Raw genomic sequence first — 125,405 nt, forward strand, 5'->3', positions numbered from 1 at the left:
CTGCCCAAGTGCTTAGTACAATGCTCTGCACACAGTAAGGTCTCGATAAATACGATTGAATGAATGAACGTCCTCCCTTTCCATATCTGACAGACAAATACTCTCCTCATCTTCAAAACCTTATTGAAGGCACATCTTCTTCAAGAGGCCTTCCCTTACTAAGCCTTCATTTCTTTTTCTTCTACTCTCTTCTGCATAGCCTTGACTTGCTCCCTTTATTCATTCTCCCTCCCACCTTAACAGCACCTATGTACATATCCATAATTTTATTTATATTAAAGTGGATCTCCTCCTCTAGACTGTAAGCTCATTGTTGGCAAGGAATGGGTCTGTTATATTGTACTCTCCTAAACACTTAATATATTGCTCTGCACACAGTAAGTTCTCAATAACCATGATCGATTGATTATTAAATCATTATTTTCTGTCCTCAAAAACAAAACAATATAATAGGGGAGACAGTCTGGCAGAACTGATGTAGAATTTTAGAACAAGTAATTTTATAAAAATCAATTGCTATGTGACACTGGGCAAATCACTTTCCTCATCTATAAAATGGGCATTAAATTACTACCAGAATGCAGATCCTTCCGACTCCCAGGCCCCTAGTCTGTCCACTAGACCACACTGCTTTTCGTATATACCAACTGTTAACATGTGCCAAGTCAAAGAATCAGAGTGGCCTAGCAGATAGACCACGGGTGTGGGAATCTAAAGGACCTGAGTTCTAATCCTGACTCCACCATAAATCTGCTGTGTGATCTTGGGTATACCACTTTACTTCTCTGTGTCTCAGTTCCATAATCTGTTAATGGGGACTGTGACCCCCCCCATGTGGGACTTGGACTGCGTCCATCCTGATGAGCTTTTATCTCCCCAAGCACTTAGTACAGCTCCTGACACATAGTAAGTACTTAACAAATGGCATAAAAAATAAAGCTCAGAGAAACCTGCCAGAATATGAGCCACCCCAGAGACTCCCCAACCTTCGAGCTAATCCTTCCTGCAGGAGGAGCAACCCCAGGGAGGTCAGGGCAGACTGGCCAGATGCACAAAGACAGTGGTGGATGACCAGGAATTGCCCCCTTGCCTCGCGACCGGCCGACCCTTCTCCCTCCAGAGCATTCTCCTCTACTTCATGAGTAGCAGAGCAGCATGGCTTAGTGGATAGAGCGGGGACCTGGGAGTCAGGAGGATATCGGTTCTAATCCCGGCTCCACTACATGTCTGCTGCATGACCTTGGACAAGTCATATAACTTCTCTGGGCCTCAACTACCCTCACCTGTAAAATGGGGATTAAAACAGTGAGTCCCATGTGGGACAGGGACTGTGTCCAACCTGCTTAACTGGTATCCAACCCAGAGTTTAGAACAGTGACTGGCACACAGTAACCGATTAACAAATGCTGTTATTATTATTATTATTTTATCCTAGTGGGGAGAGCTCAACACCCGGAGTTGAGAAACCCAGGTTCTAGCCACTGGCTCTCCCCAGTTTGTCAGTTTATTGTTATATTGCACTATCCCAAGCGCTTAATACAGTGATCTGCACACAGTAAGTCCTGTAAACATGCATTTGACTGACTGACCTGCTCTCCAGACCCGACTCTTGACAGCACCTACCTCCTCCTCCTCACTCTCTGGGCACTGGATTCTCACCCAGACCTAGTTGTCGGGGGGCAGGATGGTGAGGAACTTGTCCCACCCCATTAGCTCCAGGATGTGCTCCGTGGTGGGCCGGCCCGTCCTTAGTGACAGAGGGCACAGGTCCTACAGACGACCGGGAGTCTCGCGGGGACTGGACACTGCCTGCTACTGGATCTGCCGGAAGCATGGGTTGAAGTCTACCTCCTCTATGCAGAGGTCTCCCTCCTCCTTTGCCATTTTCAGGAATCTCTGTGCTCTTAGCTAAAGGTGTGAGATTGCAGCAACCCTCAAATGAGCAATCAATCAATCAATTGTATTTATTGAGTGCTTATTGCATGCACAGTACTAAGCTCAAGGGAGAGTACAGTACAAAAGAGATGATATTCATTAATCTGTTCAATCATATTTATTGAAGAATAATGATAACAATGATGGCATCTGTTAAGCATTTACTAGGATAAAGGAGGCTTTGCTGTCTTGATGATGTCTTCGCTCCCACCCCCTCCACTCCCCTACTGCCCACTCGTGCCCCAGGAGCACCTCTTCCCTCCCCCACTTCTACGCTCCCCCAGGAATTGGAGAGAGAGAGACAGACAAGGGAGAGACAGAGAGGGAGGGAGGGGGAGAGAGACAGAGACAGAGACAGAAAGGGACAGACAGAGAAAAAGATTGAGCCCCCAGGGAATCATTATTGGATTGTCCCCCCTCTAGACTGTAAACTCTTTATGGAAAGGGAACATGTCTGCTAATTCCATTGTACTCCCCCAAGCGCTTAGTGCAGGGCTCTTCACGGATTAAGCGTTCGATAAATCAATTGATTATTCATTTTTGCCTTTTGCTTCTTGAGAGCAGGAATAGTGTCTGCTCCCTCTCTTGCACTCTCCTAAGCACTAGAGACAGTGCTCTGTACACAGCAGGTGTTCTATAAATATATTGACATACTTGAAATTTGCCAGTGTATGTCCTTTCACAGAGGGGATGGGGATTGTCGGGGAGGACCTCGGAGTCGCAAGATTCAGATTTAAACTAAAGACCAAAAAGCAGCCACAGCGGGCTTCGAACCCTTAACTTTCTGATCCGGAATCAGAGGCTTTATCCGTCAGCCCACACGCTCTCCTGCTACCTGGGTTTCTCGAAGAAGCCCATGAAAGGGCTAATTTTCTCTGTTTAGTTTACAAACTGGAAAAAAGGCAGAGTTGGGACTCCAGGGTTCTGATTCCACTTTCATCACTGGCCTTGGATAACTCAACCTTTCAGCCCCTTCTGTTTCTTCTTCTGTACAATGGGGATGAGCTATCAGTTCACCCTCCCTCTTTGACAGCCGTAGTGTCTGTTCTGATTGTCCGATAGTACAATGTTCTGCACATAGTAAGTGCTCAAAAAATATGATTGATTGATTGACTTGTCCCTACCCCAGTGTTTAGCACAGTCCTTAATAAGCATGATCATTATTACAATTTACTGAGTGCTGTCCCTTCCTCCGGCCACAGAGATCTCTGGCCAGGGAAATTGAATTAACACTGGGAGGAAACCAAAAAAATGAAACCCTTCAAACCAGCAACCTAAAAATGAGCAGGAACAAAAGCCCCTACAATTGTCAGCTTTAACAACTGAGCTATCATAAGTTCCATCTGGAGTTTTATTGTTCCATATGGAAAAAATGCTTTTTTCCCTCTAACCTGAAATCTTTCCAATCACGTCTCTGCCATAACATGTCATAAGGTTTTACAATGTGTGATGGGTTCGAGGATCATTTCAAGATCTCTGCAATAATGATAATAATAATAATAATAATAATAATAATAATAATAATAATAATGTGCTTACTGTATGTCAAGCACAGTACTAGCAGACAAAATCCTGGGTCCCTCTCCCTCCTCTCCTTCTTTTCTCTCTTCTCCCCTCCCCCTTCAACTATCCCCTTGTTGTTTCCACATTTCCTGTTTGCTCCCCTCTTTCTGCATCTTCTCCTTTCTCCTTCCTCCTCTTCTCCGTGCTCTTCTTCCACCCTCCCTCTTTATTCATTCAATAATATTTATTGAGGGCTTACTATGTGCAGAGCACTGTACTAAGCGCTTGGAATGAACAAGTCAGCAACAGATAGACAGTCCCTACCATTTGAAGGGTTTACAGTCTAATCCCTCTTTACTTGCGGACCTCTCTCCCTGCCTCTGGTTAACAGGCCCACCTTCAAAAGAATGGCCCTATCTCTGCTGCTTTGTAGTGCCCCCTAACCCCATCAATCAGTGTCAATCAATTTTACTTATTGAGTGCTTAATGTGTGCAGAACTCTGCACTAAGAACTTGGGAGAGTACAATGTAACAGAGTTGGTAGACACTTTCCCTGCCCGCAGCAAGCTTACAGTACCAGAGAAGCAGTGTGGCTCAGTGGAAAGAGCCCAGGCTTGGGAGTCAGAGGTCAAGGTCTGAATCCCGGCTCTGCCACTTGGCAGCTATGTGACTGTGGGCAAGTCACTTAACTTCTCTGGGTCTCAGTTACCTCATCTGTAAAATGGGGATGAAGACTGTGAGCCTCACGTTGGACAACCTGATTACCTTGTATTTACCCAGCGCTTAGAACAGTGTTCTGCACATAGTAAGTGCTTAACAAATACCAACATTATTATTATTATTACTTGGTATTTTACTTTTTTTTATTTTTAGTCTTGCCCCATCCCATCCCCATACTTCACTCCCTACCCTTTGGATTCCACAATGCCTCATGGAAAAAGAAACACAACTCAGAGTGGTGGGGGACACACTAGTTAAAAGCCAAGGCCAGGGCAGGTGGAGTTGACCCCAATGACCCCTAATGACTGCAGGGAGATTTAAAGTGTCCATAGTATGCAGTCAGTCAATCATATTTATGAAGTGCTTACGGTGTGCAGAGCACTATATTAAACATGGCTCAGTGGAAAGAGCACGGGCTTTGGAGTCAGAGGTCTTGGGTCTGAATCCCAGCTCTGCCACTTGTCAGCTGTGTGACTATGGGCAAGTCACTTAACTTCTCTGTGCCTCAGTTACCTCATCTGTAAAATGGGGATTAAGACTGTGAGCCCCAAGTGGGACAACCTGATTCCCCTGTGTCTACCCCAGCGCTTAGAACAGTGCTGTGCACATAGTAAGCACTTATCAAATACCAACATTATTATTATTATTATTAAGCCTGGAAGGGTAAACTACAAAAATATATCAGACACATTCCCTATGCCCAACGAGTTTACAGTCTAGAGGGGAAGACAGACATTAATATAAATAAACTGACATTAAGTTACCCCATTTATTGATTGTGTTAGCAAAGGAGGCCAGAAAAATATATCTGCTGTTTGGGAGAAACTCTTGCCTTAGGTCGCTGCAGACTTAGATAACGCTAACCACCAGATCTCCCTCTCTCCCCCCCACACCCATTGTGCCCTTCAATCACCTATAGAGTACAATATCCCCTCCGCTCGCAGGTGTTTTAACTCAAGGATGCTGCACTTAGCTCCTGTTATCTTCTCTCAGAAGAGTTGGGCCTCGTGCTAACCCCTGAGCCCGGTGGTCCAATGGGGCTCATTTTAGGACCTTAGGGCTTTCTACCTCCTCCTCCTCTCTTCTGCATCATTGGTTGCATACTCAATCCCACCGATAGCACTTCTGAACAGAGCCAACATGCCCTATTACCTATCAGTCATTGGTATCTATTACTGTGTACTTAAACTGTGAGCTCCACGTGGGACGGGGACTTTGTCATATCTTAGTACCCACCCAAGTGCTTAGAACAGTGTTTGACACATAGTAAGCTTAACATATATCATAAGAAAAAGCCCTGTACTCAGTGCAATGGAGTTAATAGACAAGATTCCTGCCCACCCTACCTATCTACTTTCTGGCCTACAGCTCCACTTTCATCATCTTCTTTGTACATTACTTTCATGTCTTTATGTGTGCACACACCCGTGTCCAACACTAGATAATAAATCCCCTAACAGCAGGGGTTCTTTTTATTCACTTCTTCTCTTGTCCTCTTCCAATCAATCATTCATTCATTCAATTCATTCAATCGTATTTACTGAGCACTTATAGTGTGCAGAGCACTGTACTAAACACTTGGAAAGTACAATTCGGCAACAGAGACAATCCTAACACAACAGTGGGCTCACAGTCTAGAAGTGAGGAGACAGACAGACAAACAAAACAAAACAAGTGGACAGGCATCAATAGCATCAATATAAATAAATAGAATTAAAGATATATGCAAATCAATCAATCCTAAATATTCATTACAGTATATCAGCCCTAGCAAGCTCTCCTGAATGTATTTATAGCTATCCTCAGATTTCATTCAGTCATACATTCACATATGTATGACCGAATAACATCTAACTCCCAGACACTTCTAATGACGTAAACAAGAAACCATTATCTTTCTGGACTTCGGTTTCCTCATCCGTCAAGTAAGGATTAACATAACTGCTCTCCTTTTCTATTCGGTGCTAAGAGATGATTATTGGATAATTATCTTGGGTCTATCAATCTAGGTATTTACTGAGAACTTGCTCAGTGTAGAGTATTGTACTAAGTGCTTGGGAGAGTAGGAGGAGCCTGACCTAGTAGAAAGGGGGTAGGCTTGGGAGTGAGATGGCCTTGGTTCTAACCCTGATCCTAACTCCATCACTTGCATGCTGAATCGAATCACCTTGGACAACTTCTTTGTGCCTTAGTTTCCTTGTCTGTAAAATGGAGATTCAATCCGTGTTCTTCTTCTTATTTAGACTGTGAGCCCCTTGAGGAGCAGGGACTCTGTCCAACCTGATTATCCTGTATTTACCCCAGTGCTTATAATAGTACTCGACACATGATAAGTGCTTAACAAATACCATAATTATTGCTGTAATAAATCTTTGTTGTATTTATTGAGTGCTTGCTATAACAGAGTTGGTAGATGTCTTCCCTGTCCACAAGAAGCTTACAGTCTAGAGGGCAAAACACACATTAAAGTAAAATAGAGCTATGCACATAAATGTTGTGGGGCTGAGGGTGCTAAAAGACTTCAATTCCACATGCAAGGATGACACGAAGGGAGGAGCAGGGGAAATGAAGGCTTAGTTGGGGGAAGGGCTCTTGGAGGAGATGTGATTATAAAGATTAACACCGTAAACCCTATATGGGACAGGGACTTGCATCTGCCCTGCTGCTTAGAACGGAGCTTGACATTTTAATAAGCATTTAATAAATATCACAATGCTAGTCTCCATTTGGCAGATAGGGGCAAATCATGAGAACATGGAGTGGATTAAGCCTGGAGCTCCAATTGTGGTTGTCTCTGTGGTAGAGTTGGTTAATGTGTGTGGCTAGTAACCAAAAGGTTGGTGGTTCAAGCCCACCCATGGGTAATTTTATTCCCTACACAAAAGTCCCAAACCAAATTTAATCCCAACCCATTGAGGGTTTATTGCGTGAAGAACACAGGTCTAAATGCTTGGCTTTCGCTCTCTCTTGCAATCTTCATCCCAAACTTCTGGATTCTTGCAGTTCCATCCTCTGGACAGTCTCAGGTGGGAAAGGGGCCTGAGTGTTGGGGGTGGATGGGAAAGGAGGAGGGAGATAAAAAGGACCTCAAGGGCTTTAGACAGTGCTGCTGAGACCGGTGAGGATTATCATTTCCTCAATTCACTGGGGATCTCTGAGATGAGGGGAAAAAAAAGTTGATTTCACATGCTACCGGGAAAGAAAGTAAATTAGTCCCCATGGAGGTTTAAACACATGTCCATTGCTTTATAAGATCAGTGTGCTAACCACTATGCAACAGAGCCACTGGTAGTTAGTTTTGAAAATATGTTCTAGACCACTGAGGTAATGCTTCTGCAGTTATTGCCCCGAGGATTATAGAATACACTCAAGATTTTGTTTTTTCTGGTTTCTCAGAAATAAATAATGATAATGTTGGCATTTGTTAAGCACTTACTATGTGCAATGTACTGCTGTAAGCACTGGGGTAGTTACAAGGTGGGGCTCACAGTCTTCATCCTCTTTTTACAGATGAGGAACTGAGGCACAGAGAAGATAAGTGACTTGCCCAAGGTCACACAGCTGACAAGTGGCAGGGCTGGGATTAGAACCTACGACCTCTGACTCCCAAGACCTCTTTCCACTAAGCCATGCTGCATGTTTGAGGATAAAATAGCTCATGTTCAGAGATCTCTTGTACTGTGACACCTCTGATTTTCAAAGGTTCTCTTTTCCTCTCCCCATCAGATCTTCAAACAAGTCAATCCATCAATAGTAGTTATTCATTTATTCAGTGGTATTTATTAAGTACTTACTGAGTGCAGGGCATTGCACTAAATGCTTGGGAGAGTACAACATAACACGTTCCCTGCCCACAATGAGTTTAGAGTGTAGAGGGGGAGACAGACAAGTAATAATATAAACTATAAATGTAAACAACTAAGTTATTGAACATGACCTGTATGCAGGGGATTCAACTAAGCCCTTGAAGAATGCAATAGTATTATTAATTAACATGATCCCCATCATCAAGAGTCTTGCAATGTAGCAGGCGATATCAATCAATCCATCAGTGGTATTTACTGGATGCTTACTGAGTGCAGGGAACAGTATTTACTAATTGGGAGAGTACTATATAGCAGAGTTTATAGAAATGTTTCTTGCCCACACTGAACTTACATACTAGCAGATGAATTTACAGTCTAGAGATGCAGGTGCTAAAAGTAATAACCAATAAGAGGGAGCAGCAGAGTATAAGGCTCTGCAATTGACTGATAGATAATTGATAATAGATAATACAAATTACTGCCCGGGAACGATCTATCAACATTGGGAGAAATTTTTAGAGGTCTCTGCTTATACAGCTCTGGTGGCCTAATGGATAAAACAATGGCCTCCTAAGCCAGAGATGGTGGGTTTGATTCCCCTTTTGGGATGAAAGGGATTTTCTTTTAATTGAGAAAATGAAGAAAGTATTTTGTTTGATTTTTGCTATTTTAATAAATAGGAATGCAGATGTTCATTTGCTGGTTGTAAGCAATTTAAGTTTAAGGAACATGTCTAGTAAATGTATTTTACTCTATCAAGTGCTTAATACAGTGGGTGCTCATCAATATGACTGATTGACTGATGGATTGGTTAATTGATTGATTGATTGAAAGAGCAGAGAAAGACAGGAGGATGCTCAGAGCCTGCCAACACCCAGGCCCTTGGGTTAGGAGGGAGGGCCCAAAGTGGGACCCAGTACCTCAGTACCCTCATCTGTAAAATGGGGATTAAAACTGTGAGCCCCATGTGGGACAGGGATAGTCCAACCTCGTTAGCTTCTCTCTACACCAGTACTTAGAACAGTGTCTGACAGAAACAGCATGGCTTAGTGGAACAAGCACGGGCTTGGGAGTCAGAGGTCACAGGTTCTAATCCTGGCCCTGCCACTTGTCTGCTGTGTGACCTTGTGCCAGCCACTTAACTTCTCTGTGCCTCAGTTACCTCCTCTGTAAAATGGAGATTGAGTGTGAGCCCCTCGTGGGACAACCTGAAAACCTTGTATCTACCCTAGTGCTGAGAACAGTGCTTGGCACATAGTAAGTGCTTAAAAAATACCATAATTATAATTATTATATAGTAAGTGTTTAACAAATATCATAATAATAATGAAAAACACTCTCCCCTCTTTTGGGTCTCATTCTCCTTTTTACTGGACCTAAATGGGCTTTTTGAATTTGGGTCCACCAGAGACTCATCCTAAACTTGGCTGAGGAGAACGAGGGGCTTCTTACCACTTCCCCAAAAACGAACACCAAACCCATAAAGCAGATGCACAAGTACACCAAAAACCACTACACCAAAAACCACTTACCAAGCTAATGAAAGACAAAGAGTGTTGTCAAAACTCTCCAGAGACCCCACAGTGCTAATGTCGATATCCAGAATTCGCTTATTTATGTTAATATCTGTCTGTCCCTCTAGACTGTAAGATTGTTGTAGGCAGGGAATGTGTCTATCAACTCTGTTATATTGTACTCTGCCAAGAGCTTAGTACAGCGCTCTGCACACAGTAAGCACTCAATAAACACAATGGATTGATTGATTGATTAAAGTGGGATGTGCCAAGAGGTGGAGAGGTTTTGGGCAGGGACTCAAAACTGAAAAAACTTCAGAAGGAGTGATAGTAAGCGGAAGGGAGGATTCAGCGATTTGTATATCGATCTGAAGAAGAGGGATGTGTTAGTGGAGGAGGCGTCCCGGTGGTGCGCTGTGATCCTACAGTGGTTAATATTCTGTGTTGTGGTCACAGCAACCTCCTTTCAAATCCGAGTCATGGAAGGCAAACACGGGAATTGTTTTCTTTTTTCTTTGTTTTTGTTCCCATACTGTGTGTGGGAACTAAGCCACAGTAATTATTGCCCCCCGTTACGGGAAGCTAAACTGGACAAAGTTCTGAGCTTCATAACACAGTAAGACAAAAAGCCCATCTCATTTCCTTCTGACACCAGAGAGGGAATGAAATAAGGTAGCAACCCCCGCTGCTGGACTGTAAACTCATTGTGGGCAGGGAACCTGTCTACCAACTCTCGTTACATTGTAATCTGCAAACTGTAAGTGCTCTGCAAACTGTAAACACCCAATAAATACCATCGATTGAATGTTCGTGGGGAGGAAACGTGGTTACCAACTGTGTTGTAGTGTACAAAAGCTTGGTACAGTGCTCTGCACACTGTAATCTCTCAATAAAAACCAATGATTAATTGGCTCAGATCCTGCCATGCCTTCCTGGGACTTTTATCTAGCCCAAAACCAAGAAAATTGGAGAATATGGGGATCAATCTCACCACCTCTCACATGCTAAGCAAGCACTCTACCATCTGAGCTAATTCCCCAACACAGGTAATGCTTTAGGGGAACACTCAATAGAACAAGATCAAAGGTCTGCTGTATTCACTAATATTTGTAGTTATCTGTCCAATCGAAACGAGGATCAGTGTGAATGGATGGGCACATTCTCCAGAGAGTCACCAAACTGGCAGGACCTCCCTAAGTAATACAGGGTGGGGAAGGAGAAGACACCGAGCCTCAGGTTCGTGGAGTCACCAAAACCCTTGTGCACTCAAGTCTTCAAGAATAGTTCTCTACAGTATAGTGCTTTGCTCACAGTAGGCCTTCAATAAATACAATTGATTGACTGACTGATTGATTAAAAGGGGATGTGCTAAGAGGTGAAGAGGTTTTGGGGCAGAAACTCGAAACTGAAAAACTTCAGAGAGAATGATAGTAAGCGGAAAGAGCGGGATTCAGTGATTTATAGATCTATCTGAAGGAGAGAGGGCTAGTACAGTAAGATGTACTCTGGTGGTGCGCCATGATCGTATAGTGGTTAGTACTCTGCGTTGTGTTTGCAGCAACCTCGGTTCAAACCTGAGCCATAGCATGTGGGCACTGGAAAGGTTTTCTCTTTGCTTTTCTTTTATTCCTGGAATATATGTGGGAACTAAGCCAGAATATTTGATACCCCCAGTTCTGGGACGCTAAACTGGACCAGGCTCTGAGCTTGATTACACTTAAGAGAAAAAGCCCAACTCAGGTCCTTTGGCTGCCAGACTGGGAATGAAATAAAGCAGCAACTCCCACCTCTCGAGTGTACCAACTCATGATACCTGGCTGAGCAGATCGATGATGATGAGACATAAAGACAGGTAGGAGAGTGATGGGGGCTGGGGCAAGTAGCGCTTGTGACCCTGAGTGACCCTGCGAGGGAGACTGTCAGACACCCACTAGAGACCCAGGCTTGGCTCCTGGCAGAGCTGGGCTGTGCATGGGAGCTGGGATGTCACCGGTGTTGCAGGATACAACCCTGATGCTGCCATATCTCTTCATGGACATCTCTGATGGTCAATTCACGGCAGGTGATTGCGGAGAGAGATCCGGGCTCGTCTTGACCCTGAGGCAGCAGGGAGGGAAGACTGAGCATTTCCGGAGAAGTCTCAGTTGGAGTGTCAGAGTGAACTAGTGCTCAGCAAGTCACTCATTCACAACACACGCTAATCACTTCCCGAAGGAGGGGAGAAGGGCTGATAAATGCTGCCTCAACCTCTTCCTGCCGGACTCTGACTGTCCGTGCACCGCCCACCCAGCCAGCACAAGCGATGGAGATGGGTGAGTAGGATGAAGCTGTCTCTCTGTCGGTGATTTTTCAGGTCTTTCCTTCGGGACTCTGCAGCTCCAGCCTGGAGCTCTGGGCTGGGAATCAGGGCTGAAGGACATTTTCCCAGGGCTCCCACCTTTCCATTACCAGGACCTTTGGAGCAGAGACCCCTCATTATTATACTGGATCCCTCCCTGTCAGAATGTCTGCTATCTAATGTCTAATCCCTAATATCTAAGATGTCTAACTTCTATATGAAGGAGACAAAGGTTTGCCATTCAGGTGGCTACTACTAGCTCAGACTGGCTCCCAGATGGCCCTCAGGTGTCGGCTGGTGGGGAGGACCGGGGCAGAGAGAGGCAGCTGCAAAACCCACATCTCCCCATGCCCCACAGTTCCCCCTCCCTTCTTCCACAGCCTTATCCCTCAAAGTAGCGAGGCTGCAGTGACCGGGGTCCAGATGAAGACAGTTCCCATCCCTCTCAGCCACCATTCGGGGCCCCACTGACACAGCAGCAGTTCCACAGCCCCAGAGGAAGAGGATGGGTGGTGGGCAGAGATTGCAGGACCACAGAGGTCTGGGAGCCACGATAATAATGATAATAATGATGGTATTTGTTAAGCGCTTACTATGTGCCAAGCACCGTTCTAAGCACTGGGGTAGATCCAAGGTAATCGGGTTGTTCCACGTGGGGCTCACGGTCTTACTCTCCAGTTTTCCGATGAGGTAACTGAGGCACACTGAAGTTAAGTGACTTATCCCAAGTCATACAGCTGACAAGTGGCAGATCAGGATTAGAACCCATGGCCTCTGACTCCCAAGCCTGAGCTCTTTCCACTAAGCTACACTGCTTCTCTTGTAAGTCAGTCAGTGTTCAGTGGACTTTCCTCTCTTCCCAACTTCATCCACCTCCCTTTAGTCTACCTTCTACCGTCCCAATCTCTGTCTCCTTTCTTCCCTCCATTCTCTTTTTATAATGGGATTTGTTAAAACCTCACTGTGTGCTAAGCAATGTTCTAAGCACTAAGATACCAATACTAATCAATGAATCGATGTCTTGATTGAGCTCTCACTCTGTGGACAGGACTGTACTAAGTGCTTTGGAGAGTATAGTAGAACAGAGGTGGTAGACATGCACCCAATCGATCAGCTCGAACTCAGTCCCTGTCCCACATAGGGCTCATAATTTGACTAAGAGAGAGAACGGGTAATGAATCCCTTTTTTACAGTTGAGGAAACTATGCCACTGAGAAGTTCTGTGACTTGTCCAAGGTCACACAGCAGGTAAGTAGCAGAGCCAGTATTAGAACACAGGCCCCCTCTGAGGCCTAGACCCTTGCTCTTTCCATTAAGTCATGCTTTTTCCTTCTCCTCTCGACCTATTCCTTCCTTCATTGCTGTTCTTTCATTGCAAAACTAGCTGACTCGATACCCTTTCCGCCTCATTCTTGTCTCCCATCTCAGACCTGTGGCCTTCTCTCCAAACGCAGTGCAGAGAAGGACGTTCACACAGATGGGCAGGAGTGTAAATCCTTTGTTGTCTAAGCTAAATGCACCAGAACAGCCCTCAAAAATGTTATAGGAAACAATATACAGTGTACAATAAACATGATCCATTTATGCTTATGTGGTCCAAGATAGAATAGCAGTGGTTTATTTAAAACTGTAAAGGAGTATGATAATCTATGTTTTAATGACAGGAAAAGAATTCGGACAAATCTTGTATCCTTAATGTCTCTCTGTCTTGCTAGACTGTAAGGTTCTTGAGAGCTACTGATTCTATTTTATGTGGTTAGATGGTTAGTACTGTACTGTCTGCATTAAGTGAGTGCTGAGGCACTTCTATTTGGTGTTAAATGTTTGATGGCGAGGATCCTCTCAACTTATTCGCTTGTCCTCTCCCAAAAGCTCTCTTCAACCGGCAGACACTCAATCAGTCATGTTAAATTAAAAACTCTGTGAAGAAGGGGATAGAGAAGCAGCGTGGCTCAATAGAAAGATCCTGCACTTGGGAGTCAGAGGTCACGGGTTCTAAACCTGGCTCTGCCCCTTGTCAGCTGTGTGACCTTGGGCAAGTCACTTAACTTCTCTGTGCCTCAGTTACCTCATCTGGAAAATGGGGGTGAAGACCGTGAGCCCTTCGTGGGACAACCTGATTACCTTGTATTTGTTTGTTAAGCCCAGTAAGCACTTAATAAATACAAACATTATGAATATTATTATCAAATATATGAATTCTATTGTTAATTTCTACCTACTTAGTACAGGGCTATGAACACTATAGATGCTCAATAAATCCTGTTGATTGTCACTTAATATTCTTTAAAGTGTCTCAGGAGGAATCCTCTAGATGATAAGTTCACTGTGGACACAGAAAGTGTCTACCTACTCTGTTATATTGTACTGTTATGGCCACCTAGTGTAGTGAACTGCACACAGTAATAATAATAATGATAATAATAATAATAGTATTTGTTAAACACTTACTATGTGCCAAGCACTATTCTAAGCGCTGGGGAATATACAAGGTAATCAAACTGTCCTACATGGGGCTCACAGTCTTAATGCCCATTTTCCAGATGAGGTAACTGAGGCACAGAGAAGTTAAGTGACTTACCCAAGGTCATACAGCAGACAAGCGGCAGAACCGGGATTAAAACCCATGACCTCTGACTCCCAAGCCCATCCTCTTTCCATTGAGCAACGCTGCTCAAGTGCTCACTAAATTGATTTGTTGATTCATTGAATTCCATACCGCTGTTCTTGGGGAGAGAGATGAGTCCTCTATTTTTCCAACAAGTTCCCTCTAGTTTACCCCTCAATTCCAGAGTCTCTCCTTGCCCTTCCCAACTTTTCACTGGGTGCTTTGGAGCAAAAACAAGAGAGGAATTTAAGGAAGAGGGAGTGCCAGGTCAGAGCGGGGACATGGACAAGGGGAATCCATCAAGGAGGACAGAATAGAGGCACAGTGAGTAGGTTGGTGATAGAGGAGTGAAATATCTGGGTCGGGTTATGGTAGGAGATCAGCAAGGTAGGTAGGAGAGCTGATTGAGGGCTTGAAAGCCGACAGTAAGGAGTTACTGTTTGATGTGGAAGTAGATGAGCAACACTGGAGATTCTTGAGGAGTGGGGGGACGACTGAACAGGTTGTTCTTTTTAGAAAAATGATGAGGACAACAGAATGAAGAAAGGCCTAGGGTGGGGAGAGACTGTAAGCAAGTAAACCCGCAAGGAAGTTGATCCAGTAGTCAGGTTGGGATACGATAAATGATTGGATTTGCTAAGTAGCCTTTGGATGGAGAGGAAAGGCAGATTCTAGAGATGTTTTCATCTTTGGGCCTTTAGCCTGGCACATGCCAAGTCGTCTTGTCCGGCTGGGCCAGATTGGAATTTTCTCTATATTTGTCGTGCACTTTACTATGCATCAAACACTGCTGCAAGCACTGAGGTAGGTTAGGTTGGACACAATCCCTGTCCCGCATGGGATTCACAGTCTAAGAAAGAGAGAGAACATGTACTGAATCTCCATTTTAAAATTGAGGAAATTGAGGCACAGGGAAGTTAAAAAACTTGCCCTTGGCCACACAGCAAGCAATTGTCAGGACTTGGATTATTCATTCAATAGTATTTATTGAGCGCTTACTATGTGCAGAGCACTGTACTAAGCGCTTGGAATGAACAAGTCGGCAACAGATATAGACAGTCCCTCCCGTTTGACGGGCTTAGAGTCTAATCGGGGGAGACAGATAGACAAGAACAATGGCAATAAATAGAGTCAAGGGGAAGAATATCTCATAAAAACAATGGCAACTAAATAGAATCAAGGCGATGTACATTTCCTTAACAAAATTAACAAAATTAACAAAATAAATAGGGTAATGAAAATATATACAGTTGAGCAGACGAGTACAGTGCTGAGGGGATGGCAAGGGAGAGGGGGAGGAGCAGAGGGAAAAGGGGAAAAAGGGGGTTTAGCTGCGGAGAGGTGAAGGGGGGTGGTAGAGGGAGTAGAGGGAGAAGAGGAGCTCAGTCTGGGAAGGCCTCTTGGAGGAGGTGATTTTTAAGTAAGGTTTTGAAGAGGGAAAGAGAATTAGTTTGGCGGAGGTGAGGAGGGAGGGCGTTCCAGGTCCGCGGGAGGACATGGCCCAGGGGTCGATGGCGGGATAGGCGAGACCGAGGGACGGTGAGGAGGTGGGCAGCAGAGGAGCGGAGCGTGTGGGGTGGGCAGTAGAAAGAGAGAGGGAGGAGAGGTAGGACGGGGCAAGGTGATGTAGAGCCTTGAAGCCTAGAGTGAGGAGTTTTTGTTTGGAGCGGAGGTTGATAGGCAACCACCGGAGCTGTTTAAGAAGGGGAGTGACATGCCCAGATGGTTTCTGCAGGAAGATGAGCCGGGCAGCGGAGTGAAGAATAGACTGGAGCAGGGCGAGAGGGGAGGAAGGGAGATCAGAGAGAAGGCTGACACAGTAGTCCAGCCGGGAAATAACGAGAGCCCATAGCAGAAAGATAGCCGTTTCGGTGGAGAGGAAAGGGCAGATCTTGGCGATATTGTAAAGGTGAAACCGGCAGGTTTTGGTAACGGATAGGATGTGTGGGGTGAACGAGAGAGACGAGTCAAGGATGACACCGAGATTGCGGGCCTGAGAGACAGAAAGGATGGTCGTGCCATCCACGGTGATAGGGAAGTCTGGGAGAGGACCGGGTTTGGGAGGGAAGATGAGGAGCTCAGTCTTGCTCATGTTGAGTTTTAGGTGGTGGGCCGACATCCAGGTGGAGACATCCTGGAGGCAGGAGGAGATGCGAGCCTGAAGGGACGGGGAGAGGACAGGGGCAGAGATGTAGATCTGCGTGTCATCTGCGTAGAGATGGTAGTCAAAGCCGTGAGAGCGAATGAGTTCACCAAGGGAGTGAGTATAAATGGAGAACAGAAGAGGGCCAAGAACTGACCCTTGAGGAACTCCACCAGTTAAAGGATGGGAGGGGGAGGAGGCGCCAGCGAAGGAGACCGAGAATGACCGGCCAGAGAGATAAGAGGAGAACCAGGAGAGGACGGACCCCGTGAAGCCAAGGTGAGATAAGGTATGGAGGAGGAGGAGATGGTCGACAGTGTCAAAGGCAGCAGAGAGGTCAAGAAGGATTAGAATGGAGTAGGAGCCATTGGATTTGGCAAGAAGGAGGTCATGGGTGACCTTAGAGAGAGCAGTCTCGGTAGAGTGGAGGGGATGGAAGCCAGATTGGAGGGGGTCTAGGAGAGAATGGGAGTTAAGGAATTCTAAGCAGCGATTGTAGACCACTCGTTCTAGGATTTTGGAAAGGAAGGGTAGTAGGGAGATAGGGCGATAACTGGAGGGGGAAGTGGGGTCAAGAGCAGGTTTTTTTAGGATAGGGGAGACGTGGGCGTGTTTGAAGGCAGAGGGGAAGGAGCCACTGGAGATTGAGTGGTTAAAAATAGAAGTTAAGGAAGGGAGGAGGGCAGGGGCGATGGTTTTAATAAGGTGAGAGGGAATGGGGTCCGAGGCGCAGGTGGAGGGGGTGGCACTTGCGAGGAGGGAGGAGATCTCCTCTGAGAATACTGCAGGGAAGGATGGAAAAGTAGGGGATAGGATTGGTGGGGAGGCGGGGAGAGGCGGAGGGGTGACTTGGGGGAGCTCAGACCTGATTGTGTTGATTTTTGTGATGAAATAGGTGGCCAGATCATTGGGGGTGAGAGATGGGGGAGGGGGAGGAACAGGGGCCTAAGGAGAGAGTTAAAGGTCCGGAACAATTGGCAGGGGTGACGGGCATGGGTGTCGATGAGGGAGGAGAAGAAGTTTTGCCTGGCGGAGGAGAGGGCAGAGTTAAGGCAGGAAAGGATAAATTTGAAGTGTGTGAGGTCGGCTTGGTGCTTAGACTTTCGCCAGGAGCGCTCAGCAGCTCGAGCATAGGAGCGTAGGAGGCGGACAGAGGAGGTGATCCAGGGCTGTGGGTTAGTGGAGTGAGAGCGGCAGATGGAAAGGGGGGCGAGAGAGTTGAGATGAGTAGAGAAGGTGGAGTTGAGAGCGGAGACCTGATCATCGAGAGTGGGAAGTGAGGACAGGGCGGCAAGGTGAGGAGAGATGCTTTTGGAAAGACGGATGAGATCAAGGTTTCTGTGGGGCAGTAGCGAAGGTTTGCAGGGGAGAGAGTGTGAGAGATGAGGCAGGTGAGAAGGTTATGGTCAGAGAGAGGGATTTCAGAGTTGGTGAGGGAGGAGATAGTGCAGCGGTAGGAGATGACGAGATCGAGGGTGTGACCGAGTCGGTGAGTGGGCGCGGTATGGTGGAGGAGGAGGTTGGCAGAGTTGAGGAGGGATTGCAGGCGAGCGGCAGAGGAGTCATCGGGTACATCCATGTGGATGTTGAAGTCTCCGAGGATCAGAGATCAGAGGATCTCAGGAAGGTGAGAAAGGGGTCTAGGTGGTTGAAGAAGTCGGAGGTGGGATCAGGAGGGCGGTAGATGACAGCGACAAGTATCTGGAGGGGGTGGTAGAGGCGAATGATATGGGCTTCGAAGGAGGGGAAGGAGAGGGAGGGGGGAGGAGGGATAGTGCGGAAGCGGCAACGGGGTGAGAGGAGGAAGCCGACGCCTCCTCCCTTACCGGTGAGTCTGGGGGAGTGGGAGAAGGAGAGGCCTCCACTGGACTGAGCAGCGGCGGCGACCGTGTCTTCGGGAGTGAGCCACGTTTCTGAAAGGGCGAGGAGGATGAGAGAGCGGGAGAGGAAAAGGTCATAGACGAAAGGTAGTTTACCTGTAATAGAGCGGGGGTTCCAGAGGCCACACTTGAAAGTAGCTGTGGGTGCAAGGGGGGGAGGGGGGAGAGGGCGGGGGGAGGGGAGGGCTTGGATGGGAAGGAGGTGGCGGGTTCTGGACGGGGAGAGGGGGATGAGGGGTAGCGGTGGAACAGGAGGACTGGGATGGGGCGTGGATGGGGAAGAGAGAAGGGGGGAGGGGGTGAGGAGGTGGTTTGGTTGGGGGGAGAGTAGGGGGAGGGGGAAGGTCCTCCCTGAGTCGGTCAATTAGACGATCAATTTTATTGAGCAGTTATCACATGCAGAGCACTGTACTAGGCACTTGAGAGAATATAATGACTCCAAGGCCCATGGTCTTTCCAGTGGATAGAACACGGGCCTGCCTGTTTACTGGTTTTGACGTCTGTTTCCCCCCTTCTAGACTGTGAGCCCATCGTGGGCAGGGATTGTCTCTATTTGTTGCTGAATTGTACTTTCCAAGTGCTTAGTACTGTGCTCTGCACATGGTAAGCTCTCAGTAAATACGACTGAATGAATGAAGGACCTGAATTCTAGACCCAGCTCTGCCATAGAATTCCGCTGTGTGACCTTGGGCAAATCTCTTAACTTCTCAGGACTTCAGTTAGCTCAACTGTAAAATGGGGATTAAGACTGGGAACCCTGTGTGGGACAGGGACTGTGCCCAAGCCCATCTGCTTGTATCCACTCCAGCGCTTAGGACAGTGCCTGACACATAGAAAGCACTTAAATACAATTATTAGTAGTAGTAGACACGCTGCAGTTATAGTGTGAACTCACCACGTCCCCAAGGCAGGCCCGGGCTCTGGGGACTGAGGATGCTCGGAGTGTTCTCTCTGTCTTCTCATATTCTCTCTCTCTCTGATTCCCCATCCTAGGTCACCCTGCTGGAGCCCTCTTCTGCTTCTAACTGAGGTTTGGAGAGGATGGATGGCACGGAGCTCTCCTTTGGCACCGCGATTCTGTTGCAGATCAGCATCGGATCTGTAGCAAACGTCTTCCTCCTCCTGTTCTATGCAAGTGTCATCTCCGCCAGCCCCAAGCCCAGCTCCTCCGAACTGATCCTCGCCCACCTGGCCTTGGCCAACACCATCATCCTCCTCACCCATGGAAACCCAGAAGCCTTGTCAGCTTGAGGCTGGAGAAACTCCCTGGACGTGGTTGGATGTAAAATCCTTATTTACTTCTACCGGGTGGCCCGGGGCCTCGCCATCTGCTCCACCTGCCTTCTGAGCGTCTTCCAATCCGTCACCATCAGTTCCGGCACCTCTCGGTGGGCGGGAGCCAAGGCCAAGTTACCCAGCGCATCGTCCCCTTCTGTGCCCTCTCCTGGATCCTCAACATGTTGATTGAGGTTTCTAACCTGATCTACATGACCAGTCCCCAGAATGGCAGCAGGGTCCGATTCATACTGGACCTCAAGTACTGCTCGACCATGAGTGCCAGTGAAGTGAGTGTCCTGGCCGTCGCCTTCGACTTGGCCCTCCGCGACCTGTTCTTCGTGGGGTTCATGTCCCTGGCCAGCGGCTACATGGTGCTCATTCTCTACAGGCACTACCGGCAGGTCCGACACATCCATGGGACCGGCCGCTCCTCCGGGGCGATGCCCGAGGTCCCGGCGGCCAAGAGGGTCGTCACCCTGGTCACCGTCTTCATCCTTCTCTACGGGCGACAGGCCGTCACGCTGAGCGTTTTGATAAACATGAAGGGGACCTCTCCCCTGCTGATGAACAGCCACATGGGGCTGGGGTTTGCCTTCTCGGTGGTCAGTCCGTTCCTGATGATCATGAGCGACCGGCAGATGAGAACGTTCTGGAGAAGGGGATCTCCTGGGTCCGCAGCAGGTCCCTTCTAGGATTCCAGGGAGGCCACCGCCCTTCCTCTGGGTCCCGCTGGAGAGACCATAAGGCCCTGGTATGGCAGGGCCGTATTCAGGATGGTGCACTGCCCTGAAACCCAACGTGCCTAAGGCGGGATGGAATAAGAGCCCCTTGATGGCTAACGGGGGTTGCTTCCCCAGCTTGGAAAATCCATTCCTTCATTCACTCAAGCACTTCCTGTGCGCAGAAAACTGTATTAAGGGCTTGAGAGAGTACGGTTTAACAATCTAACAGACACATTCCCTACCCACAGTGAGCCTACAGTCTACAGGGAGAGACGCTGATATACATAAATAAATTACCGATAATTTAAGCCCAACATAAATCCGTCAATGGGCAGGGATTGTCTCTGTTGCCGAATTGTCCATTCCAAGCGCTTAGTACAGTGCTCTGCACATAGTAAGCGCTCAATAAATACTATTGAATGAATACTGTGGGGCTGGGAGGAGGGATGAATAAAGGGAGCAAGTCAGGGTGATGCAGAAGGGAGTGAGAGAAGAGGAAAGGAGGGCTTAGTCAGGGAAGGTCTCTTAGAGGAGATGTGACTTCAATAAAGCTTTGAAGGCGGGGAGAATCATTGTCTGTTGGATATGAGGAGGAAAGGTGTTCTAGGCGAGAGGCAGAACGTGGGCGAGAGAACAGTGGCAGAAGAAGCAGCGTGGCTCATGGAAAGAGCACGGGCTTTGGAGTCAGAGGTCATGGGTTCGAATCCCGGCTCGGCCACTTGTCAGCTGTGTGACTTTGAGCAAGTCACTTCACTTCTCGGTGACTCAGTTACCTCATCTGTAAAATGGGGATTAAGACTGTGAGCCCCAAGTGGGAAAACCTGATTCCCCTGTGTCTACCCCAGCGCTTAGAACAGTGCTCGGCACATAGTAAGCGCTTAACAAATACAAACATTATTATTATGAAGGAGACTGAGGCACCCTGAGAAGGTTAGCGTTAGAAGAGTGAGGTGTGCAGGCCGGGTTGTAATAGGAGAGAAGCTAGAACTGAGATGCAACAAATGGGAATGAGGAATCTCAGATCGTTGCTGATGAAAATGAATGGATTAATCAAAAGATAGCATCAACCGAGTACTGGTTTTTTGCAGAGCTGTGTATTAAGCACTTGGGAGAGTTCAGTACAGTTAGAAAATCCGATCACTGTCCTTAAGGAACTTGCGGTCTTGGCAGGGAGACAGAGCCAAGATAAATACAGATGAAAGACCCCAGCTCAAATCCTATCCCTAGGTGGGATATGTGAGGGAGTAAGCATTTAAATAGAAGGGTGTGGTAGTCTATGTGTGCAGAAATGACAAGGTGTCACATCCCGCCTACACAAAATAGTTGCTTTTGGCCATTTGGGATGAAAATCCGGGACACTAGATTTTCTACAAAACAGTATCAGTGTTTTTCATGAGACTGTACGCTCCTTGAGGGCAGAGGGAAGATCTACGTAATTTTATCATTCCCTCCCGAGTGTTTAGTACATTATTGTGCTCTCAATAAGTGCTCACGAAAAACTATTGATTTATTCAGTACAGTGCTACCAAAGGTTTGGTAGCGTTCGAGTCTCTGGGGGAGAAGAGGAGGAGAGAGGGAGAGGAGAAGAAGAGAATAAGAGGAGGTGAGAAGAGAGAAGCAGCACGATTTATTGGAAAGAGCATGGCCCTGGACTCAGAAGACCAGGGTTCCAATTCCAGCTCCACCACCGTCTACTGTGTGACCTGGAGCATGTCACTTCATTTCTCCGTGCCTCAGTGACCTCATCTGTAAAATGGGGATCGAGACTCTGAGCCCCACCTGGGACAGGGACTGTGTTCAATCTGATTTGTTTGGATCCACCTCAGCGCTTAGTACAGTGCCTGGAACATAGTAAGCGCTCATCAAATACCATAGTCATTATTATTATATAATTATTTAACTTCTCTATGCCTTAGTTACCTCGATGGGGATTAAATGGGGATTAAATTGGTATTAAAATGGTGAATTAAACTGTGAGCCCTAATTGGGATATGGACGATGTCCAACCTGATCAACTTGTATCTACTCCAGTGCTTAGTACAATGTCTGGCACATAGTAAGCTTTTAACAAATATCATTTAAAAAAAAAGGAGGGCAAGCAAGCACACTGATGACTCCTCTTTCCCAGCTACTGAGTTATTGGGAAGGTTCCTCAGCTTCATGGACCTCAATTCTCATTCATTCATTCAATTCTATTCACTGAATGCTTTCAGTGTGTAGAACACTGTACTAAATGCTTGGGCGAATACATATAGCAATAAACAGACAGATTTCCTGCCCAAAATGAATTTACACTCTCCTGGGTCCCCAAAATGTGGGTGGGGGAGACCTGTCTTGACTCCTGAGAATGGAGTTCTGAGCTGTGGGGTAGAGAGGCCTCGTCTGATAATGTGGTCAACAGGGTAACCGCCCAAAGTCTGGTGAACTGTCATGACTTCCCCACACCTGATTCTAGAAGGAGAAAGGAAACAGTTTGGTCTACAGCCCAGGCCTCACACTCCACTCCTCTGCTGCTAACCTCCTCACTGTACCTCGTTCTTGCCTGTCCTGCTGTCGACCCCTGGCCCATGTCCTACCTCTGGCCTGGAATGCCCTCCTCCTCACATCTGCCAAACCAAACTCTCTTCCCCTCTTCAAAGCCCTACTGAGAGCTCACCTCCTCCAGGAGGCCTTCCCAGACTGAGCCCCCCTTTTCCTCTGCTCCTCTTCCCTTCCCCATTCCCCCTACTCCCTCCCTCTGCTCTACCCCTTCCTCTCCCCACATAACTTGCGCATATTTGTACATATTTATTACTTTATTTTATTAATGATGTGTATATATATATATATAATTGTATTTATCCATTTTGATGGTATTGAAGCCTATCTACTTGTTTTGTTTTGTTGTCTGTCTCCCCCTTCTAGACTGGGAGCCCGTTGTTGGGTAGGGATTGTCACTATCTGTTGCCGAATTGTACTCTCCAAGCACTCAGTACAGTGCTCTGCACACAGTAAGCTCTCAATAAATACGAATGAATGAATGAATGAATGAATGAATGAATGAATAGTGGAAAGAGATTGAGCCGTGGGAGACAGAGGACCTGTGCTCTAATCCTTCCTCTTCCACTTGTCTACTGGATGACCTTGAACAAGTCACTTAACATCTCTGGGCCTCAGTCATCTCATCTGTAAAATGGGGATTAAAGCTGAGACCTCCCGGAGGGACGTGAACTGTGTCCAACCTGATTATCTTGTATCTACTGCAGGGCTTAGTACAGTGTCTGGCACATAGTAAGTGCTTTACAAATACCATAAAAAAGGGAAGATCCAGGATAGATGAACAAAGATGGTGAGGCTGTCTGTCCCTGTAAGGATCAGTGCCTTCTCCCACAGCCTACTTGTGGAATGGCTGAAGTGAGGGAGGGGGAGGAGAACTGATTAGACTGTAAACCCGTCAATGGGCAGGGACTGTATCTGTTTCCGAATTGTACATTCCAAGTGCTGTAGTTCAGTGCTCTGCACATAGTAAGCACTCAATAAATACTATTGAATGAGAAGGAAAGGGGCCAGCTGTCACTCTGACCTTTTAGTGATGTCACTCCCTCCCTGAGGAAAGCTAGCGGAAAGAGATTCATTCATTCAATAGTATTTATTGAGCGCTTACTCTGTGCAGAAGACAGCTCTAAGCGCTTGGAATGTACAAATCGGCAACAGATACAGTCCCTGCCCTTTGGCAGGCTTACAGTCTAATCGGGGAAGACAGGCAGACAAGAACAATGGCAATAATTAGAATCAAGGGGAAGAAAATCTATAAAAACAATGGCAAATAAATAGAATCAGGGTGATGTACATCTCATTAAACAAAATAAAATAAATAGGATGATGAAGATATATACAGTTGAGCGGACAAGTACAGTGCTGAGGGGGTGGGATGGGAGAGGGGGAGGAGAGGGAAAGGGGAGAGAAGAGGGTTTAGCTGCGGAGAGGTGAAAGGGGGGGTAGAGGGAGCAGAGGGAAAAAGGGGGGAGCTCAGTCTGGGAAGGCCTCTTGGAGGAGGTGAGCTTTAAGTAGGGATTTGAAGAGGGGAAGAGAATTAGATTGACGGAGGTGAGGAGGGAGGGCATTCCAGGACCGCGGGAGGACGTGGCCCAGGGATCGACGACGGGATAGGAGAGACCGAGGGACGGTGAGGAGTTGGGCAGCAGAGGAGCGAAGCGTGCGGGGTGGGCAGTAGAAAGAGAGAAGGGAGGAGAGGTAGGACGGGGCAAGGTGATGGAGAGCCTTGAAGCCTAGAGTGAGTTTTAGTTTTGAGCGGAGGTTGATAGGCAACCACTGGAGGTGTTTAAGAAGGGGAGTGACATGCCCAGAACGTTTTTGCAGGAAGATGAGCCGGGCAGCGGAGTGAAGAATAGACTGGAGCGGGGTGAGGGAGGAGGAGGGGTGATCAGAGAGAAGGCTGACAGTAGTCGAGCTGGGATATAATGAGAATCTGTAGCAGTAAGTTGCCATTTGGGTGGAGAGGAAAGAGCGGATCTTGGCGATATTATAAAGGTGAGACCGGCAGGTCTTGGTAACAGATCAGATGCGTGGGGTGAACGAGAGAGACGAGTTAAAGATGACACCGAGGTTGTGGGCCTGAGAGACGGGAAGGATGGTCGTACCATCCACGGTGATAGGGAAGTCTGGGAGAGGACCGGGCTTGGGAGGGAAGATGAGGAGCTCAGTTTTGCTCATGTTGAGAAGACATGAAGAGATGTGCAGAAGGGGAGAGGGTTGATGGGCAGTTATAACTCAGGAGCATCTGTGGTCATGTGTGACCCTGAGAGTGGAAGTGTCAGACGCATACTCGAGACCCAGGCTTGGTTCCTAGCAGAGCTGGGCTGTGGGAGGGAACTGGCATGTTCCTGGGGGCTGCAGAATATGGCATTGAGGCTGCCGTGTCTCTCCATGGGCCTCTCTGATGGGTCAATTACCAGAGGATAATTATGGGGAGAGATCAGGGAGGGAATTTGAGCGTTTCTAGAAATGTCCCAGTTCGAGTGGATTAGTGCTCAATGAGTCACTCATTCACACACACTAACCACTCCCTGAGGGAGGAGAGAGAAGAAGGAAGGCAGCTGATAAATGTTGCCTCAAGCTTGTCCTGACAGAGTCTGACTACCTGAGAGCTGCCATCCCTGCCAGCAGGAGTGATGGAGACTTGTGAGTAGGATAAGGTCCACTCTCTCGTCAGTGCAGTTTCAGGCTTTCTGCAGGAACTCCTTTCCAATCCCCGGACTCCTGAAGGAAAAGCCTCTCACCATTAGGCTAGATCCCCTCCTTTCTGAGGTCTCGGGGAAGGAAAGTCGGTTTTAATCTTGATACATCGGAGATATAGTGTAGCCATCAGATGACCACTGCAGGTCAGACGGTTCCCAGGTGGCAGCCAGGTGGTGACTGGAAGGAAGGACTAGAGCAGAGAGAGACTGCTGCATAGTACACATCTTCCTGTGCCCCGCAGTTCCCTCTCCCTTTTCCTGCAGCATTGTCACTGGGGGGAGTGAGACTGCGGTGACCATGGGCTGGTAGAGACCAGTCCCTACCCCCTCTCAGTCATGTTCCAAGTCACCACTGGCCAGAAACAATCCCGTGAACCCATAAGGTATTTGTGGCTAAAGACAGGAGAGCAACAAAAGCTAGTGTCCTGACCTTCCTCCCTCTATGCATCTCCCCTCCTTTAGTCCCCTCCTTCCAGTCCCCATCTCCTTCGGTCCCCTATTCCTCCTTTCGCTCCCCTCTGTGCTTCCCCTATTCTTTCCCTCATTCTTCATCTTAGATGACACAATCGCCCTCTAAACTCCATATCCAGGAGTCTTCAATCAATCAGTCAATCATATTTCCTGAGCACTTATTGGGTATAGAGCACTGTACTGTTCAGAAGAGTACACTATAACAGAGTTGGTAGAGACATTTCCTGCCCACAGTGAGCTTACATGCTAAGGGGAGAGACAGGCATCAATATAAATCATTAAATTGCAAATATGTTAATAGGTGCTGTGGGGCTGAGGTGGGGGTGGTGAATAAAGGGAGCAAAATAAAGGGATTTTCAATGTTCTGACTCAAGCTGTTCCCACACATCACCCTTAAATCAGCAGATCTACCAAGGTCATATTCCTGGCAATTGCCTACCGATATAACAGTCTATACAGAGTCAACATATGCCCTATCACTTTGTCCATAAATAGCCTTTAAAAATAGAACTCTTACATGTACTGTGTACTGTGCTGCATTCTTGCCTGGCATACCTGCTGTCCCAAGGGGAACACAGTTGGTATAGAGATTGTTAGGGGCCGGAGAAGCCATTGGCATTCGAATCAACTCCTTTCTGCATGTTCTCAGACCCACACTGTTTTTGACTGGACTGAGTTTCACTGGTCATTTTCCATAGCCTCACTTAGCTGAAAAGCTGCCCATATCTTTAACACTGCCCCCATTTATAGAGAGGTTTTATTTTGGCTGTATAGATTGTACTGGGGGGTTATATTAAATTGGTTATTTTGGTTGTATAGTCTGGCTTGTTTTTATTTTTCCGTGACTCTTCATTATCTGAGTCTGCATAGAAGTGGAAGCCTATTTTTGGGGGAGCACTAGACATTAATTGATCTCTCTGCTTCAGGTGGTTTTGGAAGTGAAATCTCATTGGTGTCAGTAGTTCAGTTAGATCCCATTCTGAGGTGGAACCCTGATTTTGTTTCTTCACAAACATTAGAGAGAATTCCAAGCGCCTAGTATAGTGCTCTGCACTTAATAAGTGCTCAATAAATATGATTGAATGAATGAATTAGAGAGCCGTTGCAGCACATTAGTTGGGCTGATGGGAAGGAAGCCAGATCTTCCTCCATCATAGGAGAGTCCTCCTCTAGAAGCCTCTGAAGTTATGTGTTCAACCCCCTTTCCCTTCCAGGTACATAAAGGTAGCCCCGTCCCAACACCATTAGAGTCCATTTGAGTCTTGTGTCTCCTAGGAATTTTGTGGCTTTTAGCTTTTCTGACTTCTCTCCCTACATCATATACGCACCCTCATATCACTCACCTTCCATTTCCCCCTCTACCAGTCCTGCTGCCATCACTTTTTGAGCTCATCACTGTCTTCTGCCCCCTTCACCTGGGCTTGACACATTAGGGAGTTGAAACCAGAGTGGGATGGGGAAAGAGGAAGGCAGAGGTGGAGGAGAAAGAACTTTCTTCATCATCACCGAGCTTCCTCTCCATCTCTGCATGCCCACCTTCTCTAAGGCACCCCTCCTCTATGCTCCCCATCATCCAAAATCCCACCCCCCACTAATTTTGGGTTTTCTCCAACTTTCTCCCTTCCCCAACTCTCTCTTTCTTAAATAACCCCCACCCCCTAAACCTCTCTTCTCTCCCAAGCATTGCTTCCCGGCCTTAGACCCTCCTCATCTTTTTAACTCTGGGGGGTGAAGACTGCTGGGTGTGGAAGAGGTTGGAGAGTGGCCAAAGCAAAGTTAACTCATTAAGATCCTCCATGAGACCTTCCCTGATCAAGTCCTCTTTTCTCCAGCTCCCTCTCCTTCCTGTGTTATCTATGCACTTGGCTTTTCTGACCTTTGGCATTTGATATTCACCCTACCCTCAGCCCCACACCACTTATGTACATATCTAAAATTACACATTATAAATTATTCATTTATACTGTCTGTTGTCCACTATAGAATGTAAACTCATTGTGGGCAGGAAATGTGGTTATGACCTCTATTGTATTGTACTCTCCCAAGGGCTTAGTATAGTGCTTCACACAAAGTAAGCTCTCAGTAAATACCTGATTGATTGTTGTATGAGCACGACAAATACTTGCAAAAATAAATTTAGCACAGAAAGAATTTTCAGGAACTGGGGAGAAAGGAAGGCAATTCAGGGGTGCAAAGAAAGGCCAAGAAAACTGAGAGAATAGGGAGAAATGGACTAGGTAGGAAGAACAATGTAGATCTACTTTTCTGATGAATTCACTCAAGCTGTGATCAAGGTTTGATCACTTAATAAAGCAATTATCTTTATCTGACTGTTATGGAACTGGTTTACAGGAGACAGGACTATTGCAAGGACAAATAGTAGACCAGAATTTGTAGAATGAAAAAAGAAACTGCCTCCATAAGCTTGAATTAATGGAGCTTTACACAAGTAAAATATCAGGTATGCAGGATACTCTTTTTCAGTCATTAAAAGAAAAAAAAAACTTTAGCTGGGCTGTTTTGGGGTTGTTTTTTTTCTACTCACTCATTTCTCTCAAGCTGCAGGTGAAAGATTGATTCTGGGGAGTAGATGGCAAGAGTCAGGTTAGCTCTGTTCTGCACTCATCTGTGCTTATGACCCATAATGACATTTTTCTTAGCACAGGAAATTGTGCCCTGAACGGCTTCACCCCAGGCAAATGCCCCAGCCCCGGAGACTGGTGACATCACAGTGCCATGTGTTCCACAACAGAACAGGGATTGGGGGGCCATCACTGGGCAACGGCGTGCCCTCGGCTGAGACTCGATAAAGTTTCCCAGGTGGAAGATGTAGAATTGAGGGGCTCCTGCTTTCACTGGAAAATGCTCTGTGGACAGAGCAGCATTAGCTCAGATCGCCTTTGTTCTCTCCCAACTTTACAGGTGGAAGGCGACACAACCTCCTCAACTGTCCCACCGTCCAGGTAGGATGGGAACCGAGGGGAAGGGGATTGGGCACTGGGAAGGTGTTATCACGTCCTCCAGATCTGTGCAGGAGGAAGGGAGATGATGATATCTCCCTTTGGGTTGTACTGGTGAGCCATGGGGCCGGTGGAGGAGAGATGAGAAGGACAGGCATATGGCATTTCGAATCTCTCAAGTTTAAGGTGGTAGAAAAAGTGGATCCACCATTATGACCTACTTGGCTGTGGAATTTGAATTTTCAGGAGCCATTTCAAGTGGGGCAGCTGGGGACAGAGAGATGATTTATCCACAACCCAGTGGAAGACTTTGTGTTGGCTCTGCACCCCAAAAACTTAAACTTGTCCAACATGTTGTGTCTGTTAAACATGCATCACTCTGCTTAGGCCCTGCTGTCTTGAGAAGCACGAAGTGGATTGGAACTGAATGGGGAAGGATTGAGCAGAGGTTTGGGTTTCAGAAAATCTGGAGGGTTTGTGGCAGGGGAAAGAGTCATGCCTGGGGAAAGTGGAGTTGGAGATGACATGACAGTGATGGAGCCGAAGTAATGAAAGGGGTGTACAAATGTGCCAGAAGATTTGTGCTGTGTAGCTGGTGATAGGTAGCGAATATGTCCAGCTAGTGTGGAGCTACATAAAACAGCCACCCAACGGGTACCAGAATTGTCAGATGCATGGCCCTGGTGGCCTGGATGAGATCAGCCTGGAGGCTTTCTATCCACATTCACAACCTGACAAACCCCAGCCCAACCCAGACTGCTCCATGCACGGCCCCTTCAATCCCTCTGTACACAAATGAGACCCATGCTCTATCCTGTCTTGACTCCTGCATCAGCCTCCTTGCTGACAGCCCAGCCAGTCTCCTGCATCTCCTCATTTCAATCCAATCAATCAATCAGTTATTTCCTGAGCATTTACTATATTCAGAGCATGATACTAAGCACTTTGGAGAGGACACTACAACAGAGGTGTTTGAACATCCCCCTCCCATAAAAAGCTCAGAGTCTAGAGAGAAGACTGGGGAAGTAGCGTGGCTCAGTGCAAAGAGCCTGGGCTTTGGAGTCAGAGGTCATGGGTTTGACTCCCAGCTCTGACACTTGTCAGCTGTGTGACTGTGGGCAAGTCACTTAACTTCTCTGTGCCTGAGTTACCTCATCTGTAAAATGGGGATGAAGACTGTGAGTCCCATGTGGGACAACCTGATTCCCCTGTGTCTACCCCAGCGCTTAGAACAGTACTCCGCACATAGTAAGTGCTTAACAAATACCAACATTATTGTTATTATTACTTAACTTCTCTGTGCCTCAGTTACCTCATCTGTAAAATGGGGATTAACTGTAAGCCTCACGTGGGACAACCTGATTACTCTGTATCTACCCCAGTGCTTAGAACAGTGTTCTGCACATAGTAAGCGCTTAACAAATACTAACATTATTATTATTAGATTGGGAGACAGACATTGATATACATCAATAAATTATGGATAAGTGAATAAGGGCTGTGGGGCTGAGGGAGGGGATGTAAAGAGAGATATCAGGGTGGCACCAAGGGAAGTGGGAAAAGAGAAAAGGAGGGCTTAGGCAGGGAAAGTCTCTTGGAGGAGATGTATCTTCAATAAGGGTCTGAAGGTGGGGAGGGTAGAATATGTAGGCTATGGAGTGGAAGGACCTTCCAGTCCAGAGGCAGGATGTTTTTGAAAGGTCACTCGTGAGATAGGTGAGATCAAGGTACAGTGAGAAGGATGGCATTAGAAGAGCCAAGTGTGTGGGCTGGGTTGTGGTAGGAAAGCAACAAGCTGAGGTAGGAGGGGCCGAGGTGATTGAATGATTTAAAGCAAATGACAAGGAGTTTTTGTTGATGTGGAGGAGAATGAGCAATCACTGGAGATTCTTAAAGAGTGAGGAAATATGGGGGAAGGTTTTTGTAAAAAACTGATCCAGGTAGCAGAGTGAAGTATGTATTGTAGTAGGGAGAGACAGGAGGCTGGGAGGTCAGCAAGGGGGCTGACATAGTAATCATTCAGTACATACTTCACTCTGCTGCTCAGATTATTTTTCTAAAAAAAAAAGTTCTGTCCAAGAACATCAACTTCCACATCAAACAGAAAATTCTTCCCATCAGATTTAAAACACTCAGTCATTTTGCCCTATCCTATCTTTCCTCACTGATTTCCTACTGCAACCTAAACCCCAGACTTTGCTCATCTCATGCCAACCTACTCAACAGTATCTCAATCTTGCCTATCAACCTGGTGACCCCTTGTTGACATCCAAACTCTGGCCTGGAACTCTCTCCTGCTTTATAAATGCCACTGATGGCACAAACTCACTATCCGATTCAAGGCCTTCAGTCAACCCTCTCCACCTTACCTATCCTCACTTGTCTCTCACTACAACCCAGCCCACACACTTCATTCTTCTAATACCAATCTACTCACTGTTCCTGGCTCTCGAGTCACCTGCTATTGACCATTTCCTCACCTTCCCTCCTGCCTGGAATACCTCCTTTTATGCATCTTATAGACCAGAACTCTCCCCAGCTACAAAGTCTTACTGAAATTATACCTCCACCAGGAAGTCCCCCTAGGCTAAGCCATCAACCACCCCCACCACCTTATTTGCTTTCTTTACTGCTTCATCCATCCCACTTTCATTCATTCATTCATATTTATTGAACTCTTATTGTATGTAAAGCACTGTATTAAGCACTTGGGCGAGTACAATATAACAACAGACACCTTCCTGCCCACAAGCTCACAATCTAGAGGAAGAGAGAGACATTAATATAAATAAACAAATAAATGAATTACAGATATATACATATGTGCTGTGGGGATGGGAGGGAAAATGAATGAAGGAGCAAGTAAGAGCAATGCAAAAGGTAGTGGGAGAAGAGGAGAAGAGGGCTTAGTTAGGGAAGGTTTCTTGAAGAAGACGTGCCTTCAGTAAGGCTTTGAAGTGGGGGAGAACAAAAATCTGTCTGATATGAGGAGGAAGGGCGTTCCAGGACAGAGGGAGGACATGGGCGAGAGATCAGCAGTGTGATAGATGAGATTGAGGTACTGTGAGAAGGTTAGCATTAGAGAAAACAAGTGACCAGGCTGGGTTGTAGTAGGAGAGTAGCCAGGTGAGATAGCAGGGAGAAACAGCACGTTGAGTTTATTATGAGCAGAGTGTCTTTGGTCTCCTCCCTTCAAGCATTCAGAATTATTCCTCTGCTGCCTGTAAAGCTCATTTCAGCACTTTAGCAGGGTTAGGTTGGGCCCACCTACTCTGGCATCAAGCTGGGCATGATGGGAATGGGCTTTACAGACACTCATGGCTTGGGAGTCAGAGAGCATGGGTTGTAATCCCGGCTCTGCTGCTTGCCAGCTGTGTGACTTTGGGCAAGTCACTTAGCTTCTCTGTGCCTCAGTTACCTCATCTATAAAATGGGGATTAAAACTGTGAGCCCCATGTGGGACAACCTAATCACCTTGTATCCCCCTAGTGCTTAGAACAGTGTTTTGCACATAGTAAGCTCTTAACAAATACCACTATTATTATTATTGTTATTGTCCTCCATGACCAGGCTCCTCCCTCTAGCCTCACACTCAGCATCATGCTTTCTCTCTTTTTCATGGCCATACTCCTCGACCCTTTGGACATAAGGATTGGTTCAATAGGAGGAAGGGAGTACAACTTTCTATTACTGCTCCTAGTTTGTCTTCTCCCATGCTCTCATACTGGCTTCCAGGCCAAATCCACTAAGAAAGCCAGTTAGACCTTCTCCCATTGTGCAGTGTGGGAAGGGTGGACCCTTTGCCATACTTAAAAGATCCCCTATAACCAATTACTTTGTAAGGAACAATCATGCAGTCCCACTCAAATTTGCTGCCAGAACCCTTTCTGCATGGTGGCCTCCAGGTAGCTTCTCTCAAAGATGGCAGTGGTAACACCCATCCCAAATACTGAGTTGTTGAGTTTTTGAGGTGTTGTTTTGAGAGACACATAACTTTTTTTCATCTGTAAGCACACCATGGTGCTGCATATGCTTTAATATCTGAGTACCTTTTCTCAGTACTTAGTATAGTGCTTGTCATAAAGTCATCATTTACCAAATGACAGGAATAATGATAATGATTACAGTGTTAGCAACAATGTTGATAAATGATATATTGGTGCTTTCCTGCAATCCCAATTATGACCTATTTTGCTCTTCTTCACAACTGAAGATGCAGTTTTTGACAATGTCTTTTCAGACATGGGGTCAATGATACTGCAATGGACACACTGCGGTTTGAGGTTCACTTTGCCATGGTGTTGGAGGAGAGCTGGGGTTTACAATGAAATGACTGTCCCATTGGCCTACACAGTAATTGGACAACTGTATTTGACTCCATAGTCTGTAAGATCTTCGAAATGCTACAGGTTTGTAAAGCATTGCATAAACCCTGCCTCTATAAAAAGTTATGCATTCATTTTCAATAACTCACTTAGAGTCCCTATCCCACATGAGGATTACAGCCTGTCTGACCTGTTCATTTTTTTTTTTCTGTGCCAGTGAATATTACAGGGCTTAGAACACAGTAAGTGCATAACAAATACCAGAATGATGATGTGGGTTTTAGAAGGTTAGAAGATCAGTTTCTGGATCAGCCCGGGGCAATTTTGCAGGCATTACCTCATCTCTCCTTTTTATCTCGAGATATATTCTGAGAATTCCACATCTTCCTCTGCCCACACCCTCAGAAGTGCTTTTTCCTTTGATGTGCAGGCTTGAAAAACAAAACTTGAACAAGGAGGATCCAGTAGAGTGTGATGGAGAAAGGAGGTAAAGCAGATTAGGGTCTGCCCATTACATTTCAAGTAATCCAGTTTCCATCTGGTCCTTCAGGAAACTGAGGGTCAGCCAGTGGGGAGAGGTCATTGGAGAGAGTGAGGTGGAGAGAGGAGGACGTTTGGTATCCACAAAGTATGGGGAAATGATGCAAAGGTTCACAATCCTATAATGATACTGGAATATTCATTTCAGTGACTCTCGAGTTGCAGGTTAGGGTCTCATAGCTTTTCTATGAAAATATTTACCCATTAGTGTTCAGAGTAGTAGTGATTATGACTACTGGCTTTACCAAAGGGAAAGAGCTTGGCACCATTCTTTACATTAGCAGCATTTATTGGATACCACCTAGAGGCCGCATCTGCACCGTGGTTGCAGGGGTGAGAAGGAGGCAGGTACACTAGGGGAGGTGGAGTATGGGAGGGTGCAGGTTTAGGACAAAGATGCCACATGAACCTAAATAACCCTTATTGACAAACTCACAGGTCTTATAAGATAATGGGATGAGATAGATAGGGAAAGAGATGGGTGGCCATCTCCCACATCTTCCCTGTTGAGTTTCCATTAATCAACCAACCTATTGATGGTATTTATTGAGTGCTTACTATGTATAGAGCCCTGTATCAAGTGCTTGGGAGAATTCAGTGCAACAGAGCTGGTAGAGGGGTTCCCGGCCCATAAATTTATGGATATAAATAAATACGGATAAATATAGAAGTTCTTTAGGGCTGGTATGGCTATCAAATGCTTACATAGCACAGATACAAGTATAGAGGCAATGCAGAAGTGAGAGGGAGTAGGGAAGAGAGCTTAGTTAGGAAACGTATCTTGGAGATGTGATTTTAAGGAGACTTCAAAAGTGAAGAGAATGGTGGTCTGTCATATATGGAAGGGGTGGGAGTTCCAGGTCTGAAGGAGGAGGTAGATAAGAGGTCAGTAGTGAGATAGATGAGAGAGAGGTACAGTGAGTATGTTAATGTTAGAGAAGAGAAGTGTCCAGACTGGTTTGTGGTCAGAAAGTAGCCAGGTAAAGTTTGACGAGGCAAGCTGATTGAATGCTTTAAAGTTAATGTCCATCGATGGATGTATCCTATTTTCAGGCCTCTGAAATAGAATCCTGGGAAACCTTCAGGAAGAAATTTGAAAAACTTCCATATGAAAACAGCTTGCAATATTATTGTGTGACAATTGATTGCAACCATTTATTAGCATTTTTGATTCAAGAACCTAGTAGCACAGATTCATCAGGGAATTTGTTGTACCTCCAGAAAATCCCCAAAGTTCTATCACCATGAATAATAGCATTTCCCGAGTACCTAAGGCACTTGGTATTTACTGAGTGAGGAGACCTAAGGTAGGATCTTGGGAGGGATAAATGGAGAAGAACAAGTTTCTACCTCCAAATAGCATTTGCCTGAACCTGACAGAGAATTGATGTGGGTGTTGGAGGGGCTTACTAATACCATGTTCTAGTTGGTGACTCAGAGACCCTCACAGCTAGAAGGAGAGCCAACTGTGAGGTGGTGGGCAGCATTGCCTTCTGAAAATGGGGTGTACTTTTCCCCTCCAGGGCTTCCACTGGTTTGTGAGGGAGGATATAGTTCTGGTCCTCAGTCATTCTCAAAGAGGGAACTCCACAAGTTGACACAGGACCAATAGGATCCTGGGAAAATCCTTTGGTCCAGTACCTCAGGTGCTAATGGAGGCCACATATGGCTCAAAGCAGTTAGGAGAGAGTTTCAATGGTCAGAAGGAAAAGATTCCTTAACATCCTGCTACCCTAATCAAAACTATTTTATCCAGTCAACAATTTGAAGTCAGCCTGGCCCTGGGGACCAAAATTCCTATTCTGTCCCATAGGCATGAGCTGACTCTCTGGGGAATATTGTTTTGAAAGAGAACTAAATCTCTAGGAAGTTTAAGTATTCCTCGAATTTGGCTGAACCGCTGGAGCAGGGCCCTGATACTCAGAGCTGAAAGGCAGAGCAGCATAAATAGAATAATGAGTTTTTAATGGTCCAAGTGACTTCTGCCCTCTTCACACTGATCATTTAGAGTTACTCCTCCACTGCCTGCAGAGCTCTTTTCAGGTGTTGTAAAAGAGTTGGAATGGCCACTGCTCACCCAGGTAAGGCAACTCTAGACTGCCAGAAGCTGACCCCTCTCTTTTAGTAAGCACTCAATAAATACTATTGAATGAATTCTTGACTCCTCTCTCATCCTTGACCCTCTCTCAGTCAACTCACGTATTCAATCCATCACTAAATCCTGTTAGTCCCACCTTCACAACACTGCTAAATTCCACCCTTTCCTCTCCATCCTAATTGCTACCACGTTAATACAATCACTCATCCTACCCTGCCTTAATTACTATAACACCCTCCTTGCTGATGTCCCAGCCTCTTGCCTCTCCCCACACCAGTCCATACTTCACTCTGCTGCCTGGATCATTTTTATACAAAAACATTCAGGATGTGTCTTCCCACTCCCCCCAAAATTCCAGTGGTTGCCCATTCACTGCCACATCAAACAAAAACTCTGCACTATTGACTTGAAAGCACTCAATCACCTTATACTCTCTTACATCACCTTGCTTCTCTCCTACTACAACCCAGCCCACACACCTCACTTCTCTAATGCTAACCTTCTCAATGTACCTCGATCTCATCTATCTTGATTCTGACCTCTTGCCCACGTCCTGCCTCTGCCCTGGAAAGTCCTCCCTCCTCAAATTCGACAAGCAATTACTCTTCCCCACTCCAAAGCCTTCTTGAGGGCACTTCACCAGATGGACTTCCCAAACTAAGCTCCTGACCCTTTCCTCTCCTCCCGTTCTCTTCTGCATTACCCTGACTTGAAGTGCAATCTGTAAGCTCGTTGGGGGCAGGGAATAAGTCTGTTGATTGTTATACTGTACTCTCCCAAGTGCTTAGAACAATGTCTGCACACTGTAAACTCAATAAATCCTCCTGGACTAGGTTTCTGCTTCTAGAGGACAGATTAGTGAAGCTCTTCACATTTCCACTCAACCTCATTGTTTCTCCATAATCTAGAACTGTTTTCCCTGCATTCTGCTGATGTGGAAGGGTATGATAGCAGGAGTGAAGCTAAATCTTCGGTTGCTCCTCCTAGGCTGCCCCCAGCAAACACTCTTACACTGAATGTCAGAGCACTTCCTGCCTATAAGCAAAGCAAATCCCGCTCCTCTAGACCATGTCTGTCTCCTCCTTTAGACTGTGAGCTCACTGTGGGCAGGTATGTGTCTATTTGTTGTTCTAGTGTACTCTCCCAAGCACTTGCTTCTTACTACAGTGCTTTGCACACAGTAAACACTCAATGAATATGATTCATCGAATGAATACATGAATGAAGATTCCCCCAAAATGAGCTGCAGTAGAGGAACTTTTAAAGATATTAATCATCCAGCCCTTCCAATAATGGCTACTATGCCACTTTTCTCCACAAATGGCCACGTGATGGTAGGTACCCTCTTGTGAAAATGCTACCAGGTTCCTTCTCTCAAAGATGGCACTGCCAATACCTATTTCATAGGAGGACTTCTTCTTGTTGTTGTCTTATGCTGTCGAGTTGTGTCCGACCCAAAGCAATGCCATGGACACATCTCTCCCAGAACACCCCTCTTCCATCTATAATTGTTCTGGTAGTGTATCCATAGAGTTTCCTTGGTAAAAATACAGAAGCGGTTTACCATTGCCTTCTTCTGCACAGTAAACCTGAGTTTCCACCTTCAACATGCCACCACCCCCCCATGCTGCTGCTGCCCATGATGGGTGAGTTTTGACTTATAGAAGATTGCCTTCCACTCGCTAGCCACTGCCCAAGCTAGGAATGGAATGGGTAGGCCTCTGCTTGACTCTCCCTCCCATAGTCGACACTGGTAGAGTACTGGAAACTCTCCAGGTGTGACCCCGAGAGGTGCACAGGTGGGGTACTTGTGGTTTATTTGTTGGGTGTGAGGTTGCGTCTCTGAGTCAAGACATTGAGGGGTTTATTTGAGCAAGCAGCATGACATTTTTAGACTAGGAGCATCTTTTGGACATCCCACCCCAACCTATTTAGATCTACATTTCCTTTGTCATGGTTCTATAGGCAAACTCTGCTTTATTACATATTTGCTGCACCATTTGATCTCCTCAGTGATTACAAGGAAATATGGATTGCCTCACTTCCAAAAGCCTCAAAATATTAGAAATTCATGATCAGCAGAGGGGGTGATTTTCAGGTTTTAGCCTTTCTCCCTATAATATTTTGAGGGATTTTCTGAAACTGACGCTTGCTTCAACCCCTCCCCAGAAAGCCTTCCTCAATGAAAGGCAAGCTTGAAATAACTTGCAGACAAGAGGATCCAGCAGAGGGTGGTGATGTAAGCAGAGATGAAAGGACAGGGACTGCTGGTAACTTGCCCAAGGTCAAAAAGCAGAAAAGGGGTAGAGCAGGGATTAGAACTCAGGACTTCCTCTGTCTCCCAGGCCTGGGATCTTTCCACTAAGCAATGCTGCTTCTTTAATGGAACATCATTCCCAGGGCAGCAGAAAGACACAGCCAAGCAAACAAAAACTTGAAAGAACATTATAGAGCTACAGGACATGATGCTTGTTTTCTAGGAGTATAGAATGTACTGGAGACAGAGGTTCAAGGAATGATAATAATTGAGTACCTACTGAATGCAGAGCACTTGAGAGAGAGCAGCCGGGGTAGGAATCATGGTCTTTGTTCTCAAGGAATGTGGGAAAGGGCTGAGTTACTTCCCTCACTAGTTCTGCTACTAAATCCCATGCCTGATCTTGGTCTTTAGGGACATTTTATCCCCGAGCCTTTCCCCATTTCAGGACTTTGAATCCCGTTCTATCCTCCAGCCCTTGAGAGCAATATCCCATCTGTCTTCCCCACTGCTGCTGCTGAGCTGTAACTGGGAGTCACAAACATCAAGCATCCTGTTTCTTTCTCCCTTGTGGACCTTGAATGGTTCATTCTCATTGTCTCCCAACCCCACACTGCCCCATTTTAGATGTATTGTCTGTCCCATCATATCTGTTGGATCAATGATAAAGTGGTCTTTGTGAAAAGTTGGAATCTGGGGACTCAGACCTCCCCATCCCCCCCGGCCCCCAGACTGGAGTGGGTGTCTTGAGAAGAGCCTTGAATACTGAGATCAGAGGTCTCTCAAGGCTGGGAGGTCTCTCAGCGAACTCATCTCTAGGAAGCCAAGGGGCAGTGAGACTGTGACACCATTCACAGTTCCATGTGGATCCCCCAACCCCAACTATCCCATCTCATCATTCCTCCATATCTGGGATCCCTGAGCAGTGAGTGTTCGAGCCCACTGGGGTGTGGGACTCCACGTCTCTCCATATGGAGCAGCTGTGTGGCCTAGTGGATAGAGCATGGGCCTGGAAGTCAGAAGACTCTGCCACTGTTTGCCGTGTAACCATGGGCAAGTCACTTCACTTCTCTGTGCCTCAGCTACCTCATCTATGAAATGGGGATTAAGATTGTGAGCCCTATGTGGGGCAGGGACTGTGTCCAATCCAATTACCTTGTATCTACCCCAGTGCTTAGTACAATCCTGGCATATACTAAATGCTTAAAAACCCCACAGTTATTGTTCTTATTGTTATTACATCCCACCCCAGCGAGAAGCTGCATGGCTCAATGGAAAGAGCACGGGCTTGGGAGCCAGAGGTCATGGGTTCGAAACCCGGCTCTGCCAACTGTCAGCTGTGTGACTGTGGGCAAGTCATTTTACTTCTCTGTGCCTCAGTTCTGTCATCTGTAAAATGGGGATTAACTGTGAACCTCATGTGGGACAACCTGATTACTCTGTACCTACCCCAGCACTTAGAACAGTGCTTTGCACATAGTAAGTGCTTAACAAATATCAACATTATTGTTATTACCGCTTCTCCTTTTCCCTCTCTGTTGATGTCAATATGGAACATCCATCCAGGACATACAACTTCCTTAGGAGCTGGTGTGGAATCTGAGTTGGAAATTGGAGATGTCCTTCTCCCAAACATTCTCATGCTCTCGTTACTGTGAATGATCAGAAATGGACTAATGGTCGAGTAGGTGAAGGACAATATCTTGGGGTAAGTCACCAGGTGAGGAGATCTTTCCCTCATGTTGGCTAAAATGCTCAGTGTGACAGTCCCTTGTCCATAAAAGAGAATGTAAAGAGTGACCAAGGTGACTACATTCTTGGCCGTCCAGACCTCAGGCATCACCCTGGGGGAGCAAACAGATCCACTGAGGTGTTGGACATGTCGGTGATGTCTGTGAAGGACAAAAACCATGTAGCCGCTGGCCGTGCTCATGAGCCCCACAAAAAAAGATGTCCCGCAGGGAGAAGGCCACCATATTTACTAGAGTGGTGACGGTATCTGGACTGTTGGAGGAGCAATATTTAATAATAAATGTCATTTGAATAATGGTGAGGTTGCAGGGTCTCTCCAAGTATATCGGTGTAGTTACCTCTATCAGCAGACTGAGGACCCAAGAGAAGAGGCAGGAGGGAAGGATGTTTCAGAGTGATTTGGCTTTGACCTCGGCCCACCAGGATGTGCTGGGGCTGATGGTGATGGCCTGGAAGATGCTCAGAAGGCAGGTGGTGGAGATGACAAGGCCCCAGCTCACTCTTTAGAGGCATAAGAAGATTTTACATCCAACCAAATCCAGAAAGTTCTTCAGCCCCCAAGCTGACATGGTCTCTGGGATTCCAAGAGTAAGAGGGTTGATGGTATTAGCCAATGCCAGCTGCGTGAGGATCAAATCTGAAGGGTATATCTTGTGGCTGGTAAAGACCACAAGAGCACAAACCAGGAGAAGAAAGACATTCCTCCAGAAGCTATTAATGATCTGTAGCAGAAGGAGAATGCCGTAAGACATCTCACTAACATCCATTCTCTGGGATTCACAGCAGGAACTTGGTTAGACTTCATCCAAAGGAACGTGGTCTGCGGGATGGGGGGGTGGTTAGAAGTTGCAGTGGCAAGACGAACAAACATTCCCACATAAACACACAACAAAACACAGAAAGACCAGTAGCTCAGGATAATAATAATCATAATTATAATTTTGGTAGTTGTTGAGCACTAACTATGTGCCTGACACTGTGCCAAGTGCTGGGGCAGTACAATAAAATCGTGTAGTATATGTGTTTGTATCTATTGGACCTGATATCAAATTGTAAAAATGCACAAATCCCACATTTATTCCAATTGTATTCACATAACCCACCTCTTTTTTCAAACTGAAAAAAGAAAGTATCCTATTCTGGATCCACAAAATATTTACTGAATATGGTGGCTGATTGAAAACCACTGGTAATAGAACAAGAGGTCCTGGTGTTTGTCCAAGGAGAAGAACCCAGCTTAGAGGATCAGGAGGTCTGAGTTCCAGACCTAGACCTGCCTGCCAGTGCCAAAGGTGTAGGATTCTGACTGGAGAATCAAGCATTCCACCAAAGCATTCCAAGAGTTGGACATGTATCATGGATTATGAAAACACTAGCGAGTAGAATTGGGTGACAAAGAGGTTCAGTGGCTCCAAAGGCTGCTGGGTCACAGACCTATAGCCCAGAATTGGCACTGTACTGCAGATAAAAGATCCTGAATGTCAATCACCTTTCTGTGCCCTTCAGTGAATCATACTGTAGGTACATGAATTGATCACTTTGTGTTTTCTGAAACTCAGCCTCAACATGGGTGGGTATTGGTTTATTATTCCATTAATAATTCCCTTTACATTGTTTTCTCAGTAAATTAGGCCTACTTTTTTCATAGGAGAATTTTACCACCAGTGATTTAGACTCCCTCTCCTTCCATCAATGCCTTACCGTGGCAGGGGAGTTTACAGATGCCAATGAAGCTTAGAGCTATTCCATTGAGAGATACTCTCACTGGGTTTACCCATAATGGAAAGGTCTAAGCTGAAGCATTCGATAAACTGATTCACCTCTGCTAGGCAGCAGTGATATGGGAAAGAGTCAAAGGTGGATGATCAAATGATTAAATTGCTGATCAAAGAAAATAGAAGAGACTCAGGTTTTTGCTGTGCAGAAGTAATGGTAAAACACGTCTGTATTTTTACCAAGGCAACTCTAAGGATACACATACCAGAATGACTGCAGATACAGTGCGGGAAAATGAGCACCTCAGGTCAGAGGGCACTCAATGAGCTACTGGGGTTGAGCAGACAATCTCTCAGAATATCATGATTATTTATGACGTGGCCAGAATAGAGCCTTCGGGACCTTCAGTCGCTGATGTTGCTGTACAAGAAATAAGTATCCGAAGCTGTAAAGATATCCTGAATATTGGAACATGGAGTATGAACCAAGGAAAGCTGGGAATACTTAAGAATGAAATGACCCAGTTGAATATCGACATTCTGGGAATAAGTGAACTGAAATGGACTGGTATTGGGTATTTCCATTCAAATAAGCACAGTATCTAGTAATCTGTTCATGCTGAAAAAAGAAGAAATGGTGTAGTGGTAAATTTGACATAGAACTTGCTATGACAGTTATTGGGTATAATGATGTCAATGATATCTGTTAGGTTCAGAGGAAAACAATTCAGTATAACAATACTTGGGGAGTACCAACAACAGGTGCAGAGCAAGAAGTAGATTTTACAGTGAAGTCCAGAGATAAAAACTGCAAGCAAGATGTGTTGGTGATCACTGGGGATTGGAATGCAAAAGTTAGTAATGGAATGGAAATGAAGGTTGTTGGAAAATATGGCCTTGGAAATCAGAATCAAGCCAGAAACCGACTTACTGATTTCTGTGAATCAAATGACTTTTTTACTGCCAATTCCTTCTCATCCAGACTGGCCCCCACCAATGGCTTCAGGGTCCCAAAGAGACTGAGGCTGTGGCCCCCAGCTCCCTTCTCTAAGGGCAGGCTGAAGAGCCACTGCAGGGGTTATTGAGCCTTCCCAGACTGAGCCCCCTTTTACCTCTGCTCTTTCTTCCCTTCCTATTGCCCCTATTCCCTCCCTCAGTCCTACCCCCCCACCCCACAGCCCTTGTGCATATTTGTACAGATTTATTATTCTATTTGTTTTATTAATTATGTGCATATATCTATAATTCTATTTATCTATTTTTATGCCACTGATGCTATCTACTTGTTGTATTTTGTTGTCTGTCTCCCCCTTCTAGACTGTGAGCCTGTTGTTGGGTAGGGATTGTCTCTATCTGTTGCTGAATTGTACTTTCCAACCGTTTAGTACAGTGCTCTGCACACAGTAAGAGTTCAATAAATACGATTGAATGAAGCCAGTGGTCATCTTTGAAGATCAAATGACAGTGGTCACCTGCCAATTGTGAGGGGTAATATCCGGCTGATTTGGGATGTGAGATATGGGGGGAAGAATTTACGGGGGGAGTGCGGTTGAGAGCAAGGATCTTGTCCACTGAGTTTTTGAATTCTAGGGTGCACACAAAAGACACCAAATCAATACTCTGGATCGATTGCCTGTTTTCTTGATTGCTTGGAGCCTATGGAGATCACTTCCAACCGACCCCACATTCTGGAGCCTCTGGTCTTTGGAAGGAAAAAAAAAATGCACGACAGAGATTTAGTAGGTTAGCAACTCAGCCCTCCCCATTATGTCTGCACTCTTCATCCCAGCTGAGACCTGAGATCCAGTCCCCTATTCAACTCTCATCTTCTCCCAGTCCAGTCATTTCAAAAAAGGCCCAAGCCCAACACACACATCCTGCTCTGCTGTACATCATGTATGTGCAGGCCCCTGGTCCTAAAAGAAAAGAGAAGAGAGAGAGAGAAGCACCTCTGTCCTACTCACTTGTTCTCCACTCTCCTGTTGGCTGGGCAGACAGCTTGCTGAATTCTGGCAGGATGGGGGTAAGGCAGCATTAATCAGCTGCTTTCCTCACTTAATAATGTTGGTATTTGTTAAGTGCTTACTATGTGCAGAGCACTGTTCTAAGCGCTGGGGGAGATACAGGGTAATCAGGTCGTCCCACGTGAGGCTCACAGTTAATCCCCATTTTACAGATGAGCTAACTGAGGCACAGAGAAGTGAAGTGACTTGCCCACAGTCACACAGCTGACAAGTGGCAGAGCTGGGAGTCGAACCCATGACCACTGACTCCGAAGCCCAGGCTCTTTCCACTGAGCCACACTGCTTCCCCTAATTTCCCCTCATTTCTCTCCTCCCTTAGGGAATGAATACTGTGTGTGCATGTATGAGTGACTACCGAGAAGTAATCACCTCTGACACTCGTCAGTATCTCAGCTGGTATCAAACAACCCAAAAGTCTCCACACTAATTAGTTGTCAGTAATTGCATTGGAGTCATTCAATGGCATCAGAAGGCGAAGGAACAGGAAGCAATTTGGGGATGCAAATACAAATTAAGGAATCTATTCTTTACCTGCAGTATCACTCAATAATGTGCCCTTTCTGAAGATCTGAGCTACTGATTATCTCTATGCTTTCCTTAAAATCCTGGAAACAACAACAACAACCACAAAAGAATAACTGCAACAATAACAATGATAACAACAAAACTAATAATAATAATGATGCCCTTTATTAATCACTGACTTTTACAAATCACTGGAACAGATATAGACTTTTCAGATTGGACACTGTCCTTGTCACACATGGAGCTCACAGTCTAAGAGGGAGGAGTGATAGGAATCTTCTCCTTTCTTAATAAATGAAGAAACTGAAGCACAGAGAGAATGTTTCTCTTCCTTAGTCACACAACAGGGATTGAACCTTTACTAGAATCCTGGTCTCCCAAATTCCAGTCTTGGGCTCTCCCCTCTAGGTTACACTGTGTTCTCCCTCTGTGATCTAGGGGTACACTTGCTGACAAGGTTCTTGACTGGGGAGGGAGATAGGGTTTTTTGTGGTATTCGTTAAGCCCCTATTTTAGGTCAAGCACTGTTCAGATATAGGATAATCAGGTTGGACAAAGTCTTTAATCCACATAGGGCTCACAGTCTAATCTGCAGGAAGCAGGATTTAACCCCCATTTTACAGGTGAATTAGCTGATGCAAAGAGAAGCGAAGTGACTTCCACAATGTTACACAACAGACAAGGGGTAGAGCCAGGATTAGGACTCAGGCCCTCTTAATCCCAGGCCCGGACATGCTCTTTTCACTTGGGCAAACTGCTTCTTGCATTGCTCCTGTTGGTTCTGATGGAAAAAGCTCTGAAGGTTGATAGTTGTAGCAAGTCCTGCTACTTGGAGGACACCAAGAGGAGCCACATTGAAGGGTTTTTAATTATTATTATTACTATTTTACAGTATTTTTCAAGAGTTTACTATAGGCCTGGAACTCTACTAAGTGCTGGGGTACATACAAGCTAATCAGTCCCTGTCCCACATAGGGTTCACAGGCTTAATCCCCATATTACAGATGAGCTAACTGACTCAAGAAGTTAAATGACTTGCCCAAGGACATACAGAAGACAAGTGACAGAACTGGGATTAGAACCCAGATTCTCTAATTCCCAGCCCCGTGGTCTTTCCACTAGGCCATGTTGCTTCCCTACAGGAGCATCAATTCCCCTGGCTTTAGAAAGTCACGTTCAAGTGCCCACGTGCTTGTGGGGGGGTGGGTACACTGGAACTATAAATCATGATGCCTGACTTGTACAAGTTACAATTTAGTGAGGTAAAATGTCAAGGAATGGCAATATTTGGGGTACATACTGCCTGCAGGCCACTGTACTAAGCACTTGGGTTAAGGCAATGGAGGCAGGAAATAGGGTCCTTATCCTCAAGAACTGTGGGAAAAGTGCCTAACTTACTTCCCTCACTAGTCCTGCTACCATATGCCATTTCTGACCCCGATCTTTAGCGCTTCTTGTCCCTGTGCCTTTGTCCATCTCTGTGCTTTGGATCCATTCTATCATCCAGATCCTGTGAGTGAAGATCCATCTGCCTTTGTATTGCTCCTGCTGAGGTGTAATTGAGAGTCACAGCCATTGAGGGTCCTGCTTCTTTCTCCCCCATGGTCCCTGAGTGATTGTTCTCACCATCTCCTTTCCTAACACCACTCCATTTAAGTTTCATCACCTGTTCTATTGGGCCTGGTGCACCAAAAATGTAATGGTCTTTGTAAAAGGGTGGAACTTGGGGACAAGATCCTCTGGAATTGAACTAGATGTCCTGAGAAGACCCATGTTCCCCAAGATCAGAGCTCACTCAGGACTAAGAGGCAGCTGACTCACTACCAGGAAACACTTGCCCCTTCCCTGACCAAGCCCAGGCCCCCCTCCGCCCCTCTTGTTCAATCGAATCATTTCCCATGATCAGGGAACCTTCGTCAATGAGTGTTTGGCCCCATCAAGGGTGAGGGGGGCTCCATGTCTCCCCAAATCTCACCCCTTGGTCCTGTCTCCTTCCTATTGATGTCAATATGGAACGTCCACCAAGTTCATGCAACTTCTTTAGGAGCTGGTGAGGAATCAGAGTTGGAAACGGGAGATGTCCTTCTTCCAAATATTCTCACCCTCTGGTTATTATGAATGATCAGAAATGGACTGATGACCGAGAAGGTAAAGGATAACACCTTGAAAGAATTCATCAGGTGGGCAGATTTTTTCCTCATGTTGATTAAAACACTCAACCTATCTCTTGCCCACAAAGTAAAAGGTAGAGGGAAATCAGGGCTACCACACACTTGGCTGCCCGGACCTCAGGCATCACCTTGGGTGAGGAATGAGGTCCGTGGAGGTGCTGGACCTGCTGGTGGTGTCTGTGCAAAAGCACCATGTAGCTGCTGGAATGCTCATGAGCCCCATGAAGAACATATCCCGCAGGGAGAGGACCACTGCATTGATCAAGGTGGTGACTTTAATTGGTCTGTTGGAAAAGCAATATTTGAAAATAAATGTCATTTGAATATTCGTGAGATTTAGGTCTCTCCATGTACATTGGTGTAATCACATCTGTCAGTAGACTGAGGACCCAAGAGAAGAGGCAGGAGGGGAGGATGCTTCTGGGTAATTTGGCTTCAACTCCTGCCCACTGGGCAGTGCCAGGGCTGATGGTGACAGTCTGGAAAATGCTCAGGAGGCAGGTGGTGCAGATGGTAAGGTCCCAGCCCACTCAGTAGAAGTAGAAGAGGATTTTACAGCCAATAGCATCCAGGAAGTTTCTCAGCCCCCAGGCTGACATGGTCTCTGGGATGCCAAGAGAAAGAAGGATGAGGCTGTTCGGCCAAGGTGAGCTGCGCAAGAAACAAATCTAATGGGTTCATCTTGTGGCTGGTGAAGATCACATAAGCATAAATCAGGAGAAGAAAGACTTTTTCCGAGATGCCAATAATGAACTGTAGCAGAATCAGGACACCATATGATATCTCGCTGGCATCCATTCTTTGGGATTTTAAGAAATTTTAAGAAAATACTGAGAAAATCAGTTGCTTAGATCTTCATAATGGGCACATTACTCAGTGATACTGGAGGCAAAGGATGAATTGCACAACTTGTATTTGGTTCCTAAAATTGCTTCCCATCCCTTCACCTTCTGATGCCACTTAGTTGTCATTAACTGAGTTGTCACAGAGTGGAATCACTAATTAGTGTCAGGACCTCTGGGTTCCTTGAACCCAGGCTGATGGACAGTAGTGGTCCTCGTCTGGGTGTCAGAGCTGATTAATGCTTAATGAGTTCCTCATTCATCGACAAGCACTAATAACTCCCTGAAGGAAGGGAGAGATGAGGAAAGCAGCTGATAAATGCTGCTTCAGCCTGGTCATGCCAGAGTCTGGTGAGCTGCCATCCCAGTGAACCAGAGAGCCGAGAACAGGTTAGTAGGATATGGTGCTGGGCTGGATGTGCAAGCTGGGCTTGGTGCTCTTCGGGAATGACCAGGACTGGGACACGATGAAAGTTGAACAGAGGACTGGATCTCGGTTTTTTGCTGGGTGGTAGAGTGCAGACACAACTGGGATGCTGAATTTCTAACTTACTAAAGCATAGTTGTGAATATTTTCCTTCCATTGACTGGCGATTCCTGGTTATGGGAGTGGTTTGGAAGCAATTTCCTATGGCTCCATTCAATCTTTTAATGAATCAATCAAGACATAGTACTGACTGAGCTTTACGTCTGTGCAATCTAAGTATAAAACTCAGCAGATAACATCCTTTCTCTCAACCACTCTCTCCTTCTTAACCTTTGCTTCCTCCACATCACATATAGTTGGGTTAAATCATAGGCCTCACAATTCGTAGGTGGCCATGGTCATCTGATCTCTACTGAAGTTGCCCAGATGTAGATTAACTGCGCTTAACTGCAGTGGGGTTGTGACCAGACTCAGGACCCCACGAATTCGGTGATCAAACAGTCAGATCAAAACATTAACAGTAGTAGGCATAGTATTTATTAAAGTTTTACTATATGAGGACCACTATATTAAATGCTGCGAAAGAATACAAAGAAGCGGCATGACTTAGTGGAAAGAATCCAGGCTTAGGAGTCAGAAGTTGTGGGTTCTAATCCAGGCTCTGCCACTTATCAGCTATGTGACTTTGTACAAGTCACTTAACTTCTCTGTGCCTCAGTTCCCTCATCTGTAAAATGAGGATTAAGACTGTGAGCTCCACATGGAACAACCTGATTACCTTGTAGCTAATGGAGCACTTAGAACAGTGTTTGGCAGAGAAAAAGCAATTAACAAATACCATTATTATTATTATTATATGCTACAAAAAAAAATCTATCTCTTGACCCTAAGAATCCTTCCAGTTATGTCCCCATCTTCGTTTTACCATTCCTCCCCAAACTCCTTGAGCGAGTTGTGTACTCCCACTGCCTCAAATTCTTCTCCTCCAGTTCTCTGGGTGGTACTTGACCCTAGTTTTACAGATGGGGTAACTATGACAAAGAGAAGCTCGGTGACTTCCCCTAGGTCATTCATTCATTCAATAGTATTTATTGAGTGCTAACTATGTGCAGAGCACTGTACTAAGTGCTTGGAATGTACAATTCAGCAACAGGCAGAGACAATCCCTGCCCAATGACGAGCTCACAGTCTAAGCGATGGGCTCCCACACAGCAGACAAATGGTGGAGCTGGAATTAGGACTCAGGTCCTCTTGCTCCCGTGCTCTTTCCACTTGGCAACACTGCTTCACATTTTATTTGTAGTAGTTCAGTGGGGGAAAGTTCTGAGAGTTGTAGCAAATCCTTGCAGGGTTTCATAGACTAAAGGAGTCCAATTTAGGCAGTATCAAAGGCTTCAGGAGTTTTTGTTTTGTTTTTTAAATATTTGTTAGGAGTTTACTATATAGCTGGAACTCTTCACAGTGCTGAGGTGGATACAACTTAATCAGTTTGAAAGCAGTCCCTGTCCCACAAGGGGCTCAGAGTCTTAATCACCATTTCACAAACGAGAAGCAGCGTGGCTTAATGGAAAGAGCCTGGGTTTGGGAGTCAGAGGTCATGAGTTTGAATCTCAGCTCTGCCACGTGTCAGCTATGTGATTGTGGGCAAGTCACTTAACTTCTCTGTGCCTCAGTTACCTCATCTGTAAAATGGGGATTAACTGTGAGCCTCACGTGGGCCAACCTGATTACCCTGTATCTACCCCAGCGCTTAGAACAGTGTTCTGCACATAGTAAGCGCTTAACAAATACCAACATTATTATAACTGACTCATCTTGGCTGTCCGTCTCCCCCGATTAGACTGTAAGCCCGTCAAACGGCAGGGACTGTCTCTATCTGTTGCCGACTTGTTCATCCCAAGCGCTTAGTACAGTGCTCTGCACATAGTAAGCGCTCAATAAATACTAATGAATGAATGAATGAATAGTAATTCAATGATTTCCCCAATGGTCATACAGCAGACATGAGGTGGAACTGTGTTTAGAACCCAGGCCTTCTGACTCCCAGGAGTGAGGTCTTCCCAATAGGTCTTACTGCTTCTTTACCAGAACTTCAATTCCCACTGCTAAAGAAAGCACCTCCCAGCACACAGGTGCTTGAGGGAGTATAATAGAGTTATAAGATATTCATTCATTCATTTGTATTTGACATGATTCCTGCCTTCTAGCATACATCATATTGAGATAAAATTTCAAGGAATAATAATAATTTAATACCTACTTCCTGAAGAGCACTGTAATAAGCATGTGGGTGAGGGCAATGGAAGTAGGAAATGTAGTCCTTGTGCTCAAGGAGTTTGGGAAGGAGGTTTGACTTCCCTGACTAGTCCCAGTACCTTATCCCATACCAGACCCAGACCTTTGGGTGCCTTTCCCGATCTCCTGGCTTTGTTAAACTCATCTGTCTTCCCTTGTTGCCTGCTGAGATGTAAATGTGAATCATAACAATCAAACGTCCTGCTTCTTTCTCCCCCTAAATCCCCATGAGGTCATTCCCACCATCACTCCTAATAATAATATTAATAATATTTGTTTATGCATTTATTGTGTGCCAGGCACTGTATTAAGCACTGGTGTGCATACAAGCAAACTGCTTTGAACATAGCTCCTGCCCCACAGGGGGCTTGCAGTCTTAATCCCCATTTTTCAGATGAGAAAACTGATGAACAGAGAAATGAAGTGGCTTGCCCAAGGTCTCACAGCAGACAAGTGGCAGAGTCAAGATTAGAACCCATGACCTTCTCACTCCCAGGCTAGTGCTCTATCCACTACACTATGCTGCCTCTCCACTCCACACCACTCCATTTTAATTACATCATCTGTTCCGTCATATGTGATGGACCAATAATTCATTCATACCATTCAGTCGTATTTATTGAGAACTTACTATATGCAGAGCACTGTACTTAGCTCTTGGGAAAGTACAATACAACAATAAACAGAGACATTCCCTGGTGTCAAACAGCTCACAGTCTAGAGTCGGGGAACGGACATCAGTACATATAAATAAAATTACAGATATGTGCTTAATTGCTTTGGGGCTGGGAGTTGGGAATTAAAAAGGGATAAGTAAAATTACAGATATGTACCTAAGTGCTTAGGGACTGGGCAGGGAGAAGAGCAAAGAGAGTAAGTCGTTTAGTGGGAGATGAGGAAAAGTGGGGCTTAGTCTGGGAAGGCCTCTTGGAGGAGATGTGCCTTAGAAAAGGTTTGAAGTGGATAAGAGTGGTTGTCATATTAGAGGAGGGAGGGCATTCCAGGCCAGTAGCAGAATGTGAGCTAAGGGTCAGATGCAAGACAGGTGAGATTGGCCAAGACCAGCGGCAAGAGGATCTAGTCTAAAGGGTACATCTTGTGTCTGGTGTGGAACCCGTGAGCGTAAACCAGGAGGAGGAAGACATTCCTCCAGATGACATTAATAATCTGTAGCAGAAGCAGAATGCCCTACCTTATCTCGCTGGCATCAATTTTCTGGGATTCTCAGCAGGAATGTCATGAGACTTCATCCAAAGGTACCTGGCCTGGGGAATGGGGAGGGCTAGAAGGTGCAGTGGGAAGGCACACAAACAAGCAAACATACATACACAGAGACACAGACACACACGCAAAAAACAAGACACAGAAAGACAACTGGCTCAGGATGATGATAATCATAATTACAACTGTGGTATTTGTTAAGCACTTACTGTGGACCAGACACTGTACTAAGCACTGGGGTGGAAAACAATAAAGTTTATGATACAGGTGTCTGTATCTATTGAACCTGATATCAAACTGTAAAAACGCACAAATCCCACATTTGTTCCAGTGGTATGTATATAACCTACCTCATTGTTAAATTAATTACAGAAGGGATCTTCTCTGGACCCACAAAATATTTACTGAATATGGTGGCTGATTGAAATAAACTGGTAATAGGACAAGAAGCCCTGCTGTTTGTCCAAGGAGATGAACCCAGCTTAGAGGATCGGGAGGTCTGAGTTCTAGACCTAGACTTGCCTGCTGGTGCCAGGGGTTTAGGATTCTGACTGAAGAAATACCCTAGGCCTTCCACGAGTTGGACATCAACATGATTTACCTGTAACAATAATAATAATAAAAATTCTGGTATTTATAAAGTGCTTACTATGTGCCAGGTATGGCATTAAGTGCTGGCGAGGAAACTAGCAAATCGGGTTGGACTTTGTCCCTGTCCCAGGTGGGCCTCACAGTCTCAATCCCCATTTTACAAATGAGATAACTGAGGCTCAGAGAAGTCAAGTGACTTGCCCAAGGTCACACAGCAGACTAGTGGCAGAGCGGGTATTAGAATCCATGACTGTGCTCCATGCTGCTTCCCTTGTATCCACCCCAACACTTAGAACAGAGCCTGGCCCATAATTAGTGCTTAACAAATACTCCAGTTACTTTTATTATTACATCTTCCCCCCCAAGCGCTTAGTAAAATGTTCTAATAATAATTGGGGTGTTTGTGAATTCTGAACAATAGGTGCTCAATAATACCATTGATTGACCCTGATTAATGTACTCATCCACAAATCAACCAATAGTATTTATTAGGTTCCTACTGCAAACTGAACATTGCACTAATTACTTGGCAGAATTTGGCAGGTTTTGTAGATATGATTTCTCTTCAAAGAGAGCTTACAGTCTAAAGGTACTGATGGAGCACTCACTCACTGTGTGCCGAAAACTATTAGACACTTTAAATCTAAATTAAGTCTTTTAATGTTTTATAGACCAGGGGGCAGGGGGTTATTTTGGAGAAGATAGTAATAGAACTAAAAGTGGTAGAAGTAATGAAATTTAATAGTAACAGAATGTGCACAGCACTGGAATAAGTGCATGAGAGAGTAATAGTAATAGCAATTGGGGTGTTTCCTGTCAAGTCAAGGCAGAGAGGAAAAAAAAATTCCTGAAAGATAGTGATGCCCAAATGTCCACTGTCTAGGAAGCACAGGAACAAGTATAAGACAGGGCTTGTGGGTGACAGCATAACAAGAAAAATTCCAAAATTCTCAAGGAAAGAAAACTCCTGGGCTATAACCCCTCTTGGTAGTGGTTCAGGGGAAGTTGAACTGAGAGATGAATTCTGCCACTGTGATCATCTCATGAATAAATTAAACCTTCTAGCAGGGATGGAAACAAAAAGCTTTTCCTGATTACTTCCCAGGACCCTGAGCCTTAACATCGCTTCAATCAACTCTGTCACTTATGAACTTGTTGCACATTCATGTAGTAACATAAATAAAATAATAATAAGAACTGTGGTATTTGTTAAGCACTTACTATGTGCTAGGCACTGTACTAAAACCCACAACAGATACAAGCAAATTCAATTATTTATTTGGACTATTCCAGGGTAATTCATTTTATACTTCTCTCCCCCATCAGAGTGGAAGTACCTTAATAATAACATTAATAATAACAATAATACTTTTTTTAAGCGCTTACTTTGTGCCCAGAACTGTTCACTAACACTGAGGTAAATACAAGTTAATCAGGTTGGACACAAGTCCCACATGGGGCTCCACTCTTAATCCCCACTTTACAGATGAGGAAGCTGGGGCCCAGAGAAATGAGCCCAGGGTTCAGAGTCAGAGGTCATGGGTTCTAATCCTGCCTCCACCACTTATGAGCTGTGTGACTTTGGGCAAATCACTTAACTTCCTTGTGTCTCAGTTACCTCATCTGTAAAAGAGGGATTGAGATTGTGAGCCCCAGGTGGGACAAACTGATTACGTTGTATCAACCCCAGCTCTTAGAACAGTGCTTTGCACATAGTAAATGCTCAACAAATATGATAATCATTATTATTCTCAGTCTCAGCTTCCTCACTTGTAAAATAGGGATACTTCCATCTCTTTCCCCCTTCTATCCCAACATCCATCACCCCCGAGGGAAGATGTGAACCATCTCCCCTGTTAGACTGAAAGCTCATTGTGGTCAAGGTACAGGTAGCCTCTGTATTCTGTACTTTCCCAAAACCTATTGCTATGATGATCAACAAGTGTGCCTCTCAAAAATGATACTCCTGCTGCTAATAATGTCTATGGCACTTGTGAAGCTCTTTCAATGTGCCAAGCACTGTTCTAAGCACCGTGGCAGATACAGGTTAATCTAGTTGGATACAGTCCCTATCCCACATGGGACTCACATGCTTAATTCCCATATGACAGATAAGGCCCAGAGATTTAAGTGGCTTGCCCAAGATCACACACAGTAGACATGCGGCAGAGCCACGATCAGAACCCACATCCTTCCAATTCCCAGGCCCATGCTCTATCCATTCAACCACACTGACCCAGCTACTGTGACTTCTGCTGTAAGAGAGTGATCCATTTAGTAGTAGCTCAAAACTAAATTGCTTGCTACATGAAATGGGGAGACTGTTTTAGATCAATCTACCAGAGGCTCAACCTCTCAGGGTAACACCTGGAGATTTCCCAGAACTCTACTAGCTTTGACTGTGGGAGGGAGAGTCAAGAGAGCCCATTCCATTCCTAATTTGGGCAGTGGCTAGTGATTGGGAGACAATTTGCTACAAGTCAAAACTCACCTGTGTTGGGCAGCAGTAGCACGGGAGAAAGTTGAGAGCAGAGACTCAAGTTTGCCACATGGATGGAGGCAATGGAAAACCACTTCTGTATTTTTATCAAGAAAACTATGGATACACCTCCCAGAAAACTAAAGATGGAGATGGGAAGTTCTCGGAGAGATGTATTCATGGAATTGCTATGAGTTGAAGATCACTCAATAGCATAAGACCAGATGCTTGGATAAAACTGTTCCAGAGAGCAAAAATCCAATCAACCCAAAACTAAATTATCAAATAGAAATGCTGCCTATGTGTCAAAGAAAAAAGAGGTCATCAAAGAGGATTCAATCAGAGAGTAGCGGTGTGTAGAGTGGTGATCTGATTGCTCTAAAGTGGAAAATGTCCATTCTTTTCACCACTGTTCAAGGAAGAGGAGATTGTCATGAAATCAAACAGCCCTATGCCTGATGGCAAAGAGTATCAAAAAAATTAATAAATAAAGGATCAGTATGAAGATTACAAATCGTTGGGCTTGACAGAAGGGCTGCAGAGATGAGGAGTTACACTGAGTCTTTCTGGAAGTTTCCAAAGCTATCTGAAGCTCAAGGACTGTTCCCTCTCAGTAGTGATGCATAGCTGGCAACTCCCCAGCCTGATTAGAGTGAGGTAGAAGAACCCAGAGGATACACAGACCATAACAATCACAGGGGAAAGAGACTATTATCTAGACGGTCACTTGATTTGCCTCACGTTTACACTGACTATGGATGGTCGCCTCAAAATGTAGCCTCCAAAATGCCTGAACACCACCTAAACGTTCAATTCTTAATAATAAAGCACCCATTAGAAGGTAAGTTCCTTGAGGACAGGGAATGTGGGTCATAGTATGGTGGTGCTCTCCCAGGTGCTCAGCACGGTGCCTAGCATTCAGTCAGCCCCTAGTAGATGAAATTGCTGGATTGAATGAAATGAAGAACTTGGAAAAAAATCCCAATTAAGCTTGCTGTAAAGAGGGAAGGGATTTAAATTAAATAAATGTTCCTACTGGTTATTTCACTTATTATTTCCAAACCGTGCTGAGCTCTGCCATCTGGGATGCTCACTTTATCTTCCGGGAAGGAGGAATGAAGAGCAGGGTGAACACACAGGCCACAGTTGTGACTTCCTAGATGTGACTCCTTCTAGAGGGCTAATGAGGACAGTGAGGTAAGGAGAGTGTGGATGGAAGAACATGGAGTGTGGAGGGTCAGGCTTCATCTGGGCCTTTTCTGGGCAGAGGTGGGCTTGCACACTATTGAAAAAGACAGATTGTTTAGAAATAGATTGAATGTCCCAAGTGGGACACGGGGTTTGATCACAAAACCTTGTAAATACTAAAGCTCCTAGAATATAGGAAGCCCTAAATTAATGATATTATTGTCCATAATTATAATAATAATAATGTTGGTATTTATTAAGCGCTTACTATGTGCAGAGCACTGTTCTAAGCGCTGGGGGAGATACAGGGTCATCAGGTTGTCCCTAGTGAGGCTCACAGTTAATCCCCATTTGACAGATGAGGTAACTGAGGCACAGAGAAGTGAAGTGACTTGCCCACAGTCACACAGTTGACAAGAGGTAGAGCCGGCATTTGAACCCATGACCTCTGACTCCCAAGCCCAGGCTCTTTCCAGTGTGCCACGCAGCTTCTCTTTAAATTCATACAGGATTGAGCTCTGACCAGATTTAAATTTGAGATAGAATCGAGTGGCAGAGGGCTACCCAATGGCTTATCAATTAATCAAGGATATTTATTTAACACTTTGTGAAGGGTCTGATAAAAATTCCTTGGGATAGTAAAATGATAATGGAATAATAATAAGAATAAGAATAATTGTAATAATTGTGGTATTTGTTAAATGCTCACTAAGTGCAAGGCAATATACTAAATACTGGGGTGGATAAAAGCAAATCAGGTAGGACACAGTCCCTGTCCCAAATGGGACTCACAGCCTCAATCCTCATTTTACAGATGAGGGAACTGAGGTACAGAGAAGTGGAATGACTTGCCCAAGGTCTCACATTAGACAAGTGACAGACCTGAGATTAGAACCCATGAACTTCTGACTCATGGTCTGTGCTCTATCCGCTACACCATGCGGTTTCTCCTCCCCATACCACCTCATTTTAATTGCATCTTCTGTTTCGTCATATGTGATGGACCAATAATGAAATGGTGCTTGAGAATGGGTGGAATTGGGAGACCAAAGACCCTGGGTCTTGAGAGGAGCCGTGGACAATGAGATCAGAGTTTTGTCAAGGCTGATATGCAGCTAGCTCATCCCAGGATTCATTCATTCATTCATGTATTCAATTGTATTTATTGAGCACTTAGTGTTTGCAGAGCAGTGTACTACGAACTTGGAAGAGTACAATACAGCAGCATACAGACACATTCCCTTCCCACAGCAAGCTTGTAATCTGGGTGGGGAGGGGAGACAGACAATTCATGTATGTATATATATGCAAACTGTGAGATTCTTCTCCCAGTAGGGTTACCATGTGCATCCCCAAAACCAAGAGTACCATCCCATCATTCCTCCGTATCAGGGAGCACTGAAAAATATTTGACCCCACCGGGGAGGAGGGGCACAGTGATTCTCCACGTCCTACCCCTTGTCCTGTCCCCTCCCCATTGATGTCAATATAGAACATCCACCAAGTTCATGAAACTTCCTTAAGAGCTGGTGAGGGATGCCAGTTGGAAATTGGAGACGTCTTTCTCCCAAACATTCTTATCCTCTGTTTACTGTGAATGATGAGAAATGGACTGATGACCAAGAAGGTAAAGGACAACATCTTGAAAGAATTCACCAGGTGAGGGGATTTTTTCCTCTCGCTAATTAAAATGCTCAGTGTGACTGTCTCTTGCGCATAGAGGAGGACGTAAAGAGTGACTAGGGCGACTACATTCTTGGCCACCCTGATTTCAGGCATCATTCCGAGGGAGCGACCAGTCCGTGGAGGCGCTGGACCTGCCGGTGGTGCCTGTGCAGGGGAAGCACCATATAGCCGCTGGCTGCACTCATGAGCCCCACAAAGAACAGGTCCCGCAGAGAGAGGACCACCGCATTGACCAGGTTGGCAACTGCACTGACACTGATGGAGGAGCAATATTTGGTAATAAATGTCCTTTGATTATTCGTGGAGTTTAGAGGTCTGTCCATATTCAGCAGTGTAGTCACATCTATCAGCAGACTGAGGGCCCAAAAGAAGAGGTAGGAGGGAAGGATGCACTTGGGTAACTTGTCTTTGACTCCTGCCCACCAGGAAGTGGCAGGGCTGATGGTGATGGCCTGGAAGATGCTCAGGAAGCGGGTGGTACAGACGGCAAGGCTCCGGCCCACTCGGTAGACATAGAAGACTATTTTACATCCAATGGCATTCAGGAAGTTTCTCAGCCCCCAAGCTGACATGGTCTCTGGGATTCCAAAACTGACAAGGACGATCATGTTGGCCAAGGCCAGCTAGGAGAGGATCATGTCTAAAGGATACATGTTGCGGCTGGTGAAGACCACGTGAGCATAAACAAGAAGGAGGAAGACGTGGCTCAGTGGAAAAGCACGGGCTTTGGAGTCAGAGGGCATGGATTCGAATCCCACTTCAGCCACTTGTCAGCTGTGTGACTGTGGGCAAGTCACTTCACTTCTCTGTGCCACAGTGACCTCATCTTTAAAATGGGGATTAAGACTGTGAGCCCCACGTGGAACAACCTGATTGCCCTGTGTCTACCCCAGCGCTTAGGACAGTGCTCTGCACATAATAAGCGCTTAACAAATACGAACATTATTATTCCTCGAGATGCCAATAATAATCTGTAGCAGAGGTAGAACTCCAAAGAATATCTCACTGGCATCCATTCTCTGGGATTCACAGCAGGAATGTCGTGAGACTTCATCCAAAGGTACGTGGTCTGGAAGATGGGGAGAGTAAGAAGGTGCAGTGGGAAGACATACACACACACATACACTCAGAGACACACAAACGCAGCACACAGCAGGATACGGAAAGATGACTAGCTCAGGATAGTAATAGCAATAATAATTATAATTCTGGTATTAGTAAAGTGCGTTTTATGTGCCAGACACTGCACTATGCACTGGGGTGGTTACAAACAAAGTATGCCATTCATGAGTTTGTATCTATTGAACCTGATATCAAATTGTAAAAACGCACAAATCCCACATTTTTTCCAATGATACTCATATAACCCATTTTATTGTCAAGCTAACAACAGAAGGGATCCTACTCTGGACCCACAAAATATTTACTAAATATGGTGGTGGATGGATGCTGATTGGCACCTGATTGGTCCTGCCTCTCTGGTTCTCTGAGGGGAATTAGCTCACATGAAGCAGCATGGCTTAGTGGAAAAATCCCGGGCTTGGGAGTCAGAGGTCATGGGTTCTAATCCCAGATCCACCACTTGTCAGGTGGTTGACTTTGGGCAAGTCACTTCACTTCTCTGTGGCTCAGTTCCCTCATTTGTAAAATGGGGATGAAGACTGTGAGCCCCAAGTAGGACAACCTGTTTAACTTGTATCTACCCCAGAGCTTAGAACAGTGCTTGGCACGTAATTAATGCTTAACAGATATCATTATTATCATTATTACTCTAGGAACTAGGATGTGAATTCAGTTTTACCATAGGGCAACTTTGAGCAGCTCAGTGTCCAAAGTGACTCCCTTCCCTGGGTCCCATCACCGCTCGCAAGTAGGATCACATGATTTTCCCCAACATAAAACTGCTGACCCTTTCCTCATAGCCCCTTTGCTCTACCGCGGCTCAATGAAATATCTGGCAAAGGCAGCCTCACCTCCCTCCACACCCTCGTCCATCCCTTACCCAGGCCACAGACAGTCGACCTCAAGTATTATTATTATTTTTATTACCAGACAGAAACTCCTTAGCGTGGGTTTTAAAGCACACAACCCCCTAACCCCCCACCGGCATTCACATCAACGCAGCCCACACATTTACTTTCTCTACTGCCGACCTATTCACTGTACCTCCATTTTGTCTTTCTCACCATCGGCTTCCCGCCCACACCCTGCCTCTGGCCGGGAAAACCTTCTCTCTTCAAAACCGGCCAACAGTTACTTTCCCCACCTTCATAACCTTATTGAAGCCTTCTCTGACTTTTTATTTCCTCTTGTCCCACTCCTTTTTGCATCACCCTGGTTTGCACTCTCTATTCACACCCTGCCTCAGCCCACAGCACTTTTGTCCAATTCCATAATTTATGTATTTATATATATTAATGTTGGTCTTCCCCCTCTAAATTGTACACTTGCTGTAGGCAGGAAATGTTTATTATATTATCTTGTACTCTGCCACGTGCTTAGTTAAGTGTTCTGAACACAAGAAGTGCTCAATTAATTCAATTAATTAATTGTTTGATTAATATTCACAGACTGTCACCTCCTCAAGGGTCGAGTTCCATGTCCAATTCCCACCTGTGTCTTCTTTCCCGGCATTTAGTTTAGTGGTCTGCACAGAGTAACTATTAAAGAAATAATACCCCGACTACTACCATTGATGACCTGACAGGAGAAGTCCATGCAATTCGTGAGGTCCAGCAGCCTGTCACCACCATCCCTACAGTAATGACCTGAACCCAGTCGTTGGAGATCAAGTGATAGTGGCCTCCTGCTAATTGTGATGGGACGGTTCGGGCTGAATTGGGATGTGGAATGGGGGGGAAGATGGTACTACAGAGGGCGTGGTTGAGAGAAAGGATCTTGTCCACTGATTTTTCGAAATCTAGGGGGCAAATGAAAGGCACTCAATCAATACTCTGGATTGATTGCCAGCTTGCTTGATTGCTTGGAGCCTTTGGAGATCGCTTCCAACCCACCCCCACAGTTTGGAGACTCCAGACTTTGGAAGGCAAAAACAAAAAAACAAAAAACACGCACAACAGTGGTTTAGTAGGTTGGCAACTCAACCTACCCCGGTGATGTCTGCACTCTTCATCCCAGCCGAGACCCGAGATCCAATCCTCTTTTAAGCTCTAATCATCTCCCAGCCCAGTCATTTCAAGAGTCCCAAGCCCAGCACACACATTCTGCTCTGCTATACATCATTTTTGCATTGGCCCCTGGCCCAGAAAGAAAAGAGAAGAGAGAGAGAAGTCCCTCTGACCTACTCACCTGTTTTCTGATCTCCTGTTCTCTGGGAGGGCAGTTAGCTGAACTTTGGCAGGAGGAGCCTGAAGCAACATTTAACAGCTGCTTTCCTCATCTCACCCCTCCAGTAGGGAATGAATACTGTGTGTACCTGTATGAATGACCTGCTGAGGTGTAATAAACTCTGACAGTCAGCCAATACCTCAGTCTGGGACTTAACCACCCAGAGGTCTTCACACTAATTAGTTGCTGTTAATTGTGTTGTCACACCGTGGAGTCACTGAGTGGCATCAGAAAGTGAAGGAACAGGAAGCAATTTGGGGATTCAAATACAATTGAAGGGATCTATCCTTTATCTGCAGAATTACTCAGTAATGTGCCCATTCTGAAGATCTGAGCTACTATCTCTATGCTTTCCTTAAAATACAGTGAATAACAAGAACAACAAAAATACTATAGCAACAATAATGATAACAATGATGCTAATAATAAAGATGTGCTGGCCTTTATTAAGTGCTGAATTTTATAAACCACTGGAGGAGATACAAGCTTTCAAGATGGGACACAGTCCTTGTCCCACTCAGGGCTCACAGTCTAAGGGAGGGATGACAGGGATCTTCTTGTTTTATGAATGAAGAAACTGAGGCTCAGAGAGGATAAATTACTTTTCCTTGGGCACACAACAGAGTTTGAACCATGCTTAGAATCCAGGTCCCCCCAACTTCCAGTCCTGGGCTTTCCAGTCTAGGTTACACTGTCTACCCCCTTTAAAGTATAGGGGTACACTAGCTGGCAAGTTTCCTAAGTGGGAAGGGAAAGAGGTTATTTTCTGGTATTTGTTAAGCCCTAACTTTGTCAAGCACTGTTCTGAGCGCTGGGACAGATATAGGATAATCAGGTTGGATGAAGTCCCTACTCCACATAGGATTTACAGTCTAAACTGCAGGGAGCAGGATTGAATTTCCATTTTAAAGGTGAATTTGCTGAGGCAAAGAGAAGCTAAGTAACTTCCCCAAGGTTGCACTGCAGACATGGGGCGGGGCCAGGATTAGGATTCAGGCCCTCTTAATCCCAGGCCCGGGCATGCTCTTTCCAATTGGCCACACTGCTTCTCACACTGTTTGTGTTGGTTCTAATGGAGAAAGCTCTGACATGTGATAGCTGTAGCAAGTCCTGCCCCTGTTGCCTAGCTTGGAGGACTCCAAGAGGGGCCACATAGAAGGGTTTTTTAAATTATTAGTAGTATTTTAGAGTATTTTCTAAGGGTTTACTATAGGCCTGGCACTCTACTTAGTGTTGTGGTACATGCAAGTTCATCAAGTTGGACACAGTCCCTGTCCCACATAGGGATCACATTTTTAATCTCCATTTTACAGATGAAGTAACTGACTCAGAGAAGTTAAGTGACTTCCCAAGGTCATACAGCAGACAAGTGGCTGAGCTGGGATTAGGACCCATGCCTGTGGTCTTTGCATTAGGCCATGCTGCTTCTCTACCGGAACATCCATTCCCCTGGCTGAAGAAAGTCACACCACAGTGCACAAATGCTTATGAGGGAATATAATGAAGTTATAAGTCATGATGTCTAACTTGTACAAGTTTGCAATTTAGTGAGACAGGACGTCAAGGAATGGTAATAATTGGGGTACATACTGCCTGCAGACCACTGCACTAAGCATTTGGGTGAGGGCAATGGAGGTAGGAAATAGGGTCTTGGCCCTCAAGAAGTGTGGGAAAAAGGCTTGATTTGCTTCTCTCACTAGTTCCGGTACCATATGCCATGCCTGACCCGAAATTTTGGGGCCTTTTGTCCCTGTCCCTTTCCTCATCTCAGGGCTTTGGATCCTATTCCATCAACAACCCCTGTGAGTGAAGACCCATCTGCCTTCCCACTGTTTCTGCTGAGCTACAACTTAAAGTCACAACCATTGAGCATTCTGTGTCTTTCTCCCCCATGAACCCTGAATGGTCATTCCCACCGTCCCCTTTCCCCACACTACACCATTTAAGTTGCATCATCTGTTCTGTGGGGTCTGGTGGATCAAAAACATAATGATCTTTGTGAAAAGGTGGAACTTGGGGACAAAAGCCTTCAGGATTGAACTGGGTGTCTTGAGAAGACCCGTGCGCCTCAAGATCAGAGTTCACTCAGGGCTGAGAGGCATCTGACTCACCTCCAGGAAATACTTGGTAGTGAGGCTCAGGCGCCACTGTGCCTCCCCAAATTCCTCTTGTCCAAATCATTCCCTAGGATCATAGAACCATGGGCAGTGAATATTTGACCCCATCAGGGGCCGGGAGGACTCCATCTTTCTCCACACCTCACCCCTGATCCTTTCCTCTCCCCACTGATGTCAACATGGGATATCCACCAAGTTCATGCAACTTCTTTAAGAGCTGTTGAGGAATCAAAGTTGGAAATAAGAGATGTTCTTCTCCCAAACATTCTCATCCTCTGGTTGTTGAGAATGCTGAGAAATGGACTGATGACCGAGAAGGTAAAGGACAACACCTTGAAAGAATTTACCAGTTGAGGGGATTTTTTCCTCATGTTGATTAAAATGCTTAGAGTGACTGTTGCTTGCCCAAAGAGGAGGACATAGAAGGTGACTAGGGAAACCACACACTTGGCTGCCCGGACCTCAGGCATCACCCTGGGGTAGCAACCAGGCCCGTGGAGGTGCTGGACCTGCCAGTGGTATCTGTACAGAAGAAGCACCATGTAGCTGCTGGCTGCGCTCATGAGCCTCATAAAGAACAGGTCCCACAGGAGAGGACAACGGTGTTGACCAGAGTGGTGACTATTTGGACTAGTGGAGAAGCAGTATATGAAAATGAATGTCATTTCAATATTGGTGATGTTGCGGTGTTCCTCCATGTACAGCAGTGCAGACACATCTATCAACAGACTGAGGACCCAAGGGAAGAGGCAGGAAGGGAGAGTCCTGGCTTTGACTCTTACCCACCGGGAGGTGCCAGGGATGATGGTGATGGCTTGAAAGATGCTCAGGAGGCAAGTGGTGCAGATGGCAAGGCCCTGGCCCACTCGAAAGAGATAGAAGAGGATTTTACAACCAACAGCATCCAAGAAGTTCCTCAGCCCCCAAGCTGACATGGTCTCTGGGATGCCAAGAGTGAGAAGGATGATGGTGTTGGCCAAAGCCAGCTGGGCGAGGATCAAGTCTGACGGGTTCATCTTGTGGTTGGTGAAGACCACGTGAGCATAAACCAGGAGGAGGATGACATTCCTCCACATGCCAATAATGATCTCTATTAGAATAAGGATCCCATAGGATATCTCGCTGGCATCCATTCTCTGGGAGACATAGCAGGACCTTTGTGAGACTTTATCCAAAGGAGCATGGTCTGGGGGATGGGGAATGTTAGAAAGTGCTGTGGCAAGGCAAACACACATACACGCACACACACACACACAAACACAGAGACAAACATTGTATTTGATAAGTGCTTACTAAGCTTACTAAGTGGGCACTGTAAATTATTCAATTCAATTTGTTCACATTTATTGAGCTTTTATTGTGTGAAGAGCACTGTACTAAGTGCTTGGAAAAGTTTAGTACAGGAATAAAGAGAGACAATCCCTGCCTACAATAAGCTCACAATCTAAAGGGGGGAAATAGACATCAGTAAACAGCCATTAATATAAATGATAAAATTACAGATATATACATAAGCTCTTTGGGGCAGGTCCAGCACCTCCACGGGCCTGGTTGCTACCCCAGGGTGATGCCCGAGGTCCGGGCAGCCAAGTGTGTGGTTTCCCTAATCACCCTCTATGTTCTCCTCTTTGGGGAAAGCAAAGAGAGTGAGTCAAGGTGACACGAAAGGGAGTGGGAGATGAAGAAAAGTGGAGCTTAGTTTGGGAAGGCCTCTTGGAGGAGGTGTGTCTTCAATAAGATTTTGAAGTGGGGGGAGAGTCATTGTCTGGTGGATTTGAGGAAGGAGGATACTCCAGGCCAGAGGTAGGACATGGACCAGGGATTGTTGGTGAGACAGGTTAGATCGAGGCACAGTGAGAAGGTTAGCACCAGAGGAGTGAAGTGTGCAGGTTGGGTTATAGAAGGAGAGAAGTAAGGTGAGGTAGGAGGGGTCAAGGTGATGAACTGCTTTAAAGCCAATAGTGAGGAGCTATTGTTTGATATGGAGGTGGATAGGCAACCACTGGAGATTTTTAAGGAGGTGAGTGACATGCCCTGAACATTTCTGTAGAAAGATAATCCGGGTAGTGGAGTGAAATATGGACTAGAGTGGGAAGAAGCAGGAGGTTGGGAGGTCAACAAGGATTTTGTTGCGGTAATCTAGGCGGTATAGGATGAGTGACTGGAATAACATGGTATCTGGTTGAATGGAGAAGAAAAGGCACATTTTAGCGATGTTGTGAAGGGGGGACTGACAGGATTTGATGACGGATTGGATATGTGGGTTGAATGAGAGAACAGAGGCAAGGATGATGCCAAGATTATAGTCTTGTGAGACTGGAAGGATGGTTGTGTCATCTACAAATCCAGGAGAGGACAGAGTTTGGGAGAGAAGTTAAGGAGCTCTGTTTTGTTAAGTTTGAGGTGATGGGAGGACATCCAAGTAGAGATGTCTCGAAGGCAGGAGGAGATGCGAGCCTGGATCAGAGGAGGAGGTGTAGATTGGGTTATCATCAGCACAGAGATAGTAGATGAAGGCTTGGGAGTGAATGAATTCTCCAAGGGAATGAGTGTAGATGGAGAATGGAAGGGAACCAAGAACAGAATCTTGAGGGACTCCCACAATTAGGGGGTGGGAAGGAGAAAATGAGTCTGTGAAGGATGCTGAGAATGAATGGCCATAGAGATTAGAGGAGAACCAGGAAAGGACAGAGTCAGTGAAGGCAAAGTTGGATACTGTATACAGGAGAAGGGGGCCACAGTTTTAAAGGCATCTGAGAGGTCGAGGAGGGTTAGGATGGAGTAGGAGCCATTGGATTTGGCAAGAAGGAGATCATTGGTGACCTTTGAAGGGATGTTTTCAGTGTAGCACTTAGGTGGATACAAGCAAATAATGCAATATATGTGTTTGCATCTATTGAACCTGATATCAAATTGTAAAAATTTTAAAACCCCACATTTGTTCCAATAGCATTCACATAACCCTCCTTGTTGTTGAGCTAATGACAGAAGGGATTGCCCCAAGGTGATCCCGGGGTAACCATCATCTCAAGGTCAAATGTTATCTCATGACTGCCAGAGCCAGCAAGGTGGAACTCGGAAGTGTGGGTGGGATATTGCTCCCACAACCAAAACTGCAAGATTGATAGCCCAAGCTGGGAATGCAGGTGTCCCTCGCCCCCTTGCCAATCAAAGTAGGTATGAAGGAGAGGGAAGGGCAGAGATTAGATAAACTGAGGCCGGAAGCTGGAATGGTCTAGGAGCACAGGTGATAAATAACTCCAGCCTCTGACCTGGGTGGTAGATCCAGATTCGCAGCACCTGGTTGCATGTTATCTCTGCCCAGAGCGTGGGATAACCACTCTGTCTGCACCAAGCAATGAGCCATGGGATGGATGAATATCCTGCTGAACACTCATGGGGCTGGAAGCTAGGGTGCTTTTCATTCATTCATTCATTCATTCGTTCATTCACTCATTCATATTTATTGTGAGCTTACTGTGTGCAAAGCACTGTACTAAGCGTTTGGAAAGTACAGTTCAGCAACAAATAGAGACAATCCCTACCCAACAACCGGCTCACTGTCTAGAAGGGGGGAGACAGACAACTAAACAAAACAAAACAAGTAGACAGGTATCAATAGCATCAAAATAAAAAAAATAGAATTATAGATCGAAATACATCATTAACAAAATTAATTCTCGAGGGGCATGTAACCCTTAAATGGATTCCTCCTGAGTAGGAAGCATTCGTGGGTGGGAGGTAACTGCCTCACCACATGCGAACAAGTCATAAGTGAATTCCTTGTGGGTGGAACCTTGGGATTCTGCCACACACAAGTAACACATAAATATATTTCTCCCCATAGGGAACTCTAATATCATTACATCATCATATTCCTTCTGAAAGGGCCTCCTGAAAGGGATGTTCAATTTGCCTTGTCTAAACTAATCAAATAATCCAATTCGCCTCGCGGAATAAATTTTGTATAAAACAGCCTTTCTGAGCCCATTCTCTCTCTTTCTCTTGCTACGTCGCTTCATGAAGGAATCCATCCCTGGGCAATGAGTGACAGGAATCCTACAGTGTATTGACCTCAGGGGATGCTCTGTAAATGTTACTACTACTATAAATAGCAATAATAATAATAATGATGGCATTTTTAAGTGCTTACTATGTGCAAAGCACTGTTCTAAGCACTGGGGAGGAACCAAGGTGATCAGGTTGTCCCACGTGGGGCTCACAGTCTTAATCCCCATTTTACAGATGAGGCAACTGAGGCACAGAGGAGTTAAGTGACTTGCCCAAAGTCACCCAGCTGACAAGCAGCAGAGCCTGGATTTGAACCCATAACTTCTTACTCCCAAGCCCAGGCTCTTTCTACTGAACCACGCTGCTTCTCTACTTCTACTAGCTATATCGACTACTACTATTACTACTCTAGGAACTAGACAGTCATGTGCACAAGAGGCAACCTGAAAGTGAATGATGTAAATTCAGTTTCACCACAGTGCAAGTCTGAGCAGCTCAGAGTCCAGTGGGAAAGATACAGTCTCCTTCCACAGCCCCCTGGGTCCTGTCCACCATTCCATACAAAGAACATGTCAGCACATGTGTGTGCTTTTTTCTAAGACAAACCTCCTGACCCTTTCCTCACAACCCGTTTGCCCCACAGTGGCTGAAAACATCTGCCAGTTACAGTCTCACCTCTCTACGCACTCTCAACAATCTCGTACCTGGGACGCAGACGGTCGACCTCAAACTGCTTCCTTTTGGAGTGTTGAGGTAAGAGAAGAGCAGCTGCAGCTTGAGGGCCCCATGTAATCTGGGGAAATCTAGTGGCCATAGTTGTACAATACTGCAACTTTGGGTACGCTGTGGACACTGAATCATGAGAAGCCTGAGATTCGGCTTCTCTAGGCACAGCCCCTACTGACTTGGGGCTGTTTTTATTTTTTGCATTTTTGCATTTGACCTCTTATGATGTTTTAATGTTTCATTGTTCCCAAAGTGTCTTTCTCCAGTCTTTCCTGTGAGTTCTCCCAAGTCTTTAATACAGTGCTCTGCCCACAGTAATCTCTCAATAAATATGATTGACTACTACGATTGCAGTTATATTCACAGATTGTGAGCTTTACAAGGCATTTAGTACAGTAACCATTTAATAAATATCATTACCATTGGGCATATAGTACAACTACTACTATTCTGGGTTTCAGTTTCCTCACCTGTAAAATGGGGTTACTATCATCTCTTTATCCCTCTGCCCCAGCACCTACCCCGACAAGGGAAGATGTGAGGGTGAAAGTGAGATGAGAGTTGAAAAGCACTTTGCTAAAGTAAAAGCATTATATACAAATACTGTGTTATAGTAACAGTGGAGGAATTCAATTATCGTCCCAAAGATTGACTAAATAATTGATTCAACTGAGAAGTGAGAAAAAGGTGTTTGATAGAATAAAGACTATTTTATGGAACAACTAATCCTGCATGGAACTCACAAAGAAATATTATGTCCAGGATTATGGTTACAGTGAAGTGTGGGGAACATGTGTTTATGTTCACCTCTCCCGTTAGACTGTAAGCTCCCTGTGGTTAGAGTACATGTAACGTCTTTATTCCAGACTTCCCCAAAGCCTAGTGCAGTGAAGAGTACCAGCTGTGCCTCTCAAAAATGCTACTGTGGCTGTTAATAATGATTATGGTACTTGTGAAGCTCTTACCATGTTCCAAGAACTCTTCAAAGTGCTGAGTTAGATACAAATTAACCAAGTAGGACACAGGCCCAGCCCCACATGGGTCTCACACTCTTAATCCCCATTTTAACAAGGTAACTGAGGCTCAGAGAAGTGAAATGACTGCCCAAGGTCACAGAGCAGACATGTGGCAGAGCCAAGATTTGAACCCAGGCCCTTCTGACTCCCAGGGCCATGTTCTCTCCACTAAGCCATGCTGTTTCTGCTACCATGATTACCACTATTAGAGAGTGATCCATTTAGAAATAGTAAAAAACAAAATTACTTGCTAAACAAAATGGAGAGACTGTTTTAGATCACTCTACTAGAGGTTTGGGTAAAAGTGTTCAAGAAAGCATTAATCCCATCGGCCAAAAATTGAATTATCAAACAGAAAAGCTGCGTGTCTAAGTGGTAAAGAAGAAAGAGATCATCAGAGGGGATGTAATTGGAGAATAACAGTGTCATTATGACGATCACAAATAGTTGGGCTTGGTGGGAAGTCTTTCAAGAAAATGAGCTATGTTGATCCTTTCTGGAATGATGAGAAGCTCAAGGATTGTTCTCTCTCAGCAGTGATGTATGACTGGTAACTCCCCAGCCAGATCAGATTGAGATAGAAGGACCCTAGAGGAGATACAGATCACAGGGGTCACAGGGGAAAGAGAGTATTTTCTGGACAGTCACCTGATCTGCTTCAGGTTTACACTGACTATATACTTGTTTCAACAAAATTTAGCCTCCAAAACACCTAAATACCAGCTAAACATTCAATGCTTAATAATAATGTGCCTAGTAGAGGGTAAAATCCTTGAGGACAAGGAATGTGGGTTATAGTGTGGAGGGGTTCTCCCAAGTATTCAGCAGAGTATCTAGCACTCAGTCAGTGCTTATTAAGTAAAACTGAAGGATTGAATGAAATAATAATGATAATAATAACAATGATGACATTTGTTAAGCGCTTACTATGTGCAAAGCACTGTTCTAGGCACTGGGGGAAATACAAGGACAACAGGTTGTCCTACATGGGACTCACAGTCTTAATCTCCATTTTACAGATGAGGTAACTGAGGCACAGAGAAGTTAAGTGACTCACCCAAAGTCACATAGCAGGCAAGTGGAAGAGCAGGGATTAGAACCTGCGACCCCTGACTCCCAAGGCCATGTTCTTGCCAATAAGTGACGCTAAGTGAAGAACTTGGAAAAAAAATCCTAATCGAGCTTGCTGTAAAGAGAGGGAAGATATTTAAATTAAATGGCTGGTACTGCGGGTTCCTTCATTTATTATTTCCAAACCATGCTAAACCTTGCCATGTGGAGTGCTCTCTTTGTCTCCCAGGCATGAGGAATAAAGAGCGGGGAGAACCTTCTAGTTGTGACTCCCTCTAGCAGAGAAAAGCCTCCAGATGCCTTCAGGTGACCAATTTGTTATAATAATAATAATAATAAAACTGATAAGTACGGTACTTGTTATGAGCCAAGCACTTAACTAAACACCCATATGGGACTCACAGTCTTAATCCCCATTTTACTGAAGAAGGAACTGAGGCACAGAAGAAGTGCAGTGATTTGCCCAAGGTCACACAGTAGATATGCCGCAGAGTCTGGATTAGAACCCAGGACCCTCTGACTACCAGACCCATGTTCTACCCACTAATCCACCCCCGACCTGCCCTGCTCCAGCCCCCACACTCTGCCATTCTGCCCATAATTCAGGTGCCAGCTATTCCTATCCTTCAGAGCACCACATCCTCCCCGCAACTTCAAATCATCGTTTGTGTCCTGGAGTCTCATCCCCGCTCTGTCCTGTCTGTGGTCTCCTTCCTTCACCTGAAAGACGGGTGAGTTAGAACTCTGGGGCAGCTGCAAAGGAGAGGAAAGTTGACTCCCAGAGTCTGGAGTTGAGGGTAAGACTTATCTACTCTCCTAATTTCCCCCTTCTCCTCACTCTACATGCCACTGTTCTCTCCATGTGGCTCCAACTCAAGCGACCTCACCCTTAAGCCTTCAAGCCACCTGGGAGCCAATGCAGACATCGAGGTAAGGAGGTGAAGATGGAAGAACATAGAGGAGAGAAATGCAGAGGGCGCAGGCTCCATCTAAGCCTATTTTGAGGAAAGGGGGACATGAATGTGGTGCGCTACTGAATAAGACAGATGGTTAGAAGTAGATTGAAAGCCTCAAGTGGGACAGGGAGTTTGATCTCTTAAACCTGTGTCTCCTAAAACTCCTAGAACATAGGAAGCCCTAAATTATTGGAGTCTTTGTCAATAATAAATGTATAAAGGATTAAGTCCTGACCAATGTATCTGAGGTGGAATGGAGTGGCTGAGGGCTAATCCCTGACATCAGTTAATCAAGGATACTTATTCAACACTTTGTGAAGGGTCTGGGTATTAATTGCTTGGGAGAGTACAATTAACGATAATAATGATAACTGTGGTACTTAAGTGCTTATTAAGTGCCAGGCACTGTACTAAGCACTGGGGTGGATACAAGTAAATCGGGTTGGACACAGTCTCTGTCCCATATGGGGTTCACAGACTTAATTCCTACTTTACAGATGAGGTAACTGAGGCACAGTGAAGTGAAGTGACTTGCCCGAGGCCACATAACAGACAAGTGGCTGAGTTAGGATTAGAACCCATGATCTGCTATCAGGCTTGTACTTTATCCACTATGCCATACTGCTACCAATTCAGTTGGTAGACATGATCCAGTGAACCTCAGACTTCTAGGATGAGTAATTCCTCAAGGCTCTCCATCACCTTGCCTCTTCCTACCTTTCCTCCCTTCTCTCTTTCTACTGCCCACCCTGCACGCTCCGCTCCTCTGCCACCCACCTCCTCACCGTCCTTCGGTCTCGCCTATCCCACCATCGACCCCTGGGCCACGTCCTCCCACGGTCCTGGAATGCCCTCCTTCCTCACCTCCGACAATCTAATTCTCATCCTCTCTTCAAATCCCTACTTAAAGCTCACCTCCACCAAGAGGCCTTCCCAGACTGAGACCCCCCCTTTTTTCCCTCTGCTCCCTCTACCCCCTCCACCTCTCGGCAGCTAAACCCTCTTCTCTCCCCTTTCCCTCTCCTCCTCCCCCTCTCCCGTCCCATCCCCTCAGCAATGTACTTGCACGCTCAACTGTACATATCTTCATCACCCTATTTATTTTGTTTAATGAAATGTACATCACCCTGATTCTATTTATTTGCCATTGTTTTTATGAGATGTTCTTCCCCTTGACTCTATTTATTGCCATTGTTCTTGTCTGCCTGTCTCCCCCGATTAGACTGTAAGCCCATCCAAGGGCAGGGACTGTCTCTATCTGTTGCCGATTTGTACCTTCCGAGCACTTAGTACAGTGCTTTGCACATAGTAAGCGCTCAATAAATACTATTGAATGAAATGAATTGAATGAATGAATAATTCCTTTCTAGGTCCATTTAGTTGTGGTAGCAGCATTTATTGGACACCTACTGGATGTAGTGTACTGTACTAGCATGGTGTAGTGTCTAGAGCATGAGTCTGGGAGTCAGAGGGTCGCGGGTTCTAATTCCCACTATGCTGCTTATCTATTGTGTGACCTTGGGTGAATCTCATCTTTTCTCTGCACCTGTTACCTCAGCTGTAAAATGGGGATTGAACTGGGACCCCTATGTGGGACAGGGACTGTGTCCAAACCAAATTTCTTGTATTCACCCCAGTGCTAAGAACAGTATCTGGAACAAAGTAAGCACTTAACTAATACCATGATTAATATTATCATGATTATTATTACTAAGCACTTGGGATGTACAAAACAAAGAAGTGGAACATTCCCCGTCCACAAGGAGCATCCACTTTATAGGGAGGGACAGACATCTTCAGGATCCCTAGCTAGTCTGAGACTTCTTATCGGGGACTCCATGCAGCACAGACCAAGGAAGGCAACAGAGCCAGCTGAGATCATTTCAACCATTGAGAGGTAATCGTTATGTTGGAGGGGCTTAGGATAAAGAGGGGGGAGTACTTTTTCCTCCTATTTGTAAATTACTTTAGGATTAGGATCTCACTTAATAGATTGCAATCTTCTTATGGCAGAGATCATATCTTCATTTTCATTTGTTCTCTCCGTTGTTAGTGCAGCATCCTCCACATTTTAGGTGCTCAGTCAATTCCACTGATTGACCGAAGAGATGGGATGGAACCTGACAGTGTAATGTTTGGGGCTTAGCCAGTTTCCCAAAGCTTTCACAAGGATGACCCAATGTTTCATCCTGTTATTAGCAGCTTAGCTCAGTGATCCATCCATCCATTACTGGGTCACTACAGTGGTTTGTGGGGTCAATACTCTGACCCCACAAGGGCTGCAGGATATTTAAAGGAACCATGTGATGGGTATACTCTTTAATAGCTAATAAACCTACTTGTTGAGGATGCTAATGGTGGTGGATATCACCACAATCAGTTGCAGCAAGAGGAAGTTGAGATAGACACCAGAAAGCACTTTCTGACCATTAGGAGGATTGAGCATTTAGAAGAAGTTTCCTGGAACTGGTGGAAATAATGCCCTCAAACGGCATCCATGTTACAGATGAACTCCCCCTGGGGCGAGAGTAGCAGAGAGCAATGGAAAATTGAATAGGAATTTATCATTATTAATAATAATAACAATAACAGTATATGTTAATCCCTTTGTCTAAGCCCTGGGGTAGATACAAGGTAATCATGTTGGACACATCTCTGTCCCAAATAGGACAGCCTTAATCCCCTCTTTAGAGGTGAGAGAATGGAGGCATAGAGAAGTTAAGTGATTTGCCCAAGGTGACAGAGCAGACAAGTGGTGGAGCCAGGATTAGAACCCATGTCCTCTGACTCCCAAGCTCGTGCTCTTGTCATTAGCCCATGCTGCTTCTCATGAAATGCATTTTATTCTGACTGATTCCACCCATGAAAGGGAAGAATGCAAGATGGGAGTCAGAGAAAGGAATTAGAAGGCAGGACGGGGGGTATGAGAATGTCATACACACACACACAAGATAACTGGTCTGTGGATGGGATCTGGGATGTATCTGGGGCTTTAGAAAGCAACTTCTCTAAGCGTGTTTGCTGATAGGTAAATTTGAATCAACCCAATGGGGATAAATTCTGAGCTGAGCAAATCACTGAAGTAGCAGGGAGGGGAATCTGTACATTTGCAGAGATGTCCAAGGTGGAGTGTCAGAGTAGATTAATGCTCAGCAATTCACTTCCTCAGACATACACACACCAATCACTCCCTGAGGGAGGGGAGAGGTGAGGAAAAGTGGTTGATAAATGGTGACTCAGCCTTAATAATAATAATAATAATGTTGGTATTTGTTAAGCGCTTACTATGTGCAGAGCACTGTTCTAAGCGTTGGGGTAAACACAGGGGAATGAGGTTGTCCCACGTGGGGCTCACAGTCTTAATCCCCATTTTACAGATGAGGGAACTGAGGCACAGAGAAGTTAAGTGACTTGCCCACAGTCACACAGCTGACAAGTGGCAGAGCTGGGATTCGAACTCATGAGCCCTGACTCCAAAGCCCATGCTCTTTCCACTGTGCCACGCTGCTTCTCCTTGTCCTGCCAAGTCTGGCGGCCTTGTCCTGCCAGAGTCTAAGTGCCTGTGACCTGCCCTGCCCACCATCCCCGGTGATAAAGACGGGTGAGTAGGATACAGGCATCTCTCTGCTGGGGTGATTCCAGAGTCGGGGTCTAATAGAGAGAATTCACTGGGAAATGGGTTCTATGTGCTCAGACAGGGAGAAGTTAGAAGTTGTGGACACTGACATCATAAATTTTAACATAATAATTTTTTTCTCCAGACCAGTGGCTTGGCCAGGTCTGGGTTTGGACAGGAGGGTTTGACTTACTTATCTTTTCTTTTATGGTCTTAGTTAAGTGCTTTCAATGTACTAGGCACTGTTCTAAAAGCTGGGTTAGTTTCAACATAATCAAACTGGACACAGTCCATGTCCCACATGGGGCTCATAGCCTTAATTTCCATATTATAGATGAGGAAACTAAGGCCCAGAGAGGTTAAGTGACTTGGTCAAGGTCACATAGCAGACAAGCGGAAGAGCTGGGGTTAGGACCCAGCTCCTTCTGACTTCCAGGTCCATATTTTGTCCACTAGACCACTTTGTTTCTTTACACTGTATATTTGCTTCATTCCCTCAATGGGAATTGATCCTCTACCAAATGACCCTGAAATACCTGGTCCCTTCTGAGCTTTGCTGGAAGCTCTTTCATTCATTCATTCAATAGTATTTATTGAGCGCTTACTATGTGCAGAGCACTGTACTAAGCGCTTGGGATGAACAAGTCGGCAACAGATAGAGACAGTCCCTGCCATTTGACGGGGTAACAGTCTAATCGGGGGAGACGGACAGACAAGAACAATGGCAATAAACAGCGTCAAGGGGAAGAACATCTCGTAAAAACAATGGCAACTAAATAGAATCAAGGCGATGTGCAATTCATTAACAAAATAAATAGGGTAACGAAAATATATACAGATGAGCGGACGGGTACAGTGCTGTGGGGATGGGAAGGGAGAGGTGGAGGAGCAGAGGGAAAAGGGGAAAATGAGGCTTTAGCTGCGGAGAGGTAAAGGGGGGATGGCAGAGGGAGTAGAGGGGGAAGAGGAGCTCAGTCTGGGAAGGCCTCTTGGAGGAGGTGATTTTTAAGTAAGGTTTTGAAGAGGGAAAGAGAATCAGTTTGGCGGAGGTGAGGAGGGAGGGCGTTCCAGGACCGCGGGAGGACGTGACCCAGGGGTCGACGGGGGGATAGGCGAGACCGAGGGACGGCGAGGAGGTGGGCGGCAGAGGAGCGGAGTGTGCGGGGTGGGCGGTAGAAAGAGAGAAGGGAGGAGAGGTAGGAAGGGGCAAGGTGATGGAGAGCCTTGAAGCCTAGAGTGAGGAGTTTTTGTTTGGAGCGGAGGTCGATAGGCAACCACTGGAGTTGTTTAAGAAGGGGAGTGACATGCCCAGATCGTTTCTGCAGGAAGATGAGCCGGGCAGCGGAGTGAAGAATAGACCGGAGCAGGGCGAGAGAGGAGGAAGGGAGGTCAGAGAGAAGGCTGACACAGTAGTCTAGCCGGGATATAACGAGAGCCCGTAATAGTAAGGTAGACGTTTGGGTGGAGAGGAAAGGGCGGATCTTGGCGATATTGTAGAGGTGAAACCGGCAGGTCTTGGTAACGGATAGGATGTGTGGGGTGAACGAGAGGGACGAGTCAAGGATGACACCGAGATTGCGGGCCTGCGGGATGGGAAGGATGGTCGTGCCATCCACGGTGATGGAGAAGTCTGGGAGCGGACCGGGCTTGGGAGGGAAGATGAGGAGCTCAGTCTTGCTCATGTTGAGTTTTAGGTGGCGGGCCGACATCCAGGTGGAGACGTCCCGGAGGCAGGAGGAGATGCGGGCCTGAAGGGAGGGGGAGAGGACAGGGGCGGAGATGTAGATCTGCGTGTCATCTGCGTAGAGATGGTAGTCAAAGCCGTGAGAGCGGATGAGTTCACCGAGGGAGTGAGTGTAAATGGAGAACAGAAGAGGGCAAGAACTGACCCTTGAGGAACTCCAACAGTTAAAGGATGGGAGGGGGAGGAGGCTCCAGCGTAGGAGACCGAGAATGATCGGCCAGAGACGTAAGAGGAGAACCAGGAGAGGACAGAGTCCGTGAAGCCAAGGTGAGATAAGGTATGGAGGAGGAGGGGATGGTCGACAGTGTCAAAGGCAGCAGAGAGGTCAAGGAGGATCAGAATGGAGTAGGAGCCATTGGATTTGGCAAGAAGGAGGTCATGGGTGACCTTAGAGAGAGCAGTCTCGGTAGAGTGGAGGGGATGGAAGCCAGATTGGAGGGGGTCTAGGAGAGAATGGGAGTTAAGGAATTCTAGGCATCGATTGTAGACGACTCGTTCTAAGATTTTGGAAAGGAAGGGTAGTAGGGAGATAGGACGATAACTGGAGGGGGAAGTGGGGTCAAGAGCGGGTTTTTTTAGGATGGGTGAGACGTGGGCGTGTTTGAAGGCAGAGGGGAAGGAGCCCTTGGAGATTGAGTGGTTAAAAATAGAAGTTAAGGAAGGGAGGAGGGCAGGGGCGATGGTTTTAAGAAGGTGAGAGGGAATGGGGTCCGAGGCGCAGGTGGAGGGGGTGGCACTTGCGAGGAGGGAGGAGATCTCCTCTGAGGATACTGCAGGGAAGGATGGGAAAGTAGGGGAGGGGGTTGTTGGGGGGGAGGGGAGAGGCGGAGGGGTGACTTTGGGGAGCTCAGACCTGATCGTGTTGATTTTCGTGAGGAAATAGGTGGCCAGATCATTAGGGGTGAGAGATGTGGGAGGGGGAGGAACAGGGGGCCTAAGGAGAGAGTTAAAGGTCCGGAACAATCGGCGGGGGTGACGGGCATGGGTGTCGATGAGGGAGGAGAAGAATCTTTGCCTGGCGGAGGAGAGGGCAGAGTTAAGGCAGGAAAGGATAAATTTGAAGTGTGTGAGGAGCTCTCAACATGGATGCGGGAGATTCTGCCAGAGGGAAACTGTGGAGATGGGGGCTGTGGTCAGACTGGGACCTCTAGACTGTAAGCTCACTGTGGACAGGGACTGTGTCTGTTTCTTGCTATATACTCTCCCAAGCCATTAGTATAGTGCTCTGCACAGTGTAAGCACTCAATAAATACAATTTACTGACTAACTGAATTGGATTAAGGATTCCTGGGTCTCTCCCAGCTCTGATTGCCCCTGCACTCAGAATTTAAGCTCTTTGAGGGAAAGGATTGCCTCTATCATACTCTCTCAAGAGCTTAGTTCAGTGTTTTGTACATAATAGCTGCTCAATCAAGACTATTAGATTGTAATCTCCTTGAGGGCAGGGATCAAGTCTGTTAACTTTTGTACTCTCTCAAGCTCCTGGTACAGTGCTGTGCTCTTAATAGGTGCTCACTCAATACTAATGATTAACTGATAGGAGTGTGGAGTCAGAGAGGCCATTCCAGGCTCTGTCACTGATGGGTGGTAGAGGCCTATGTGAGCCTCCAATTGTGTAAGGAACTGCAGCATATCGGGTGCCTGACATTAACAATTTTTAGGCTACTGGCTTGAGGCCTAGAGGTGGAAACTTGCACCCTATAATAATGATAGTAATAATTATGACATTTGTCAAGCACTTACTATGTTCCAAGCACTGATCTAAGTGTAGGGGTAGACACAGGGTATTCAGGTTGTCCCACGTGGGGCTCACAGTCTTAATCCCATTTTACAGATGAGGTAACTGAGGCACAGAGAAGTGAAGTGGCTTGTCCAAGGTCACACAGAAGACAAGTGGCATAGCCAGGTTTAGAACCTACGTCCAAGACGGCGCTCTTTCCCACTAAGCCACACGGCTTCTGGAACAGATTGCTCATTTTTCCACTACTTCATTTCCTCGGAAATATCCTGAGAGCTGTCTTCTTTTAGTGTGAATGCTAATTCTTATCTGTTCACCCATCATTTCAACCCTCCCTGCTTTCATTTGTACATTGGCAGAAAATAAATGTTTAAAGGGGGTTAAGAAACATTATTGGACAAGGAGTTCATATCGTATTCCTGGAGAGTACGTTAAGGACGTTAGAATGTTACGGACGTTAGATGTTTCATTCTCTTAGCAGTGATTTCCAAGATGTCAACGTTTTCATTGTTTACCAGAGGATTGTTACCTGTCAATCAGAATCTTGGACTGGATAGACCAGTGGTGGGATTTAAAAGTCCCCATTCAGTTTTCCTCCTCCCATCTTTCCTCACCAATTTCCTACTGAAAGCCAAATAGATGGACTTTATCCCCTCTAACACCAACCAACTCATTCTACATCAATCTTATCTACATTGCCAATGACCCCTTGTCCATGCCCTTCAAATCCCTCCCCCTTCATTTATGACAGTCTACAACTTTCCAGTTTCAAAACTTTATTAAGTCAAACCTTCTCCAAGAGGCCTTCCCCAGTTAAGCCCTTATTTCCTCCACTCCTCCTTTCTCCTGAATATTGTAAGCACTTACTCCTGAACTCTTTAAGCACTTGATGTTCACCCACTCTTAGCCCAGCTCTTTCATAGAAATCCATAATTTATTTGAATTTCCATCTCTCCTGCTAGACTGTAAGGTGATTAAGGGCAGTCAAAGTACTTACCACTTTTATTGTCTTGTTTTTTTTCCAGGACCTTAGTAGAACACTCTACACACAATAAGTGCTCAATAAATACACTTTATTGATTGGTCTGACTGAGTAGGGAAATCCCTGATCCTGATTTTTGGATGGTATCCATTAATCTTCTTTAAATATGTGCTAAACCTGCCAATAATTTTGCTTCAGGAATATGGGTCCTGATAGTAATCATGTGTTCAAACGAATCTCTCTCCCTTCTCTACTTTTCCTTCTCTCTAGGCTGTTCTGCAAATGGCTTCTGCTGATCCTGACTGAGATTTCCGAGAATGGATACCAGAAAAATCTCAACTGTGACCCTGATTCTGATAGAGATGGGCACTGGAGTCTCAGGAAATGTGTTTCTCCTCCTGGTATCTGTCCGTACGGTTTCCACCAACCACAAGCCCAGCTCCTCAGAACGGAACCTCATCCACTTAGCTTTGGCCAACATCCTGATGCTCCTCACCAGGGGAATCCCCGAGACCATGGCAGCTGGGGGGTGGAGAAATTTCTTGGATGTTGTAGGGTGTAAAATCCTCTTTTATTTTCACCGAGTGGCTTGTGCTCTCTCTCTTTGTACCACCTGCCTCCTGAGCATCTTCCAGGCCATCACCATCAGCTCCGGCACCTCCAGGTGGGCAGCAGTCAAATCCAAATTGCACAAGTGCATCATCCCCTCCTGCCTCCTCTCCTGGGTCGTCAATCTCCTGGTCAATGTCACAGGACTCATATACATTTCAGGGCCGCTGAACACCACCAGAAATACAGTACTTCCGAATTACTGTTCTTCTGTCAGTGTCACTGCAGGAATCACCTTGGTCAATGCAATTGTGCTTTCTCTGCGGGATCTCTTCTTTGTGGGAACCATGAGTGTGGCCAGCAGCTACATGGTGTTCATCCTGCATAGACACCACCGGCAGGTCCGCCACCTCCATGGGCTGGGACGGTCCCCCAAGGAGATGCCCGAGGTCAGAACGGCCAAGAGGGTCATCGCCCTCGTCACCCTCTATGTCCTCCTCTCTGGGAGAGATGCAGCCACGCTAAGCAGTTTGCTCAAGGGGAGAGAAAATTCTCCTGAGTTGGTCAGCAGCCACTTGGTTTTGACTTTCACCTTCTTGGCCTTCAGTCTGTTCCTATTGATTCACAGTAACCAGAGGATGAGAATGTTCCGAAAGAGGAAATCTCCCATTTCCAATGCTGATGGCATCCCAAGTCCCAGAGATGGCATGTTCTCCCCTCCGGTCACTCCATGAGAAACTCCAGGTGGGAGGGGACAGGGATCAGGGGAAGCAAACAGACCAGAGATGCCCCAGAGGCATCTGCCTGTGCCCCTTACTGTCCATTCCCATACTGATCCCTGAACTTCCCTGGAATCAAAAATAGACTGGCTTCAAAGTGGTCACCACTCATTCATTCATTCAATAGTATTTATTGAGCGCTTACTATGTGCAGAGCACTGTACTAAGCGCTTGGAATGTACAATTTGGCAACAGAGACAATCCCTACCCAGTGACGGGCTTACAGTGGAGACTCCACTACTTCCCTCCTCCATCTTATCTTTTCTTCTCCAGATTCCTGTAACTTTTTTCCAAATGGCCGGCTCCTTGGAGTGGATAAGGATTCGTGCCTGTTGTGTGACCTTAGGCAAGTCGCTTCACTTCTCTGTGCCTCGTTTACCTCATCTTTAAATTAGTAGTACTGGTAATAATAGTAGTACTAGTCGTAATAGTATTAAGTGAGTGCTTATTGTGTGCAGAGCACTGTAAATAGCACTGGAAGAGAATACACACGTGGGAATTAGACAACGTCCCTGTCCCTCGGTGGGCTTACAATCTATGGGGTTGAAGTGGGAAGAGGAGAATTGAGAGAAACGCATCAGAAGTGATGAAACATTAAAACGAGACAAACGAATAGGCAAAATAGGCTCAGAATCTTGCTGGGGATGGAGGAATTCGAGGGCACGTGAGAGCAGCTTTTATCCTGGCCCTGGTGCACATGGAGCATGATAGGAAAAGTGCCTGTCGGTGGCAGGAGGGAAAGCAGAGGGGTTTTTAAGGTATTTAGTAAGTGCTTACTATTTGCAAGGCACTGTACTAAGCACTGTGGTAGGTACAAGCTAATCAGGTTGGTCACAGTCCATGTCTCACTTGGGGCTCTCAGCCTTAATCCCTGTTTCATAGATGAGATAACAGGAACTGAGAGGTTAAGTGACTTTTCCAAGATAACACAGCAGACAAGGAGCAGAGCTGGGATTAAAGCCCGGGTGCTTTGACTCTTAGGCCCATGCTTTTTTCACTAGGCCACTCTGCTTCTTCACGGTTACAACGGTGCATTTCCCAAGAGCGTTGGAGGTGTCTAAATGTGTAGGGGATCAGTTTTATCCCCGCTGGGAGCAGGGATCCTTGGTGGAAGGGAGGGAAGGAAGCCGCCCTCATTGAGAGACGTTGTCTCTCCTCAGATGACATCAACTCATGAGCTGTCAAACATTCAGAAGTGTGATTCCCTCCTCCTATAATATCATTTCATGAATTCTCAATCACCCAGATGTGTGGCAGTCACTCAAGGAGTGACTCAGTCACCCCATACTATCAGCTGACCCTCAGTCAATTCCAAGGGAGGAAATGGGCAAAATAGCCCGGCAGACAGAAAGTGGATGTCTCTTTTGCTTGGCCCTGACTTCAGAACAGACCCAAGCTTGGGCCCTAGCTTGCTACTCCTGCTCTGAATAGAGACAGCCACAAAGAGGGAAAGCTAAGAGAGGAGTGGGAAACCGCTAGACCAAATTTGGGACCTCATAAGGGACTGACCGTGTTTAGTCCAGAATTTGAGTTTTCAAAGTCGTGTGGGGTTTTTTTAATGGCATTTGCGAAGTGCGTACTATATGCCAGGTACTGTACTATATGCTGGAGTAGACACAAGATGATCAGGTTGAACATAGAGTTCACGTCCCACATTTAGCTCATAGTCTTAGTCCTCATGTTTCAGATGAGGAAAATGAGGTGCAGAGAAAGTGAGTGGCTTGCCCAAGTCACACGGCAGACAAGTGGTGGAGCCAGGATTAGAGCCTCAGGCCCTTCTGACTCCCTTCTGACTCGTGCTTTATCCACTAGGCCATCCTGATTCTCATTTGCTATTCATTTACTACTCATTTCTCACCCTTATTGTTGCTGTGAATAAAGTTTGCACTCCATGGCAAGGGAGACCAAAGTTTCTGATTTTATATTTTTGTCCAAATAGCAGATTTAGGAATATTTCTTTCTTCTACGAAGAGGGGAGGCTGTGAATTCTACTATTGGTGAACCCAGAAATGCTCAGTGGAAAAAGCACGGGCTTGGGAGTCAGAGGACATGGGTTCTAATCCCTGCTCTGTCACTTGTCAGCTGTTTTACCTGGCACAAGTCACTTAACTTCTCTGTGCCTCAGTTACCTCACCTGTAAAATGGGGATTAAGACTGTGAGCCCCACGTGGGACAACCTGATGACCTTGTATCTACCTCAGCGCTTAGAACAGTGCTTGCCACATAGTAAGTACTTAAATACTATTGTTATTATTATTATTATTATGAGGGAGGGTTATTTGGGGACAGGGGAAGATGGTATTGGTTGTGGTCCCCCACAGGCATATGGATCCGGAGGGTTTAGGACTAGAGCCACAACCCTAAAACTTTCCTGTGTCTCTTGTAGTGTCTTTCCCCCTTTCTACATTGGAAACCCATTTTTATGGTATTTAATGGTATTTCTTAAGCACTTACTATTTGCCAGGCACTGTACACTGAGGTAGATGCGAAATGATCTGGTTAAACACAGTTCCTCTCCCACACAGAGCTCACAGTCTTAATCTACATTTCACAGCTGAGGTAACTAAAGACCAAAGAAGTCAAGAGACTTGCCTCAGGTCATACAGCAAATGAAAGGTGGAACCGGGATTAGAATCTAAGTTCTCTGACTTCCAGGCTCTTGCTCTTTGCACTAGAACATGCTGCTTCTCTATATTTTCCCTTGAGTGCAGGGATAATATATCTATTTATCTCTCTCTGGCTCTTTCTCTATATAAATTAACTATTGTTTCATATTTATACATATATACATAAATGAACTATTGTATTTCCCAAGGGTCTATACAGGCCGAATACAGAATTGGATCGGCCATGGGTTTGATTGGCTTTGATTTGAAGTTTATGTTGGAAGAGGCAGCCTGAACTCCAGAGTCAGCTGATGTCTTAGTAAAGCTAGGTCTACTGGTTCCTGTAGAGTGTGCTGATAAAACCGATCTTGCCTCCAGGGCGTCTCCCACAAATCCATTCACAGCAGGTAGCTGTGAGAAAAACCAGGGAGATCATCAAGTCTCACAGCTGGTGGGCAGCAGGGAGGGGAGTCTGGGCATTTCCAGAGATGTCTCAGTGTCAGAGCCGATTAGTGCTCAGAGAGTTACTTCCACATACACACACACACACACACACACACACACACACATGCAAGCACATCACTCCCTGTGGGAGGAAGGAGATGAGGTAAGCAGCTGATAAATGCTGCCTCAGCCTTGCCCTGCCAGAGTCTGACTGCCCACGAGCTGCCCTCCCAGTCTGCATAAGCGATGGAGATGGGTAAGTAGGATGGAGCCATCCCTCTATGTAAGCGGGGCTTTCAGGGTCGGGGTCTATTGGGGAGGTTTCACTGGAAGACAGGATGTAGTAATAGCAATAACAATAATAATTAAAATGTCCTCTGACTTCCAAGGCTGTGCTCTTACCACTAAGCTGCGCTGCTTCTTCAAGTCAAGTGACCTTCCAAGGACACACAACCATGTAGATTAGCACCTAGGATCTCTGACTTCCAGCACTCTTTGACTAGGCCACACTTAGCTGGACTCAGTGAGATGCTGGGGGATGCAGACACCAGGATCATGGGGTTTTAACAAGAAATTGTTTCTCCAGCCCAGTGGCTTGGCCGGGGCAGGACAGGAGTCTGAATGCACAGGACTCACTGGGAGAAGTGATCTGTGTGCTGGGCTTGCTGAGAGATTGAGAATTGCCAGACGATCAAGTTGCTGTTCAATTACCAATCTGTTGCTCAAGCCTGAGGAATCCCCCTAATTTAGCTCTCCTTTTTTTAGAAAAATAATAATAGTATGATATTTATTAATTGGGAAAGAAGGCCACGGTAAACCACTTCTATATTTTTACCAAGAAAACTTTATGGATACACATGCGAGAACAAGGTGAAGATAGGACAGTCTGGAGAAAGTGGGTCCAGGGAGTCGCTATGAATCAGCCTTTTCATGAGGTGGAGAGGCCCAGCAAAGACCCATGAAAATGAGTGGCTAAAATGGATGACAAAGGCCGCAGTAGTTCCCGAGGCAAACACCTCCAAAAGTCACGACACTACAGCTTAGCATTGGCATTGTGTGGCGATCACTTCCAAAGTCAATGGGTCCTGCACACAACAAATGTCTTCATGTACACTTCTCTGTATGGTGTACCCCTCCCCGACAGCTCGCTTGCACTCCGTGCCCTGGTGGGAACACGGCAGGCAGGGATGAGAGAACACAAGTGGCATCGTTGCTGAATTGTACTTTCCAAGGGCTTAGTACAGTGCTCTGCACACAGTAAATGCTCAGTAAACAGTATTGAATGAATGAATTGTACAAACCATTAGTGCTGGAAGCATCTCTTTGCTTGTTATCCCCAGCCAAGAGGAAAATTGTTAGAGGACTCAAATCCCAAGATTCTGCTACCTTGGCAGCCAAAGGCAAACCTAGAGACTTCTAACCCATCTGTGAGGGATCTCAGTAGGCACACCTGGTTATGAAAGCCAGCTGCCCTAACTTGCAAATGAGGTTTTAATGTGGTTTTCCTTAGGAACTGTCAGAAGTCAGTCTCTTTCCATCTTGCTCTTGTTAATTCTCTTTCAGGCTTCCTCTCTTTTTCCCTAGGTTGCTCCAAAGTGAGTTCACGAGAATGAATGCCACTGAGAGTGTCTTTGAGATCTTTATTCTGCTACAGCTCAGCATTGGCATCTCAGAAAATGTATTCCTGTTGCTGCTTACTATCTGCACAGTCTCCACCAGCCACAAGTCCAACTCTTCTGATCTAATTTATGTGCACCTGGCTTGGACAAACAATTTCATCCTTCTCACAAGGGGCATGCCAGGCATCTTCTCTATCTGGGGCTGTGGAATTTCCTGGATGATGCTGGGTGTAAACTCCTTATTTATATTCACCGAGTGGCTCGAAGCCTTGCCATCTGCACGACCTGCCTCCTGAGCATCTTCTAGGCCATTACCATCAGCCCCAGTACCTCCAAGTGGGCAAGAATTAAAGCCAAATTGCCCAGGTGCATTATACCCTGTTTCCTCTCCTTCTGGGCCCTCAGTCTCCTGATAGATGTTTCTGCACCAATATATATTATAGGCCCCCAGAATAGCACCAGGGATCAATATACATTTATGCTGAAGCACTGTTCCTTAGTCAATATCAGTGCAGAAGCTTTATTAATAAATACTTGTGTGATTTCCTTCAGGGACCTTCTCTTCATGGGGCTCATGAGCACGGCCAGTGGCTACATGGTATTTGTCCTGCACAAACACCACCGGCAGGTCCAACACCTTCATGGGTCTGGCTGCTCCCCTAGGGAGATACCCGAAATGTGGGCAGCCAAATGTGTGATCATCCTGATGGTCCCGTACCTTCTTCTTTATGATCTGGAGACAGTCATGCTGACTGCTTTCTTGAACATGAGAAACAAATCTCTGCAGGTGAGAACTAACATAGATCTGTCAATCCCCTTCTCTATAATCAGTCCATTCCTGGTGATTCACAGCAATCGGAGGATGAGAACCTGTGGGAAAGGGAAATCCCAATCCTAAAATGGATTCCACCCTGGCTAGAGAATATTCTCTTCTCCTGAACCATTAGGGAGAACCTAGAGGGCTGAGGACCAAGAGAGGTATGCAACGGCCTATGGATCCGAGCCATGCGATCCCATGGAGCTTCAGTGAAAGTTGTCTCTTGTTCCAGTGATAATAGGATTGGGAATTGTTGGTCAATCATTTGATAGCATTGATTGAGTACCTACTCTATGGAGCTCACTGGACTAGATGCTTGGAAGAGTTCAATAAAGTGGTTAACACAATCCCTGTCCTCAAGGAGCTTAGAATCTAGCAGGATCTAGACATTTTGCTTCAATCTGGCCTCCGTCATGTGTGCCCTCTCTGGGCATCAGTTTACTCTTCTTCGAATGAGATAAGGAAGGGTTTGAGAGATTCTAGTACAGGATGCAGCCTCCACATTTCCCAATCCTAGTCTTCAGGATCACCGTTGTTCCACAGAGACTGAGATCCTTGCAGGGATCTTGGAGTGTATGTATTCGAGGTAGTTGTGGACCAGCAGATGAAGCTCTGCTTGGAATTGATCATGATGCCCCTTGCACAAGTTTGAATCCTGCTGACAACAGTCTCCTGCATCCATCTTGACTTTCTGGACTTGTATTCCCCATGACTCTCTAGGGAGAGCGGGGTTGGGAAGCCTGTGACAGGAGCAGAATAAACTACGGTTTTCCCACTCTTCCTAAATTCCCACTTTCTTACCTTTATCTCTTCAGTTCATGTCCCTCTACTCCTTAAAAATTTTCAATGGACAACCATCCATCTTTGAGTTAAACAAAAACTCTTTACCCTCAGTTTTAAGACACTTAATCAGGTCTCCACTCCTACCTTAATGAACTAATTTCCTACTACAACCCAACCTGAGCACTTCACTTTGCTAATGCCCAACCACTCTCTGTACCTCCTTCTCATCTATTCTATGACCACCTTCTTGCACACGTCCTCCTTCTGGCCTGGAATTCTCTCCTTCTTCATCTCTGACTGCTCTCTCCATCTTCATAGCCCACCGATAATCACATTTCCTCCAGGAGGCCTTCCCTGATTAAGCCCTTATTTCTTCTATTCGCCCTCCTTCTTGCCTCTCTTATGTACCTGGGTTTGTACCTCTTAAGTACATTTATACTCATTGTCGCCCCCCACCAACACTTATGTATGTACCTTTATAGTCTGCCGTTTCCCCATTCTGTAATGTATTTTAACGTCTGTCTCTTTCTGTAGACTGTAAGGTCCTTTTGGGCAGGGACTGTGTCTACCAACTCTGCTGCAGTGTACTCTCCCAAGCATTTAGTACAGTGCTCTGTGCATAGTAAGCACTCAATATCATTTATTGATTAAATTTATTTATTGATTGATTGATTAAATAATCTCTTCAGTGTTACTCATCTCTTCTACTTTTGGGTGCAGTTATATTGGGTTTGGAATTAATTCAAAGGGGAAACAAAAACTATTGGTCTCTCTCTAGAGCTGCAGCCAGAGAGATGTCACCATGTTAGATTCTGAAGGACGATAGGAGGAACAAGAAACCCTACTCTCCCTCTAGACCTGTGGCCAAAGGGATGTTACAGGTCATGGTTCTGAAGGACTCTAGAAAGAAAGAGCAAGAACCACTGCCCCCCTCTAGAAATGTAATCAGACTCGGGACATGGAAGGCCTGGGTGGATGATGTAGTAGTGAGCAAAACTGCTTTCCAAACATTAAACCCACATTCAATTCCCCATGAAGGAGTAAAAACCAATTTTCTTATGGTCTATATTCAGAACTTAAAGTGGATGAAGCTCAGTGCTACCGATGGGGTAGATACTCGATAATTTCAAGAAACACAGTCGTGGTCCCCCACCAGGTTCACAGCCCCAAAGAAGGGGTCAACAGGAATCATCTCCTCTTTTTACAGACGGGGAAACAGAAGCCCTATTAGGTTAAGTGACTTACCCAAAGTCTCCTGGCAGGTCAGAGCAAAGTCATAACTCAAACCCGGGACTCTTGACCCTTAGGCATATACTCTGTCCATTGGGCTGTGCTTTGTGTGCTTCAAGAGCTTTTGGCACTGGGGCATCAAGGACTAGAACTGCTCTGGTATTGTTCTCCAGATTTCATACATGGCACTAGAAAATATCAGTCCAGGTTCTCTGTTGGTACAGTTGGACAGTGTTGGTTTCACTCGTCAACTCTTGCTCATCCTTGTTCAGGATTTTCAACAGTGCTTGACATATAGTAAGTACTTAACAAATGTCATCATTAGTACAATCATTATTGATAATTCTAAAGGTGACTAATGGGTTTATTTGGTTTAAATCCTTGGGAGATTAATTGGGAAAGGCTTCTTGAAGGAGATAGGATTTTAGGAGGGATTTGAAGGTGGAGAGAGCTGGGATCTCTCTGATGTGGGAAACTGACGAGGGAGCGCCAAGCCGGTAGAATAGTTTGCGTCAGGGGAAGGAGATGGCAGTCGAGAGTGAGGCACAGCTAGAAATTTGGCTTGGAAGAATCAGAGTCAGTGAGCTGGGGACTAGTTAAAAGGAGAGCAGAGAAGTAAGAGGAGGACAGACAGTGAAGAGCCCAGTGGGTGATTGTGAGGAACTTTTGTTGAATATGGTAGGAAGTGGGGAGTTAGTGCTGGGACTTGCGGAGAGGAGATTATATGGGGCCAGCATCCTTTCAGAATATTATTCCTCCAATAGTGGGGGAAATCAGCAAGGAGGCTGATGCAATAGCCTGATCGTGATATAACTGGATGGTCACTTTTTGGGTGGAGAGGAAAGGGGTGGATCCCGAAAAACATGTGTAAGAAAGACAAGCAGGGTTTAGGATTTAACAGAGTGCATGTGACATTTGAGAGTGTGGAGTGTGTGTGTGTGTGTGTGTGCTTTATGGTATTTGTTAAGCATAAATTATGTGTCAAGCAATGGTCTAAGTGCTGGGGAAGGTACGGGTCAACTAGGTCGGACATGGCCCTGGCCCTCATGGGGTTCACTGTCTAAGTAGGAGGAAGAACAGATATTTTGTCTTCATTTCACAGTTGAGGAAACTGAAGCCCAGAGAAGTCAAGTGACTTGTCCAAGGTCACCCAGTAGGCATTGAGAAGCAGCATGGCATAGTGGAAAGATCATAGGCCTATGGGTCAGAGGATGTGGGTTCAAATCCTAGCTCCACCACTTCTCAGCTGTGTGATCTTGAGCAAGCCACTTAACTTCTCTGTGTCTCAGTTACCTCATCTGTAAAATGGGGATTAAGACTGTGAACCCCTGGTGGGACAACCCGATTACCTTGTATCTACTCCAGTGCTTAGAACAGTGCTCAGCACATAGTAATTGCTTAAAAAATACCATAATTCTTATTATTATTATTTGGCAGAGCTGATTTTAGAATCCAGGTCCTCTTACTCCCAGGCCCCTATGTGTGTGTAAATATTACAAATATTACTAATAATAACTGTGGTATTTGTTATGCACTTACTGTGTGCTAGACACTGTACTAAATGCTGGGGTAGATACAAGTAATTGGGTTGGACACAGTCTCCATCCCACATTGGACTCACAGTCTTAATCCCCATTTTACAGTTGAGGTAATTGAAGCACAGAGAAGTGATGAGACTTGCTCAAGACAAGTGGCAGAGCCAGGATTAGAACTCAGGTCTTTCTGACTCCCAGGCTCATGCTTTATCCATTAAACAATGCTGCTTCCCTATGTATCAGTGTCTTGATAACCACTCAGCCAGTGTGGTTATGTATATGTTTTCTCAATTGCATTTTCAGTTATTCATTTTGATTACTCTAGTTCTTTTGGATCTGTCTACCCCATTACAGTCGAAGTTAATTAAGTCCATTAATGTGGACTCCAGGAAGGAACAATCAATCAATCATATTAATTTATTTATTCATCTATACTACTGCCTGTCTTCCCCTCTAGATTGCGAACTCATTGTGGGCAGAGAATCTGTCTACCACCTCTGTTGTACTGTCTCTCCCAAGTGCGTAGGTACAGTGCTCTGCAGACAATAAGCGCTCAATAAATATTATATAAGTCCTGAGGAGCTCAGGATCAGGTGAATAAAAGGTAAAAGTCCACATGCAAAGGGGATGCAGCCTGGAGTGGGAGAAGAATAAATGAGGGTGTAGTCATGGAAGGCCTCTTGGAGGTGATGTGCTTTCAATAAGACTATGACGATGGGGAGAGTGACCTTCTGTTGGATAAGAAGGGGGGAGGGAGCAGAAGCAGGATATGCATGAGAGATCAGTGGCGAGATAGTAGAGATTGAGGTACAGTGAGTAGGTTGGTGTTAGAGGAGTGAAGTGTGTGGGCTGGGTCGTATAGGCAATCAGGGTGGTAAGGTGAGAGGGTGATTGAGTGCTTTAAAGCCCTTGGTAAGGATCTTCAGATTTGGGAAATGATACTCTCCAGCTGAAGCAATTAGGTACCACAGTCTGATGGATATTCTCTTAGAGACAGTCGTGGGACAGGAACAATGTCAAGAAGGATATCACTCCCATCATTGATCTTCACATCAGAAATCATGGGTTAGGGGGCTCTGCAGTGTAAACCAGAGATCTATAAGCACTGGATGGTGATGTCACGTCAGAGAGAGCACAGAGAGCAAACCCGCCCCTACCCTCTAGCCCCACAGCAGTCCAGCACAGTCACAGGCAAGAAATGGGCTTTAGTTAGTTATTACGCTCTCATAATATCCCGACTGGATTACTGTGTCAGCCTCCTCTTGGATCTCCCTTCCTCCTGTCTCTCCCCACTTCAGCCTATTCTTCATTCCACTGCCCGGATCATCTTCCTACAGAATCGCTCTGGGCGTGTCATTCCCCTCCTCAAAAATCTGCAGTGGTTGCCTATCAACCTTCTCATGAAACAAAAACTCCTCACTCTTGGCTTCAAAGCTCTCCATCACCTTGCCCGCTCCTTCCTCACTCCCTTCTCTCTTTCTACTGCCCACCCCGTACACTCCGCTCCTCTGCCGCTCACCTCCTCATGATCCCCTGTACACGCCTATCCCGCTGTCGACCCCTGGCCCACATTTTACCGCTGTCCTGGAATGCCCTCCCTCCTCACATCCGCCAAACTAACTCTCTTCCCCTCTTCAAAGTCCTACTGAGAGATCACCTCCTCCAGGAGGCCTTCCCAGACCAAGCCCCCCTTTCCCTCTGCTTCTCCTCCCCTCCCCTTCCTTCCCCACAATCCCCTCTTGCCCCTTCCCCTCCCCTCAACACTTGCTCATTTGTATATATTTATTACCCTATTTATTTCGTTAATGAGGTTTTTATCCCCTTGATTCTTTTTATCTTGATGATGTTGTCTTGTTTTGTTTTGTTCTGTTTTGCTTTGCTGTCTGTCTCCCCCGCTTAGACTGTGAGCCCATCATTGGGCAGGGATTGTCTCTGTTGCTGAATTGTACATTCCAAGCGCTTAGTACAGTGCTCTGCACATAGTAAGTGTCCAATAAATACTACTGAATGAATAGTTCTAACAAAAAATCACTACCCACCTGCTGCATCCCATTAGTAAGAATTCCCCCATTGAGGTCACCCCTATCTGCATCTCTGACAGAAGGCCACAGATCTGTGATGAGAGAGTCACGCTGATTGGGACATGGCATACAGGGGAAAGGTCGGCCACTTCTGTGACCCAGGAAAAATACAGAGGGAAAGAATGGGAGAGGAAGGGAGGAGAAAGAAGGGTAATAATAATAATAATGCTGTTATTTGTTAAGCGCTTACTATGTGCCGAGCACTATTCTAAGTGCTGGGGTAGATACAGGATAATCAGGTTGTCCCACGTGAGGCTCACAGTCTTACCACAGATGAGGTAACTGAGGCACCGAGAAGTGAAGTGACTGGCCCAAAGTCACACAGCTGACAGGTGGTGAAGCTGGAATTGGAACCCATGACCTCTGACTCCTAAACCCAGGATCTTTCCACTGAGCCACGCTGCTTCAGTGAGAGTCAGAGGGAAAGAAGTCATAGGACCTGAATGGGGGAGAAGGAGGAGTGTTATAGAGAACAAGAACTTGGCTCTATAATAATAACAACAGTAATAACAATAATAATAATTGTGGTATTTGTTAAGCACTTACTATGTGGCAGACACTGTTCTAAGTGCTTGGGAAGATACAAGGTAATCAGGTTGGAGACAATCCATATCCCACCTGGGGATCACAGTCTTAATCTCAAATTTACAGTTGAGGTAATTGAGGAAGAGAAGAGTGAAGTGACATGCCCAAGGATACAACAGGTGGGATTAAAACCCAAATCCTTCTCAGGCCCAGGCTCTATCCACTAAGACACATTTCTACTCCAATTTATTTTAATATCTGTCTCTCCCCTAGTTTTAAAGCTCCTTGTGGGCAGAGATGGTCAAAGCCTACTGTTTTGTGTTGTAGTCACCCAAGCTCAGTTCAGTGCTCTGCACACAGTAGGTGCTCAATAATTATGATTGATTGATTGACTGTAGCACTGCTTTGGGATACTTCCACCTCCAACCTAACAGCCAGGGCTGAAGTGGGGGTCTCTGTGGCATGGCAATCTCTGTCTCCTCTACCCCTCTTACTCCTATGGAAGGTGGGAACATTGCTGGGTCAGAGGTGTCCTGGAGAGCAGCTGAGAACGGACAGGAATGAGCCTCTTCCAGGCCATGGTCCCTCCCTGGCCCCCGGTAATCCCCTTACCCCAGGAGACAAGCAGGGAGGGGGAACCATAGTGCTCAGGGAGACGTGTGCTAGGCAGCCTCTTCTTTCTGGCCCAGTCCTCCGGGCCAGTCACCACCTGAGAGCCGAACTAAATTCTAATCTAAAGCTATAGAGATCTTAAGAAAAGGCCAAAACCACACTGACAGAAAGACGGCTTTCTCCTACTCGCTTATCTCCATTGCTCTTGCTGGCTGGGTGGGCAGCTCCTGGGCAACCAGACTCTGACAGGACAGAGCTTACACAGCATTTATTGGTGGTTTTCCTCAACTCTGCCCTCCCTCAAGGAATGATTAGTGTATGTGTGTGTGTGCCTGAATGAGTGAATCGCTGCGCACTAATTTGCTCTGACACTTGGACTGAGGTATCTCTGGAAATGCCCAGATTCCCCTACCTGCTGCCTATCAGTCTGGGGCAAGATGAGCCCAGATCTCTCCTCGCAATTACCCATTGCTAATTGACCATCAGATCCTGATTCAGAGACATGGCAGCATCAGTGCCCTATCCTGCATCCCCAAGGACAACCCAGCTCCCACCCATAGCCCAGCTCTGCCAGGATCCAAGCCTGAATCTTCAGTGTGAGTCTGCCACTCTCACCCTCAGGGTCACACGTGGCTTCAGATGTTCCAGCCCAGAGCTCAGCGCCCTCAGCACCACCAACCACAGCATGTCATAAACCCCATAGCAAGAGAGAGATTGGAAATTGAGATATGGATTTGGAAGCCTTCTGCATAAAAGTGATAGCAGAAATCCAGTGAACAGATAAAATCCCCGGTTGCATTTAGAATGATTAGGTGGGAGGGCCAGGACCCTGGCTTTGTGGGACTCCCCTGGTTATGGATTGATATGTGGAAGGGGAGTCCGTGGTTGACACTGAGGGGAAACAGTATGACCTGATGAATAGAGCACAGGCCTGTGAGACAGAGGATCTGGATTCTAATCCCAGCTCCTCCATTTGTCTGCTGGGTGATCTTGGGCAAGTCACTTCCCTTCTCTGTGCCTCAGTTACCTCCTCTGTAAAATGGGATGAAAACTGTGAGCCTCATGTGGGACATGGACCCATGTTCAACCGGATTACCTTTTATCTACCCCAGTGCTTAGAACAGTGCCTAGCACTTAATAAGCACTTGATAAATGTGATAATAAAAATACTGAGATATGGGGAGAGAGATAGGAAAGAGCACGGGCTTAGTGGAAAGAGCATGGGCTTGGGAGTCAGAGGAGGTGGGTTCCAATCCCAGATCTGCCACTTGTCTGCTGCATGACCTGGGGCAAGCCACTTGCCTTCTTTGTACCTCAGTTACCACATCTGTAAAATGGAGATTAAGGCTCTGAGCCCCATCTGGGACAACCTGGTTACCTTGTATCTACCCAAGTACTTAGAACAGTACTTGGCACATAATAAGTGCTTAACAAATAACATACCTATTATTATTATTATTATTTTTATTATTTTGGGGGAAACCAAGGGTGTCTAGTGATTCCACAAGATCACACAATCAGTCAATCAACCAATGGTACTTATTTTAGCTCTTACTATGTGAAGAACACTATATTAAGCACTTAAGAATATCCAATACAATAGAGGCTGTGGACCTGAGCCCTGCCCACAACGAGTTTACAGTCTATGCGGGAGACAAACTTCAAAATAAATTACCAAAACAGGAAATGGCCGAGTGTTTAAGGATAGTCATAAAGGTTTCATGGGAATATGGGTGGGCTGAGTATCAAGTCGACTTCATTTAGGCACAAGGAAAATTTGAAAAGAATTGACTCAGTTAGACTGGGCCACTGGGGCACCATGAATCTCCTTTTACCAATCACTAGTTCTGTCCAGTGCAGTGCCCAGTTATTGGTACAGTCATTCAACCTATCCCAACTGGATAACTGCATCAACCTCCTTTCTGACCTTCCAACCTCCTGTCTCTCCCCACATCAGTCCATACTTCACTCTGCTGCACCGATTATCTTTCTACAGAAACATTCAGGCCATGTCACCCACATCCTCAAAACTATCCAGGAGTTGCCTATCAACCTCCTTATCAAACAAAAACTTCTCACTATTGGCTTCAGAGGTCTCCATCCCCAAGGACAACCTCCTTCTTACTTCACTTTCCTTCTCACTTCACTTCCCTTCTCTCCTTCTACAGCGCAGCCTGCACACTCCACACTCTGCCGCTAACCTCCTCACTGGGCCTCCATTTTGCCTGTCCCACCGTCAACTCCTGGCACACATCCTACCTCTGGCCTGGAAAATCTCCCTCCTCAAATTCACCAAACAATTACACTTCCCCTCTTCAAAGCCCTACTGAAGATTCATCTCCTCCAAGAGGTCTTCCCAGACTAAGCCCTCCTCTTCCTCAGCTCTCGCTCCATTGTGCATCACCAATTTGCTCCCTTTGCTCAAACCTCTCCCCCCGACAACATTTGTGTACATATGAGCATATGTACTATTCTATTTATTTTTTATGATGCCTGTTTGCTTGTTTTTCTGTGTATATACCTATAATTCTATTTTTTTTTTATATGGATGCCCATTTACTTGTTTCAAAGTCTGCCTCCCCTTTCTAGACTGTAAACCTAAGGTTAACAGGGATTGTCTCTCTTTATTGTTGAACTGTACTTTCCAAGAGCTTAGTACAGTGCTCTGCACACAGTAAGTGCTTAATAAATATGAATGAATGAATGAATGAATGAATGAATGAATGAATGGTAATAGGTTGTGGGGCCTGTTGGAGGATGGAATCGATCAATCAATTGATTGCATTCATTGAATGCTCACTATGTGCAGAACAGGGAGGCTTTCTGATCTAGAACAGTCTATCTAGAATTTAGTTGTGCCCAGAAACTGTACTAAGTTTCTGGGGGAGTACAAAAGAGTACCCTGCCCTCCAAAGTCTTACAATATAGGTATGAGGTCTTCTAACTCTTGTATTTTTCCAACCATTTCCTACAACACTGTACACATTTCTTGTTTTGTCCTATGCTGTCGAGTCATACCGACCCATAGCAATGTCATGAACACATCTCTCCCAGAATCCCACCTCCTTGTGCAATCATTCTGGTAATGGATCCATAGAGTTTTCTTGGTAAAAATATGAAAGTGGTTTACCATTGCCTCTTTCCATGCAGTAAAGTCTACACGCTCGACTCTCTCCCATGCTGCTGCTGCCCAGCACAGGTGAGTTTTGACTTGTAGCAGATTGCCTTCCACTCATTAGCCACTGCCCAAGCTAGGAATGGAATGGGTAGGCCTCTGCTTGACTCTCCCTCCCGTAGTTGGGACTGGAAGCGTACTGGAAACTCTTCAGGTGCCATCCTCAGAGGGGCTCTGTGAACATAGTAGCTGCTAAAGTAATCAGTCAATCAGTGATATTTATTGAGTGCTTACTGCATACAGAGAGCATTGTACTGAGTGTTTGGGAGAGTACAATAGAAGAGAGTTGGTAGATACGTTCCCCACCTACAGTGAGCTCACATTTATCGGGGCAGATACAGATAATAATATAAATTAATGAATTATGGATATGTACATAAGTGCTGTGGGGCTGAGAGTGAAGTGAATATCAAGTGTCCAAAGGATACTGATCAAAGTGCATAGATGGCACAGAATGGAGAGGGAGTCGCAGAAGGAGGGCTTAATCAGTATGGTTTAGCAGAAGGAGCACGGGCTTGGGAGTCAGAGGATGTGGGTTCTAATCCTGGCTCTGTCACTTGTCTGCTGTGTGAACTTGGGCAAGCCACTTCACTCCTCTATGCCTCAGCTACCTCATCTGTAAAATGGGGATTAAAATTGTGAGCCCCACATGGGGCAACCTGATTGCCTTGTATCTACCCCAGCACTTAAAACAGTGATTGGCACATAGTAAGTGCTTAACAATTGTCCTAATAATAATAATGATAATTAGTATTGATACTATTAATAGTCAGGGAAGGCCTCTTGGAGTTTCTTTTATGGTATTTGTTAAGCACTTCTCAGGTTTCAGGCACTTTTCTTAGTTCTGGGCTAGATATCAGATAATTAGGATGGACCCAATCCCTAGTCTACATAGTTCTTGCAGGCTAAATCGGAGAGATGAGGATTAAATCTCCATTTTCCCCCTTTTACAGAGGCACAGAGAAGTTAAGTGACTTCCCCAAGGTCACACAAGCGGTGGAGCTGGAATTAGAATCCAGGCCCATGCACTTTCTACTAGTCTTTGCTGCTTCTCCTTAATAAGGCTTTGAAGCTGGGGAAAGTGGTGGCCTGGCATATAGGGAGGGAGAGTTTCAGGACAGAGGGAGGACTTGGGAAAGGGGTCGGCACCGTATCAGATGGAATCAAAGAAGTGAGGAAAATGGTGCTAAAGGAGAAGTGTGTAGACTGGGAGGAGGTGAGTGTTTTAATTAGATATCAAGGGATAGAGTCAGAAGCACAGGTGGAGAGGGTAGATTTTGAGAGGAGGTGAGGCGTTTCTTCTTGAGATACTTTTGGGAGAGTAGAAAGGGCTAAGGACAAGGTAGGAATTGGAGAGGAGCAGAGTTTTTAGGGAGATCACATCTGAAGGATTCAATCTTGTCAATAAAGTACATGACCAGGTCATTAAGGAAGAAAGATACAGAAGGTTTGATCATGAATTACTAAATTTAATTAATGAATGGACAGATTGAAAGAACTGGGTCTTGGAAACAAGAGTTGGCACTGCAGCCCTTCTGGCGGCTGAACTGCTCAGATTGTTGAGTGGATGCCTTGAGTTATAACTATCTCATCGTGTGAAGGAGTTGCACTGTTCGCCTTCCCCCATTCCCTCACCCAGTGTCGATGAAGACAAGCATCTTTGTTTAAGTGAAGCGCAGGCCTATTTAGACAGATTCAGCCTTCAGGACCCTACCTCTCTGACTTTGAGCCTCCTAGGGGTGTAGTGGGAACACTGACAGCTTCCTTGAGACTTTTATGAAGAATCTATGATGGAAATAGATGATTCCTTTTTCCAGAATGTTCTCATCCTCCTGTCACTGTGAAACACCAGGAAGAGACAGGTGACTGAAAAGTCAAATGACATCACCGCGTGGATATTCACCAGCAGAGGAGACTTTTCTTTCATGTTGAGTAAAATACTGAACACAATGGACTGTCGCCCTTAGAGGAAGACATAGAGACTTGGAGTCACTGTCTCTAAGGTGGTGTCACTCATGTCCATTCATATGGAGTCAGAAGCAGGGGAAGCCTCCTGTAAGGCACAAGAGAGTGGGAAGGAGAGGGAGAGAGAAAAAACAGAGAAAGGGATGGAGAGAGAGGGAGGGAGGGAAAACAGTTATGATAGAAATAGAGGGAGAGAAAGTGAGAGGGCCGAAAGAAAAACAGTGAGAGAGGGATGGAAAATGATGGAGGGAAAGAGAACAGGAGCAAGAGCAGGAGGAAAAGAGTGAGAAAGAAAGAGGGAGGAGAGGCAGAGAGAAAGAGAGAGAAAGAAAGAGACAGAGAGAGAAATAATTATAACTGCGGTATTTGTTAAGTGCTTATTCTGCACCAAGCACTGTACTAAGCACTGGGTTAGATACAAGATAATCAGGTTCTACATGGGGATTATAGTCTAAGAAGGAGGGAAAAGAATAATTACAAATAATAACTGTGGTATTTGCTAAGTGCTTACTATGTGCCCAAAGTTGTACTAAGCACTAGGTTGGATATAAGCAAATTGAGTTGCACGCAGTCCCTGTCCCACATGGGCTCACAGTCCTAAGCCCCATTTTACAGTTTAGGTAACAGAGGCACGGAAAAGTGAAGTGACTTGTCCAAGGTCACACAGCATACAAATAGTGGTACTGGGATTAGAACCCAGATCCTTCTGACTCCCAGGCCCATACTCTGTATTTTTCCCCATTTCATTGATGAGGGAACTGAGGTACAGAATAGCAGCATGGCTTAGTAGAAAGAGCATGGGCTTGGGAGTCAGAGGTCATGGATTCTAATCGAACTCTGCCACTTGTCAGCTGTGTGACTTGGGCAAATCAGTTAACTTCTCTGTGGTTCAGTTACTTCATCTGTAAAATGGGGATTAAGACTGTGTGCCCCAAGCGAGACAACTTGGTAACCTTGTATCTTTTCCAGTACTTAGAACAGTGCTTGGCACATAGTAAGGGCTTAGCAAACACCATCATTATTATTATTAGTATAATTAAGTGACTTTCCCAAAGTCACCCAGAAGGGCCATAGCAGAATCAGGATTAAAACCTAGGTCCTCTGACACCCAATCCCATTGTCTTTCAACTAGGCCACTCTGCCTCCTTTAGAAAGAGAAAAATGGTGAAAAGAGAAAGAAAGAAATGGAGAAAGAAAGAGAGAAAGAAGGAGAAGATAGGAAAATGAGAAAAGTTGAGGCATAGAGAAAGAGAGGAGAGTATGAAAGAGGGAAAAACGCAATAGAAAGAGAGAGAGAGGACGGGAGAATAAGCTGGAGACAGAATGAGAGAGAAAAGAGAAAAAGGGAGAGAGGAATGGAAAATGAGAGAGGGAAGTCAATGAATCAAACAATGGTATTCATTGAGGGATTGTTTTGCAAAGAATACTATACTTAGAGTACAATACAACTGAGTTGGTACACATGATCCTTGCACCCAAGAAGTTTGCAGTTTAAAACAGGGAAAAGACATTGAAATAAGTAACACGGGAAATGGTAGGGTATAATATATGAACACCAGTACAGTAAGGCTGAAGGCAGGGTGAATATCAAGTGCTTAAGTGCTTATGAGCAGTTGTAAAGCACTTAGGAGAGGCAGAAGATAGGGCAAGTAGAAGAAATGAAGTCCTCGTTGGGTAAGACCTCTCAGTGGAGATGTGATTTTCAGATGGCTCCTAAGGTAGGGAGGAGTTGTAGTACGTTGGATGAGAACGGGGAAGGAGTTCCAGGTGGGCAAGGGGTCAGAGCTGCAACTGATGAGATTGAAGTACAGAGAATAGGTCTGTGTTACATGAGTGAAATGTATGCGTTTGGCTGTGACAGAAGATCAACACTGTAACCTAGGATGGGGCAGAGAGATGATTGTGACCCTTAAAACCGATGGTAAGGAGTTTCTGTGTTATGCAGAGGTGGATGGACAAGCTTTGGAGGTTTTTGAGGAGTGGGGAGATTGGGCTGAAGCGGTCTTTAGGAAAATGAACTGAACAGCAAAGTGAAGAATAAACTAGGGAGGGGAAAGACAGGAAACAGAGAAGTCAGCGAGGAGTCCAGTGCAGTAAAAAAGGCAGGATATATTAAGTGCTTGGATCAGTGCGGTAGCAGTTTAGGTGGAGGGGAAAGTGTGGATTCTAGAGTTGGTATGAAAGAAGAAGTGACAGGACTTGATGGCACATTAAGTGGGTTGACTGAGAAAGATGAGTTGCTGTTAATGCCAAGGTTACCGAGTTGAGAGTTAGGGAGGATGGTAATAGGAAAGTCTGAGGGAGGACAGGCTTTGGGTGGAAAGACAGGTGAGAAAGATACTAGGAGAAAGGGAGAGCAAGGTAAAGAGAAATGGAGAGAGAAAAGCAGGAAAGAGAGTAAGAAGGAGGGGTAAAAAATAAAAGAAGGGAGAGAGAGTCAGAAAGCAAAAGAGGGAAAGAGCAGGCAAAGAGAGAGGCAGAGAGAGAAGGAAAAAAGACACTTTCATTAGTACATAATGTACATAATTGCCTAGGAAAAATAAAGAATGAAAAATTCAAAGTCCTATTATTTTTATTGATTCTGCCCCAGAGTAAAGAAACCTGGGTACTAATCCCAGAGAAGCAGTGTGGCTCAGTGGAAAGAGCATGGGCTTTGGAGTCAGGGGTCATGGGCTCTAATCGCGGCTCCATCACCTGTCAGCTGTGTGACTTTGGGCAAGTCACTTAACTTCTCGATGCCTCAGTTACGTCATCTGTGAAATGGGGAACTAAGACTGTGAGCCTCATGTGGTACAACCTGATTACCCTGTATCTACTCCTGCACTTAGAACAGTGCTCAGCACATAGTAAGCACTTAACAAACACCAACATTATAATTATCATTATTATCCTGGCTCTATCACTTCCCATGTGTGTGACCTTGGGCTAGTCACTAAAATTATCCATGCTTCAGTTTCCTCATTTGTAAAATGAGGATTAAACACCAGTCCTTGCTTCTACTTAGACTGAGTCCCATATTGGACTGTGTCCAATATGATTACTTTATTTCTATACTGTGGCTTACTAGAGAAGCAGCATGGCTCAGTGGAAAGAGCACGGGCTTTGGAGTCAGAGGTCATGAGTTTGAATCCCAGCTCTGCCACTTGTCAGCTGTGTGACTGTGGGAAAGTCACTTAACTTCTCTGTGCCTCAGTTACCTCATCTGTAAAATGGGGATTAAGACTGTGAGCCCCACGTGGGACATCCTGATTCCCCTGTGTCTACCCCAGCACTTAGAACACTGCTCGGCACATAGTAAGCGCTTAACAAAATACCAACATTATTACAGTGCTTGGCATAGGACAGTTACTCTGACTATAAGAGGTACTCTTGGAGACATCACTGGACAATCACTGCATCCTCCAGTAAATCCCTTGATTGGTTCACATTACTGATGTTGCAAAGAGCAGGGTCTGGGGATAGAATTACAGGGACTTCCCCAAATCTAATTTGGGTGGACTCTCAGGCCGCACCTTGGATGTGGCCAATGTAGATTTTCAGGGAAAAGGATGTTTTATTTTCAGTCAAAATAACCATGTAGGCTTCAGTTCAGTTAGGGGACATTTACACTCTGATCCTTCAGCCGTGAGTTCGGAAAGCAGTTTCCCACAGGCCCATCCGAACAGCATGGTCTACCCTCTACACCATTCAACAGTGACTACCAAAGCCTCTTGGCCTCCGCCCCTACCCCTGTCCCCATCAACTCTCATCCAGTGGCTCAACAGCTCAGTCAGCAAAAGGACCATATGGGAGGCTATGATGGAGAAAGGAATGGATTTACAGTCTGCTTCCTTGGCTACGAGGATCCAGAGTCTGAGGGTCCACTTCCTGGAGACTGGGACAGAGATGTTCTCTCTAAGGAGGTTTCTCTGTGAAGACCAGATTTTGCTGGTGATCAGAGATCTGTCCTAACAGCATGGACTAGCGGTTAGAGCCTGGCCCTGGGAGTCAGAAGGACATGGTTTCGAATCCAGGCTCTGCCAGTTGTGTACTGTGTGACCTTGGGTAAGTCATTTAGCATTTCTGCATCTCAGTTACCTCATCTGTAAAATAAGGATTAAGACTCTGAGCCCCATGTGGAACAGGGACTGTGTCCAACCAGATTACCTTGTATCTACCCCAGCAAGTAGAAAAGTGCTTGACAAATAGTAAGCACTTAACAAGTATTATTATTATTACTATATGATACCATTCCCAAAATCAAGGGAGCCACAATTATTGTTCATTAGACTGAGATGGGATGAGCTCAGGATGGAGAGAGAGACTGCTAGGAGTGTGGCCTGAGTGTGGTGGTGATTGGGGATCCAAAACAGTTTAGCCAGCCCATTCTCACAAACATGGCTGTACTAGTGTTGAGGCAACGAGTTAGAGATTCTGGTGCAATAGGGAGAACCAGGAGGGTCTCCAACATAAATCTTTCCATCTGGTCCCAGGTCCCTCTTCACCTCTCCTGGGCCAGAGGCTTAACCACGCTGTTTCACTGTCATTTCCCATTGTCCAACAATCCCCCTTCTTTCATCGAGCCCAACTCACACACAAAAAAGCCCTTCTCTCAGCGAATCTTCCCCATTTGGACAGCGACCCTGAAAACGGACTTTCAGATTGATGGCTTTATCATATTCACCCATCTCTGTCACTCACGTTGTCTGGAAGGGCAATTCACGGGCAGTCAGACTCTGGCAGGACAAAGATGAGACAGTATTTACCAGCCGCTTTCCTCATCTCCTTCCTCTCTCAGAGAGTGAATAGTTTGTGTATGTGTGTGTGATGGTGGGGAGTGGGGGTGGTGAATGAGTGAATCGCTGAGCACTAATCCACTCTGACTCTCAGACTGGGACATCTCTAGAAATGTCCAGACTCCCTTCCCTGTTATCCACCAATCTGGGATAAGATGAGCCTAGATCTCTCCCTGAAATTACCTACTGCTAATTGACCATCAAAGTTGCCCTTGGGGAAACGTGGCAGCATCTGTACCATATCGTGCAGCCCTGTATACATCCCAGCTTCCACCCACTGTCCAGCTCTGCCAGGAGCCAAGTCCGTGTCTGTAGTGTCTGTCTGACACTCTCACCCCCAGGGTCACTCATGGCCATAGGTGCACCAGTCCTGAGGTCAGCACCTTCAGGCCACAGACCACAGCGTGCTATAACTTCCATAGTAGGAGCGGGACCAGAGCTTGTGATATGCATGAGGGAGTCCTCTTCATAGAGGTGGTAGAAGCGATCACGTGAATGGAGGGCCACTAAGATCAAGTGTAAAGTAGAAAAGTAGGAAACCCAGACGACTGATTTTGTGGGATACTCGTGATTATGGGATAAGAGGTAAAAAGAGAGTCAATGACTGACACTGAGAATAAGCTAGGGGAAAGAGATAGGAGAACCAGGAAAGAACTATTCCAGGGAAATCAAGGACGCTTGGTGTTCCTTGGAGCCATTACCACGTGGGCTTGGGATCTCTGCTCCCCTGGGGGTGAGTTTTGGACCACCGGTCCCCTTATTCCCAGCTGAATCGGCCACCACATGGATTCGGGAGCTCATCTCCCTTGCAGCGGAGCCTTGCCCCGCCCGGCCCCTATTCGCGACAAGCTCTTCGCCTGCCGATCGCCGACTCATCCGCGCCGCCACCGCGTCTCCCGGGAGTTGAGCCTCGGACCGCCCGGCCCCACGCCCGGCTGAACCTCTCACAACCCGGACCTCTGGACCTCTGCACACCCGCTCAAGGACTCCGACACTAAGGATCCACCCCCCCCGCCCCCACAGAACCCCAGCCACCAGCTCCCATTCTGCTCCCCTGCTTGGGCCCGGGGACATTGTGCTCCCCAACCGCCCCCCGCGCCACTCCGCCTGAAGCGGCCATTTTGGGAAGCCTTCACTCCCTCTTTCCCCGTGAGGAGATTGACCTCCCCCGCCGGGCGACGATGTCCTTGTTCTCACCGTGTTACCTTACCTTAGCCGCCCCTTACGCCCGCAACCCACCCCGGACATCCTCAGGACTCCCGCCGCCCCCTCAGAAACATTTGGACATGAGACCCGGGACTCTCCTTGCCGCTGGCCTTTTGACTTTGATTTTGATCAGGTCGACCCTTAGTCAAGTCGACCCCCGACCCTGGTCATCGCCCGCTTATTAACACTATTTTATTGTATCATGCTGTATCATGTTACTATATTACCAATTTCGCATGTTATCGTTTATTGTTATCAGTGCTGCCACCTACCCCTCTGCCTCACCATGTCCTTCCACCCCACCTCCTCCCATCTGCCCCTCCCAATCCTCTCCTTCCCCTTCCCCTCTCTTGCCCAGCTCTTTCCCGCTCTCTCCTATGCCTCCTCCTCCCCTTATCTCCCCCGCCCTAGAACCCCACTTTACTAGTGCCACCCCTCTTCCCCCTCACCCTACTCTCCCCCTCCACCAAACCCCCTCCTCACACCTTCCACCCTTCCCTCTTCCCCACCCACACCCCATCCCTGTCCTCCTGTCCCACCGCCACCCCTCCTCCCCTTCTCCCCGTCCAGGGCCCTGCCACCTCGTTCCCATCCAAACCCTCCCCGCTCCCCGCACTCCCCCCTTCCCCCCCCTTGCACCCACAGCTACTTTCAGGTTTGCTCTCTGCAACCCCCGCTCGATTACAGGTAAACTACCTTTCATCCATGACCTTTTCCTTTCCCGTTCTCTCCTCCTCCTCCCCCTTACGGAAACCTGGCTCACTCCTGAAGATACCATCTCCGTAGCTGCTCTCTCCAGCGGTGGCCTCTCCTTCTCCCACTCCCCCAGACTCACCGGAAAGGGAGAAGACGTCGGCTTCCTCCTGTCACCCCGATGCCGCTTCTGCACTATCCCTCCTCCCCCTTCCCTCTCCTTCCTCTCCTTCGAAGCCCATATCATTCGCCTCTACCACCCCCTCCAGAAACGTGTAGCTGTCGTCTACCGCCCTCCTGTTCCCACCTCCGACTTCTTCAACCACCTAGACCCATTTCTCACCTTCCTCTCTCCTTCTCTCTGCCCACTCTGATCCTCGGAGACTTCAACATCCACATGGATGTACCCGGTGACTCCTCTGCCGCTCGCCTGCTATCCCTCCTCGACTCTGCTGACCTCCTGCTCCACCATACCTCGCCCACTCCCCACATTGGTCACACCCTCTATCTCGTCATCTCCTACCGCTGCACTACCTCCTCCCTCACCAACTCTGAAATCCCTCTCTCTGACCATAACCTTCTCACCTGTCTCATCTCTCACACTCCCTCCCCCTGCAAATTTTTGCTACTCCCCCACAGAGACCTCTGCTCTCTTGATCCCATTCATCTCTCCAAAAGCATCTCTTCCCACCTTGCCCCCCGTCCTCTCTTCCCACTCTCGACTATCAGGTCACCGCTCTCAACTCCACCCTCTCTACTCATCTCAACTCTCTCGCCCCCCTTTCCATCCGCCGCTCTCGCTCCACTAACCCACAGCCCTGGCTCACCTCCTCTGTCCGCCTCCTACGCTCCTATGCTCGAGCTGCGGAGCGCTGCTGGTGAAGGTCCAAGCACCAAGCCGACCTCGTACATTTCCAATTTATCCTTTCCTGCCTTATCTCTGCCCTCTCCTCTGCCAGGCAAAACTTCTTCTCCTCGCTCATCGACACCCATGGTCGTCACCCCCGCCAATTGTTCCGGACCTTTAACTCTCTCCTTAGGCCCCCGTTCCTCCACCTCCCCGATCCCTCACCCCCAATGATCTGGCCACCTACTTCATCACAAAAATTAACACAATCAGATCTGAGCTCCCCAAAGTCACCCCTCCCCCTCTTGCCTTCCCCCCGCAACCCTCTCCCCTACTTTCCCATGTTTCCCTGCAGTATCCTCAGAGGAGATCTCCTCCCTCCTCGCAAGTGCCACCCCCTCCCCCTGCTCCTCGGCCCCATTCCCGCTCACTTTATAAAAACCATCGCCCCTGCCCTCCTCCCCTCCTTAACTTCTATCTTTAACAGCTCACTCTCCAATGGCCTCTTCCACTCTGCCTTCCAATATGCCCATGTCTCCCCCATCCTAAAACAACATTCTCTCGACCCCACTTCCCCTTCCAGTTATCGCCCTATCTCCCTACTACCCTTCCTTTCCAAGATCCTAAAACGAGTGGTCTACAGTCGCTGCTTAGAAGTCCTTAACTCCCATTCTCTCCTGGACCCCCTCCAATCTGGCTTCCATCCCCTCCACTCTACTGAGACTGCTCTCTCTATGGTCACCCATGACCTCCTTCTTGCCAAGTCCAATGGCTCCTACTCTATTCTAATCCTCCTTGACCTCTCGGCTGCCTTTGACACTGTCGACCATCCCCTCCTCCTCCACACCTTATCTCACCTTGGCTTCACGGACTCCATCCTCTCCCAGTTCTTCTCTTATCTCTCTGGCCGGTCATTCTCGGTCTCCTTCACAGGCTCCTCCTCCCCCTCCCATCCTCTAATTGTTGGAGTTCCACAAGGGTCAGTTCTTGGCCCTCTTCTGTTCTCCACTTACACTCACTTCCTCGGTGAACTCATCCACTCTCACGACTTCAACTATCATCTCTATGCAGATGACACACCGATCTACACCTCTACCCCTGTCCTCTCCCCCTCCCTTCAGGTTCGTATCTCCTCCTGCCTCCAGGACGTCTCTACCTGGATGTCTGCCCACCACCTAAAACTCAACATGACCAAAACTGAGCTCCTCATCTACGCTCCCAAGCCCGGTCCTCTCCCTGACTTCCCTATCACTGTGGATGGTACGACCATCCTTCCTGTCTCTCAGGCCCGCAACCTCGGTGTCATCTTTGACTCGGCACTCTCGTTCACCCCACACATCCGATCCGTTACCAAAACCTGCCGGTCTCACCTTTATAATAGCGCCAAGATCCGCCCTCTCCTCTCCACCCAAACGGCTACCCTACTGCTACAGGCTCTCGTAATATCCCGGCTAGACTACTGTGTCAGCCTTCTCTCTGATTTCCCTTCCTCCTCTCTCGCTCCGCTCCAGTCTATTCTTCACTCCGCTGCCCGTCTCATCTTCCTGCAGAAACGCTCTGGGCATGTCACTCCTCTTCTTAAAAACCTCCACTGGTTGCCTATCAACCTCCACACAAAACAAAAACTTCTCTCTCTAAGCTTCAAGGCTCTCCATCACCTTGCCCCTTCCTACCTCTCCTCCCTTCTCTCTTTCCACCGCCCATCCAGCACGCTCCGCTCCTCTGCCGCCCACCTCCTCACCGTCCCCCGTTCTCGCCTATCCCGCCGACGACCCCTGGGCCACGACCTCCCGCGGCCCTGGCATACCTTCCCTCCTCACCTCCGCCAAACTAATTCTCTTCCCCTCTTCAAAACCCTACTTAAAGCTCACCTCCTCCAAGAGGCCTTCCCAGACTGAGCACCCCTTTTCCCTCTGCTCCCTCTATCCCCCCTTCACCTCTCCGCAAATAAAGCTTCTTCTCCCCCATTTCCCTCTGCTCCTCCCCCTCTCCCTTCCCATCCCCTCAGCACTGTACTCGTCCGCTCAACTGTATATATCTTCATTACCCTATTTATTTTGTTAACGAGATGTACATCACCCTCATTCTATTTATTTGCTATTGTTTTAATGAGATGTTCTTTCCCTTGATTCTGTTTATTGTCATTGTTCTTGTCTGTCTGTCTCGCCCGATTAGACTGTAAGCCCGTCAAAGGGCAGAGACTGTCTCTATCTGTTACAGATTTATACATTCCAAGCGCTTAGTACAATGCTCTGCCCATAGCAAGCGCTCAATAAATACTATTGAATGAATGAATGGTGTTACTAGGAGGGAGGAGTGACTAATCAGTCAGTCAAGCAAGCAAGCAAGCAGTGGTATTTATTCTGCAATTACTATGTGAAAAGTTCTGTAATAAGCACTTAAGAGAGAGTAATACCACAGAGTTGGTAGACATTATCCCTGTCTACAAGGAGTAAACTATCTGGAGGGCTGGAGGGAGAGAGAGATATCAAAATAAATTATGGATATGTACACATCTGTTGTGGTGCTGAGGGTGGGGTGAATATCCAGTGCTTAAAGGGCATAGATCCAGGTGCAAGGATGATAAAGAAGGGAGAGTGTGAGTAGGCCAAATGAGGATGTAGTCAGGGAAGGCTTCTGTGATTTTTAAAAGACTTTGAACGTGGGGAAAGGGTTGGTCTGTCACGTATGAAAAGTGAAAAACTTCCAGGAGAGAGGGAGGAAGTTGGCAGGGGTTGGTGACAAGGCTGAGATATAGTGAGTAGACTGATATTAGAGCAGCGAAGTGTGTGGGCTTCATTGAAAAAGGAAATCAGTGAGGTAAGGTAGGAGGGGGAAAGCTGATGGAGAGCTTTAAATCCAGTGGCAAGGTGTTTTTGTTGGGTGCAGCAGTAAATGGACAGTCCCTGAAGGTTCTTGAGGAGTGGGGAGATGTAGACTGAATATTTTTTTAGAAAATTGAACTGGGCAGCAGAGTGAAATATGGACCAGAGTGGGAAAAAACATGAGACAAGGAGGTCAGCAAAGAGGCTGATGCAGTAGTCATGCCTGGATAATAATAAAAATGATAATAACATAATAAAAGATAAGACAAGAGGTTGGATGTCGAGTAGCACTTTGGATGGAAGAGATAGGGCTGATTTTAGTGATGTCGTGAAGGTAAAACTGATAGGATTTGGTGACAGATTGCATGTATGGGTTGAATGAAAAAGTTGAGGTGAGGGGAATACCTAGGTTACTGGTTTATGAGACAGGGAGAATAATATATTGTCTCTAGTGATGGGAAAAGCAGGGAGAATATAGGGTTTGTGGGAAGATGAGTTTACAATTTGGAAATCTTAAGTTTTGGGTATCGGTGGGACATCAGAGTAGAGATGTCCCGAAAGTAGGAGGAAATGCAAGGCTGCAGAGATGAAAAGAGATTAGGCCTGGAGAGGTAGATCTGGCAAATATCCTCATGGAGATGGTAGTTGAAGTGGAATGAGTTCTCCAAGAGAGTGGTTATAGATGGAGAATAGAAGGAGGCCTAGAACTGAACCTTGAGGGACTTCCACAGTTCGATTGTGGGCAGCAGAGGAGGAGCCAGTGAAAGTGAAATAGCTCTGAGAAATAGGAGTAGAACCAGGAGAGGATAATTTCAGTGAAACCAAGGATGAATATGTGACAGACTACCAGGAGAAGGGGATGGTCCTCAGAGTCGAAGGCAGCTGAGCGTTGGAGGTGGATTAGGACGGAATACACACCATTGGATTTGTGAAGGAGAGGGTTATTGGTTACCTTGAAGAGAGCAGTTTTAGCGGAATAAATTGGGTGGGGGAACCAGAATGGAGAGGGTCAAGGGAAGAATTGGAGGAGGGAAAACCGAGGCAGCAAGGATAGGCAACTTGCTCAAGGGGTTAGAAGAGGAATAGTCAGAAGGAAATGGAACAGTAGCTGAAGGGTAGCATGGGGTAAAGTGAGGATATTTTTTAGGATACAGGATACATGCACGTATTTGAATGCAGTGAGGAAGAAGTCATTGGAAAGAGATCAGTTGAAGATGGCTGTGAGGGAGGGAAAGAGAGAGGGGTGTTTTAAAAAGATGCGATGGAATGGGGTCAGAGGCATAGGTGGAGGTAATAAATTTTGAAAGGAGACAGGAGATCTCTTGGGATTCTGCTGGGAAAGGTGAGAGTTGAAGAAGGAGCAGGAGGAGGGAGGGGCTGGAGAGGAGCAGAGGAGACTTTAGTGGGATCACCCCTGGTGAAATCAATTTCATCAAGAAAATAGGTGGCAAGAGAAAGGGTTGGGATAGTGGTTTTGAGGAGGAAATCAAACGTCTGATATAGTTGGCATGAGTAATGGTCATGGAGTCAATAAAGATGGAGAAACATTGTTGTCCCATGGATGAGAGGGCAGTGTTAAAATGGGTGAGGATGATGATTTAGAAGGACCAAGTCGAACTAATACCTGGATTTCAGCCAGCAGCACCCCACAGCTCATGCCGAGGAGCAAAGTAAAGGTACTGTAAAAGCAATCCAGCATTGTGTTTTGGTGGTAAAGGATCGTCAGAGGGAAGGGAGGAGAGAGACTTGAGTTCAGTGGAGAAGGCGGTGTTGAAGGCACCAATTTATGTGTCACGAGAAGGCATTTCAATGCATCAAACGGGGCACATTGACTTTATAAAATGTACGTGGTCAAAAGATTGTATGTGAAAGTTCAGAAGAAAACTGTAGGGAATGAGTATGTGGGAGAGGAGGTTGTGGGTAGATACAGGAATTTCACAGTTAGTGAGGGAAGAGATTTTAGAGTGACTAAAGATGATGAGATCGAGATTACAGCTAGGGCCTGGTGGCGTCCACCTAGGCTGGGCTCAAGGAAGGAGGAATGTAAGGGCAGGGAAGCCCTTCTGGAAAGTCAGAATAGGGGCAGCATGCTCAGGAACCTCAATTCCCACCTTGGCATGGTTTCCCCACAACTGGCCATTCCAAATTGGTGATGAGAAGGAGGTAGTGAAAGGCAGATTTCTCCTGTTAGACGAAAGCTATACCACCCTCCATTGCTGTTGTCTCTACCTATTCTTGAAATGGTTTCTAACTGTAGACTGGTAATGATAATAATAATAATAATAATAGTAATTATAGTATTCATTAAGTGCTTACTATGTAAAGCACTGTTCTAAGTGCCGGGGTAGACACAGCTAATCAGTTTGGACACAGTTCCTCTCCCATATAAAGTTCCCAGTTTTAATCCCCATTTTACATATGAGGTAACTGAGGCACAGAGAAATGAAGTGATTGGCCCAGGGTCACAAGGCAGACAAGTGGCAGAGCTGGGATTAGAACCCAGGTCCTTCTGACTTCCCCACCCATACTCTCTCCACTGGCCACACTGCTTCTCTAACTACCCCTTCATCATTATGGGGTTTTCCAAATCAGGAATCTAGTAAAGTCCATCTCAGTGGGACCAAGTGGGAGGCTTATGATGGATCTGTGTTTGACACAGGGAATTCCCTTTTCCAGAACACACTCACCCTCCTGTCACTGTGGATCATGAGGAACGGACTGACAACTGAGAAGGAAAATGACAAAAGTAGGTGGACTCTCACCAGCAGAGGAGACCTCTCTTTCATGTTGATAATAACACTCAGCATGACAGCTTGCCGCCCATAGAGGAGGACTTAGAGGGTGACGAGAGCAACGACTCTTTTGGCCGCTTCGACTTCAGGCATCACCCTCAAGGAGGAGCCGGGCCCATGGAGGTGCCGGACCTGCCGGTGATGTCTGTGAAGGACGAATACACGAGAAGCAGCGTGGCTCAGTGGAAAGAGCACGGGATTTGGAGTCAGAGATCATGGGTTCGAATCCCCGCTCGGCCACTTGTCAGCTGTGTGACTGTGGGCAAGTCACTTAACTTCTCAGTGCCTCAGTGACCTCATCTGTAAAATGGGGATTAAGACTGTGAGCCCCACGTGGGACAACCTGATTCCCCAATGTCTACCCCAGCGCTTAGAATAGGGCTCGGCCCATAGTAAGCGCTTAACAAATACCAACATTATTATTATTATTATTATTATTGAATACCATGTAGCCACTGGCCGCGCTCATGAGCCCCACAAAGAACAGATCCTGGGATGGAAGTACCACAGCAGTGGCCAGTTTGGTTTCCGGTTCGGCACTGACTTTGATGCAGTACTTGAGGTCCATAACTATTTGAACACTTCTGCTGTTCCGTGGGCCTGTTACGTACTTCAGTATATAAAAGTCGATCAGCAGATTCATGACCCAGGAGAGGAGGCAGGAGAGGATGACACATTGGGGTAATTTGGTTTTAACTCCTGCCCACCAGGAGGTGGAGGGACTGATGGTGACAGCCTGGAAAGTGCTCAAGAGGCAGGTGGTACAAATGGAAAGGCCACGGGAAACTCGGTACAGGTAAATCAGGGTTTTACACCCCATGTCATCCAGGAAATTTATCAGCCCCCAAATATATAGGGTGTTTGGGATTCCCCTGCTGAGAAGGGTCAGGGAATTAGCCAAGGCCATGTGAGCAAGGATCAGGTCAGAATAGCTACGTTTGTGGCTAGCAGAGACCAGACGGGAATAAAAAAGGAGGAGGAAGGCATTCATTAAGACTCCGATGCCGATCTGTAACAGCATTATGGTTCCAAAGGAGATTTCTATAGCATCCATCCTCCTGAATTTACTTTTCAAAGCAGAAATGGCCTCCTGCAGACACCTGGGAAGGGGAAAGGAGGAGAGGGAGAGTAAGGGAGGCAATGGACCTGAAAGGAAGGAAACGGGGATGGGGCAGATGAAGAGAGAGAGTGGGAGACTGCAGAGGACATTTGGGGAGGAGGTGGATAGGAAGAGAGAAGGCTATGGTTCTTGTTTCTTCAAACTTCTGGGCTGCAGATGTGGAGAATGGGATCTCTGAAGTTCGTTGTCCCTGTCCATAGTACTCATTCTGCTCCTCTGGGATTGTGGAACTGCTGTTATGACCAACTTGAAGTGTGGCCAAGAGGGGACAGGGACTAGCTTCTCCCAGGTCATGGTCACTGCAGCCCGGCTAAGCGCTTAGTACAGTGTTCTGCACACAGTAAGTGCTCAATGAATATTATTCAGTGAATGAATGATGTTGCAGAAGGAAAGAGGGGGAATTGTGGTGGCACAGGGAATTGTGTGCTCTGTGGGCATCTCTTTGTGCCCAAGCTCTCTGTGCCCACCACCAGCTAGGAACTATCTGGGAGCCATTCTTAACTCACAGGACAGTCAGGGTGGCAGCACACTGCTTCTGACACCTTGTATCTACCCCATTGCTTAGAACAGCACTAGGCACATTGTAAATGCTCAACAAATACTATCATTATTATCCTTATTATTATTAATAAGAGTAAAACTAATTCTTTTCTGAGACAGAAGGGGATCCAGTCTAATATGGAGAGAACTCTGCTGTAAAGGTTCTGGGATTGGGAAGTGGGGAGCCCTGGGAGAAGGCTTTTCAGAGGTGACCAGCCCTGACCCATACCAGAGCCCCAGTCCAAAGCTGCCAGAATTCCTAAGGAAACCCAGAAATCATGCTGATGGAGAAGGCTTTGTCCCACTCACCTGTTTCATCGCTCACGCTGGCTGGGAGGGCAGTTTACAGGCAGTCAGACCTAGGCAGGTCAAGCCTAAGGCAACATTTATCAGCTGCTTTTCTCACCTCTCCCCTCCCTGAGGGCATTATCAGAGTGTCTGAGTGTGTTTGTGTGCGTGTGTGTGTGTGCGCGCGCGTGTTAATGTGTGAATCCCTAAACATTAATCAGCTCTAATGCATGGTCAAAGACAACTTTGGAAATGCCCAAACTCCCCTCCCTGCTGCCCACCAATCAGGGACAAGATGAGCCCAGATCTCTTCCCACAATTACCTGCTGCTAATGACCATCGGAGATGCCCATGGAGTAACATTTCATTTATTCAATAGTATTTATTGAGCGCTTACTATGTTGCAGAGCACTGTTTCTAAGCGCTTGGAATGTACAAATCGGCACAGATAGAGACAGCCCCTGCCCATTGACGGGCTTACAGTCTAATCGGGGAAGGCAGACAGACAACAAGAGCAATAAATAGAATCAAGGGGATGGACATCTCATTAAAACAATAGCAATAAAAAGAATCAAGGTGATGTACATCTCATTAACAAAATAAATAGGGTAATAAAAAATATATACAATTGAGCGGACGAGCACAGTGCTGAGCAGAGGGGAAGGTAGGGGGGAGGAGCAGGGGGAAAGGGGGGAAAAGGGAGCCTGGATGAGGGGAGGTGAAGGGAGGGTAGAGGGGCAGCAGAGGGAGCAGAGGGAAAAGGGGAAGCTCAGTCTGGGAAGGCCTCTCGGAGGAGGTGAGCTCTAAGTAGGGCTTTGAAGAGAGGAAGAGAATTAGTTGTGAGTCAGGTATGCAGCCATCTAATTTGAGAAAGACAGAGACCTTAATGCATCACGTTGCCTAAAGAGGCAGCTAATATACAAAGAAACCAGAGATAAATGTCACTCCCCTTTATAAAAGGACCACCAAATGATGTTCATTTCATCTTTAAGCATAAAAAGAGATTAGACCGTTCTAGATTTGTTATTCTAAAGAGAAACATGACAGCCTATAGCTGCAGGTACATCCCAGCTTCCACCCACAGCCCAGCTCTGCCAAGAGCTAAGCTTGGGTCTCTAGTGCGAATCCGGACCTCTCACCCTCTGGGGTCACTCGTGGCCCAGATAACCCTGGGTCCCAACCCCTACCAGCCCCTTCCTTCTCTGTGTGTCTCACCCTCATCACTCTTCTCAGCGAGAGGGAAGAAAACTGGGAGGAGGAGATTGGTGTGGCAGGCAGCTCCCACCTTACCCATACTAGGCCTTATGAGAAGCCACATGGTATAGTAAGATAAAGCACAGACCTGAGAGTCAGAAGGTCATGCGTTCTTATCCCGACTCTGCCACTTGTCTACTGTGGGACCTTGAGCAAGTCACTTACCTCCTCTGTAAAATTGGTGCTAAGACTCTGAGCCCCTTGTAGGACAGGGACAGGGTTCAACTTAATTTTCTTGTATGCACCCCAGCGCTTAGAACAGTGCCTGGTTCATAGTAAGTGCTTAGCAAATATCACAATTCTTTTTATTATTACTGTTAATCTTATTATTATTATTACAAAAAATTCAATCGATCAATCACTGGTATTTACTGAGTGCTTAGTCTATGCAGACCACCCCTCACTGGACTGAGTTTCCAATCCTGTTGCCTCCCCCAAACAAGCACCTGAAATTTACAATAGATATTTAATCACTATGATTGATTGATGGTGGCAGAAACTAGTAATCTAGGACGAGTTAAGTGATGTTGCCTAAAGCGTGATTGAACAATTAGGACTCAGGGTGCACTCCAGAGGCAGGTCTCACTAAGACTACAGGGGTAAAACCAAGGCAATGGAGCTGAACGTTTTCTCCTCTCCCTGTCTATTTCTGCAACCTTTAGTATATCTTCACGTAAGCTTTGGATCATAAACTCCATTAATTTTCCAACCTCTACTCTTGCTTCACACTCTACCTCTTACCAAGTTCCTACTCCTTCAATTCGGCCAAAGAGCACAGTTCCCCCCTTCTTCAGAAGGAAAGCAGCATGGCATAGTGGCTAGAACCCAAGCCTGGAAGTTAGATGGTCAGAAGGTTTGTAAGTTCTAATCCTGCTCCTCCACTCATCTGCTGTGTGACCTTCTGCCAGTTACCTCACTTCTCTGGGCCTCAGTTCTCTCATCTTTTAACATGGGGATTGAGACTGCAAGTTCCCACATGGGACAGGGACTGTGTCCAACCAAATTTGCTTCACTCCAGAGTGAGTTCAGTACTGGCATTCATGCATTCGTTCATTTAATCTTACTTATTATTCACTTACTGTGTGCAGAGCACTGTATTAAGTGCTTGGGAAGTACAATTCAGCAACAAATAGAGATATTCCTTGTCTGCAACGGGCACACAATCTAGAAGGGGGGAAACAGATACCAAAACAAGTAAACTAAATGGAATTATAGATATGAACACATCCTTAATAAAAATAAATAGAATTATAATTATAAATATGTAGATACATACACAAGTGCTGTGGGGAGGGGACTTGGATAGAGCAAAGGGAGTCGAGTTGGGGCGATGTGAAGGGGAGGGGGAGTGAGGAAACGGGGGACTTAGTCTGGGAAGGACTCCTGGAGGAGGTGAGCTTTCAGTAGGGCTTTGAATGGGGGGAAGTGTGCTAGTTTGGCGATTTGAGGAGGGAGAGCATTCCAGGACAGAGGTAGGACATGGGCCAGGGGTCGGTGGTGGAGCAGACGAGAATGAGGCTCAGTGAGAAGGTTAGCATGAGAGGAGCGGAGTGTGTAGACTGGACTGTAGAAGGAGAGAAGGGAGGTGAGGTAGGAGGGGGCAAGGTAATGAAGAGCTTTGAAGCCAATAGTGAGGCAACCGCTGGAGAATTTTGAGGAGGGGGGTGGCACATAGTAAGCCCTTAACAAATGCCATAATAATTAATAAAACTACTAATGAAAACCCATCTGAAATCACACCTCCTCCAAGAGGCCTTCCTTGATTCAGTTTTGATCTCACCAGGCCTCACCACGCCACCTCCCACCACCATACTTCTTTGTGTCACTATTATATTTATTCATTGTCACGAATTCTAACACTTCTGTACATTCAGATGCATATTCTGTAGGATGTAGGTGCTTACCCACACATCCATCTTTCCAAATTCTTTCTCTTTGCATTTGTAAACACAAAATCAAAATAGAATTATGCACTTAAACTCACACTCTGATTACCCAAGCACTCACTCACCTACATATTCACTTTCCTCTTTTCTTTTCTCTGTATAATTTGTTTACATGTCTGACTCCTCCACTGGAATAAAGGTTTTTTCAGGGAAGCGACTATGACTACTAAATTGATCATCTTGTAGCAAGCACTTAGAACAGTGCACTGCACACGGCAGGTGCTCAAGGCATAATAGCATATACAATCCTTGAGAGCAGGGAGTTTGTCTTCTAACATTACTGTCTTCTCCAAGCTTTAAGCAGAGTGGTCTGCAAACAGTAGATGCTCAGTCAAATACAAAAATGTTTGATTTCCAAGAGGGCAAGGATCAGTCAATCAGTTTAAGGTATTTACCAAGTGTATTACTGCATCCAGAGCCACTTGGGAGAGTACAAAAGAGTTAATAGACACAATCTTGCCCTCCCAGGCTTCCGGTCCTGAGGATCTAGGGATCGTGTCTCCTAACTCTGCTGCTTTCTCTCAAGAACTTCCTTCAACGCTCAGTACAAGGTAGTTGCTCAATCATTACCCCTGATTTGTGAATCGGTGGAGTGAAGGAAATGAACCTTGGAAACAAGGGTCAGCGCTGTAGTCCTGTTGTTGATTGTTGAGTTATACCTATATCATTGTTTTGATGGATTGTATTGCTCGCCTTTCCCATCCCTTCAGTCAGTATCACTGGGGACGGAATCCTTCATTTAGGTGAGACTGAGGCTTCATTAAACGGATTCAGTCAGCAGGTCCTGACTATTCTCACTCTGAGCCTTCTTAGGTCAGAGTGGGAGAGCAGGAGAATTCCTTCGCACACTAAGAAGGATCCACGTTGGAAACAGTTGATTCCCTAGTCCAAAATGCTCTCATCCTCCTGTCACTGTGAATCAGCAGGAAGGGACTGATAACAGGAAAGCCAAATAACATTGCTGTGTTGATATTCACCAGTAGAGAAGACTTTTCTTTCCTGTTGAGTAAAATGCTGAATATGATGGAATGGAGCCCATAGAGGAGGACGTAGAGTGTGACCAGGGTGATGATTCTCTTGGCTGCTCAGACCTCAGGCATCACCCTGAGGGAGCTGCCGAGACCATGGAGATGACGGACGCGCCGGTGGTGTCTGTGCGGGATGAATACCATGTAGCCGCTGGCTGTGCTCATGAGTCCCACAAAGAGCAGATCATGGCCAGAGAACATAATGGCATTTATCAGGGTGGCTTCTGCACTGAGAATGGTTACTGAACAATATTTAAGATCATATGTAATTTGAATGGTGGTGTTGTTCTGGGGGCCTGAAGCATACACCAGTGCATTGATGTCGATCAACAGATTGAGGACCCAGAAAAGGACAAAGGAAGGAATGATACATTTGGGTAATTTGGCTTTAGCCCCTGCCCACCAGGAGGTGCTGGGACTGATGGTGATGGCCTGGAAGATGCTCAAGAGGCAAGTGGTGCAGATGGAGAGGCCCTCGGCCACTCGGTAAACATATAAGACAATTTTGCATCCAATGGTGTCCAGGAAATTTCTCCATCCTCAAGCAGAAATGGTATCTGGGATTCCATAGGTGAGAAGGATGATGGTATTGGCCAAAGCTAGGTGGGTGAGGATCAAGTCTGAGGAGCTGAGCTTGTGGCTGGAAAAGACCATGTGGGTATAAAACAGGAGGAGGAAAATGTTCACTGATGCTCTAGTGCTGATTTGTAGCAGCATTACAGTCCCCAAGGAGATGTCACTAATGTCCACTCATTTGGGTTCTTGGTCAGAAGTAAAGATGGCCTCCTAAAAGCCATGAAGGAATGGGAGGGAAAGGGAGACAGAAAAATAGATAAAGTGAGTGAGAGGGAGGGAGGGAAGGTGGAAGAATAGAAATGAAGAGGGGGAAAATTGGAGCGGGAAAGAAAGAGAAATAGGGTGAAAGGATGGGGAATGAGAGAGGGAATGAGAAAAGTAGCAAGAGTAAAACAGTGAGAAAGAAAGAGGGAGGAGAGACAGAAGAGAGAGAGTGAAAGGTGGAGAAAGAGAAAGAAGAGAAGGGGGGCGGGGAATGGAGGCGAGAAAATATGAGGCAGAGAGAAAGAAGGAGGAGAGTGAGAGAAGGAAAGGAACAATGAAGAGAAACAGATGAAGGAAAATAAATCAGAAGTAAAATGGAAGAGGAAAGAGGATAAAAAAGAGAGGGATGGAGAATGAGAGAGGGAAATCAATTAATCAATATATCAGAAGTATTTATTGAAGGCTTATTTTCTGTAAAACATCCTGTTAAGCCCTTGGAAATGCACACTACTACTGAGGTGGTAGATGTGTTACTTGCCCAGAAGGAGCTTTTAGTCTAGTGTCAGGGAAAGACATTAAAAAAAAATTACAGTGCTAGTAATGGCAGGGAATAAGTAACTGTACATACTTGCAGTACAGATTAGGTGAATATCAAGTGCTTAGGGAAGCAGCATGGCATAACGGAGAGGGCATGGGTTTGAGAGACAGAAGGTTATGGGTTCTAATCCCAGCTCCGACCTCTGTCTGCTGTGTGGTCTTGGGCAATTCACTTGACTTCTCTGTGCCTCAGTTACCTCATCTGTAAAATGGGGATTAACACTGTGAGTTCTATGTGGGAGAAAGACTGTGCCCAACCCAATTTGCTTGTATCCATCCCAGTACTTAGTACAGTGCCTGGCACATAGTAAGTGTTTAACATATACCACAATAATTATTATCACTACTATTATTAGGGGGTCCAGGTGTACGTGCAGAGTGGACATGGAAGACAGAGTGATTACAGGAAACCAGGTTTTACTTGGGAAAGGCCTCTCAAGGGAGATGAGACTCTCACTTGCTTTTGAGGATAGGTAGAGTAGTGGTCTGTTGGATGAAAAGCAGGAAGGCATTTCAGGGCAGAGGGGAGAAAGGAGCAAAGAGTCAGAGCTGCCAAAGATGAGACCGGGTTTAGAGAGTAGGTTAATGTTAGAGGAGTGAAGTTGGGTTGGGTTATGACTACACAGACTGTGAAACCCATATAGGACACGGATTACATCCAATCTGATTAATTTGTCCAAAGCTTAGAACGGTGCTTATCACACAGTAAAGTGTTTATTAAGTACCATAATAACAGAAATAATAATTACAGTAATTAGATGATCAACAGAGAAGTAAGGTAGAGGTGAGAGTGAGCTATTGAGAGCCTTGAGCTGAGCTGATGGTAATAATATCTGCTTGATGCTGAGGTGAATCGGCAACCATTTAAGGCTTTTGAGGAATGGAAAGACACAGGCGGAATTTTTTTTTTTTTAGAAAAATGATCCAAGCAGCGGAGTGATATAGGGACTAGAGAGGAGAGACGCGAGCAGGAGCTCAGCGAGGAAGCTGATGCAGTAGTCATGGAAGGATATGATAAGTGCTTGGATCAGTATGGTAGCCGTTTAGGTGGAGGGAACAGGTAGATTCCAGAAATGCTATAAAGGTAGAAGTGTCAGGATTTGATAGCATCGCACATATGTGCATTGAATGACAGAGGTGAGTTGTAGATAATACTAAGATTGTTGGGCTGTGAGATCGGGAGGAAGGTGGTGTTTATACAGTGATGGCAAAGTCTGCAGGGGACAAGCTTCGAGTAGAAAGACTTGTCGGAAAGAAAGCAGGGGAGAGAAGAGGCATTTAGAGAGGAAAAGAGAGACTGAGGGAGGAGAGAAAGAGAGAGAGAGAATGAAAGAGGGAGGAGAGTAAGAGAGAAAGAAATAACAGTGAAGAAGTGAGAGGAAAGGAAGAGTATTAGAGAGAAAGACAGGAAAGAAAAGGAGAGGCAGAGGAGAGGGGAAAAAGGAAAACTTTTATTGGACAAACGTACAGAGCTAAGTAGGCCAAAGTACAGAATTAAAAAAAATTACATCCTACTGTTTCTTCGGTATTCTGCCTGCAAATCAGGAGACATGGGTCCTAATCTTGATTTTGCCACTTGCCCTCTGTTGAATCTGGGCTAGCCAATTAACTTCTCTGGGCTTCAGTTTCCTCATTTGCAAAATAAGATTAAACACCAGTTCTTTCTCCTTCTTAAGACCGTGAGTCTCATGTTGGACAGAGACTATGTCTGAAATGATTATGTATTTATACCCTAACCCTTCATACAGCACTTGGTTTAGAGTAAGCACTTAATAAATATGACAGTGATTATTTGAGACATCATTGGGCAGGCATTACATCCTCCTATGAGCCTCCTGATGGGTTCGTATCTCTGGTGCTGCAATGTGCAGGGTTCTGGGGCTAGGTTTACAGGGGCTTCTCTGATTCTAATGTGAGAGAACGCTCAGGTAAAGACCAGAAATGGCTACCATTCCAAAGATCAAGGCAGAAATGATTATTGTTAATTAGATTGAGGTGGTTAGATGGTGGTCAAGCCCAGCCCCACTGTTTTGTCGGCCTAGTTTCTATTACCTAGAGAAGGGTACATCACAACCACTGTTGCAGTCAGCTGATTGGTGGAGCAACCCTCGACTGGTGTTGCTCATAGTGACTGGAAGGACACAGAAACAGGAGAAGTGGTGTATTGCTGAAAGCCACTATGTTAGTGTAATCACTCATCCTGTCCCAACTGGATTACTGTATCAGCCTCCTTTCTGACCTCCCAATACTCTGCCTCTCCCCACTTTGGTCCACACTTCACTCTGCTGCCCGGAAGCGGCGTGGCTTAATGGAAAGAACACAGGCTTGGGAGTCAGAGGTCGTGGGTTCTAATCCCAGTTCTGCCACATAGCTGTGTGACTTTGGGCAAGTCACTTAACTTCTCTATGACTCAGCTACCTCACCTGTAAAATGGGGATTAAGACTGTGAGCCCTAGTGGGACAATCTGATTACCTGCTAACTCCCCCAGAGCATAGAACAGTGATTGGCACATAGCAAGCACTTACCAAATGCCATTATTATTATTATTATTACTATTATCTTTCTACAGAAATGTTCAGGGCATGTCACTGCCCTCCTCTAAAATCTCCAGTGATTTCCTATCAACCTCTGTATTAAACAGAAACACCTCAGTACTGGCTTCAAAGCTCTCCATCACCTTGCCCCTTCTTACCTCACCTCCCTTCTCTCCTTCTACATCCCAGCCTGCACACTCTGCTCCTCTGCTGCTAACCTCCTCACTCTGCCTCGATCTTGCCTGCCCCGCCATCGACCCTTTGCCCATGTCCTACCTTTGGCTTAGAATGCCCTCCCCCCTCAAATCCACCAATCACTCTTCACACCTTCAAATCCCTACTGAAGGCTCACCTCCTTCCAGACTAAGCCCCCCTTTTCCTCAGCTCCCTCTTCCTTCCACGTCACCTCAACTCACTCCCTTTGCTCTTTCTCCCCCTCCCAACCCCATAGCACTTATATGTGTACATCTATAATTCTATTAAGTTATATTGATGCCTGTTTACTTATTTTGATGTTGATGTCTGTCTCCCCCCTTCTAGACTGGAAGTGTGGTGTGGGCAGGAATAGTCTCTCTTTATTACTAAAGTGTCCTTTCCAATTCATTCATTCAATAATATTTATTGAGTGCTTACTACGTGCAGAGCACTGTACTAAGCACTTGGAATGTACAAATCGGTAACCGATGGAGACAGTCCCTGCCCTTTGACGGGCTTACAGTCTAAGCGGGGGAGACGGACAGACAAGAACAATAGCAATACAAGTGCATAGTACAGTGCTCTGCACTCAGTAAGTGCTTAATAAATACAATTGAATGAATGAATGAATGAATGAATGAATGAATGAAAGCAAATGCAAGGAACCCAGAAAATGGAGAGTGGTGTGTCATCACAAGCTCTGTCTACTGAGTAAGGGTGTAGTCGGGGATTGTAGTGCTGATATTCAGTAAAAAGGTCCCCAGAAGGGTGGTATGTGATCACTCCTGCCTGATTAGCCAAGAATATGTCTCAGTGCACCACCCAAGTGAAGAGTCGAGGTAGGCCAGATACCTATAAAAATCAGCACCCAGGAAGCAGATCTTTGTAGCACGACCAGAGTGTGGTACAGTCAGTATGGTAATACCATGAGAAAACCCATGGAGAATGGGAGTATGCCCTGCTGTTGTCCTAGAAGAGAGCTAGGGGTCCCCTCTTTGGGCTAGGAGCATGCGTAAATGACCTATAGGTGTGTCCCTTAACAATAATAATAATGATAATAATGGTACTTGTTTAGTGTGTACTATGTCCCAAATACTGTTCTAAGCACTGGGATATATACAAATTTGGACACAGTCCTTGTCCCACATAGTGCTCACAGCCTTAATCCCCATTTTACCGGTGAGGTAACTGAAACCCAGAGAAATTAAGTCACTTGCCCTAGGTCACATAGCTGACAAATGGTGGAGCCAGGACTAGAACCCATGTCCTTCTGACTGCCTGAGATATGATCTCAGTCGCCGGACCACAGCGAACCAAACTAACTCCATTTTGGAAGAGACTTACTGTCTCCTCTGTTTTCCAGGAATTGTTGCATTCTTTTAGTTGTTTATGTATGGGTAGCTAAGGACTTGTAGTTAGAGGCCAAATCTTGCAGACATGGCCCAAGGTTGTACTTAACAGGGACTGAACATCTCAGTGAAATCCCTGAAACCTTCCCCTCCTTGTATTTCCATGGAAAATGCTGATATGTTGATTAGGGTCCATGAGGAAGAAGCTTGGTGTTATGCTTTACAGGCAGGCAATCTGTTCCAAGACATAGCAGTGATATGCTTTACTCATCCAGTTGGTCAGGGGATCACAAACACCCGGCTTCCTCTTCCACGCCTCCCGCAATAAAAGTGGTATATACCTGGGCTAATTGCTGTTCCTTGTAACCTGGAGGGGAGGCTAGGACAGCCCGGAGTGTGCTTGGCTTATCCGGGGATGCACGGTCCAAGAGTAAGGGACCCACCGAGTACTAGAGAGGAAAAGGGATTCAAGGACCTGTCCATCTGAGAGAGAGGTTGGTGCATGCATAGAACGGCTCTGCGGTGGGGTGAGAGACTGGAATTCTAGGGGATATAATATGTAATAATTTTGCTAGTGGGACCCTAAGGTATGTAATACCTTGTATTCGATGTTAGGGCATGTTTTATGCACTGCATAGCTTTTTTTGTTCGTTTATATATATTCTAAAGCCATAGTTTTCATAGCAAAATGCAGTGAGACAATTTGTTTCATTCTTCCGTGTCTGGATCTAAGTGCCCATGGATGAACCCCCTCCTTAGGGCCGTGTCACTCCTAGGCCCGTGCTCTAGCCACTAAGCTATGCTGCATCCTTAAGGATGAGGTGCTCTGTGTTTACCTGCATTACCCTCAGGAATGGGTTATATCAGATTTATCTTTGTCTCTCTCTCTCCTCTCTCTCTCTCTCTCTCTTTCTTGCTCTCCTTTCATCTTTCTTTTCTCTTTCTTTAACTTGTTTCTCTCTCTTTGGGAAACTAATGCTGTACATATTAATGTTGGAGCTCACAGCTGCAAAAACCTGTTGTCTTCCCGATGAAGGAGATGACTGTGAGTGGCTTCAATGAGCCAGCGGGTTGAATGTTAGAGATCCTGTCCTCTGCATAGGTTCCTGCTTCTCTGGTATTGTGAATGCAGGCAGCTGAATGTAGACACTTGCATTCCAAATGGCTAGGCATGGTTGTTCTGTTTAACCCCAGCTCATTACCGAGGGTGAATGTCAGATCTCCAAACCCAGGTCTTGATGACTGGTTACAGGAGGGCTCAACTTGAAGGGGAAGCCTGATAGGAGTTTGGACTAAGCTTGGAGGGGATTGGGGATCTAAAACAGTTTAGCCAGTGCATCCCTACCCACACTGCCCCACTGGAGTCATATGTGTACTAGTGATTCTTGGTGCAGCAGGGAGAATCATGCAACATAAACCTTCAGGAGAAGCAGCATGGCTTAGTTGATAGAGCATGGGCCTGGCAATCAGAAGAACCTGGTTTCTATTCCCAGTTCTTTCACTTGTCTGCTGTGTGACCTTGGACAAGTCACTTCATTTCCCTGGGCCTCAGTCACCTCATCTTTAAAATGGGGATTAAGAGTGCGAGCCCCATGTGGGACAGGGACTGTGTCCAATCTGATTAACTTGTATTCACCCCAGGACTTAGAGCAGTGCCTGGCACATAGTAAGCACTTAACAAGTATTATTAATATTATTATTATTGTTATTATCATCATCATCATCATTATTAACTTTCCCCTCTGCTCGCTGCTCCCATCTCCTCTCCACTTCTCCTGAACCAGAGACTCAACCCCCTGTTTCACTCCCATTGCCCCCTTGTCGAACAATTCCACCATCACTCACTGAGCCCAGCACACAAAACGCTTCTCCCCTGAATCTTCCCTTTCTTAAAACCACACTGACAGATTGAAAGCTTTATCCAACTCACCTGTCTCTGTCGCTCCTGCTGTCTGGAAGGGAAGCTCTAAAAGAACATGACTGAGGCAGAATATATAATAATGATTATGGTATCATTTGTTAAGCGCTTACTATGTGCCAAACACTATTCTAAGCTCTGAAGTGGATACAAGGTAATCAGGTTGTCCCACGTGGGGCTCACAGTTTAATCCCCATTTTACAGATGAGGTAACTGAGGCATAGGGAAGTTAAGTGGCTTGCCCAAGGTTACACAGCAGACAGGTGGCAGAGCCAGGATTAGAACCCACGTCCTCTGACTCTCAAGCCCGTGCTCTTTCCACTAAACCACACTGCTTCCCACTGATAAATTCCCACTATATTTCAGCTACGTTCCTCATCTCTCCCATACCATAGGGAGTGATTAAGAGTTGATTACTCTGTGTGGATTTGTGGGTGTGTGCACGTACGAATGAATGACTCCTTGAGCTCTAATCCACCGTGACACTCTGAGACAATTCTGGAAATACCCAGACAACTCCTTACTGCTGTCCACCAATCATGGACAAAAGGAGCCCAGATCTCTCCCCGCAATTATCTGCAATTACCTAATTGACCATCAGAGATGCCCATGGAGAGACAGGGCAACCAACATCAGTGACATATCCTGCAGCACCAGGAACATCCCAGCTCCCTCCCTCAGCCTGCCAGGAGTTAAGCCTGGGTCTCTAGTGTGTTTCTGATGCACCCACACCCAGTGCCATGCATGGACAAAGATGCTCCAGTCCTGGGTTCAGTTCCCTCAGCACCGTAGATGTCAGACTCCATAGCAGGAATGAGGTCGGGGCTTGTGATATGCATGTGCGAGTCTTCTGCAAAGAGTTGGTAGCAACCAGTGAGAAGCAGAATGGTCTAGTGGAGGGAGCATATGCCTGAGAGTCAGAAAGAATGGATTCTAATCACAGCTTCATTACTTGTCTGCTGTGTGGCCCTGGGCAAGTCACTTAATTTCTCTAGGCCTCATCTATAAAACAGGGATTACAGGGACAGGGACTGTGTCCAACCAGATTAGCATGCATCTACCCCAGTGTTTAGTACAGTGCCTGACACAAAGTCAGCACTTAGCAAATACTATAAAAAATTTTTAAAAATCACTTGAATGGATGAATCATATGATCATGTGTAGAGTGGAAGGGTGGGAAAACCAGAACACTAGCTTTGTGGGTCAACCATGGTTTTAGGGTAAGCATTGGAATGTGAATCATTGCCTGATACTGAGGAGTGGGGTGACAGATAGGAAGAGAATCAGGAGAGAACTGTGCTAGGGAAACCAAGGGTGTTTAGTGTTTCCAGGAGAGAAAAGTGATCAGTGAATGAATCAATCAACCAATGTTATTTAGTGAATGACAGTGTGTGATGATCCCCTGTATTAAAGTCTTGGGA

The 125,405-nt window shown here is 46.0% G+C and overlaps 2 protein-coding genes, 2 non-coding genes and 7 pseudogenes across 8 annotated transcripts; 3 read left to right on the forward strand and 8 right to left on the reverse strand.

Moving 5' to 3' along the window:
* Window positions 19,489–20,417, forward strand: ORNANAV1R-PS3705 (vomeronasal 1 receptor ornAnaV1R-ps3705 pseudogene; annotated as a pseudogene).
* On the forward strand, window positions 28,913–79,859 carry ORNANAV1R3070 (vomeronasal 1 receptor ornAnaV1R3070). 5 transcript variants are annotated; one of them, XM_039910997.1, is made up of 4 exons: window positions 28,921–28,975; window positions 29,078–29,118; window positions 67,371–67,480; window positions 78,847–79,859. In XM_039910997.1, the coding sequence occupies exon 4, from the start codon at window positions 78,894–78,896 to the stop codon at window positions 79,857–79,859; it is 966 nt and encodes a 321-aa protein (XP_039766931.1). In that variant the 5' UTR covers window positions 28,921–28,975; window positions 29,078–29,118; window positions 67,371–67,480; window positions 78,847–78,893. The 5 variants fall into 5 exon arrangements, 4 of the variants coding, with proteins under 4 accessions (XP_028912502.1, XP_028912503.1, XP_039766931.1 ...); XM_029056669.2 differs by having other exon boundaries at window positions 28,913–29,118; XR_005659708.1 differs by lacking the exons at window positions 67,371–67,480; window positions 78,847–79,859 and adding an exon at window positions 33,356–33,581 and having other exon boundaries at window positions 28,913–29,118.
* Window positions 37,735–37,872, reverse strand: LOC114808788. Its single transcript, XR_003756558.1, has one exon. It is a non-coding gene; the product is annotated as a small nucleolar RNA SNORA7 (small nucleolar RNA).
* On the reverse strand, window positions 39,927–40,854 carry ORNANAV1R-PS4108 (vomeronasal 1 receptor ornAnaV1R-ps4108 pseudogene; annotated as a pseudogene).
* Window positions 46,379–47,316, reverse strand: ORNANAV1R-PS4107 (vomeronasal 1 receptor ornAnaV1R-ps4107 pseudogene; annotated as a pseudogene).
* ORNANAV1R-PS4106 (vomeronasal 1 receptor ornAnaV1R-ps4106 pseudogene) lies at window positions 57,072–58,041 on the reverse strand (annotated as a pseudogene).
* On the reverse strand, window positions 62,914–63,849 carry ORNANAV1R3279 (vomeronasal 1 receptor ornAnaV1R3279). The gene has a single exon (NM_001253671.1). The coding sequence runs from the start codon at window positions 63,847–63,849 to the stop codon at window positions 62,914–62,916; it is 936 nt and encodes a 311-aa protein (NP_001240600.1).
* On the forward strand, window positions 84,564–85,512 carry ORNANAV1R-PS3135 (vomeronasal 1 receptor ornAnaV1R-ps3135 pseudogene; annotated as a pseudogene).
* On the reverse strand, window positions 95,366–95,503 carry LOC114808790. Its single transcript, XR_003756560.1, has one exon. It is a non-coding gene; the product is annotated as a small nucleolar RNA SNORA7 (small nucleolar RNA).
* On the reverse strand, window positions 110,868–111,488 carry ORNANAV1R-PS4104 (vomeronasal 1 receptor ornAnaV1R-ps4104 pseudogene; annotated as a pseudogene).
* On the reverse strand, window positions 116,431–117,354 carry LOC114808778 (annotated as a pseudogene).
* Window positions 117,355–125,405: the final 8,051 nt, after the last annotated feature.

Source organism: Ornithorhynchus anatinus, unplaced genomic scaffold, assembly GCF_004115215.2.
Source record: "Ornithorhynchus anatinus isolate Pmale09 unplaced genomic scaffold, mOrnAna1.pri.v4 scaffold_224_arrow_ctg1, whole genome shotgun sequence".
In the NCBI taxonomy this organism is placed as follows: Eukaryota; Metazoa; Chordata; class Mammalia; order Monotremata; family Ornithorhynchidae; genus Ornithorhynchus; species Ornithorhynchus anatinus.

Coding starts and splice junctions, on each gene's coding strand:
- ORNANAV1R3279 (NM_001253671.1), bottom strand. CDS start 63,849: ATGGATGCCAGCGAGATATCCTATGGGATCCTTATTCTAATAGAGATC.
- ORNANAV1R3070 (XM_029056669.2), top strand. CDS start 78,894: ATGGATACCAGAAAAATCTCAACTGTGACCCTGATTCTGATAGAGATG.